The following is a 131,628-nucleotide window of genomic DNA, read 5'->3' as shown; positions in this document are numbered from 1 at the left end:
CATTTTTAAGAGTAAATCTAGGTTTCTTTTGAAAGCTTTTAGCAGAAGTTTTCATGATAAAGGTTGGCCAGAAGTATTTGCAGTGTTCATTAATAATACACACAGCCAGAGACTTCAATTCTTTTCACAAAGTTGTAAATGTAAACAAAGCCAACTCGGGAATTGGAGGCTTCTTTAATTATTTACAATTACAGTACCTGTGGTCATTTCAATACTCTTTGCAAGTCAGTACAGTAAAGGCTCAAACTTTCATCTCACAAAACAGATAAATACAAATTTACTGGAAAAGGAAAGCATGTCAGCACAGTGAAATAAATCCAACAAGTACTTCAGAGCACCGAGTGCTGCCACAAATATGAAAATCAGTCATTGTCTCCTGCCTTAATTACAAAAGCATGCACAGAGCAAAAACCGCCAGCCGAAGTGTTTACAAGTGAAGCTCTGTTGGGGATTTTAGTGAGTCAGTTGTCTGTTTGTGAGAGGAGCATCGCTGCATCGCTGCCACCTCTGCCGCCGCCTGTAAACTGCTCTCGGACAGCGCCGGTGCCTGCAAATCTCAGCCGTCACGCTATTGTCATTCATGTATTCATACGCCTCTGCGCTGAAAAGGATAAAAGGCTGGGTGGTGGGTGGGTGGGTGACTGGGGGGCTGCAGGGACACGCAGTGCTAAGCAATGGGAGGACATGAAAAAGGGCCAAACTTGAAAGTGACAAGATGCGACAGCACTAAGCTGTCAACGCACACCATATATAGGACAAAAGTCTTACATCACTCTGCTTAACACCAATCCAGTTCTTTCTGTGCTGCTGAGCCCAATTTGGAGTCAACTTAATATCTTAACACAGTTTTAATTATTTACTACAACACGATCATATCCATGTCTGAGTGTAACTCATGGAAATTATGAATGAAGACAAGAATAATTAGATCCGTTAATGAACAAATGTGTCATCAAGAGAGTGTCAGTCATCGGAGAAATTCATTGGAGTCTCCCTACAGATTGTAGACGTGTTTATATTCAGCACACAACACAAGTCAGGACACCCCTGTGCAATAACAATTAAATGCAAATGATTCAAAATTGCATCGCCTCTTCATAGCTGCATTATTTCTAAGTTGGAATATTTCACTTATGAACAATCAAAAATAAATGTATTAGAAAGACTATATTGAAAATTCAAGACTAAAAGTAGGAACTCAATGCAACAGAAGTGAATAATGCACCCGTGATCACTGACACACAAGTTTAATTCAGTTTTTTTGATATAGTGCCAATTCACAACACCTCAGCTCACAGAATCTCACATAATGAGGCGAAAACATTACGAAATTATACAGTGAAGCTCCACAAATCCAAAGCTGTGATCCCTGAGTACACCTGTGATTTCCAATTAGTCTGCTTGCATGAACATGGTTAGAATATGAGCCATGAACGGGTGAAATTTCTCCATTTTCATGTATCAGTTTTGTCTACCTGCATGTTTGCATCACTGTGGATGGAAAAGGATACAGGCAGCAGCTAGAAATCAGCAGAGCAGCAGTAATCTGGAGGCACAGAATGAAAATTTAATCAAATGCTGAACTATTCCTTTAAAGTTCTGTATTTCGTGACAATTATTGATTCTATTTCCATTCCAATGTGTTACGTTCGACCTTCTCTGATGTCTGTTTTCCTTCTTTCCTTTTCATCTTGACATGCTTTGTTTAAAAGCTCTTTATAAATCAGGTTTGCTAATATTATTATCGCGGGCCTGAAGGGTTCGCATGCGCTGTGTTAGTGGAGCCATTTGTCAGCTTCGCAAAGTTAAAGGCAGCAGATTTGCACGCAGCAGAGGGTCCCCAAGAAAGACCTCGTTAGTCTGTGCCTGAAACAGGTGCTTTGTACTTAGCCAGTGCTTAGAGTAATTGGCTGCACTGCAGTGGAAGGTAGATAAACATAAAAGACACCACTGTGATAATTGAGCAGAGAAGGTGAGTTTGACTAAAGCCCATTTCCATGCCATTTGCAGCGAGGGCAGGCAGGAGCAAAATCCAGAACATTCAGTCTTTCATGGATGGACTTTCTGTACTCCTTCACATCCTAATGTTAATGTCTGCATCAGTATTCAACGTACATTTGAAGCCGTGCAGATTGAAGATCCATATCTGAGCCTGTTTGATCACAGTTTGCTACACTACACGCTGGATTACCACAACAAAAGCACCTCATTCTGTACGCCAGCCTTTCTTTATTCATGCATGAAAGCAAATAAAGTGAAAATACAGTCTGTACATGTTTATGTAAAGATGCACCTGCCTTATTGACCTCAGTGATGCTGTACAAGGTCCTCCTTTATTGAATTTTGTTGAACAGTTTTGTTGGTGATTGGATCCTGAGAGGTTTAAATATAACACAAAAAGGGCAAAACTCTCAAAAAGAAGCTACACCTGCTCAAAACTGGTGACGTGGACCGTTTTTTAGAAGCTACTAAGGCAAAGTTTATCCACTGTTACGGGAGAAATGCTGCTTTCAATATAACCACCACAAGTAAAAAATAGGATTCAAGACTATGGAATAATTGAGCAGCATTGGAATATATCAGGTTTGTTAAAAATATGATGGCATTAGCGAACATAAATCATATTTACAGGCCATTCCAGACAGCATAAAGCTTGATTCATAAACCAATTTATTTATTTTTTTGGAGGCACTTGCTAGAAACATGTTAGTTAGCATTAGCCAAGTAGCTAACATAAACCACAGTTACAGGTCATTTCAGACAACATAAACTCAGCTAAAGCACTTTGCCAGGGTTTTAACCAAAGCTTTCGCTAACTTCAAGACTCCATGTGAAGTTTTTCACTAGTCGCACCTCCTAACTTGTCAGGGGTTAGGGTTAGCAAACAATAACTCACTAGCTGAACATCTGCTCATCAACAGACATTAAATTTTACCGATGTCCCCTAAACGCCTCACAGCGCTCAGTTAAATGTAGTGTTGGCATTCCTGGGTAAGTTACCCGCTAATCAATGGCTAAATCGATGCAGCAACCAACAGGTAGAAATATGAGCGTGATATAGGCTAAAGGAAAGTCACACCAGATGGTTAAAGGCATACTAAAATATACAAAAGGTAACAATGTATGTATATGTTTTGTTACTGCTCTAGTTTGGTGCCGTTTTGTACAACAATTTAGCGGATTAGCATGCTAGGATGCTAATCCCGTTTAGCGCATTAGCGTGCTAGCGACATTAGCCCAGCTAGTGTGACGCAGTCTACGATCGTTTGGTGCTGTTAGTTAAGACTTAAAGCTAAACGAACATGTAAGTTGCACTGCAGCTAATAATTTTCTCCATTGTCAATTAACCTGTTGAATATTGTCTCATTGATTATAATAATAACAATAATAATTGTTTTGACTGTAGAATGTCGGAAAATGGTGAAAAATGTCAATAAGTGATTCCTAAAGCTCCCAGTTGTGTTCTCAAATGCTTGTAACCCACAGATATTTACTTTACTGTCATGATAGGGTCACAAAACCAGTAAAGAAAATTTAAAAAATTATCAATCAAATATAAAATAATTTGACACAGTATAACCAGTAGCACCTGGTGGTACTCCGTTGTCTGCCTCTGACTGGGGCAGGCAGTGATAAAGTATGTCAGGTGAGTAGACAGGTGATTTTCTGTGAGAGGCCAGACCGACACGAGGTGTCACTGGTAACTCGTGGTAAGATGCCTGTTATTCTATCTTTTAGGGGTAGTTTCTTAACAAATCGTAAGATGTGCCTTTTTAAATAGTTGTTTTTTTAAACATTGCAGTGTGACCACTGTTTTATGGGGTGAGGAGCTCCTGCTGCAGCTGAGATGCCGGCATAGCAGGTACGTGGTTTTAAAAAGCTGTTTATTAAATGGAGTTTTATTCAGCTTGGACCTGTTTAGTTATTCATTTAATTAATAAACTGCGTTTTTATTGTTGGTTTTGCAGCGACGGTTCATCGGGGTTAAACTGTCTCCTGCTGTCCTTTTTTAAGGGTTTTTGTTTGTAGGTTTTGTTTCGTTTAGTTAGTCCGCTCGGCCTTGCAGGGTCGTACACTAAAAGATCTGGCTGCATTGTGTGAGAGCGGACTAACTTCTCTATTTTGTTAATTCTTTTATTTTAGGGGTCTGTTTCATTTCACTTCCCTATTTAAATACGATTAAGATAATGATCAGCCTCGACCCGATTACTGTGAAACCTGACGTAAAGTGTGATGGTGTTTAGGCACGTATAAATGGAATGCAGTGCTATTGGAGATGCAGTGACATTTTAGAGTGCAGTGATTTGCTTTTCACCTTTAGTTCATCGGGCTCATATGTGATCGGGCTCAAGGGGAGAAGATTGGACTCTGTTCGGACAAGGGGATTGTGATCTTATAATATTTGTATCGTGAATAATAAATATTAATATTAACCATATATATTTCCGGTTGTCTGTTTTTCTGTGAAGCTTGACCGGTGGTGTCAGGCTTTACAACAGTATACAATTAATTTCATAGCTGATGACTTATCAGTTTTGTAGCAGCACTGTATGTGAGCGTTTGAGTACGACGACTGAGTTGTCTTATATTTGCAGGCAGCAAGGAGACCGTCCCTGGACCCCCTGAGAAGATGTATCCCACCTGTTTACAGCTTTGTTTTGAACTGCCATCACCATGTGGACTGTCATAGTTTACAACCTGAAATCTGCTCCACATCTTTCCTTCAGCTGAAGTAACGTCCCATGGACTTGTAAGTACAAACTAACATCATACATGTGTTTGGCAGCTTGTTGAAGCAGCCATTGGTCTGAGGCCAGCAGCTCCCTGGACAGGACGCAGAGCTGCATGACTTTATTTTTGGTTTTGGTTAGGGTCAGTCGCTTTTCAAACTGAATTTTAAAGCTTGTTTTTGGAGAAGAATGAGTCACAATCAGAGACTGTATAGTCTACAGTTCTACAATTTCAGTGAGCAGACGCTTTTATCCAAAGCAACGTATGTCTGAGAGTAGATGCAACATCTAGTTAGGAGAAAACAACCTGGATAAGTGCCATAAAACAACTATATAAGAGACAAATGTTGCCTCCAGGTCTGAAAAGTGAAGACCAGTGGCCAACAGGGGGCGACTCCTCTGGTTGAAATAAAGTCTGATTGTATAAAAGTCTATGAGAAAATGATCCTACTACTTAACTTGATAAACAGTTTTCTAATGAGCTTATGGTCTCATTTGCTACTTTCAAGTCTCCTTTAGTACTGTAAGAAGTTATTTAGAGTAAAATATGCAACATAACAGGGTATGCTTTAGGGTGGAGCTACTTTGTGATTGACAATTTGCTTACATATGAGTGTGCGCAGTGTCTCACTTATCACGTAATCAAAGTCCATGACGGCGGCAGAGAATTTTGAAATATCCAGAGTGCAACACGTTTAGTGGCTTTTTGTATTTTACATATTTTCTATTGTACTTCTGCATTTAAAATACTGAGCATTTGGGGGCAATCTGATGACTGAGTACTATATGCCCTCAGCAGCTGACTAGGTGGTTTGATGGCAGGCTGGCTGGGCCTTTGCTAAACGTGAGTCACTTGCTCTCTTTCTCACATTTACTCAGTCTCTACTGCTCCTGTTCAATAAAGCCAAAAAAATCATTTAAGTTTGAGCTTTAACCTTCTAGAGTGAGACCGTAAAAATATACAGTTTGTGATTTCCGATTTGAACGTACAATATCACAGTTCAGCGTAAGGTCATGGCTTGAGTTTCTCACAGGATTGTTGTCACCTGTACGAGTTGAGTCTGTGCTGTTATTATCTGCATATCGTCTCAAAAAATGATTTCAAACAAAACTGGCAGGTCATTCCGGGATTATGTTGGCACATCCTTTCCAGCCAGATAATTGTTCTAGATAATATGTCAAGACTGAACGCATGAGTGAAAATACACAACCCGTCTTGAATATATATGTGACCTTTTTGTCAAATAATTGACAGCACATACGTTTGATAATTGTGTATTCTTTGGTCTTTGTGGTTGACTTTAAACCTCCTGAGACTGAGACAATAAGGCTGAGCTTATGGAAAGACTTTGGTTTGTATTTTTATTATGTGTTCTAGTATGTGGGCTATAATGCAGAATTAAAAGCTGTCATTCTAATGATGTAGGGAATTCCTTGAGGTTCATGGCTCAATGGAATGTGCTTATAAATTAGACACTGATCCGATCTCTAAAACTGTGATGACGCCTTTCAGAGGTTTGTCAGTGGAAGCTTTCTTGGGACATTCGATATATACTGTGTTGTGTTATATCTGTGTGTAAAGCTTATTTAAGTCTGTTCTGCGGTGAGATATGTGTGGGAGGTGTTAAAATTTAGAAATTAGTTATATTTTCTGATGAAATCCCTAAACTAAAACTGTGTTGAGGTTTCTAATTTGGAAGTTGATACTAAACACTTCGCAAAGTCAGATTGTGTTTTTTGTTCAAGGACCACCAAAGTCTGTGTCATGCTTATTAGTTTAGTTTAATAGAATAATAGTAGAAAATTGGTTAATTAAATTGAATTTTCTAAAACTGTATTTTGAAATAGTTTTTGTGTTTGTGGAACGTTTTATACAAAAATCTGAAAAATAGAACAGTAGAGTGGTTTCTACTGATCTGTCCTCACACCTGCATTCAATGTTTACATCCATTAATGGCATTTACCTTACAGTCATTTGATGGATCTTTTTTCTTTTTTTAAATTTTTTGGTATCAGATTTGGTCTTTATAGATTTTGAGTAGTGGTATTGGTTAGTGTTGATTTTTCAGCGACTTATGATGATATTTAGCAAGGAGGGCAGATGATGTCTGATATATAACACCAGTATACTGTTTTGAGGTTATTTTAGATCTGATTAAATCCAATTTAATAAAGGCAAATAAAACACAAAATGGCCGACTTTACATGAACATTTATTGAGACTCTTATTCTGGAAAATCTGTTTGCTTAAGTTGATCGGCACTTTGTATGCAGTCTACTAATGTTTGATCTAAATTTGTGTCAGCTAAGTAAATGTCAACAAGTCATTACAAACTAAACTTTGTAAAAACAAAGTGTGAATGAATAGTACAATTAATTTTAGTTTATTTAGGAACAACATTTATCAGCAGACATCAGCGTCTTCAACTACTAGTTTTATCATGTCATTTCCTGCTGCCAGCTCATTTATTAACACAAAATCTCTCTGTGTGGTGGCTCATTTCTAAATGTAGCATGCTCTACTCAAGCATCTGTTTCTTCATCTTGCCAGCTAATGCTAACGTTAAGCAGGTCCCAATAACCAGTACACACTAAATCAACGTAGCCTCTGTTAGCCGACTGTCTGGTAAACAGTCGAGCTGTCGACCTGATTGTCCACTAATAATGACTTTTTCAAAATGGCACCGACCTGAGCACAATTCTTTTACTATTATTGATACTGACTGCAAAATTTCTGGAATGATTGCACGAATATAATGTCTATGATATTGGTCTTTCAGTGTCATTGCAGGAAGGAGAAAAGGTTAGAAGGGTAGAAAAAATTCACTGGACTTTTTTCTTACGATAATTTTATTGATTCTTCAGTTGTGGACACAACAGCGTGAGCACACAATACAACACTGAACAAACAGTTGTCTAGAGCATTTCCAACACATATACACATATTCCAAGTGTTTCATATGCTAATATTTACCTTCCTTAAGCTACATCATTTTTCATTTAAAAAGCATTACACCATTGTCCTGTCATAGTTTTCTCATTGGCTGTTGGCAACCTTTTTAACAGCTATTTCTTCTTTGTGTTGCCTTCTCAATAGTTACATTTACATCCTCTTAGTAAGGCTTTAGTTTAGTACAGCTCCATGGGAATGTTTTGACTCAAGGGGACCACAGAACCTCCTTTTACTATAATATTGGCAGTCAGTTTTTGATATATGGTTCAATAAATGGGACTGGATATTTGTCAAAACAACCAAAAAATCTGAGTTGTGGAGACTTTTTATACTTATTCTGTAAACCAAACTATCAGATGGCAAAAAATAAATAAGTCGGAGAAGAAAATAGTTAAAATGACAATAGTAAAATAAAATGCACAATTAGTAGACTCGTACAATAATTCTGATCAGAGAGAGACAGAAAGAGAAAAAGATGCCCAGAATAAATTAAGATGAAGCCAAATTAAACACAACAGGAGCTGAAATCCATAGTAATTGATTTGAAGATAATGAGTCCTCATTGTTCAGCAGTATGTCTCTGTCAAAACATTTATCTCTTTGGCACACTCAGAACATAAAGACAATATTTATATGTACACAGGACTCATATTTCCAGCTTAGTTTTTCACTAAAATGTCCCAGCGAGTGAACAAACTGTCCTGACAAACAAAGCTACACATAAAGCACAGGCACTTGATGTTCTCTTCAGGATACAACAAAGCAGATGCTGTCAATTAAACAGAAGTAAAAGAATGTCACCAAACTGAAATAGCATTTTTTTTTCTCCGCCTAACATTCTGCAACCATGCACACAGAATTTGAATGAGACCTTTTAAGACGGCCTGTAAACGAGGGCATGGGTATTACTCAGCACATGACTCACAGCATATTAAGATGAAGAGTGACAAACAGAAGATTGAAAAAACAGATGGTGCACGCAGTAACCGCAGCCCACAGCCGCTGATGCCACCACCTGGATCAGCTTTAGACTCAACAGGTGCCGGTGGTGCTGACGGTGGTGTAGCTGAACTTGGACATGGAGGTGGCCATCGATGTGGCCATGGAGGTGGCGGCGATGCCGTCTTCTCCGCCCTCCCTCCTCCTGCACCAGCAGCAATGGCGGCAGAGACGATTGCGACAGCAGCAGGCGAAGGTGGACAGCAGAGCCTTGCGGAAACGTGTGTTCATGAAGCAGTAAATGATGGGGTTGACGCAGGCCGAGGTGTAGGACAGCAGGTGGATGAAGGAGATGGGGGCTCCTGAGAGAGCTTTAGAGGCAGATTTTAGGTCAAAGGCCTTCCAGGTGTTGACTGTGTACAGGGGCATCCAGCAAATGAAGAACAGGGCTACGATCACCATCAGCATGCGGATGACTCGTCTTTTGGCTTGAAGCTTTGCCTCTGAAGTGTTGCTACGAGCACGCTCAGTCTTGGCCTGGGCGGCGCTAGACGAGGCAGAGAGGGTGGGGAGCTCCACAGCAGAGGAGGGCTTCTTAGACACCTGAATGTAGCACCCATCATCATCATCATTGGACCCTACCAAAGCCTTGCCTACGCCATTCTTCTGGCCTGTAGATAGGTAGGGTAAAGTGTTAGTTTGGAGCAGTTTAATTATTGCAGCGCAAAAACTTTTATCTAAAGTGCGTATTGATGTACATGAACCTATAATGACTAAAATCCAAGAACAACAATGAAACCAGTCGTTCGCCAATGACAGATACTGAAGGCTGAATTATCACTGAGAGAAGGCTCTTTATAATGAAGCCAAGCTGGAACATTTGCAAACTAAAAAGCAAAAGTCCAAGAAGGGAGCCTTATGGAACTCCTCGGAGTCTGAATTGACTTAAGAGTGTAGCCTGATTGATTTATCAGTCAGCTGATCACCCAATTCTGGCCTACGACAGACTGGTATTGATGTATGTGCTTTTCTAAATTCACTGAGGTATTTTAGAGATGGTGTCATCACAGAGTCTGTCCAGCAGAGCAGCTTCATTTACATTACTCTCATTGTCTGCAGCACATGTAGCAGAGTACGCATCACAGCTGAGCAGATGATGGAGTCAGGTGATGTTTTCAGAGTAAATTATTCCCTAGTTCATGAAATACATTGCTGGAAAGTTAATAAAAAGTGACCTCATCATTCTCCTTCTTTAGTGTAATTTTAACCTATGGTAAGTGCAGTATATAAAGATTATTTTTACCTAAAAATCCCATCAGCCCCTAAAGTCCTGTCAGCAATGGCACCACTGCACTCTGAAACCTATTGATTTCAATGGTCATTGTGGTAATGTCACTTCTTGTAGTAATGACAGAAATATTGCAGGTGTTACAATCAACTGTCTGACTGATAAAGATAAGGTTACATGCCTACATGTTTAAAAGTGAAAATGATCTTCGTTCAGACAAGCGTCTTAATTTCAGAAATATTCTCTATGCAAACCAAAACGCCTGAAAACACATTTTACGTGACCATTCATGTACATTAGAGTGCAGGTGCAGTGAGTTGGTAGATAATATCGTAGAGGAAGAACAGCAATGGTGAACCTAAGAAAAAGATATTTTCTGAACTGCTAGCATAGACAGCAAGCAAACAACACCTGTAATTTGTAATGTATGTTAAATTAACCACGGATGCTTGAAGGTGTCACATGACAGGAGCGTGATCGATCAGGGAACATGTGGTGATATTGAGGACCTATCAGAAAGTGAACATTGGTGTCTGTCTGCGTCATTGTTTCTAAAACTAACAGTTTCTCTCTATTCAGACTTAAACAAAACCCTGGACATTTCAAACTGAAATGGGGTTAGCAGTGTTCTCAGACAGAGACGGATTATCGTAGACATTAACCTTTCATTAGGCAAGTGATCATATTTGATAACTTCCACACACATTAAATATGGTGTTACTCCCACCTCTCAGTGAGGTCGAGAAGCATGTGGTTTTCACCCAGCCAATCAGTGAAGATCACTCTGTTACAGCACAGTACATCGTGGCATTTGACCAATCGGCTGAGGCATGGAACGTATCAAACTTTCTCTTTTCTCTGAAGTTGGAAAAAGATGGGCTTGCAGCTCGGTCCTTTTCCATATTTGCGGTTGAAACGTCCAAACTAACCACGGTTAGTTGACGAAACTCACACATTTTACGGTTGAATAGTTGTGTTAAGTGATGAGATATATATGTGTTTACCACTAACAGGAAGGAACTATATATGGTCGCTTCACTGACCTTGAATTTCAACATGGAAATTAAAAATTTTGAAAAATGTCACAAAAGTTTTTAAAAAGTCTTGTGTCCTCCCATAAGAACTCTAGGGCTGAAATTTTAAATTTCCAAGTATTTCAGTGAGTGCCCTTTGATCGTTTTAAAATGAAAGCATCTCAGTGTGAATCTACTTTGAACTGACGGATGTAAAGTCTATATTCACTATTTTTTAGTATTTTGCTCAGGAACAGAGTGTTCATGTTAAACTGAAGGAAGTTCATCATTTTGCAGCTTCAGAAGGGAATGAAGCACTATGTTTAGCAATGATTACAGTCACTACTGAAGGTTATTTCAGATAGTCTCAACCTTGATGAATCACACACAAGACTAGACTCCATGGAAACTAGTGCTGCTGGCACACACAGAACAGCAGCTATAATTCACCTGAAGTGAGCATATTTCAGCTCTAACTGATATATTTTTCCTTTTCTATGGAGAAATACTAGCTGCAAGGTCACAGAGAAATTTCACATGAATATAAGTAGAGAATAGGACAACAAAGGAGGATATTTTTGGATGTAACAGGTGCAGAACCTGTAGGTAGTGGCAAAATATGTCATTCTCTGCTTGAGGCAAAACAAACAAATCTCTTTATTGATATGCTGCTATACCTGTTAGGCTGTATTGCAACAGAATTATTGTTTTTGTCTTTTAGAAAGTACTGTCAGTTTTATATTTTTGGGATAATTACTACCCCTTTATAAAATTCTGCTGTTTCTAGACTTTCCATTGGTATTTACTGCACTTTCACAGGTCTACAGAAAGTGAAACAGATATTTTCATCTCCATTACAAGTTAAATCGATGCGAACAAGAGCCTTCTGGCAGTTTGGATTTAATTTATGACGGATCTCACCAGTAGTTTCTCTGCTCTGGCTCAGCTCGAACTGAATGCCTCGGTAGAGCTCTCTGGAGATCAGACCGTAGGCTATAATCATCACCACTCCGGGGACGAAGAACAGAATGAAGAGCAGCAGCACGTACCTGAAAAACAGCCAGAAAGGCAAGAGAGGCGTAAAAAAATCACGCGCACACAGGAAAAAGCCACTTCTGAATCTGAACTGAATCGAACCCCAAAACTGTCGAAAAGTAGCTGAAAATCTCACTAGTGAACTTAAACTGTTTCGTTCTTTCCCTGTGCATCTTCCTGCTCATGCTGGAGTCGAGCTAGGGGCCGTGCAGATGGTTGACGGCGCCCCCCCCCCCCCCCCCCCCCCCCCCCCCCCCCCCCCCACACACACACACACACACACACACACACACACACACACACACACACACACACACACACACACACACTATCTGCCAAAAGGTACTGCAGTGTCCTGGGCCAGTTCTGCAGCTTTTCCCTGCCGGCCATCAAGCCTCCTCAGCACCTTGCAGTGTGGAGACGGGTTAAACTGTTTGCTTACCACTCGGGGTGTTTTTGCTGATGCAGTGTTTGCATATATCTACATACTTTACATGTTGCTGCAGCTTTAGTGAGAAACATCTATAAACCGGAATGATAGCGCGCCGTTCTCTTCTGGATGTTAAGTGGGAACCAGACTTTTTCATATACTGATATTTACTTCTGCTTCTGTAATGAAACACAGGGGAGCTATTTTAATGCAGAACGAGCAGCATGAGAATACAGGGCGTGATGGTTGTTTGCACATTCAGCTTAATTTTTCATTGCTACTATGTATAAGGAAGGCGGGGAGACAGATTTATCTTGTCATTCAGTACAAGTTCAAGGTTCTGTAGTGATGTTTGAGGAACGCTGAATGATCAAATGTCATTTCTGTCCATATCTATAACTACTGATAATTTACACATGTAGTTGCTAATGTTAACAATAAAAGCCCACACAAATTATTACATTTACACTGAAGTAAACATAGATTAAGGGGCAAAAGAATAAACTCATCTTGATGCACATTAAATATAGAAAGAGAGTAAAATTTGGAGGTGCATGGAGAGGTCAGATCCAAATCAACTGCAAAAATAGAATTTTCATTGTGGTAGGTTGCTAGTTTAGCTACACTGTGGCTGTAGGCTGTTTGAGAACAAGTAATATCACACTTGGGGTTCATTCATATAACCTAGCTTCGCATTTTTGCTCTGTACTTTTATAGCAGTTTCTATCTAATATATTTTAAGTGAAACTATTGAAACAGTTTTTTTATTTTTGTTGATAAGGTGTCTATGAAGTATGTTTGACTCTCGTGTCATATTGTGTTTGCATTTGGTAGTTTAGTCCCCATCAGGCCTGCTTTAAGCTTGGGAAAGCAAGTAAAATTGCTTTGTATTAAGAAAAACATAGTATGTAAACACTCTATAGAATGCTCAGTGTCTTCTACCAACAGCAATATGCAAAATGCCACTGAAATAAAACATCTTTTTGAAACTCAAAGCAGCTCACATGAATAACAAACTGAAGGGTCACTGCTTTACTTTTTTCAGTAACTCAAAACTCTGTGAGGCAACATGCTAACAGATTAGTTGTGCATTTTTGACAGCTGTGTGTGGATGAACCCTGACCTTTAACCTGTAGAAAGATTCATTACATCCTTACTTTCACTTTAATCTTAGGTTGTGTCACAACATCTTTGGTTTCCCTGATTAGAAGAGTACCGATTTAGCAGAACGCTTCTGTAATATCATTGCTCCCACGAAAGAATCAAGACCAATGTATATCCAGGGATTCTTTATATTTCACCACCGTTAAACTTGGCATCTCATGTGTGTTGGCTTTAATCTGAGAGTTTTTCTTAATCCATACTAGTCATACTAAGCCCCAGGTTGAGTAAACTCTGCATTTGTATTATATTGAACTGGTACAAATACTAACTAGTAGTTTAACAGTATAAAAGGTAACTCTAGCTGCCACTTGAGAGCACTGGGTCGAATAAGTAACGTATGTCTACAAGTGAAACTGATCAAATGTACTTTTACATGTGTAGTGGCAGCTGACTCAAAGATTAGTACTTAATGTTGTGACTGTAAACCGGAGAACATGCTTAAAAGGACTCAATTCTATAACTTCACAAAATTCAGTACACTTTAAGTCCCTTTCTGGTTGTTGATGTAACTCTTAAAAACTCATCTCTCAAAATGGATTAGATGTAACAACACTATTGCTTTCTCTAGAATGTGCAGATCCATGAAGTGCCTGCCTCTCTCTCCACCCACTCCTCTCATATTGTAGAACAAAACAACTCTAACACAATAGCAAGTTGTAATGGGAAAATTTTATTAATAAATGTTGGAACCAGAAGTCAGTTCTGAAGAAAAATACTGATACAGAAAGCACCAGTTGAGGATTGATTTGTTAGGTTTGGTACATATGAAACCTAACAAAATCATCCAGTATCTTCCTAACATGAAGTTTCTCTAGCTGTGGTCAAGTTGGACCAGTTAAACCAGTTAGTTGCTGCATGTCTAACATAGTTTGTAGAAGACGGTAGTAGTCATCCTGTTTCACCCAGGAAAGGTTTTCAACACAACCTTATCAAACCATCCTGTTGACATACTGACAGTTTACACAGTTTCATGTACGTATCGACGCACGTGATAACAGCAAGACGTCAGACTGAAACAGATCTAAGGAGTTCTGTACTTTGCAACATCAGCACAGTTAAATATTCTCTCATGAAACTATCGGAGTCCTTTTCTACTTCTTTCGACCGAGTATGAGAGTCTTTCCTGATCGCAAATGTTCCGTTTTTTGCCTGCCACACAAAGTAACAATCACGGCTCCCTTGAGTGCCTGGATTGATGACACATCAAAGGAAAAGTCATGAACTGAGTCTAGTGTGAAAAAGCTGAACAAAACGTTAACTGCAGATACCGCTCTGCTTATATTCTGACTTCCATTGCTGTGCAGCCTTATTTGAACATGAACGTCACCTGGGATTATAAAGTATAGACCCGATCGCTAAATCAAATGAATATAAACAATGGTGAGGAGGAGAAGGATGGGCCCTATTAACGTAAAACAAAAACTACAAAGCAGTGCGCAAATCAGCTGAAGAAACTCTAGATGTCACTTTGATCATTATAAATCTTTCCATTTGCAATCACATGTTCCTTTTGATTGGCCGTAATCAGAGAATGCTCTTCTTTAACCGTCTGCGGTGCACATTGAGCACATAAAAGCGACAGTAGAGAGGAAGAAGCCGCAATTCATTCGTTCTCTGATATTCTAATGTCTTCCTGGGCAACTCTCTGAACTCTGCACAGCCCCTCTCTCAGTTGTCATTTAAAAAAACAGAAGCTTCCGTCAAAGCCTCTCATCTGCTGGCTGTTTGATACTGTGGAAAATCTGTTAGACAAAAGCTGTGAGGAAATGAACGTGTGGGAGTGTGGAAGCCGCATTAAAAAATGTAGTAGTGGATATCTGTGTTTGTTTTGCCTCAAGGGGGAAACCCAGATGGATGGAGCTGAAGCAGAGGGACACATGAAAAAAACATGAATATTCATAGCTGCCTCTTCTGACTGTTCCCACCTCACCTGAAAGCTACGTGATTATCAGCCAGGAAAAAGTGGTTTTGACTTACATTAATCATCAAAGAAAAAGATGTGCACGTTACACGTTTCCGTTGCATTGTTTTATTTCTTAAAACTGAACCTCTAATGTACCAGGTGGATAGGTCTTTGTAATGCAGAAATCCTTTTTTTTTTCAAGTCAGAAAGTTAACAGACCATGAAGGGATGGCAATTTTTATTCTTGAAAGGCTTGAAATGTTGATGGCACCAGACATTTCATGCAGTTTTCTGTATTTCCATTTTCAAAACCGCCTTTTATCAACCTATGTGGCAAAAATTTGACGTTTTGCTGAGGATTTGGATCATGCTGTGAGGCAACTCTGCTACTTTTCTTGGTGAATTATCCATTTTAATGACAATTCTCACTTCCGTGTGTCAAATCTTTCACTTAAAAAGCGCTTTTCTACCATAGTGGTACTGAAAGTGCTTTGACATGTTTCCACTTCGGGTACAGTGTCTTGCCCAAGCACACTTCAGCATGTGGTGGGCCCGGGAATCAAACCGCCAACCTTGCAGTTACTGGACACACCTGAGTTACAGCCATAATGATTGTGATTCTACACAACGCCGCATTAGTGCTACAGAATGTTCTGGCTATGCAAGACTAGACGACTTCCAAATATTTGTTTTCATGGGTCCTAAATCTTAAAAGTTAGATTATGTTCATTTTGACGTTTCTTACCTTAGAATAGCATTACTTTTAAAATGACAACTAAGCAAGGAAATGATGGTTTTACCTTGCTGACATGTTTTGATTAAAAAGCACACGTCATCACACGTCAGATGGCGCCCTGAGAAAGACTGCAGACGAAACATGTCAGCAAGGTAAAACTGTCTTTTGATTATTTAGTTGTCGGTTTAAAAGTAACGCTATTCCAAAATCTTAAATCTGGAGTACACACTGCATTTAGTCACTTTCAAAAATTATATAAGCGGTTATTGTCAGAGCAGATCTAAGACCCAGGTAACAAATTCTAAGACAAATTTCAAGTCATAGAAAGTAACAACAAAATTGATGCACCAAAATTCTTCAAAGTCTAATTTTCGCCTCTTTCATGGACACTATGTCGACACCACGGTGATAGATTAGACAGAAACTGTTGAAGCTAATTTAAAACCTGTGAACAATATTTCAAAATGTCATTTAATAGCTTACACATTCTACTGATTTAAAAAAAAATAATTCTCCCTTGGCGATGATGATAACACAGAGTCCCACATGTTTAAATATTTTAAGATCCCTCTTTGCATTGGATGTATTGACACACAGGCCGGATCTTCATGGCAGGAGAAGCAGACGTTACCCAACGAGCATCTCTCATGCTGAGGGATCTCTGTTTGACACCTTTCTGCTGACACACGGGTTGCTGAGAACATTCAGCATCAGACGGATGATGTCATTGTCACATCTTCTATGTTTTATGCTAATAGAGATGGCGTGATACCAGAAATGTGGTCAGCAAACGCATGTAACTCTGTCGAAACGAAATCATTTAGTGAAATATGGGTGTGTGGGATAGAAACGACACCAAAACACTCATTTATACCTCAAAGTTCAGAAAGCTCGTTTTTCAGCATCATAAAAGCTGCTGACACATGCTTTACTCAGCCTTCACACCACACCTAGTTACCTTGCAAAACTTATTGTTTAGATGTCTTTTGATAAACGATGCTACCATATCAGGAGCTACAGCCAGCTGATAGATAGTCCAGACTAATAGATTGAGAGGCAAGAAGAGATGACTATTTATTGCATGGTTGCAGGGATGGGATATTGAGCCGGGGAAGATTGAACGCTGAAGAACAGCGCTGGTGGCTGCTTGTGCAGATGAGGAGGAAAACTGTAGCTGTAGAATGGAAAGTCCAGAGTTTAGATTCAGTAGTCAAACCACAGCTGAGGAGATGAAGAGTCGGAAACATTGGCTGGAGCAGAGCAAAACGATAACCAGGAATTATGATGTCCCTGTCCCAGCATCAAGGTGTTATCCAGAATTAGTTTGACGTAATGTTCTTCTTCAACATTAATTACATCATTTAAATGCAGTTGCTTGTTGTAGCCTTTATTTATTTATTTAAAAATATGTTTGAGATAATGATATATGACAGCGCTTAAGGCAATCGTAAAATATTAAACTCGACAAATATAATTTAAAGTCATTACTTCGTCGAATCTTCTTTTTTTTTAAATAGATGAAAACGAACAATTTAACGGCTTCACAAATAACATCTTTGCGATTACTGACGCTGTTGCAGCAGGAGGGAGAAAAAGGCCCCCTGTGGTGGTATTGAAATGCTGGCAATTTTAGTGTGAAGTGAAATAAGCATGAACTGATCCCATCTAGTCTTTGAACTGAGGCCAATCATTTTTTTTTATTAACATAGTCTATATATCTGCTGGAAGGCCAGATGTTTTCTGCTGGAATCAATCTACTAAGGCACACCTAATGTTTGGAGGGAGTGAACTGCAGCAGCACAAGTAAAGATGTATAGATATGTCAGTCAGTCATGATTTAGCAGTTTTAGCCCTTTACATCCAGGCGTCAGATGTTATCAATACAAAACCAAAACTTTGCTCTACAAATCGCTAAAATACTAAAAAGAATGAAGGGTTTTTGTGCTTCATTTCTGTTGCAAATTTAGTTGAGAATGTTTATAGGGCTACAGTTGTGAAGCTAGGTTTGGGTGAAAAAAAAACTCAAAATACCTGCTGAGAGGTGCAGAAGTCTCATTGACAGTTAAAGAAATTGTTTGATTGCCTCAAAAGGTTGTGCAACAAAATATTAAGTTAAGGGTACCATCATTTTTGTCCAGGCCTGTTTCATGAGTTTATTTTTTAAAATAATTCTGTTAAACCACGGTTCAAAAGCAATGTCGGATTTTCATTGGTTAATTTTCATAGAATTTTTATTTATTATTACTTTTGTCAGATTCAAATTATCTCTGCGACCATTGTGGGTTTTTCTTTCATTAACTGAGGGGTACCAACAATTTTGTCCACGTGTTTGTTGATTATACAAAAATGACTGTCTCTGACTGTCTCTGATATGGTAGCATAGCAAAAACACTCCTGCACCAATCAGAAGTCTGATTTAATGCAATCTGTCATCTTAAGGTATATATACAGTATACTGTGGGTTGATTTGCCTCAATGAATAAGATTATTCATCCTGAAGAGTACATTTGCAGCTTGGTTTTGTGTAAAAATCAAGAATATAATTTATGTCGAAGGAAAACACAAGAGTCTGCTGATGCCTTTGTGCTTCACTAAAATTAAACTTCCCCTCTTGTTAGAGACAAAAACTGAGTTGGGAGGGCGTGAACTTTTTTTCAGCTTCTGGGGAGAGAAGACATGCCAGAAAAATCATTAGAATTATACGAAGAAGGTGTTATCTCCTAGCAGGCAGAGTTTTAACCCCTCAACCCTGGTGCAATTTTAAAAAATAGTAATGATGGGTGACAGTGAATTTAAACTTGAAAGGTACTCGCAGTCTGTGACACGGGAACTTTTGACATCTGAGCCTCGACTTTCCTCATCCTCCTCCTCAGCAAGCAGACTAATTAACTGGTCTCCCACTGTCTCGTCTTCCCAGGGAAGCTTAAGAGCTTGATAGACAGTCAGAGAAAAGAGAATTCTTCAGAGTGTTAAACCACAAAAGGCTGTCAAGTGGTGAGAAGTACAGGGTTTTACCGTGTTCAGCTTCTCCTTCATTTTAATTGTGCATTTCTGCAGGAGACAAACTTGTTTATGGACAGATCTATGAAAATCCCTGAGTACTGTGCGCCAAAATGCTAAGCAGATCTTGTCTTTTAGTGCGTTTCCATCTGTTGGGGGAGGTTTTTAATGACAAAGCAGCTTTTATTGGTCCTCAAAGTGCATGTAGCTGGATGGATGAATTTCGTAACACAAAGCGATCCGGTAGTTTCTCCCCTGGCCTTTTCCCTAAGCTTTGCTCGTTTCTCTTTCTCCACCGACGGTCAGGAGTAGAGAAACAATCGCTTTAATTTAAAGTGATGGCAGAATGGTAATACTGACGGCAGACACATTAGCTATGGTGCCTCGGTCTAATGATGTAGTCTCCACTTTCTTTCCAAGGTCCTCGATCTTTCGGTGCGACCCCGGCTGAGCCTGAAAACAGATCCATTTTATTCTGTCTCTAATTAAGGCTCACCCGGAGCTGCCTGCTCACCTTTTTCATCTTATAAAACTCTTACCTAATGACTCAATCATTTTTGATTCTTCCCCTCAGTAACCACATCTGCGACACCTGCCCACTGACTCAGTCCTAAAATGACAGGAATTGAGGAGCCTTCTCTCCATCATTACCTAAACTTTTTATCCCTCTCATATTTCTGTCTGGCGAGAGAGAAGGTAGACTGAAGGCCTGGACACAGCAGCATTTACAGCTGTGAAATGGTGCAAAAGAATCATTTTACTTTAATGGAATCGACATAAGTAGAATGGCTCACAGGGGTAATCTAAATTTGTGCAAATCAGTTATGTCAAATTTGATTTAGTTAAACCTCAACAGGTGAAATTACCACTTCCTAGCATTTTTCACAGAAGATGAATTGTTGGCTCCGTTATGGGACAGTTGAAGGGACAAAATATGTATTCTGAATAAACCATTAACTTGCTGTCCGTCTGCTGAGTGTTCACTTTCGTTAAAGTTCCCATGAAATGACTAGCGGAGTCCCCATATTGATATATTTCCTGTAAAAGCAGTAAGCTGCTCTGATTGGCTCTTCCTCCCTGAGCAGGAAAGCAGTTTGTGACCTCAAGGTGAAATGGTGAAAGTATATGAACGGTAACATACAGTTTGCTCTTTCATGCATGAATCAAACTGAGGGATTTTTTTTTTCTTAAAATTTCACTCCCAACCAGATATATAACTGTAGTGGACAACGCGCATCACTGGTTTAAAATAGACTTTAAAGCAAGACTAAATTTTAAATGATGATGTATCACACTGTACCTCAGTACATGTACGTTTAATGATGTATCATCACAAAACTTACCCTTTTGATTACTTACATTAACCCTTTGATACACAACATGGGTCAAAAGTGACCCAAATTCAATGCAAACTGAGTATCTCTTGACCCACATTGTGCATCAAAGGGTTTAAATACTTCTTTTTCTATCACAAATCTGAAATGTAGTGCTTAAATATGTAAATGTCACAAGATTTATATACATCCAGAACAGGAACCTAAACACAAATTTAAGGCACATTTAAAAATCCCATTTCACCTTGTTGACATATTAGAATCACAGGTTTTTACAGAGGGGATTTTGCAAATCTATTTTTCCTCACTCTATAAATTGACAGTCAACAGCCACAAAAAAAACTTGGCATCCCTATAGGAGTAAAATGATTTATCAGACTTCTTTCCCTCTGAATAAACCAAATATAGACATGAATAAAGGAGCTTTCTGGCTCAGTAGGAGAATAAATTGGTTTTGAGAAAACGGCATTCAAAGTTAGTCATTGTAAATTTCCGTAAATTATCACAGGAAACAGATGCTAAATGACTGCACTTATCCAGCATTATTTGATTAATTACTTCACTTGCCCATTTGTCCGTCTTGAACATCATCATTCCTTTGATGGCAAAGAGTAAAATATTTTGTGAGAGTTCCAGTTTTAAAATACTACTTTGTTATAGTTTTGGCTTCATTTTTGTTGTGATAAATAGATTACAATGACTATTTTCCATCGCAGTTTTCATTGACGATATTAACACTCTGATGAGTAAACGTCTGATTTGCTTTCATGGGGACTTAAACAGACAGTCAACAAGCAGGTTACCCTGAAAATGATTTTCCCTCTTTTCTGTGATGTTATTTTAAATAATGTACAATCTTGAGTACAAAATACCAAGGAGGAATAAATAAAAAGTGAGAAAATAGAAACAAGCCTGGAGAGCCATTGTGACTGACGAACAGCAGTACGTCAGCCATTAGCTCCCCAGCTAGAGTAGTTTGCTAACCCTGCAAGCACTTCCTGCATCATGTCTCGAACATGACCTATTTCACAAAGACATGGGGATGTATAGTAATTCACTGTGACTCTCTGTGGTGTGACAAGTCCTTACCGTTCACTCTCTTGTTACTGATTTATATTTGTAAAATTTACGACACAGCCTACATGCTACAAGGAAAATCATGAACTGTTACTGGAGAAACAACTGCTGTATTGATATAAGAAAGAAAACCCTTCTGTCACCCACCATTAATGACTGGTACAGATCCATTTTACAGCTACTCTGGTGAGCTAAACCTATAAGTTCTACATCTGCTGCACAGATTCCTCAAAATAACTTGTTAATATTTTGCCAGCAGTTTGTAAAAGACGTTGATTAGGTAGCTCAGTTGCAAACACTGGCTTTACTGCTCTGTGAACAGTGAAGCACCAAAGGTAGGAAAATTGAGCTATAATGCCAAAATGGCCCAGTCAGCATGCAACTTCTCTTCCAGATGTGAGCAATCAGTAGAAAGAGGTCTGATTGCACCATTTCAAAAATAAAGCTACTGGTAACACGTATGTAAATGGCATGATTACACTGGATGTAAATCAGAGTTTCTTATCACATTTGCCAGCAAAACCAAGCAGGCTGTATTCCATTCACTTACTCATCCATTCATATTTGACTCACTTACCCCTATTGTGGTTGTGGAGACACGTCTACCAAATTAATGCCATGCATGTGAAACGTTGGTTTTCAAAGGCTGTCTGTGTTTGTCTATTCAGGCATGTAATTGCTTTAAAATAGGTAAGAGGCCTCATCACATCGTTAAAGTCATATCAGAGAAATGTTTGGACTGAAGAACGTCTGAGGATTTTCTCCATTTTTAGTTTTTGTGTTGCTTTTGTTGCTGGTAAATAATCAAAAGTGCACCTACCAGGTCTGCTCAGCTTTCTGACTGGGCCAGTCCAGGCGACACATGTTGCCCACAGTACCATTGGCCTTTGGGAAAGACTTGAGGGCGCTGAACACCGGATAGGGCACCATGATTAGCAGCGACACCACCCAGGTGGCGGCAATGACGCGGTAAGCGTGGGATCGGGTCTGCCACGCCCGGGACTTCAGCGGGTTACAGATGGCGCTGTACCTCTCGATGGCGATGGCCACCAGGCTGAAGGTGGAGATGCTGACAGAAACCCCTGCAGGACAGAAAACAGGCGATGAGAAAACTATACAGAGCCAGTATTTTGAGTTAAAATTTCCTCTAGTGATATCATCAAGCACCTCGCTGCTTGTACACAAGAAATCTATGGACAGACAATAAATTCAGAAATGAATGATGGTCTGCCTCTACAGCCAAATACCAATCACAACATATATACTACCGATTGGTGGAGAGAATATTGGGGATTATCTTGTTCCAATGTAATATTCTGTTGGGAAACTTCAGGTCCTGGCGTTAATGTGGGTGCTACTTTAATGTTAGTTTTTATTCTGTCAAACCCCATGGAAAGGGTCAGGATGGTTTTGGTTGCACAAGGGGGACTTCACTTTACACAATCTTAGCCATGTGGTTTGAATGTTGGGGCTGCACAGTAGCTTGGTGGTTAGCACTTTCGCCTTGCAGCTAGAAGATCCCCGATTCGCGTCCCTGGGATCTTTCTGCATGGAGTTTGCATGTTCTCCCTGTGCATGCATGGGTTTTTGCGGGTTCTCCAGCTTCCTCCCACAGTCCAAAAATATGCTGAGATTAATTGCCAACTCTAAATTGTCCGTAGGTATGAATGAGCGTGTGAATGTTTGTCTGTATATGTAGCCCTGTAATAGACTGGTGACCTGTCCAGGGTGTCCCCTGCTTTCGCCCTGAGTCAGCTGGGATAGACTCCAGCCTCCCCGCAACCCCAATGAGGATTAAGCGGTGTATAGATAATGGAATAATGGATGGTTTTAATGTTGTGGCTGATGCTGTATCAGCTCCCGGTTGAGAATCCTTCTTGTCCTTTAAGGCTTGAAGAAAACTTTAATTTCTGCTCTGATCAGTTAAGATCGAGGAGGGATCTGTAAATATAGCAAAATCTTTAGCAGAAGTCATTTATGGAACAGACACACCCCTTAATTGGAAATCTGATCTGGTCCTACTGATCTGACATCGCAAGTTAAAGCAGCTTCAACAAAGATTTTTGACATTATTGCGCTTCAGATTCACCGAGCTAAAAGTACTGAATCTACAGAGCTAACTGAACATTCATTAAATAATGGCATCAATGTTTGAACTAATTTGTGGCTATTAAAGGAGCTAATTTTCGTCTTTTCTTGCAACAAATACAGCATTTGTAAAGCACTTGATTTATTCATCAATATTCCTATTAATAGGAATATAAATATTAAGAAAACAGATGAAAAATAACCACTGCTACCTGCTTTCAGGACCACAGAGGTTCGTTCTTCTGTTTCATTTTTTTGACATCAGGAAGGTTCTGATCTTTAAAGTGAGCAAATGATATTGTGCCGTTATGCTTCAGTGGTGAAAACAGCGTGCATGCCGGTTTCTTTATTAAAGTGAATTAGTGATGAATCGCCCACATGCATGAAAAGAAAGCTGTCAATATTTTACACGCCCCCCCTAAAATTTCATAAATCATGCTTTCAGGGGAGCTCATGGCTTATGAAGATGAGCCCTGACCCCCCTGTTGTTCCACCCTGGTTGGCATTGGAAGTAAAACAATGAGCATGTTCTAGGTTTGTGCAGGATTTTCAACTGAACGTAATCTGGACTTTGATCGTATTTTGTGTGCATGTTAGCTGCCAGAAAAATGCTTAAAGCTTGCAATAACTTCTGATTTGGAGGCAGAACAAACTGGCTGTGAACAGCATTCAGATTTTGTTGTTGAACACAAAGATTGCTATTCAGCAGATGGAGCAACATTAGCCACCTAGCAAACCGCAGTCTGATATTTACTGTTTTTTTTGGCCTCCACTAACTCCTGAGGGAAATATGTGGCTCTTCAGCTCCTAAACGCTACACATTGCTCAATTTATCAGAGCTTTCTGTGCTGAAAATAGCAACCTGTTGAGGCTAAGCTCTGAGAGCAGTGTCAGTGAAGCAAATCAGAAAAACTAGACCCATTGTTAATAGAAAAATTTTGAGTAAATCAACAGTTTAGAGACATCACAGCAGTCACAGTTATTTACAAAAGAGATGGTGTGAAAGAATACACCTTGAAACACAAGAACCTCCCAGTTGAAAGGCAAATAAAGGCTCCATCACCATCATGTCAGTCAAATCAGGAAGACAAAAATACGTTTTTTAATGATGTATTATTCATCTTCTCTCAATCAGACTCTACAGCCTCAATAATTATTAAAGGATACTGTCTCCATAAGGGTTAAATTTCTTCAGAGACAATCCAAGGCCAAGTTGCATTTGCATGTATGAATATGCATAAACCTCCAGTGGGGGAGCAAGCTCAGTGTTTTGAGGGTGAGTCAGGGTGAGACAAATAGAATTAATACACCCATACCTGCATCCCACAAACAGCTACAAAGCAGGCTGCCCCCAGCAATAAATAAATTCATCACACTGATCCTCCTGCATCGCTATGAGAAGCAACAACATCCATCCACCGTTTCACTCCAACATATTAATCCCCGTTCATTGTTCCTCCATGACGGAAGCACACATCCTGTCTCAGCCGTAGCTTTGCATTATAATTCAAGGGTCATTCTGTCTTTTCATTACGTATTCTTATACCAGCGTGGTGCAATTAAGTGTACAGGAGCTGCATTAAGCCTTTCAGTGGTGGGCTGCTCTTGGTTAGTCAAAAACTATTTCGGTTCACGGTTTTCGTGCTCGTCTCTTTGGCAAACTGTGATAAACTTTATCAGGAGCTAAAAGTTAACAGATTTATTATAGATTTGACGACTGGAAAATTTTTTAAAAAGATTGCAAGATTGCAACGTAGAGAAGAAAGAGCAGCGTAGATATTTAGTGTGGGATTTGATGTGGAGTCTGATAGCAGCAGCTTTATTCCTGCGCCAAGAAAACAAAGGAGCTGACTTGTACAGATACTAGAGAACAAAGACAACATCGGCGTCACGAAAAGGAGTCTGAATGCCTTTTCTGCTCCACGGGCGTTCGCAGAGACTCTGTTGCGCATTATTATTAAAAGCATTTTCTGTTCTTTGCGAGACGAGTAATTTTGTTTGATTGCTGCTCCACTGACATGGAACCTGACAGGATCCTACTTCAAACTAAAGCCATTGGGCCACTGAGATGGAGAAGAGTAATTACATATTCCAACTCTTGTTGCATGTTCACTGACAGTCCTCAGCATCAGGTCTTTGGCTGAGAGGTGTGTTTCCCCAGTGGGGTGAAGGAGAGTTAAAGCGTGGGACACAAACGGAGGAATACTGCAGTGAAAGTGAAGGAGACGGGTTTAAGTTGTGCTTTAAAAACAACACAAAGTTTGTCAGTGTAGTCAGAAGGTTGCTGCACATGTCAAGCTGTTTTAGCATTTCATAAGTAGACCGGATATATATTCCAGATATCTGTAATTCAGTTTGTGCTTGTCAAAAAGAACATTTCAGATAATCACATCGACATTCTTTCATTACACATTATGTCACTTTAAGCATTCATGTCTATGGGGTTTCTCATTCCTGATACCTTTAACTAGGTTTTAACTACTCAGAACAATATTGTAGATACCCTAAACTGATTATAACTAGTCAAAATGTAATTACAGACATCCTGACTTAGAGTTTTGAGTGGGTGAAATGACGTTGCCAATATCTGTAGTTGCTTTAAAAGGGAGGCAGCCTCAGTTGAATTTATAGTACATTTCTACCACAAGCCTGTGATGAACAAAGCTCTCGTTCTCCACAAACTCCTCACTGATTAGCTTTTTTTTTTTAATGTCATTTTCTAACCATCTTACCCATCACTGCTTTGTTGGACCAAGATCCAACAGGAAGCCTCATATGAGCAGCGTCACACACAACAGTTCAGACTAGTTGAAATGGCATCTCGGATATCTACCGCTATTATTTGGACCAGTCGAAACTGACTTACAGATATCTCCATATAGTCAAACTGAGCTTTAAAATGTTATAACGGATTGCCCTATGCTGTAAATTGCACCGGAAACCACACTGCTTCTGTGGAATTGTAACGTGGCCATATCTGACTACATGTATCTTTAGATTCAGTGGGACGTCATGAACACACGTTTGTCACAAAAAACCAAACATTCAGAAGTCTCCTTAGAAAGGAAAGAAAAACATGTAACTTTTCCTTTAGAATCAAAGCAATTCAATTGCAGTTGTCTGTACGTTTTGGTAAAGAAGATCTATTCAAAACTATTTTAGTATACTTTCAATGGTGCTAATTTACCAAAAATGTAAATACAGGTTTATAAAGTGGGACTAGTATTAGTTTACAGTATAATGCAATCAACTGATTTGACAGCAACATTATACTGCTTCCTTATTCGATTATATGTGTGTGTCCTGCTTGTCTTTCCAACTTGCAACCCCCGTTCTGTTTAGTCACACTTGTTTGGATTATTTCTGGTGAGTTTTCAGAGCTGTGCCATCTCTGGATGTGCTGGTTGGGACTCTTCAGCTCTGTTGTTTTCTGTTTGTGCCGTTGCCACTTTTGTTTGACCAGAACAATAACAGCGGACGTCCCCACAGAAATCAGAGAGAGACCGAGGTGACAAGGAGGAGATAAAAGCTGTGCCTTCCTTCTTCCATCATGTACTGTGAGATCGCTGGACCATATGATGGAGGCGTTATTGGGTCTATTGAGGAATTAATAAGGCTTTTGTGACTTTACAGTAAGAGACTATTAAAATATACCTCATTGTTAGCATCGACGGCTTTCACACACTTCGGGCTGACAGGATTAAGTCCAACAGTGGAAAAGAAAAAAGTGAACAGCTTGCTGCTTTTATTAACAGTAAATGGTGCCAGTCTGGGTCACATTTCCATTAAGGAACATTTCTCTATCCCATATACCGCCCTTTTAGCAGTGGGGCTACATTGATGTACTGACATGCCATCTTGGTGGTTGTTTACCTCCCTCCCTATGCAAACCTTCATCATTTACTCATCATGTTGCCACAAGACTGCAGACTCCCATTGCACAGTACTTGTATTCCGTTGAACTTCATATATTTGAGCAGCCTATGACAATTTCCAAATTTTCCACTCCCAAGATGTAGGCCCAGACAACAGTCCAACAAAAAATAATAATAAAAGTGACAAAATTTACTAATGTATAGTTTTGTCTCACTATGTTGGCCGATCAAGGCATCTTTTATGTCAGTTTTTTCAACTTTATTGATCATAAACCTGAGTCGGATTCTTTGTTGCCGTTGTTGTTTGCTGTCACACAGGCATCGTTAAAAAAAAAAAAAAACACAGTTCTTCTGCTTCGTCTTTTGGTTTGTTGGAAAACCAGTTTAAAAATGTATTTCTGCCACCTCCCAGACTGGAGACAGTTTCTGGCAGGGTGCAGCTAAAAAGTCTGCAGAATCAAAAATATTGAAAAGTGGAAAAACAAATGCAATATCTGCAATGAGAGCTGGCAGTAACAGAGCTGCCTTCCGTAATACCAATTTGATCCAACACCTACAAAGTGAACACTCAGAGGAACACACTGAGTTCAGCACACACTGAAGGACGCTTTTAAAGGAGAGAAATTTCCTGTAAACAGCAGCAAGGTCAAAAAGGATTACAAAGAGGGTTCACTGAATTCATGGTGGTGGATGAGCAGCCCATCGCTGCGTAGAGAACTCCTCACTACATTTCAGACTGTGCTCTACCTGCAGCTTTGCAACTTAGAATTTAGTTCCTTTGCAGAGCTGTTCAGTTGTCAAGCATATACAGTCATGGACTGTAGGAAATAAACGCATGTATACCAAAAACATTTGTAATTGCAACAATTTCTGGGAGAAATGGTGTATTTTCCGTAAAAATTCCAGGGGTGCCAATACTTTGGTCCATGACTGTACACTGAACAGATTTTAATAACCTAAATGAACTTGAATCATGTATTATCTGTATATTATCGGATTGAGACTCGGATCGCGGCAAAAAATACTTGATTAGAACATCCCTAGTGTTGTCATTTTCCACTACTTTATATGTACGTTTGATATAATATATGTTAATGAGAAAGAGCAGGGTTGAGATTTTCTTCCCTGTCTGGAGGCTCGGGGTGCAAAGTCAAGCTACAAAGCGTGAAGGGGCGTCTGACCTCTTTCAGTGACGCAGTAATGACTGAGTGTTGGTTTGACCGTTGCACACTACCGGTCAAGCAGCAGATCCACCTCCAGCTACGACTCAGCAGAAGGAAGTGGGTGGCGCAGTGAACACATGCAGATCTCAGCAGCGCTCAGGCACCGAAAAAGTCTCGCACAATAAGTCTCTGACGCCCACACGTCTCTTTCAAGTGCTAAGCACAGACACAGAAGGACCAAAATCACACACGGGGGGTTTTCTTTTGTTGATGCTTGAAGGCGGTCATGCCCAGCTGCAGCACCGGCTTATACACTGATTGTGAAAATGAGGAACACACAGAAGTAGGAATTTTTGCTGTTTTCCAGCGTGAAGAGGTGAATTTTCAAAAGGAACAATAAAAATAATGAGTAGCGCTTTTACAAAACAAACAGCGACGTTTGGAGAGAGAAAGCAGTGAAAACTGTCTGAGGTTAACTGAGGATGAAAAAATATCATTAAAGAAAACACATTTGCATAAAATTAAATTTAAAGGGAGCAATTGATATTTAACACATTTATCCACTTTTCTGCGGGAAGTTAGATAATCAAGCCTGAAAACAAGAAAGATGCAGTTATATTTACAAGTAAAAAGTGTAGATTTAGCTTTTTCTGTTTGACTGAACATACACGCATATATACACAAACGCAGGCCTGTAGTGGATGAATACATGAAGAGAAGCAGCTCGAGCACCATTAGAGAGTGAAGAATGTGTGAAATAGAGATTGAAATGAGTGATGTTTTCAAACTCTACACTCAGAAAGACTGATAGCTGAGAGGTTGTGTAGATCCATGCAGAGGGAAAGTGCACTTTGAGGTGATGTACAGCACTGATACTCCCCTGATTTAAATTGATGACACAGTTGCAGCTACACAGACAGCACAGAGAAAAGCTGAGCAGACCACCATCCTTCTGGTTTGGAGGATTAGATTCTTGTCCGTGATCAGCCCTTTCAACATTACAGTCCAGGGGCACTGGACCATCAGTTTTATCACGGCCATGGGAGACGATACTGATCTGAGATCAACTCGACTGATTGACCAATATGTTTAACCTCAAACGAAGAACTATGAAGTAAAACTAGAATTACTGTCGTAGTAGAAGCCACGTTAAAATGGACTGCATCCACTGTGTGCAGATCATAATCTCCTGTGCATTAATACTGTATGTGCATTTGGCAGTGCATTAACAATAAGGCTGCATTTCCCCCTCTATTTGAATACTAACTTGCTAAAATGCTTAACGACCACTGAAACCCATCAACCGCACTCTTATTTTTTTCATATTACATTTAAATTCCAGGCAATAAACTCCAGTCATCTCCTCCATAATACCGAGGCTGATATTGCTACATTTTCAGTCGGTGTATTAAACAGAGAAGACACTTTCCCATTGCATACGTGCCTCATGTGTCTTAGTTATTGCCTTTCTACGTCCATTCTGGTTGCGGTTTCAGACAGGCGTGCAGATCAAAGCCTCGCTGCCTGAAACTTGGCAGGATTGTGAGGCTAATGCTTGAGGAGAAGAGATTCTGTTGTGATTCTGGACAAGGTGCTGACAAGTAAATTACGAGTCAACTAACTGAGCCAAATGCTCACATTTTCCCCCTGCGCTGTATGTTCTCTGCCCGAAACGAACACGCTCTAATCCTTTTTCTTGTTCATTAAAGCGGAGTCAAGCCTGTTCTCGCAGTAGTCTGCCTGATAACTGGCGTTTGAGCAAAGCTGGGAAGTTTGATGATGCACACCTCAACCTGGGAGAGACAATCAGCATTCCTCAGCTGAAACTATAAATTTTTAGCTCACACCTCATTCTCTGCCCTGAAAAGCCCGTTGGCATAAAAACTTGACAGCTAGAGTGAGTGTGTTACAGGTGCCAGATACCCTCGCAGCCACTTCTGCATAAGTTTGCTGGAAGCCACGTGAAACCAAAACTCTCATGCATTATGCAAAGTGCACCTCGGGGGAAGCTGAGCTGGTAAGTTGGCCTGTAATTGCATCATACGGCCGGCAACCAGAACACAAACATGGATGCATAAACGTGATTGAGGACCGCATACATGCGCACACCCAGAATATTACAACATCGATCTAATAACTGCCACCAAAACAGTAGCGGGGCTATGATTCACATGATTATCGAGCTGCAGCAGATGAATGCATGCATGGATAAATGCACCGCTGGAGGGATGGATGCCGCATTATATGGCTAATGGTCGCGTGCTAACAGATGACTTTGCGAAGGATGGATGAGCTTGTCGAGCGGGTTCGCCACAAAATCAATGGGTGAGGATAGTCGCAATGATCCTGGCTATTGATTAGGTTTGGCTGATAGACGATCCTGCTCAGGAGAGGCTCCAATCAGACACTCACAGGAGGTTTGACTGATTCTGGTCTGTCCATGCGGATGCTAATGTTTGCAGAAGAGCATCGATGTGATATTTTTCTCCAAAATGATTCGGTGAGACGAACACTAATGCTGCTAATTAAGAATCCCAGTTGAAGAAGTTATTCAGCACAACTGGTTGAAAGGTGCCAACTCAAACCTTCTTGGTGAAAACATTGATGAATTAGATTTGTGTGGTTTTTCAAAATCCTAAAACTTTACTTCTAGTATTTTTTAATGCACTGTTTGCACGGGATTAGTATTACCTGTAGACCTTGTGTGTTTCAGGCCAGATTCTTCGCACAGAACAGGCAAAGTCTGTTTTATTTAACCTTATGCAAGCAACCACATAACTGCTGAGGCTGTTATAATACAAAAAGATCCATCCTTCCAATCTTTAGAGATTTTGCTTCTTTGTATAAAGATTTCCACGCACAGTAGCAACATGAGGCTCCAGAATTGGCACACAAAATGCACCAAACTTTCATTTCTAATTGCAAGTGCAGCCTCCACAATTCTTATAAACATGGGAAAAGGCACAAGAAAGGTGCAGAGACAACCAAAATGCTGGTTCGTACAGGAATATAGTCGGTAATTTGTGGTGGAATTTTTACATTTGAGACCCACGACCCATGATTAAGATGACTAGATGTCTCCAAGTAGTACTAGTACCGTGCAAATAGGGCTTCAGTTGTGAATTTTTAAAGTTTGATCCTGTGAGTGAACTTTCATCATTTTTTTGATTCCCTCTGAGCCTCATTTATCATTTATTTTTCACAGGATTGGGTTGAAATCTGTCCTCAACAGCCACAAAAACACAATTTTTTGAGTACTTTGCAGCAGTGAGTGAATCAAGTAAATTCATAATTTTTTACCCAATCGAAAGTCTTAATGTTAGTTGCAGTTATACAACAAATTGAAAGGTGTTATATTATCAAATCATCATTTGATAATTATTTGAAAATATTTTTTACTTTTCTCAGGTTCTAATAGTACATTCAGTGGATTTATTGCCTTTTTATATTTATGAAAAGGCAGTCATTCTTCATGTTAAGGAGGCCATAGTGGTTAATATTTACTGCAGATGTAAGTAAAAGACAGAGACATCCCTGTGTGCACAGCTACACTTTAGAGATGGGAGGTTTAATGCTACTCCAGAGAAGCACAGACTTTGTTTGCTGTGTAATTTAAGTGAAGTTGAGAATGAGGTTCATTTTATGTTTTATTGCCCTGTATACAAAGATGTAAGAGAGGTACTTTTCAGTAAGATGTCCTCTGTTTATTTTGATTACTTTTGGTTGGATGACCATGAAAAATTAGAGTTACGTTTTAGAAGAGGAACCTTTTTCATGACAGAATTTCTTTGCCAGGGCTGGGATAAAAGGCAACATATTTTGTTTAAGGACTGAGCAGCAGAATAGTGTGTGTTTTGGATGTGTTGCTGCAATGCGAGTATATTGGTGTCTTGTAAACCCATGAGGGTTGGGCACGCTTGTGTGCATGACACGAAAATAAAGAAATCAATCAATCATGTCTAAAACATTTAGAGATGTTATGGCTCTCGTTCATGTAGTCATTACACTGTAAACAAGCATTTCTTTCACTTAACACTGTCAGCAAAAAGTGAAAACGTAGAAGCTGCACAAAAGTGGAACGTTTGACAGATTTCCACGTGATCACATTGAAGCAGATCCATGACATGAACTGGGAGGTTTGGTGAGTTAGAATGACCCAGATAGAAGCTCAGGGCCGTCAGAAGGCGACAGATGTAGAAAAAAAACATCTGAGGAACCTCAAAAATTTACACGCAGAATATAAGAAACTACAGCTCACGTTTTGAGCCACACAAACCGGGACTGTAGGAAACGCCGACAAAAAGCGGCACCATTTCTGAGATGATTCCAGCCAAGAGTTCATGAATAAAGCTCCTTCGCTGGTTGTGCTGTTTCAAAGCTGAGCTCTGGAGTCTTTCCTCTGGCCGTCTCCCAACATATGCCCTTATTTTCTGATTTTCACTGCTTCCTCCTCATGAGGCTGTTGGGCAATAAAACAATGCATTTCAGTCATGTTACTAACACACCGAAGCATCCTCACATGAGAGAGCAGATCTGCTGTGACAGAAGCAGCGTGAACTCATCCAGGAAATCCCAAAGCACACAACACCGCTAGGACTATCACTAGCGCCACATTAAAGGGAGTTTGGGACAGGAAAATACAGGAAATCAGTGAAGCATTACACTTTAGTGAACTTTGACACGCAAAAGGAAATAAAGACCTTGAGAGCTTAGAAAGGAGGAAGTTGCTCCTATAGTGTTGCTATATATAGACCAGGGCTTGGTAATATAGCTGAACATTTTATCACGATAAAAGGGGTAATTTCAGTAAATGTCCATAATTATTCCGAAATTTTAATGACCCATTTTTAATAAATGCGAGGACAAAGAATGTTTCATCTAAATTTAACCACCTCACTTTAAAATCAACCGCTTTATCTTTGTCTCTACAGGTGGTAATTTTAATGTTAACAGCGACCTCTTATGATGTACATTTTATTGAGATTATTGTCTTATATAGGTCTTTGTTCATAGTTTAACGATTTGAGTTGAAGTCATATTTTCTTAAAAAATAAATTCCCAAAATGTTTCCAGATGCTGTAAAAACAAAATGCTTTCATCTTTTCAGTCATTCCTAAAATTGCACTAACCATGTTCAGTCAGGACAATTAATAAGATCTTAGCTTAAAATCATTAGATTTCATTAAACTCGCTGTATTATACATGTCCCATTTTTTAAAAATTACCAAAAATAATTTGTTTGCACCGGATTCTGTAAAAATCCAAAAATTCTGTGCTTCTTTGCACCACTAAGAAGCCATTAGTGACTCAGCTGTTACCAACAGGCTGAACTAAGAAGACGAGGATTGAAAAATGTTTTATATAAGTAATAAAATATCTATTGTATGTAGATATTTTATTTATTGCAGTACTGATAACACTAGTGGAAACTTTAAATATTGTACATGTCGGTAAGTTCATTTTTTCCCACATTTTTATAAAGTATGGAATCAACTTTAATATTTTAAAGACTTTTTAAAATAGATTTATGGCATTATAATGGTGTCATTCCTCATAGAAGTCATTTTTGAGTTTTATCCATGGTTGTACTGTTTCCTTAGAGGTGCAGGACTTCATATTGCAGTGAAAAATGAGTCACAGTGAGGGAAAAAAGTGACGGGAGCAAAAGAATGCTCAGATATATAATAATGAAACATTTCGTTGTGCAGTGTGGTGCCAAGAAAATGAAATGTTATGGCGGTTTTTAGGTAGCTGCTGTCAGGGAGGAACATTTTATCACATCTGCAGTGGAGGACGTCCTGGTCATTATTCTCAACTTCATAAAAGGTCAGTATTCCAGCGGTTAAGTGACTCATTACTCCAGTCATTCATTATCAGTCCAACTGCTCTGCAGGGATAACCTCGGCTAAAACGATAAGCATAAAACAATACAAAGCAGGCAAAAAAACTAAAATTTCTCCCCTCCTCCCCCATATCACAGCTCAGAGACCCCAGTAATTGAAGAAGAGATTTGGCAGGCCTGTTCTCACAGATGGTGCATCACATTTCTTAGACAATAATAGGATTGTGAACCTCATTGTTCGATAGCTCCTCTCAGCCATTGAACCTTTAAAGTGAAGCAGAGAGATGAACTACTGCAGCGGATCTCGGTCTCTTTGTCGTCTCTTGTGCTTCGGTCCGACTCAGGCCTCACGTGGCACCTTGACTCTGGCCTGATAGAAGCCAGCTCATCGCTAAGTCACACTCCCTAAGACGTGTGACTGTTCGAGCACTTTCAGCATGATGGTTACCCTCTGACAGGCAGAACGAAGCCCAGAGAAAAGCCTCTCCGCAAGACGGGCCTTTGTTAGGTCTGGAGTGCACTGTCTGATCAGCTGCCAGATGCAATGAAACGCCAGGTTTTTATGTTAAATTATACAAACTCATACTGGCCCTGTTACTGAATGACCAGCTTATGTAGCAAATGATCAGGGACATTTGATCTCCCTCTTGTTTCTGTGAGCTCTGTTCAGCATTTTTGGTATTGTTCCTCCGAATGCAATATCTGAACACTCTTGTCTTTCTTGTGCAATACTTAACCACCTTATTGGGCTCATGCAGTCATTGTAATATATATATATATATATATATATATATATATATATATATATGTGTGTGTGTATATGTATATATATATATGTATATATATATATATATATATATATATGTATATATATATATATATATATATGTGTATATATATATATGTATATATATTGGTGCTTCCATATCCTTTATCCTATATGAGATATAGGATAAAGAACCAATCCTGTTATCATTATTCTTCTCTAGAATCAGCTCTCAGTTTGAACATGTGTGGCTGAATTTCTCCAATAATACAACTTACCGTCGTGTAGTGTATTTTATAGGGTCTGAGCAGAGTCGTAGGTGAGCTGGTGTGCTCGAGCAGCCGTGTAGCGTTACATCATTTTAAGGGAGGGAATTTTTTTTTTTAATGGAATAACCTTTGATATACAGAGAGTGTTTTAGGGCTTTAGTCGTTGGATAGGGACTTTTAAAAACACATGAAACAGCTGTTTGAATTGACTGAACACTACAGTGATGCAGTTCAGCTCAGGTTTGAAATGAAACATTTCGTGCTCACCCATTAAGTAAGTGACAATCTTGCACATGGCGGCTCCGAAGATGAAGTTTTCCAGGATGTTGGGGATGAGGGTGAAGGGCATGCAGAAGATGGCCATCATCAGGTCGCTGACCGCCAGCGATAGCAGGAAGGAGTTTGTGACGGTCCGCATGCGCTTGTTCAGCATCAGGACCACGATGATCAGCAGGTTGCCAAAGACGCTGAGCAGGAAGATGAGCGAGTAGAGCAGGATACGCAGCGAGTCCATCTCTGACAGGGACACAGACAGACGGACAGTACTATCAGTCATAGAAAGGAAGCATGTTGGCACAAGTGAATTACCAGACACACAATAAATGTTGTCTGTCTGCTCAAATAGAAAATATCCACTTGTTTCAATAAAATCTGTGCGACTGTAGGTGCTTTATCTTGTAGGCATGAGAGGGGAAGAGACGTATAGTGTTACTTACTGGCAACAGTAATAAACAAGTGGAAGTGGAGGAACAAATAAAAGGCACAAGATGAAGATCGGTGCATTAATTGAACTTGCTGGGTGACAAAGTACTTCCAGATTCTAACTACTAAATTAATCCCTAAACATTTTCTTCATCTGTATGCAAATGTAAACAATTTTTTGGACTCTGTTAGGCAAACCCTTATAGACTGACACATGGAATAACAAAATGAAAAGATGGAGAAGAAAAAATAAAAGATGGCTACATGAAGATTAAATCCGGTTGTTCACCTGGGAAATAAGACTCTTAGCACATAAACAACACCAAAGTCTATTACAAGACAGAATAACTTGGCATAATCAACATCTTAAATTGTTCTAGTGTCAATATTTTTCTGCTCGCCCCGTGAGCAAAAGCAATAATTGTAATAATTTGTGAGAGAAAGACGAAGGCAAACATCATCAGTGCTGAGCAGACTGCATCAGGTGGTTCACTTGGGAAGACAACATAAATGGAAAAACAAGATCATATAGTTCTTTTATTATTCACAACACTGACATCTTTCTCTTGTGCTTTCATTCAGATGAGTTAAGTGATTTAAATAGTTGTTGTAGAAACATGCAGAGAAGTGGGCAAGGGTGGCATGACCCTCTGCTAGAATCTGACCGTCCACGACTGGTGCCTCCCTACTAGAGTCAGTAAACAGCTGAATATGTAGACAGTTGGATTATTAATATCATGGATGGGCTACTGAACAGGTTTGACTGACAGATGTGGATCAGAGTGTTTGTATGAAGTGACACGTCTACACAGATGAAACACAAAATGACATAAAATGACTATAAAGAGGCAAAAATGACACCGAAATTATGCAAATGACAAAGAGAGATACAATGACTACACAGACAAATGACTATATAGAGACAAAAATGACAGCAAAAGATGCAATGTGACAACAAAAAGATACAATGTTGCTACAAAAACATTCAAAATTACAACAAATAACCATGAAATTGTTAGAAAAGGATGGAAACTGACCACAAAATATGGAAAATGGCTACAAAGAGCTAAACTGAGAATGAAAAGAAACAAAATCACGACAAAGTGACAAAATGTGAACAAAAATAGGCAAAATAACAACAAAATTATGAAAAATGACAAGTGCAAAATATTAAAAAGATGTAAAACGACTACGAAGACACAAAATGTCAACATAAAGATACAAAATGACTACAAAGGGACACAAAATTACACCGAAATAATGAATGACAACATAAAAGAAATAAAAGGGTTCGAGACAAAATGACGACGGAGACTACATTTAAACAAAAAGATGCAAAATTACTACAAAAATATTTAAAATGACAACAAAAAGATGCAAAATTACTACAAAAAATAAAATGACAAAAAGATGCAAAATTGCTATGAAAAAATTTAATTGACAACAAAAAGATGCAAAATTACTACAAAAAATTTAAAATGACAGCAAAAAAACGCAAAATTACTACAAAATTTAAAATGTCAAAAAAGATGCAAAATTACTACAAAAATACTAAAATGTCAACAAAAAGATGCAAAATTACTACAACAAAATAAAATGACAACAAAAAGATGCATAATTGCTACAACGAAATAAAATGACAAAAAGATGCAAAATTAATACAAAAAAATTAAAATGGCAACAAAAAGTTTCAAAATTACTACAAAAATTTTAAATGACAACAGAAAGATGCAAAATTACTACAAAAAATTAAAATGGAAAGAAAAAGATGTAAAATTACCACAAAAGATGTAAAATGACAACAGAAAGATGCAAAGTTACTACGAAATCTCCTAAATGAGTATAAAGACACATCAGTGTCAACAGATAGATGCATAAAGACGACAAACAGACAAAAATGATAGCAAAAGATGCAAAATGACTCTAAAGACACACAAAGCAACAACAGGGAGATGCAGGGAGACTACAAAAATGTGCAATTGGTCAGGCCAAGGTGCCACAAAAAGATCCAAAATGAGCACAGCTTCGGGACAGCCACAGCGAGGTGCAAAATGAGCACAGCGAGACACGTGATTGGGTTTCACCTGACAGATGAGGAATGGAACAGTCGTCTACAGGAAGTGTTTTGTAAGACTTCCTTCTTTCAACGCTGCCACACAGCTGAGCATCGGGGCAGCAGGACGGCCCAGCCGGAGGGCTTCTGGGATGCTCCCTTCACTCACACACTGACCTGTCACAGCGAGTCTGTTTGAAAATGAGACTATCTGACAGGACAAGGTCGCGGCCGGCCATGTGCAGCACTGACTGAGTCCTCTGATTAAAGACGGAGAGAAGTCTAAAGGTCTGCAGCAGAGCCTGCAGACGGAGCGCCACACATCACCTTAGAGGCAGCACTGCTCATGAGGAGTGGAGGACGGACACGCACAGGACATGTGGGCTTTAAAATGCATCTGTGCACCACATTGATGCTGTGCCAAATAAATAACTTGTTAATGATTCAGTAGCAGGCTATTTTTATTTTCATAATTTCATCTCGACCTCCCACATAGTGGCTCAGCTTGAATTTTAATGCTTGAATTTTTTTTTTATGACACACTATTGAGATGATTTATCATTTGATTTCATGATCTTAATACAAGATTCAAAAATTTAAGTGGCCAAATGATTAAAAAAAATATCCAAATTTTTCATAGTTTTTGAACATAAATGCAATCCTCAGTATGTCTAGATACCCATAAAATATGAAGAAAACGGATCAGAAAGTAGATCTGACCTGCTGTCATGTCTGATTGTCTCAGCTGTCCTTTACTTTTTTAAAAAAATTTTCCCCTTTACCTCACCCCAACCATGGGAGCAGACTGCTGCCTTCCTGAGCCTGGTGCTGCTGGAGGTCTCTTTTTGTCCACTGTCCCCAGTATGTTTGCTCACATGCTGTCTTTAAATTCAATGTATTTTCCCTGTATATTTCTAAGGATCTAAACATACATTTTTAAATGAATCAGGTAATTTATTAATGTATATAATGTTCTCGGTTCTAAACCTTAACATTAAAGTTAATGAGGGTAATTTGTATTTTTATAATAATGTATGGTCTTAAAATTATTATTCATCTTAGTCAGGTAAATTTGCATTATGTAACTGTTTTGGAGGGTTTTTACTGATAATACTAATTTTACATCAGAAATAAAACTGTAGAGTTTAAACCTGAATATTTAAACTAGTTTGGTGAATTCACAAAGGCATTCTCATGTCTATGCTGGAAAACATTCAACAGCTGTTTCAAAATTGTTATATAAATACAATACAATATACTTTATTGTCCCACTTGGGGAAATTTGTCTTGGACTCAGCAACCAACTGTGCCATAAATGCCATCTCAACAACAATTACGTAACAGTATTGCACATATCCCATGACATAACACATACATACACCATAATAAAAATCACCACAGTAAAAACACTATAAAAAATGATTGCACAATCTTCGGTCTCAAGCAGCATTGTTCAGGAATTTGATGGAGGTTGGAACAAATGAATCGTTAAAATAGTGGGGACTTGACTGGACTTGTCCTGTTATTGTGACTTGTGATCGTAGTGGCTACTGACAACAAGTGAACGCTACGTTAGCTGCCTGCTGACGATCACATGACTGCGATCCTGCTACAAATCGATCACCGTGTGCCACAAATTTTTAAAAATTATTTCATCCATTGGAAACAATACGACTGAGCAGCTTCGGCGGAGTACTGCACTCTCTGACTGCTTTTCTTGCTATTTATGATATTATCACGTGTATTATTAACATGTCAGTATTTAGTTTTTTTTTTTTAAAGAATCATGAATATCTTCAATAGTGGTATAACGTGACACCTAGTGGTATTATTACTTTATTAACTGGTATTAATATTTGAGTTTGTGCTGCATGCGTAGTCTGTGATATAATCTTCTGTGTGTTGCCACTTTGATGCTGTTTGTGTGACTGAACCTCACATTTAATTGGTTTTACAACTTGCAGTTTTTCTTGAGTTTCCACGGAAGTGCAAAACTAATCCACAGTAAAGTTCAGTAACGTAAATAGGAAAATGTACCGTTAGGAAAAGAACTGCAGTTTGTCTAAAATAAATCTAAAAATGATGAGGAAGTGTAAGAGCTGATATCAATTTTATCAATTTTTTTAATTAAAATTTTACTTTCACTGGAAAAACTGCACAGGAACCAAACAGCAAGATAAAATCAGGTGGACTCTGGATTAGAAGTCAGGACACTGCAGAATGCATGCTAACCATCTGTGCAACCTGAGATACATTGTTCCCCTCAACTACAAATATGAATTATTCTTTTGAAATCCTCTGACAGCGTTTAGAGAGCAGTTTCATCAGCTGAAGACTGACATCATGTCCAAACTCATGTAGGAAACATCGGCTGCATTTCAGTCCCTGAAAGATGCAGCTGACGAGGGTTGGATCTACACAATGGACACATTTGAGACATACATAATCAGCACTTGGCTGTCTTGTGAGAATTCCAGCACCAAGCAGGGAGCTCCTACTGGCTCAGTAGCAGCTATTGTGTTAGAGTTTTTGCAGTCCAGCCGAGTGAAAATGGAATTATCTATTCATTGAGCACCAGCGGTATGTTGGCTCCCTCGAGCCTAATGACTGCAGGACAGTTCGCTTTGCTTCCTTTGACTCCCTCAAGCATGACAGCTGTGTTCAAATTCACAGGAATCTATAAATACATCACAGATAAAGGAAGCCGTTCACCTCTGAGATGCTCATATGCAGCAAAAGTTGTTCACATGGAACGTTTTAGTTTTGAACCATAGCTGAGAGATGCTGCCTCTGTTAGAGTCGTGGTTGTTAATTTAACCCTTGCTTGCTCTATTTGCTCTGCCCGTCCTATTTCCTGTGCACTACAAACAGTAATTATGTTTCTCCACAGGGTTCATTGAAGTTTCAGCACATCACTTCACTTTGCCTTATCTTTAGATTCAGTACAACTTCACAGGCACAGCAGGTCAGCGAGAAGCGCTGTCATTTATTGGGGCTGTGGAGCAAAAGGGCTCCATCTCATCATGAATAAATTGTTACAATGATCAAAACTAATCATCAGTAATGAACTTAGAGGTGATGTTTCAGAAAAAGAGCTGCCCTTCTGAACCATCCTTTTAATCACAACCTTGCCACGAGGCTGGGTTTCATCCAAAGCCCCTGTGAGATGATGAAATGTTACAGATTGTTAGAAATTACTTTCAGCTCGGTCCAATTCTCATATTCCTCCTAATTAAAAGTGAGCAGAGAGCCGCTTGGAAATGAACCTGACAAGTAGCAGATACGAGTCAGAAAATGAATTCTGAACTTCGGGCTGTCAGCAACAATAAGTATTACAAACAAGCTGTCAACATATGTTTTAAAACTCTAACATTTAAGCTGCAGCTCACCGTTATTGTAATTACTTATCTGATTATTTGATTCGCCAATTTTCAGAAATGAGGGAAAATTCGCAATCTCTCAAGAGGCACCTTCAAGAGTCCATATTCTGAGATGGTCAATTTACATAAATATGAAGGAGAGAAAGTTGCCAGTGCAGTTAAACTCTGGCAAAAGTTAAATAAGTCAAAAGTTAAGACTTTTCCAGAATGAATTTTCAGTAAACGTTTGCCAGACTTGCTTTCATGAATGACTTAGCATATTTATTGAGCATTAAATTAGTTAATTAACATAATGTTGGTCAATTACTGAACTAATCTGCCCTGCACTAATTTAAGTTCTTCTGCATGCAGCTGTAGTTCCTATTTTCTGATTCAAACAAGTGCATCTTAATGTGAATTTAAAATCCCAGTGTTTCCTATTAAAACATAAGCTAGAGAGTAGAGGAAAGCTCTGGCATCCCATGGGACTAAATGTAAATCTCGTAGGAGTGTGCTTGCTGCTAACCAATAGCCGCCGAGTATTTACAACATAAAAGCACATCAACTGTCTCAGTGGTTACTGACAGCGATGGAGGAATATTGATATACAACAGGCACAAATCTGACACCTCAGGGTTGAACTGACATACTTGATGTGTTCTCAAAGTAAGCTCTCCTTCACTGCTTCCTACACATATTATACAAGATACTACTGAGAAGTGTGTGAAAAGTGTCCTTACTGCCCTGCAGCTACTGAATCATATGAATATAATTGTAATTTTGCTATATTACTGTCAACAGGTACAGTATGCATCTCTATTAATTCTACATCATAAAATAATGTGTTTGCCACAGATCAGACACGAAATCAGTGCACAGTTTACACCTCACCACATCGATGCAGTTGCGCTGGGTTGCATCAAACAGAAACGTCTAGGGCAGAAAAACAAATCCAAAAACTGCAGTTCCTTGAATGTCCACTTGAGGCTGGCTATAAAATCTATCAAGCCCCATAGATCCCCATTTAAAATGTCCAACTGTACAGCAGAAATAAACATGTTTACAGCCTGGTACAAAATACAATTCTGGTTTCTATAGCTAGATTCTGTACTAATTTAAATAGTCTACATTGTATTAGGGATTACTGTTATTTTGAATTAATAGTGCTTTGAATGACAAGACAGGCCATGGCTCCCCCTCTGCTCATTTTTGGATTAGCCAGAAGGTATGGTACATGTCCACCTGATCTGGCAATTTCCCGCATCCCATTCATTGTCTATGTGAAACGCACCGGGTTGCATGCTGGTTCCATTGCGGTGCGTGTCGTTGTAGTGCATTCCATTGCGTTGTGTTTTTGAGCTGTGTTTCCCTGGTGCAAGCTGCAGCTCATTTGCATAAAGTAGGCTTGACTTCACCTTTATTCAAATTCGATGCGGAGTGCGGATGTCCCATGCATTTCGAAACTTTCCTCAAACGTCTAAACTAGTCGTCATTGAACTAAAACAAGGACAGATTCAGCTACTGCTCAGGTTATTTCTTGCCTCAAATGCTTTCGGAAATTCTTTTCGCTGAAATGTTTTTGAAAAAAAAAGAGAAAGTTTGCCGCCGAGCTGCCGTGTTGGTCCGACGCATCTACTGGACTCAAGCTGAAAGGGTGGGTCATGAGGGTCATGTGACCAGGTAGTGGCCCACTAATGACCACCCACCAATCGGGGCGATTTTCAGATGCGACTCGTTTAAATATGAAAAAACAGATCCAGTGGACACATAGCTTTAGAAAGAGTCAGGCACTGGAAAGATGGTGCTGACCAGAGCCACCACAGTGAGCTTCAAAACAGGAAACATGGATGTCGTCTGTATTCATATACTGTCCGTGGGTCACACACATGAAATGGACACAACCAGGTGGTGGCAGTAATGAGTCAACAAGCTGGAGCAATGTGACAATAAGTGCAATGAAGAAGAAAGCTAAAAAAGCAAACATGGATGCATGCACTGAGAACCATAGCAAAGACTATACTAGCTGACGGTTTTGCATGTAAACAATGGATATTTGAAAATATTAAAAAGTTTTACACGTGTTTTACGCAAAGGGAAAAGCACTAAACATGTTTACTGGCCTTCAAGGATGATGTGAATTAATACGTCTGTTTTTTGTTTACATATAAAGTACAATCAGGCACTTTAGATTGATTTTGTTTGACAGTAGCAGTACAGGCAATATCACTGGATTTCCCAGGGTACTATTGTGTGAAGACATTTCCAATATTCTGACATGCAGAGAATTTATATTCCTTTTTAAGATTCTTGTAAACAATCCGTTTAACCCTTTCATGCATGGTGTCTGCTATAGTGGACAGTTACTCAGATTTCAACTTCTACTAAAACTACATTATTTGCAGCCATTATTCCAAAACAGCAGGGAACAATCTCCCAAGCCTTGTCCATATTTCTATATGATTATTGATTTATTCTGTGGAAATAATATTTACTGTTATGACAAAACACTACAGGAAAAACAGATTTTTTTCATACAAATGTCAAGTTTGGGATTTGTAAAATGGACAAATGTAAGCAATCAGCTTCTTGTGATATGTATTAGTTCCATTATTTTTACATGTAAATGATACTTTCCAGTTATAACATGTATGGAGTTTTTCCTTCTACTCTGTTAGAAATCTTCATTTCAGCAGCGCTCACTTTAACCAAATGTTTCAGTTTTATTCCTAATCTATATTCTGAAGGTTTTTTACTAATGTATAGAAAATTCTACTCCTGGGAATGCGGGAATTTTTTTTTCTGGCTGTGGAGGGTGTTTTCTGATTTATGGAGTGATAAAAACTGATTTCTGAAATCCCCTCTCTAACAACCTGTTCCTGTAATATCCTGTAGTAATTCCTGCCAAACAAAACAAGGATTTTAAACCTAATTTTATCCACTGCTCAGTTTTTGTGGTGTGGAAAGTAAAAATAATAGATATTGAAAAAACTCCAGCTGGACTCAGGTCTTGTTTGGGGGTAATAAAACCTCACAGAGAGATTAACATTATTGATTGACTTGTTGGCTCATAACTCATAGTGACAGAAATAGCTAAATTAAATACTTTTTTCTATTTGTTTCACTTACATTCATACAGTATCATAAAAATCAACCCACCTGACCTCATTTTAGAGTAACAAACTTGTCTGGATTCTTTTGCCTTTAGTCTGTGATGTTTATCTACATGAGAAGTCAGAGCAGACAGTGTTTTGCAATTGATTTTTTTTTTTTTTTCTGATCGGTTCTTCAAGTACAAGCGCCTGCTGGTTATTACATATAAACATCCTTCTCCTTCTACCCATTAATGGATGTGTTTTGGAGTCATTTCATTCTTAACTAGTAAACACTCCAATTTGTGAATAAACCACTACAAACATGCCTGCTATAAATGTCTCCTCGGAGTGAAAAGGTTGCCTCTAATTCCTCCTTATTTGCGTCCACTCTGCCAATAAAGCCAGTGTCTGACATCACACAGCACTTCCAATCTCTTTAATCCCCATCAGTCCTTCTCTGGTTGTCACAGACAACCACACATTGGCTCTTTTCAAAATGCCAAGAAAAGTTCAGGGAGTTGATGGCATGTCTTGTAAAAGCTTCAATCCAGAGATAAGGTTTAGGTTGGGGTGTGTTTGATCTCTTTATGTTGAGTTTACTCACAGAGGAATAATCTCTGAATGCCAGGACTGATTTCACCTTGTGTCAGATCTGTGTCTCTCATTTGTCTGAACGGATCAAAGTGAATATGTTTGCTTGGTTGCACAGCATTTGGTGGGTGCGTTCTGGTTGGACACAAATCTGACAGATATCAGATTTAACTGTGCCCTCAGTACATGACCTGCATTAATGAATCTTTAAAAAAGTGATAAGAAATGAGTCCTTTGGCAGCAATTTAACTTGGTGCTCAATATGCAGAAGTCCATCTCCACTGTATCTGTAATGATGCAGGTTACTGTAACAGTCAGCACAATTCAACTCAATTAGTCTTCCCACCATGCAACCCCATGAGAGATTATTGATCCTACATTGCTTGGAAATTTTCAAAAGTTGGAAACAAGCTTATTTGTAGCGCATGACCAAGCTCAGCACATATTCAATTGCACCCATGAGGCCTGTTCTGACATGTACATCAGCTTCTGATGCCATTAATTCCTCTTTTTGGGTCTGCATCAACATTTTCTAACTCTGAGCTCAATGTTTTCACTTGAAATCTTGCAAAGAAACGAACCAAGAGCAGAAATGTGTTAACTGTAAATGAAACTTGATGAGTATGGGACAGTAAGCTTAATGGCAGGATGGCACATATGCAGCCGCTGTGAGCTCATGTCTATTTAAAGTGAAGCATTCAGCAGGAAAACTGAGGCAGACTTACTGCACTGCAGCCTTTCCTGAGGGTGACAAATTCAGTAAATCCATGTCCCTCTGCTGCCTCTGCAAACAGTGATATGAAGGGAGATGCCTCCCAATGGTCAAAGGGCAGCCTGGCTACAGACTGTAAATTATACAGCCATGCAGTCTACAGTTTGCAGTGAGTCTACAAACCAATTAAAACTAGGATGCCTGAATGTCCAGCAGTGGTGACTTCATGATTTGTGCAGGGATGGTTTCCAAGAACTGTTCATTCTGATCCGGTTCCAAACTTGTAAAATATCTTCAGCACTGTTGTCTAATAAATGCCTTGTTGAATCTTTCATTCACATTTTGTATTTAGTGAGTCTCTTTTGCTTTGCCTTGTGACACGGAGACATCGGTTTTGTAATGTTTAACTCAAAAACTCTGTATAAAAAAATAGATGCAGTGACTGTGTGAACTGCTGTTTTGAAACTGCATTTAGTGTTCACTTGTTGTCATAGTTACAGTGATGCTGTGCCGCTATCTCACAATGACACGAGGAATCTTTAACAAATCCGTGGATCCAGACTATAAGCCGCATCACTGCCAAAATCCAATCACTTGGTCCTTGTGTCATTTCTGACCTTCTCTGAAAATTTCATTTTAATCCATTAAAAAAAAATAGTTTTGGTCTGTCAAGCTAATTTCTCCATTGATGCCAGCTGTACGTTTTTATGTAATTTACCAGTTGAAATTGTATTAAGGCTTAAATAATACAGTTATGCCCACATGATTATGGGCGTGGCCAGTTTGAGTGACAGGTGGATGCCATCAGAGACATTTGATGGACTGCCTCAGCTCCACTCATGCCCCAACTCTTTGCTCGTTTTTTGATCAGCACACTGAGCTTTAGAACCACTGCTCAGGAAACCCATGGGTGACATTGAGGAGGGTTCATCCATCTTTATGTACATGCTCGGGACTGTATTATGTGCATGGAAGGGCGTCCCTTTTGGTACACATTGCTTTTATGAAAAAGAAACGATGAGAAAACGACAATAAACCAGGCTACAGTCAAGCAGCTGCATCAGCCTGAGGTACTGACTGAGTCAACTCTGACAATCCTGACTCAGAGACAGACCTACAACTTGTCCAAACATTATATTTACTGTCCATGAGAGACGAGAGTGGTATCAGTTTGTTTATCTAACTTTCTGCAAGAAATGGAGTGAGCATATTTCCCAAAATGTCCAGCCTTTGCTATGAAGCATACCTTTTTTCTGTTTTACCGATTAGTATTCTTGGGTTGAACTTTTAGTCCTGTTTGTTTTTGTATATTGCCTTTTTGCTTCTCCATCTGTTGTGAAAGTTGTGAAATGAATAGACTTTTCCTGCTTGCTTTGAGTCAACTGCCTTGCTGCGTGTAATATTTCAAGACAGCTGTCAATCATGGCAACTCTCCCAAACAAACCCCTTAGAGCCTTGATGATTTACTCAATTTAGTAATTTTCTAAGCTGTCACCAAAATACTAATTAGAAGAAGTGAAATCTACCGTCGTGACCCCTATCTTGTTGAAATGGACTCTTTTGTTTTCTCATTCTGTTCTATGTCGTCTCATTTGAACCAGCATCTCATTGCAATTATAGGAGCTGCCTCTTAAGGGATTTCCGTTTTAAATTAAACGCTCAGCCGAGGTGTTTTCCACTCGAATCCCATAAATCACTATGTAAAACAAACCAGCGGTGGGGCACCAATTCAAGAACTAATTGGACTTTCTTTGGACTTTAGAGACCCCAAAGTTCAGAGTAAAAATCAATTGAAGATCTAAGCTCATTTATTTGAGAATTGTCTTTGAGAGCTCAGTGCTATATGGCTGCTTATACTTCATCACTACTAAGTCACACGATTAAGGATTAACTGGCAGTGAAATTAGCTGCCTATTAGATGCACTGAGCTTAACTGTTAAAAGGTAACCCCCATAAAACCATGGCTCAGCCTCATTCCAGCCCTGTCTTAGAGCGAGTTAATAGAGCCAGTGTGCAGACAGGGAGCATGACAGATCAATACAGCTATTCCATGGTTGAGAGAATGCTGCACGTTTAAGAAACTCTTTATTGGTGCTTTACTGGATCATAATACTCCCTTAAGATTTATGATGTACGTACAGTTTTCATGGAGCGAACTGGTGGCACTAAAAGCTATAATTCTTTATTGATTTTCCTCATTAAATGTGTACTACAGTCGGATTTTTAAGCTTCTCCGGATTGGATTGTACCTAAGAGGCAGCGGCTCATTATCAGCAAACGAGGATGCTTCAAATAATTTGTGCCTGCGTGCTGCGAGTTTCGCCTCACCAGATCGCTTCCAAATTTTCCAATTATTTGATCTGATTACTGTGCTCATGTTATGACAGGCTACATCACTGTGCAAATTCCCAAAGGGAATAAGATGTTGATTTGTGCTACAAGACACCTCATTGGGGAAATTGGTTAGATATTAGAAACTCCTTAGCCGCCCTGCCACCGTTTATGCAACGCAACATCTCTGCAGCAGTCTGCACGTCTCACTCTCTTTTTTTTTCCCTTTTTGCTCAAGGCAACTAGCTGATTTCTCTCTGAATAACAGTGTTCATTTAATGCTTATGAGATCCACTTCATGATAACTTATCTCACATGGACTCAGAAGGACGGGTTGAGCTCAGCAAAATGCCACTTTGAATCAGCGGGGAGCACAGAGCGTCCATGCAGTGTCAAGGTGCGACTGCAGATGTTGTTCTACATAAGCAGGAGCCTGTCTGAGCTGAACTGCTTCCAGGAGTCCACAGTGATTACTATAATGTGATATATGTCAGATGTCATTTCACTTTTGTGTGGTTGGACCTCCTCTGTCAGTCGCAGGAAGCGGAACAACGAAGACGGGAGACGAGGAAAAAAAAACCAGCCTAAAATTCAATTGCACAGATCTCAGAGGAGCATTTGATATTTTGGACTTAAAAAAAAAAAAAGGAGAAACAGCCAGAAATAAGTGTAAGAACAACAAAAATGTAACTACTTCTCCCACCCACCCCAATATGGATGGTTACACTTGCTGAAAAATTGTCATTTTCTTAATACAAAGTGGACTAAATTAAGATAATGGAACAGAAGCGCACACAGGAAAAAACACTTGTTAAAATATCAAAGCTTGTGGACTTCAAATGAAACAGAACTCTGTTATATAAAGCAGGAATCATTTTCCTGCACATTTAAAGCAGAGATTTTCAAAGTCTGACACTGTGCTTCATTTTTTCCAGCCTATATTTGCATACATTTTGGTAAACTGGCACAGTCAAAATCATGCCAAAACTCTAGTAGCAGTTCCAGTTTGCAGGGTAGCCATGGATTTACAAATCAAAAACATGGTAATTCTCAAGAAACTTTGGAAGTTACAAGGAGCATCTTTTCAGATAATTTCTTAGCATTTGCTAGATGTTTACTTACAACACACATCTGCGATAATGATATCCTCGTAATGCTCAAGTCACACTGACTCTATAAATACATGTATCGTGTGTGTTCAGACCTGCTTGCATTATCACTCTGTCAGTGTGATTTTTGAGGCAATCTGCGGCACCGATGTCCATCTGCTGACTGAGTTGATGAAGCAGCTCAAACCACTTGGCAAAACTACCGCAAGTAACCAGCAGTTGTTTTTAGAACAACAGCATGCTCCTGTGTTTTTCACCTTGTACTGTATTGTCTCATTTCTCTCTTCGCGCCTCCATTCAACTCTCCCACGCCTCCCCAGAGAGGTGCACCTCACCGTTTGAAAACCCTCTATGGCAACTGTATACCTCTATAGGATCTACAGGAACGAAAGAAGAAAGAAAAGCTCAACAATCATCATGCAGTTGTGACACAAAGCAGACTCTCATTATAAAACTGTTAGAAGTTAAGCTGGTGTCAGTAACTATGAGATGTATAAAGCATCCAGCCTGCTATTATTTTTGACTCTTGGTCAGACAAAACAAGCTATTTGAAGATTTCATCTCGGACTATTAGAAACTGTGATTGGAGATTTTTAGTGAGAAAGCAGTTAAGAAAATAATTTGCAGAATCATCTGTAATGGGAATAAATGAGTGAATCATTTATATAGCTAGTGACATTTCTCAAATTTTCATCTAAATTAGTAATCTCTGTTTAGAAATATGTTGATTAAATGCAGCACATTTCAACTTGATTACATTTTTTGGGTTTGAGACTGTTTTAATTGTTTCATAACACTAAAATGCACCAATTTATGATTATTAATTATCAAAAAAGTTGCTCAGAATAGGTGATTTAAGTATTTTTTGCTACCATAACCGAAAAAAGCAACCCTTTTCTGTGTGAAAACTAATATAAAAGTACTTTTCTACTGTATCAGCAGCTCAGCCCTTCTGCAAGCAAGAGACTAAATCTCCAATTCAATGAATCGAACAGCGGTAATTCCCCAAGTGGAGGGATGGGGCTTTAATTTCCTGTCCCAGCTTTGGACATTTGAGAGCAACAATGCACATAATCAGCCTTTATTGCTCTTCTTTGGCCTGAAAATGAGACGGGGTCTGTCCGCTACGGATCATGTTAAAAAACAGAAGATTATTTGTGTGTCACCCTACAGACATGTGGGAGAGGAGGAATGAGATGGAGCCAGCGAGCGAACAGCGAACACGCCCCACAGCTCAGGATTGCTCTCCAGGTAGTTGAGCCCACGCCTGCCTCTGATATAAGGTCAATAAAAGTAATGCAGCAAAGAAGGAGGACTGTCTGTGAATTATTTAGTGGGGCAAGGTTTGAAATTTTCTCAATGCTACAGCAGAGGCAGGGGGGAAAAAAATAAAGAACTCTCGCCCACGTTCAGGCCTCATTACCAAACCAGCCCCCACATTCAACTGGTGGTGCCTTATCTCCTCTCTGGTGTGGAGGGGTTTAATCTCCTTTAGCATTCTGAGAATTATAAAAAAAAAAACAAACACTGAGAAGTAAAACTGCTTTTCACGCTACTCGCTGCTCCTTCAGATTGGAGCGTTATTGATGCAGGGGGGAGCAGCAGTAAATTGGGTTGCTTGGTGATTGATTGCCCTGAAGGCGGGGAGGGTAAATTAAAGAAAGCTCCTGATTGCGGGTCATTTTCAGGTAAAACAGACATCAGAGATGGAGTGCACTAATGGTGAGGAAGTATGTGCTACACCATCCAGTTTAATATGTGTGATTACATTTTAAGCATGTTATCGGTCATAGGTGGCAGTTTGTGATGTTAAATTAAATACTGGCCCTGTAGCATGCTATAAACTTGTTTTTGTCCCAGTGCCAACAAAAAGCAATTGAGAAGGAATAACCATGAGCCAAATAATAATAATTTAAAAAACAGAAACAATTCGGTTTAACACCTCCTTTGTTTGCACTGGATCTGATGTGGGCCAGATGTTGCCTGATGGTGCAGTTTGGTGCCATCTGAGGCAGTTTAACACCTCAGCCTGGCTGATTCATGAGGGACATGTTGATCTGCAGAAGGAGAGGGAAAAAAAGACAGATCGGGTCTTACCTCTGGCTCTGGTGGCCGGTATGGGGAGGACGGAGATGTTGGAGCAGTTCATGTTGTAGTCGGTAACTTCCAGGCTCAGGTTACCCGGCTGAGCGCAGCCCGCTGACCCGTCCGCCTCACTGCCATTCACCGCCTGCAAAGCCATGATGGCACCGACACCTGTTCGAAGCTGGAGCCCAATCAACTTGCCACCTTTTTCTTCATAACACCCGGAGAAGGCGTGTTGCAAAACTTGGAGAGAACCCCCGAAGTGGAGTTTTTAAGATTAAACCGTGTTGAAAAGCCGGGGTGTCACAGGGTAATGAAGCGGCAAGGGAAGCCCCGGTGAAGCGCTCTGTCGGCGGACTGAAGCCCGACTGTGGAGGAATGAGGCTGCGCTGCTAAGGCAACGGCTCCTCTCTCACCACACTTCCTCTCTCTCCTCTCTGCCTCCATTCAGCTCACGACTGTCACAGTACAGTTTAGCCTCAGCAGTGCGTCAATAGGCTGCTTATCTTGAGCTGCAATATGGAGAGACTTCAGCTGCAGAGAATAGCTGCCAGTTTTCCAAAGAAGGTCACTAGTGGTTATGAAGGACTTCAATAAAAAGTCACTTCCGCGGCTCTGGTAGTGTCAAACCTGTTGCTAATTGATGTAGCGACAGATGACGAACCCACAGTGTTTTAGCAGCTTTTAGTTTGTTGTATTGACTCGTTTTTAAACGCAGTAGGTGATTTTTTTTTTCAGTGACAAAGCTACAAAAAACTCACTGTATGCTAGCTGTGTTGTGTCGAGGTGCTCAGACCATAACACAGTTAGCATGCACTAACAAGCTAACGGGAACTGCCGCCGCCACATTTTACTGATGTTCTTTCCGTTTAAATAATGAAATTATCACGTTTGTATTCCTGTTGAATGGGTCGACTGAGAAAAACAAGCCACAGGTAGAAATATTTAACAGGTGAGAATTTATTTTAACACATTTTATTGTTCTGTGTTGAAATTGATACAAAGTCGTGAAGAATTCTTCTCTTAAGCTAATATAAAATGGCTGTCAGTACTTGTAGATACATTAGCTGATTGACTACCAGAAAAGCTAAGCCAACCATGGGATCGATTTTTTTTAAATATACCGCTAAGCTTTTAAAAATAATATTTGTCAGTTAGCAATGTTACTGTATTATTGTGTTTAAGGCAAAGCTACAAAAACTGACTGTATGCTAGCTGTGTTGTGTCAAAGTGTTCAAACGGCTACAGCTAACACAGTTAGCATAGCTAACATAGTTAGCATAGCTAACAAGCTAACGGGAACAGACGTGTTGAAGCCACCGTCATATTGTACTGAGGTTCTTACTGTTTGAATAATTTAAATGATCACTATTGTACTCCTGTTGAAAGCCCAACTGAAAACAAACAGGCTAAAAGTGAAAATGTTTTGCAGGTGAGGATTTATTTTATCACATTTCACTGTTCTGTATTGAATTTGATAAACAGCAATAAAGAATTGTTATACTTGTCTTAAACTAGCATAAAATGGCTGTCAGTACTTGTAGATATACTAGCTGATTGACTACCAGGGAAGCTAAGCTAAATATGAGATTAAAGTAAAAGTAACATATTGCTAAGAAAATAACGTTCAGCAATTGGCAATGTTACTGTTGCTGAGTTGTTCCAAATAATCCGTGTTATATGTCTATACCTGGTTGTGATATGTGTTAGTACTAAAACAACAACACATTTTGTAGCTGGTCAAATGTATCTAATTTAAACTTATTTAAATATAGTTCAGTATTTTAGTCTAGACTTTGCCAGCCTAGTGGTCAGGCCTCCTGCAAAGGTTCACAAGACAAATTTCAGAGGCCATGACATGATTCATGTGGGAGGAAACAAGAAAACAAACTTCTGTTGCACACATTTATTCTGCTTTTGGTCATTTCTTTCACCTCTATTGTTTAGTGAAAAAAGAAGACAATTTTTAAAAAAAAAACACCGATTTGGATTTGAATCTGAACACTTGCTTGACCCCTTTTGTCCTCCAGCTGTGTGTCATCAGTTTTTTTTAGGACTCCATCAAATTGTTTTAATTTTGTGTAAAACATTGTTTTTATCTCTTTCTCTCAGGGGATGAATACTGTTGATTTCTCTGCTGTGCTGAACAACATCCAGGATGTCAGGTGAGAATCATCAGTGGGACAGTGAGCCACAATTTGGAAAGCTTTACAAAAGATTAGCAGCCACTTTTTCTAAGAGCTTCTGATGGCTTGAAGCAGAGGATGGTTGGTGCCATGGTTACTAAAGAGTAGATATTGCACATCCTCTGTTTTTGATGAGAATATTTTACACATTTTATGTGAATGCCACTGCCTTGTTTACACTTTAACTGTTTTAAATGATTTGTTTAAAATTGTAGCACGTCGTGGAGCTCTTCCACAGCCTGCGGAACAACTGTTAAATTTTCCATTTGGCAACTTGGCTGACCTGCAGGGATAAGTTCTGGGACTCTTGATGTGCAGCATGATGACTTTGTTTATGGGAAACGGTTTCAGAGTGCCTCAGGGTTTAGTTCAGTTCATGTTTTACCGGTTGAGAAATGATGCTGATGCTTTGAAAAGTGTCTGGAGGCAGTGGGGGAGGAAGGGGAGTTGGCTTACACTGTGGGGGAGGAAGGCTACACTATTTGTGTTTGTGATTTGTTAGGTGGTTGCTGTCAGTCCTGGTGATGGTTTTACAAGTACTCTTATTGCTTTTATACTGCTTCCATGTGTGGGAGGCCTGTGTGTGTGTGTGATGTTTCAGCTTGGATAACGTGCTGGTGTTTTTTCCACATTTTGTAAGATAGCGGCTTATTAAAGTAGTGTCAAAAGTCTCTCCCTTCTCTCTCTCTCGAGACTTTAGTGTTGAGAGTTTTGCAGCTGCTCCACATTGATTTTCACTGTATCAATGTCTTCGCGCAGGTCATGACTAGCATGTTTGATGAGATGTGGGAATTTGCCTTCCGATGCTTTGGGTTCTCCGTACATCCTGCTCTAGTAGAGGCATTTTGTTTTGCTTTCATAGAAATGAAATTCATGGTGTGATAATCTTCGCCCAAAAATGCAGCTCAGGTAAAGAAGTAAAGCTCCTGATGTGTGAAAAATGGATTGTCATGCTACCCGTTTTAACAATTCACTAGTGCCTCAGACAGCTCAGTCAATACTAATGAACATACAGAAGTCGTTCCTAAAGCTTTAAAAAAAAAAAAGGTGAATTGACCTTTGACTTTTTATCGATGGCTGCATAGAACATTCAATAGTGCCTGATTATATTGTGTAAGCCACAGAGGGGCAATTATAACGTATTCACCTATCAGTCACAAGACCAAAACCATCTGCCTGCTATTGTGTAGGTCTTCACTGACCTGCCAAAACAGCTCCGACCCATCGGGGCATTAATACTGGACTTCTGGGGGTGTCCTGGGGGTTCTTGCACCAGTACATTGTTAGAGGATCCCTGTGGGTTGCGTCGTGAGGTCTCTGTGGATCAGGGTTGGTCTGTTGCGTCCTGCTGGTGCTGGATTAGGTTGGGATCTGGGGAAGTGAAGGCTATGTGAATGCCTTGTGTTCTTTGTTGTGTTCCTCGAGCATAAGATGGGCTCTGTTATATAACAAATTTGACTCTATTGCATGTGATAAATGCATGTAAATAATACCATATCAGACACACAGGGATCTGTCCTAGGCTCCCTACTCCTTCTAATGTGTGTTGATGATCTGCAGTTGATTGTGAGCACTTTTTGTCTGCTAGTGATTCAGCTTTGTCAGTGAGTTCAAAATGTGTCTGTGATACTGCCAACGTTTAATCTAAACAATCAAAATCCATAGATATTGATCTTTTGGACCTAAGTGTATACATTGTCAGGGGGCGGACATTGGGAGTACCTTCAAATGTTAACATGACAAAATGAGAGTTTGGTGTCGACTGATTATCTATGTAGGCTTCCCTGGCATGAGCACCATTAGGAAACCTTGTGACAGATGATATGAAATGTATCATCATCAATGTGCTTCTCATTAATGTGTCGGGAACATTTCATACACTGGATATATATTGTAGATATCTGCAGTTCTGACTCATCACAGTGTTCCATATTAAAATGACTTGTCACAGAAAAGCTCTCCTGCCAAAGCCCCACTCCACTCGTGCTAGTATTTCCAAAAGTATCGGGGTCCCTAATGGGTTTGAACCGCTTCAGTCTGATTTAATTTCATTAGTGGGTTCTTCAACATTGTCCAAGTTCATGTATGCATAATGATTACAACTGTAATCACTAGTGTCATTATGATCATTATCTCCTCAGGTGTAGACATGTATCTGACAAGTAATTGACCAAGCAAAACCTTCCAATGTGAGAGAAAAGCTGTCTAATGTGTACAGGTGTATAGCCTGAGGTGTGTGTATTTAGAGGTTGCTGACATAACAATGTTTGACATTTTCCTTTGTTTGCTTGCTATGTTGCTCTAGGATATTCTCCTAATCTGCATTATTTTAACTTAGCATAAAAACAAAAAGCTGAGGAAAAGAGTTTCAACAGCGTTTTAATAGACACGTTTAATATCCTTCTGTTTATATACAGACTGTGGTGTCTTTAGACAGAGTGCTTCATGCTTAAAGGGATATTTTTTTAACCTTTTGCATTCTTAAGTCTGAAGCTATATCCAGGAGAAGGTTAGCTCGGTATAACAGAAATATGGATGCAGGCAAGCAACTGTAGTAGCTGAGAGATAAGATACAAAAAGTAAGACAAGCAGCAGCCCTGAAACTATTTCTTTAATCTTTTGTTTTTACTAATTACTGAGCTTTATAAATGTTGGTAAATATTTGTTTTAAACTTTCAACATAGTCAAACTACCTGTTTCACTGTGCTTTCTGTCTTAACGCTAAGACAAGCTAACTATCTTCTAACTGTACCGTCATAGTTAACGCACAGACAGGAGATTATCAGTCTTCTCAGTGAAATTTTGGCCTGAAAGGGAATTTTCCAAAATATTTAGCTGTTTCTCATCTTATCAAACTTGCTGTTTGTTTGTCTAGGTAAATCCGATCAAAAAAACCTGTCAGATATTTTACTATTACCGTTCTTTGGTCACTGTTCTCTTAAAGTAAATACCTATCTTCCTGTATAGGAGGATTAAAAAAAACTAATAAAGGGCACATTTTCAAAGTAATGAAGCCACGATTTAATGACAAACACACGTCAGCTCTGACAGATGCTTGACTGCCTAAAACTAACTGACCCATAAGAATCCAAACACCTCACAGGAATGCAATTACAGTCTTTTCAGCTTTTTCAGCCTGCTGGATGTTGACAGCTTTTCCTCACCATATGCACATTCCAAGTTAACTTCATCTCATTAAACAAAGAGTCTAGTGCTGAAATAAACTGTTGGAGTGATTGTTAAATGTTTAATGGAAAACTGTCAGGTAAAGCAAACTTTGTCTGAATCTTTCCCCAAATTAAAAAAACTTTCAAATCGTTTAAGTTTAAACCTTGATTAAGCTTTAGGCCCCAAGAATAATCTCTCATTCTTACTGATGCATGCGCTATAAACTTAACTTTACGATGTCTTCAGTGTAGCGAGGGCCTTACTATGTGTTTGCATACAAATGCATGCAGACGGACAGCTGAAATGTTGTAAGCTTGTGTCTGAGTGCAACAGAGTGGCCTGCCTCTCTCTCTCATCCAAAAGCATTAGTGCTTTCATCCATCATTATGAAGAAAGAGCGTGTGAAGTGTGCTCTGATTCTCTATCTGGGACACACACACACACACACACATACTGGGTTTGTGCACGCAGGGCCGAAGCTCAGACAGATCTTGTCTCTGTATCTTAAGAGCAGCTCTCAAATAGACAGGATGCACATGTCAGCAAAGCGGGAACAAAGACTTGGGTTGCTGAGCCGTACTTAACATGCAAGCATTTTACTGTCGGGGTAAGACCACGCAGCAGCCAGACTGACACAGAGAGAGTGCAGAATAAAAACAGAGATGGCACTCCAATAGTAATTAATCTCAAAGGGCTAAAACAGGCATTAAAAAATAGTGGTGAAGACATGTCAAGAATCTGTTCTTTAATGACAACATAAAAACTTCTGCACACTCAGGGGATTCCATTTTCAAGACAAGACTGTCTGCTTTTGAACTTGAGGTAGTGTTTACATCGTTTACTTGGGAGACAGGTGTTATCTTTTTTAAACACTGAGTATTTGCCTCATTATTTGTGAGTGATTGTTAGATACATTCTGTTCTATACTAAGCATTGTACTGACCTCTGCTGGTCAGATTCTACATATTCAAAGCAGAGCTCACTATTGTGACTGCACACTTACTTTTACATTTAAACACTGAAAGTCCAGAGTAAATTTTGGAGTAATTTATCCTATATTTGTAGAGGTTAGATTCTTTGAAGAACAGTATGCTATATTTTGCAGCAAAGACTGTTTATTTGTAGTATTTTACAATTACTTTGGCAACAACTAAACTCAACAACTTCAGCAAACGAATGAAAGCCTCACGTCCCCAGAATGTGTCTTTTATTATTCACCTCAAAATATGTGCTGCTGATGGTTAATTCTGTTATTGTTTAAGCCCTGGTTTTAACTCTCTTCTAAATGGACTGTTTTAGTTTTAGTAGCTTTTAATACAGTTGGGGTGCTGCTGTCTCTGCCCTCTTCAGGAAGAAGACTGTCTCTGTATAAAGCGAAACAGTTGACCACACAGCAGCTGACACAGACGTGAATGTGTGTGTGAGACCATGACCTTCTGTCACTTCTAACTTTCTCTATGATGGAGTATTTTACATGGAAATATCGCTAAACTCAAAGCACAGCGGTTGTCTTTAACATGTTTAAGTTTGTCAGACAGTGTTGCTGGAAAGAAGAAAAGAGATGTAAACACCAGCTCCGTTTAGGTATCCCTGAAGCACAAAAGGCAACATGGAAACACAGCTACCTCCCCAGTTTGTCTTTGTGGATTTCAAATCACTGTTAAAGTGTGCAAGGTGTCTGAATGTCCATCATTGTTACAAGTTATACTGAGCGCTGATCTGTGGATATATGATCAAAGCTAACCGTAGCATTAGCCACGTCAACTGCACACTGTTGGTTTCTTCTGTTTTTGGGTGGACATTGTGGGGAGTGTGTATTGACTTCGGGTCATCATCCATCTATTGTGTGAGTTTATATTATTTTAGTCCCCCCATCCTCACACTTAGGCAAATTTATTCTCCGCCAATGTTGACTCCATGACTACAGCCATGTAAATTGTGACTAAGTGTACAAACTGACTGGATTATTGCCACTTAGGGAGAATACACTGTAGTAGAGGTTGCCTTGACCTAGCAGAAAAAGAAACACATTAAAAGTGAGCCTCTTCTTGTGTTGACTCTAAAAATGTTGCAGTGTACTGACTGTCTGTTACTGAGCCTGTAACCTGCTGTTATTTTTGAGGATTAATTGAAGTCAGTGTCTAGAGCTTCTAGTCGCTTCTGAACAGAAAACTTGGAACAGAAGCAGTGAAATTGAGTTACGTAACAATCATCATTTGATCTTGTATGAATATAAGATTGTTAGCTTTTTGAAAGCGTTCTTATTCTATATTAATTCAAATGCTACCCTGATTTCTTCACACAAACAGGATTTAACTCCAGTTACTTACGGCTGTGCTCTGTCTTTCCTGGGTAAAATGAAGCCCTTAGCACAGAAAAAGCAAAGACTTTAACAGCAGCTGCAAATCAACATCAAGAATATGATAGCAAGTATAAGCAAAGACAGGAAATGTGGCTGAAAAAATGAACAAAGAGCATCACAACGCAACCCAAAATCCATCACATGTATTGTTTGAGAACAGCAGTGTAGTACTGCAGCAATTTATCTCTAAAAATAAACCAAAAACAGGATGTGAAGATCACAATGAAGACTGTGCTGTCTACAAATACAATTATAGTTCTACTTTAAAAATGAAAAACTCAATTACATATTTTCAATATTGTCCTGTGGTCCACCTGAGCACTGCCCAATGTCTCCAGCTTCATTCTAGACATGAGTGAAATGTTGTTTATGCCTCTGGTATGTTGCAATGACTAAGTTCTAATGCATTTTAAATGCCAAAGAACCTATTTTTGTGTCGCAGTTGCTGATATGATATGTCATAATGTGCCAGGCAATTTCAGGTCATACAAAGCATGCCGCTTTATTTCAGGATAAAGATGTTTATACAACCACTGTGCCATATGCTAAGTTTGAATTTCCCCTCTAGACATGTTTAAAGATTCATAAGAAATACTGTGTTGAATAATAAGTTGTGTCTGGTGGGCTTTTTCCATAAAAAGTTCAATTATCTGGTTAGAAATTCTTAATATGACAGCTGCACCTCCATCTGCATTGAAAAAGTCTATTATCATGCACTTGTTTCTTGCTACCGACGTTTAATTACTAGATTTTCATAATTACACTTGTATATGTTGTCTGTTGGGCCAGGATTGGCTTCCAGACCAGCTGTGATGTCTCAAATCCTTCTCGCAAGTCCACGTCTTCTCCTGAGGTTTCAGGTGAGCTCAAAGAAACCTTCCACTTCCACTGACATTTCAGTCTGGACCAAAGCAGTGAATCAATACAGTCACACCCTGCTGAAAACAAATCTGATTTTAAGATGACTCGCCTTTCCTTATCCCATAATAAAGAAAAGACATTTACTGACACAGAACAACATGTGCATGCCTAAATTTATCAACCAGCACTGTGTAGACCTTTGTTCTTATTCCTCAGCTGCAGTACTGTTTCCTTTCATGTGTTTGTCGTGTTCCTTATCTTTTATCTAATTTATCTAATCTTCTCCCTCATATGTCTATAATATAAACCGTTTATTGCAGGTGAATGTGATGCTGTTTGTAATAGACAAGACTGTGATTTGCAGAACTCCTTTCAAAGACCCCGTGCCCACATTTGACCAAGGAAACCGCTAAATCCATTATTTAATTCCAAAGAGAGACTAAAATTATACTGTGCAGTTAAAAATTACCCAGGACTGCCTCTCACAGGAGAATTTTCCAGATGAGAATTTTAACAGATGATCAAAAACATCATCTGTGGACAATAAACTGTTCTGAAATCTCAGCACTAACAGACTTGTTGAATATGTTAAAATTAGCAGCTGAGAAACACAAGAGGTTAAACTTTGAAAGGTAGTGAGAACAGCAGATAGCAGCAGTCTGGAAAAATGCTTACACAACTCTTTACTGTACCAGCATGTGGCTCAAGTCTACATTTTTATGGCTGGTTTTATTCAGTATATCAATCATCTGACCCTGATGAATACATGCACATTACAGTACGTGAAACTTGTCAGTGATCTAACAAATCAGCATTTACTTTTCATTCTAAAAGATGTAAAGTAATCAAGACAGTCAGCTCAGCTTAAACATTAACAAACAACACGATAATGTGGATAATGCCAGAGGTCTTTGGATGAGGCAAAGGTGTGTCTTAATCTGATACATGTCTTCTATAAGGCTCTAACTGAAGCTACAGTTGCAAACAAGGAGTTTACCTTCTCAAAGTAACAATGCTGAACTCTGTGGGACTGAGCTTTATGCTGCTGCTCTCAGCAGTGGGAGCAGCAATCGTGGAGAGGTGAGTCTTCCAGTGTCATGTTCTTTTCAATTTCTCAGCATCCAAATCGATACGAGGTAGCTTTCAGGCTTGGAATAAGCATTCAAATCTTTTATTCACACAAACGCAGCAGGACTAGAAATGTCCAAATTCTTTATGACAAGTCAAGGTATTTTAGTTGGATGTTTTAATAATTTAAAATTATATATGTTTTCTTAACAGAATGAAACAAGTTTAGTATCAGTCCTACATTATTGTAAATCGCTTCAGTTCCACACCTGTAGTTACTGAGCTGTTGACCTTACATAAAAAGCAATATGTTGCCTTTTTCTTATGTAGATTATGATAAGCTTATAATTAAAGCATGACTGAGTAATCAATATAGTAATGAAAATAACTGACAGATCATTAACAAAAGTTATTGCTGCTGTAGTACTTTTATTATGTTTGTGTCCGTCTAGGATAATCATTAATGGTAAAACGACAAGCCTGGCTCACACTCAGCAAGGGCTTAGCATCTAAAGACTTTAGAGCTGACTTGAGCTTTAAAGAGCTGAAACTTAACTTTGACATGATCTCTAAAGACTTGGTTCACAAGATTTATAAACAATTCTGCTCTCAGAAGCTCAGCAGTTAACACAGATCTGTGCTATTACAATAATGTATGTTTCAGCTGGTTTGCTGTCACCATGAGGTTTTCAAGTCAGCAAATGGAGACTTCAAAGGTGTTGGTAGATGCTTCAAAACTAGATGGAGGCAGGCCAGCTGTTCTGTGATGCTACCAGTCTTTATCTTTTATCCAGTCTGATCCTGAGACCAGGGTTGGGGCCGCTCATTAATTTTCAAAATAAATGTAGCATTATCAGTAGTAAAAATTCAGCGCACTGACAGTTATTATTTAGATATTATTATTTACAACTACTTACTACTATATATGTCGCTGAGCTGGAAAAGTAGGATTCTTGATAATCTCACCTAAATCTAACTTGCACTGCCAGAAGTTGTGAAATGTCACAGAAGTCTTTATCATGGTGCCCCTTCACTTGCTAAAACCCAATAATGTTCTATGCTTGCCAAACCAGAACTACCTGCCACATCAAGCTCTAAGCTTCACCTGGTGGAATGACCAAGTGTTGCAGCTAATCCACAATACTTGAGATGTGTATTATCGAAGAAAAGGCTTTTGGGTCTTGGTAGATAATAAATAAATGACTCAGATCAGTTTGGGGGCAAAAACAAAAAAAAACTTGATCGGGACACCCCTAATGCCCTGCTACTTATTTTAAGTATCAACATTTTATTGAAGTAGCTGTTGAGGTGGAGCTAATTTTTATTACTTCATGTACTACTCAGTTGTTCACTCTACAACAGCGCATTATATGTGGAGTGTTAAGAAATATATACTCCACATATTCTAGTGTGAACAGACTATAAAAATACTCAAGTACGTGCTGCAAGGATAGTTTTTCCTACTTTCCACCTCAGGTCGTACTTAATTATGTAATATGCGAGATTTTGGCCTGGATGTTTTGGATCTTGTTTGCCCTCCCTCTCTGGTTATAATTCTGGTTGTAAATGAAGCGTGGACAGAGGTGTGGTGATTGTCCGACACGCCTGTTGCTGTGTTAAGCACCTTTAAGAAACGTGTTATGCTGCTCTTTGAACATTTTAGGGGCTATTGCTAGTTTTGAAACCACAGTAAATGGAAAACTACAGTCTTGTAACTTTAAAATCGGTGAACTTCAATACATTTTTTGCATATTCACAATTTTTTTTTGAGTTTCGGTGTAGTAGTAGGGATGGTTTCTAAGGAGCGCTTAATACTATTGAGGAATGACAGACCTCAGAAGACCACTGCCTTTAATGTGTCCCATATATTTTGTGTGCAACAGAGTGGGGTATGACTACTACAAATATCATCCCATGCCGGAGGTGAGAACGCCTGATCGCTGCTCTCACTAACATTACTTTGACAGATTACTGGCTACACACACATTCTAATATATAATGATGCTCTACCCTACAGATCACTAATTGGATGACTCAGATGGAGAAGGATTACCCTGGTGTTGTAAGCATAGTAAACTACGGAAAGAGCTATGAAGGCAGAACTATTAGCTTACTCAAGGTACTCCAAATGGGTCATCATTAATTAGTACTTGCCAAATGGATAATGATGTGTATTGATGTTTGATGTTTGAATTTCTTTTCCAGATTGGTCTGAATACTGGAGAAAAAAAGAAAGCTATCTGGATGGACTGTGGTATCCATGCCAGGGAATGGATTGCCCCAGCATTCTGTCAGTACTTTGTCTCACAGGTATGAGACCTGCAGTCATCTTCAAAACTATGATATATCATTTTAATAAAAAAAAATATATACACTACTGTTCAAAAGTTTGGGGTCACTTAAAAATGTCCTTATTTTTGAAAGAAAACTTTTTTTTTTTTCAATAAGGATGACATTAAATTAATCAGAAACACAGTCTAGATATTGTTAATGTGCTAAATGACTATTCTAGCTGGGAACAGATGATTTTTAACAGAATATCTCCATAGGGGTACAGAGGAACATTTCCAGCAACCATCACTCCTGTGTTCTAATGGTACATTATGTGAGCTAAAACATGTTAAAAAGGTTAATTGATGATTAAAAAACTCTCGTGAAATTATGTTATCACATGAATAAAAGTTTGAGTTTCATGAAAAACATGAAATTGTCTGGGTGACCCCAAACTTTTGACTGATAGTGTGTATATATACACTACCGGTCAAAAGTATCAGAATTTTTCCAGTTTTTTCTTTAAATTGAAGTAGTTCAAGTTCAATGGACAGCTTGAAATGGTACAAAGTTAAGTGGTGAACTGCCAGGGGATAAAAAAAGATAAGGTTACCCAAAACTGAAAAATAATGTACATTTCAGAATTATACAAAAAGGTCTTTTTCAGGGAACAAGAAATAGGTTAACAGTTTAAAGCTGTTCTGCAGCAATGGAGATTGATGAAGTCTTGAAAGTTGGTGCTCCCAAATCCTACAGGTGTCCCAACTTTTCTTGATTACTTACAACCCCCTCTGTCTGTATAAAAGTAGTGCTGGAACACACCATGGCACCATACCCTCCAGAGCATTATTAGAGCAGTATTGTACTGCAGAAAGTAGTGTGTTGCTATAAAAATGGCAAGGAAAAGACAATCAACAATAGAAGAGAGAGAGACCATCATAACACTTCAACATGGAGGTCTTTCATACAGAGAAATTGCAAAGAAAGTCAAGGTGTCAGTGAGTACAGTTTTCTTCACCATCAAAAGGCTCAGAAAGGCTCAGAAAGGATGGTTCCTGAGTCTGTCGAACATGGAGGAGGAAGCATGATGGTCTGGGGCTGTTTTGCTGGATCCAGGGTCGGTGTCTTGTACAGAGTGAGAAGAACCCTGAACCAAAGCGACTACCACAGCATTCTGCAGAGTCATGCAGTACCCTCTGGTATGTTCCTAGCTGGTCAGGGGTTCATCCTACAGCAAGATAATGACCCAAAACATAAGTCCAAGCTATTCCAGAAAAAGAACAAGATGGTAAGCTTGAAAACATGGAGTCTCCAGCACAGTCTCCAGACTTAAACCACATGCAGCTGGTTTGGGATGAACTGGACAGAAGAGTGAAAGCAAAGCAACCTACAAGTGCCACACATTTATGGGAACTTCTGCAACAGAGTTGGGAAGAACTTTCTGAAGAATATTTGATTCCGTTGTGGAAAGAATGTGATGTGTGTTCAGCTGTTATATCTGCCAAAGGTGGCTACTTTGAGTCAAAAGTTTAGAATACACTTTGGTTTTTAAATTGATTTTTTTTTAACTTATTTATTTGTTCTGTGCTTTCATTTCAGAGTACAATGAGACATTAACATGCAGAATTTCCAATAAAAAAATGGAGAAATTGTGTTCTATAACTTTTGACCTGTAGTGTACATATATATGTGTATGTTTTCTGTTTGTTTTTCTAGCAGTTTCTTGTCTGTGATGAGGGAAAAACATCATGTCTGAAATGAAAACTTGTTGTCCATAACTTCTAATATATCAGTCTGACCCCAATGCTTCTGTTTGCTTTTACAAACCAGATTCTGCAAACATACAAAACAGACCCAAAAATGGAACAGATGATGAAGGACATGGACTTCTACGTCACACCAGTCCTCAACGTTGATGGCTACATCTACTCCTGGAAGGACAACACAGTTAGTGCTCATATTTGATGGATATTTAACAAATTACTTTCCTGGAGTTCTGCACTCAAGAACTCAAACCACAGATGAACAGGATATGAGAGGATGATGGGTTATTAGGGAATGGCAGTTTAGTTAAAATGAGCTCCAATTCTGCCATTCAACAGTTCATTTCTGATTAGAAATTACAGAAATGTTATGTACCAATTCTATTAGTTGCTAAATTATTTTTGACCTGTTCAGACTCGACTGTGGAGGAAGAACAGGTCACCGGGACCTGCAGGCTGTGATTGTTATGGCACCGATCTCAACCGCAACTTTGAGGCCAACTGGGGCAGTGAGTGTTGTTGCAGTTCTCCAATCAAATCTTATCAATACAGCCTGTTGCACACGAAAAATCTTCCTCTTAAAGCTGCTGTGATCGATACTATAATATTAACAAAGGATCCGTTGACTGCTGCTTGATGTTTTAGCATATTTTGGTTCATTGTTTAGGTTTAAGGGCTGACGACTGCTATTTTAATTTTCCAGTGAAAAAGCTCAACAACAACAAAGCACTGCCTGCTGAGCAACAAAAAGCAGAGGAACAAAGTTAGCAACTAGCTTGTGAGCTTGCTAAAGCATTTAGCTGGTAAAAGGCAAAAAAAAAGTCTTTCAAGAGCTGATAAATACTAAAGACCATGTTAAAAGCAGAGAGAATAGTGAACTTTGCTTCGTTATTAAATTGCCCAAAAGTAGTTTCAAAATGTTAATGCTGCATCTTCTGGATGTTTAAAGATGCCATTGTTGAGACTCCAGGTAAACCAGATTTGATTCTCATTTAGATTTTTAGAACAAACTCTCTTTGCCTATACAAAGGTCTCACTAGCAGACAGTTTATTTTGGTATCTGTCCATTGATAATCTCACGTATCCATACATAGCTCCTGTGTCAGCGCTGTAAAATGGTCTGGCTGCACCTCATTATTATTCTGCAAAAAGGGAAAGTACACTGGTTTGCTTGTATTTTTGTAAACCAGTTCCGATCGTCTTTGGTGGTACTAAGCCCACGATAAGAGTCATTTATAGAAAAACGGAAATTTAATTTCAAATCATTTCAGACTTTCGAAAGTCAGTCTACTTAGAATGTGGATCTGCCAAGACATGGATTTGGGCTTATAGTCTGAAGAAGGCCTACACACACTTTAAATTGAATTGTTTTGTATAAATTTGACCTGAGGCCTTTAGAATTTGAATGCTGCTTTAATATGTGCAGAAGTCAACTTGCTAGCCTGTGTTACGGGAAGAAGTGGTGTTCCTATTCTATCTGATCCTTGTTCTTGTAATTTGGCTGCATTCACAGCAATCGGGGTATCATTTGACTGCTGCAGCCAAACCTACTGTGGGACCAAACCCGTGTCTGAGCCTGAGACCCAGTCTGTAATGAATTTCCTAGCAAGCCGAAAGGATGACTTCCTGTGTTTCCTCACCATTCACTCCTACAGTCAGCTGCTCCTGATTCCCTTTGGACACCCTGACTTCACCGCCAACAACTATGATGAGCTGGTATTTACATCTGCAAATACAGTGATGCATGTTCTATGCAGTTCTCAGAATGAGCACGAATTCACAATATTCCTCATAATATTATATTTCAGGATAAACAGCATTTATGCATCTTTACAGACTGATTATGATCATCACTGCATGCTTCTCCATTAATGAAACAATACTCTGCATAGTGCCACAGAAACTGAGCTTACATCACAAAACCCGCATTAAATGAGACGATAATGTTAATTGAATTCGAAATTTTGGATACAGTTTTCACAGAAGACTTGAATAGTGCATGGCTAAATGCATTAGGACTTAACATGGTATGGCAGATGTCATTAACACACAGCGTCTAAGAGCAGTCGGTCATCATCTGCCAAGACAGAGCAAAGCACAACAGGAGGAAGCTGTGAAACCCTGATAGTGGAAAATGATGGCTAGTCTGTTGTTAGGAGGGAGGCTGGTAAGGGTAATAACCCACTGGAGACGTCTTCCAGACAGAATTATGCAAAACAGGATTATGTCAGTGAGTTTCTCTGGCGCTAGCAGGACAGCAGAGAGAGACCAGCTCGCTGTCCTCAGCAACTCCAGCAGCACCGTCATTCTTCAGGTTGGCAGCATGCAGTCACATCGGGCTTTCAATGTGAAACTCAAATAAATGAACCTGGCCCAGGATTACTTGATGAACACTGAATCTCTAAACTTTATGCAAAAACCTGTGAGTGGTTCTGCTCTGCTCTTGGTCACCAAGATTTCTGATTTATGTGAGATCGAATTACTCCATTCTATTCCATCCAACTGCATTAGCCAATAAATTGTCAGCAGATTTTTGTAAATGTCAGCATCGGTCTTAATTGGGCTATATCCAAAATAATTTTCAATAGAAATTCAAATGACAAAAGGGAAATGTTCAAGGGAATCACACACAGTTCTGTCCTCAGGTTGGTGTTTCTGGAAGTACCCTGTCAATGAATTGTGATTATATGACTCAAACCTAAGTGTGGTTCCTCAGATGGAGGTGGGTTTGGGAGCAGCAGAGGCCATTCGGAAGATCCATGGGATGGAGTACATTGTAGGAACGTCTCCGGCTGTATTATGTAGGTGTACACATCTCTGTTGATCACAGACGACTGTAGCAAATTCAGATTTTATTAGCTGGAACAAAAATTAAACCGATAAACTCTTCCTCCAGACGCCAACTCTGGTTCTTCCAGAGACTGGGCTCGGATGCAGGGGATCCCGTTATCGTACACCTTCGAGCTGAGAGATAACGGTACATTCGGCTTCGAGCTCCCTGAAGATCAGATCAAGCCGACCTGTGAGGAGGCCTACAGCGGGGCCCTGCACATCATCACCTACACCCACGATAAGACCTTCAACGGAGCTGTGGTCACCGCTGCTGCCACCCTTTGGACCGTGCTGTTAGCAGTGGGTGTCACCGGAGCCAACCTGATTTGAGGTGGACCTGCTCTTCTCTCAGGCATCCTGCTATAAATGACAATTCTGTTTAGTTCTTTAACTTAACCCTCCTGTTGTCCTCATTTACAGGCACCAAAAAAATACTGTTTCCTTGTCTGAAAAAAAATTCAGCAAAAAAATTCCCCAAATCTCTGAAAATCTGCAAAACCTTCAGGAAGAAAATTCCAAAAATTCCTTCAAAGTTTCCCTTGAAAGTTTTATTTTAAAAAATCCCCCAAATTTGGCAAGAAAATTCTTGTATTTTCAAAAAAGAGTAAAAATCTTCCAAAATTAATCCTAAAAATATCTAAAGTACATATATATCAGTAAAACTTGTAATATTTTCTTTAAGAATATTCACAAAAAAATCTAACCAAAATCCAGTGAAATTTGCTGGATTTTGGTTGATTTTTTTGTGAATATTCTTAAACTTTTTTTTTTAACATTTTTTTTTCCCCACCAAAAAATGTTCAAAAACTTCCCTAAAATGTAGAAAATGTGGACGTCAAAAGTTTCACTGTGAGAATGTATTTTTTTCCACATCTTCAAACTTTAAAACGGGTCAATCTGACCTGCAGGACTACACGAGGGTTAAAGATAATATGGAAATGTATCTGTTGAACAAATAATAACTCATCCGACAAACTATTTTAGGTGAAACGTGTATTTAAATGTACTGAAATGTTTATTTCTGTAAAGAAAGCTCCATAAATGTAATATTATAACCAGTAATTTATCTTTGAATATCATGCTATATGCATTATATTTTTATTGTGTCTTTTAAACATAACTGAAGTCAGTACATTTATCAAATCTGCATTTATTTGTTGATTTTCAAGTCTGGAAAAAAAATCCCAGCTGACAATCTTCAATTCCCAAAATAAAAAAAAGAATGCATTATGTACACCGTTTGTAATGTTATTACAGAGGTTGAGTTTTGAAAAGGTGTTTGTGTTAATCCTTTTGGGTAAGGATTAGAGTTTCCAGTGTTACAGGGAGTGTCAGAGTTGACTTTGTGTGTTCCTGAACGGCTGGAAGCCTTGTTGTCTCAGAACGGCCAGCGGCAGAAACAGCTGCTGCTCTGGAGGTAACTCATCCCAGCGTGTCCACGTCCAGCCTGCAAGAGGAGAGCACAGGACCACACATTCTGTCTTATCTGCTGCTCAGGTGGGTGGACGGGCTCTTCCCCCTTGTTCCTGAAAAAACACCCGTTCCACTTCACGTACCCTCGTTCTTCTCTGGTTCCAGGTTCTCTGGCTCCCCTGACTGCTCCCTGTCCAGTTCCCCCTGCATGAATATAGTGATGTAGTGGTACTGCTCCTCCAACCGGATGGCGTTCACCACTGACGCGTAGCGGATGTTCACCAAACACACCCCGGCTTCCTCCAGCACCTCTCTGTGAGCGCATTCCTCCCACGTCTCCCTTTCAGTGACATAAAATCAGTGTCATATCCAGTGGAAAGGCCTCCAGGTCTGCTTCTCTTTACATATCATCAGGGCAGCTCATTTGCTCTGTATATTAAGGAACTTAACAAACACAGCTTTTAAATAGGATTGTTATTATCCTTTTGCACATTTCAAGCACTTCTTTACATTACATTCTATGCAAACTTGTATAGGACTAATTTTAAGTGGCTCATTTCTCCACACTGGAAATATTTCTATTACTTTATGTCCCTCCTTCTTACCAAGTCAGATTCCTTGTTTGTGAAAACCTACTTGGCAATAAAACCTCGTGATTCTGATTATTATATTTCTACTGCCCCCTAGCTGAAACTCTATTTCGAGATAATCTTGATTCCTGGCCTTTCTCCCGTACACCAAACTCCATTCAAAAATACAGCAAATTGGTGTTAACGCACACTTATTACCAGAAACTTGTAAGAATACAGATTGAGAACATTTCTGGGGATTTTCTGAACATATCGGCATCGGCAGAAGAACAGTGTCCGTACATACATTCATAGCTTCACACCGCCAGTAAACAGATTTGTGAATGGAGGCTGCTGGTTGAAGACCTACCCGAACTCCAGATGACCGCCGGGAAGCTGGTACGTCCCTCTGCCCACCGCACTCCTCCGTTTACCGAGGAGGACGCAGCCTGGGTGGGCCGAGTCTGTCACCAGCACCCCGACACCGACCCCGACCCCTGGACGTTTAACGGCGCTGTTTGACATCGTTATGAAGTTAAAATCGGCTCTTAAATGAAGCTAGGTTAGCTAAACCGGGCTAACGAACCCGCGGTGTGGCGAAGCTGTCGGAGCGAGACAAGAGGACTCACTTCCTGTATTTCCGTGTTCGTCTAAAGGTCGTTTGAAAAAGCAGACGCTTCCTGTTTGTACTTTTTGGTCTAATTATGCCTTGTTTTGCCCATTTCAAACAGATAAGCAACAGTTTAAATGTACATAAATCATTATTTATCTCCATCCATTCATTTTTTTTGACTTGACAGGACCACCGATGAGTTCTCTTGAGAGTAAAACACTCTTTGGCAACTGTTGGTAGTTTTCTTGAAGTCAAAACTACTATGGAATTTAACTACCAACACGTAACTTCAACTACTAACAGAACTGGAGTGTAACACTGCCACCCAGTGACTCATCTACTAGTTATGGATGGTGTCAAGTTAACCCAAAATTATTCCTGTCTGTGCCAACTTTTGATTTGTAGTGAATTTTTATGAGAACTAAGTGCCATTTGGTCAGAAATGACATAAACAAGTGACAAAAGACATTGTGTTAGAGATGTTAACAATAAATATTCACTATTTCACAGTAATAATGCCATATCTAAATTTATTGGTCACTATACACTTCACCTTAAGGAGTAAATGCCTGCAGTTCTGTGTTTCATGTACATATTACCATATCTTCTGTTCATTACAGTGGTGTATTGTGAGCAGTATGCAAGAAGTAAATTATCCCATTAAAAGCTATAAAAATCTGGCAGTAAATGTGCCACAAAAAAACTTCAGAAATACAGAGTTCTTTAACATTCAAAAATAGTAAACAAAACAGAGCAAAAAAAAAAAACCCACCTGAAAACAACAACAAATATATGCAAAGTAATTATATAATGTTTTTTTTTAAAAAAATAGGGTTATTTTACATTTCAACGTTGTTTAAAAAAAAAAAAAAAAAACTAGATAACGTTCGGCAAAATTCAGATGCTTGAGGCTGAAATGTTAAAAAATTCTTTACTATTTTTCAATCCTTTATATATGTGTGTGTGTGTGTGTGTGTGTGTGTGTGTGTGTGTGTGTGTGTGTGTGTGTGTGTGTATATATATATACACACACAAATATAATTTTTTTCACTTTAAATAACTGCAGATATTTGTAAAGTGGTGGTTTGGGCTCCTTTTTAAATACAATAACATCAGTGTAATTTTACCGTCAAGCATAATAAAAGAATTACCATTCATACAAAATGCATTTTTTTTTAATGTGGATGTTTTCTGTATTATTTTTTTCTTCTGTGATTTTTACTAGTTATTATCTGTAATTGAACCAAACTGGGAAAACTTATGACGTAATAGTAAATTGTACAAAAGACCACCTCCAAAAGACGTTCACCTACAGGGTTTTTTTTCCACCCGTTTTTGATCGACTAGACGGAAATGAGAGTTTTATTTCATTTTTCAAAGCTGGTCCTTCTCTCTCAGCTAGCTGTCACAGTCAGTTGCATAAAGGGAAACGTTTTAACAAAAATAATGTCTTGTTTTTCCAGTTTTTACATTAATGAACCGTGTTTTCCTGTAGCACTAAATTCAGGCTGTGTCGCTACTATACTCGTAATCTTATTCCTTTTACAGGTTCAGTGATGTTTTAGTTTCATCTTGTGGCAGTTTTTTTTATTAGGTTTTGTCTCTGTGTATTTATTGTCAGCAGTTTTACCAAAGAGGTCTTTTTCCCTCTAAAAATCTCACATGGTTTCAGTTTAATTAGCTTTGCATCAAATTTCCTGTGACCCTGTTGGAGGCCTGACTGCTGACCTGGAGGTCACTAACTAAACTATCTAAACAGTATTTAACAGTAAAATGTTGTGATGCATTAGTATGAATAATCCCATAATGTCATGTAAAGTACATTTTCCTCCAGTTCTTCTGCACGTTCACATAAGTAGGATTTTAAATGCACAGCTATTGCTATTTATAGTGGAGTATATTTACATTGTTATATCAGTAAAGAACCTGAATACTTCTTTCGCCCTTGTTTTGATGAAATGATAAATAAATGGTCCACTCCCACCTTTACTCTCGTGGCATTAAGCAGTTTTCCACCGACACCTGTTTTCCTCGCTCGACCTGCCTGGTGGCTCTGACTCCTCCCAGCTGTCTTCTGCCTGTTCTCACCTGAGAGACTAGATTTTCCTCCAGACTACTCTACATCTCTGGATCTTTCTTTCCTACTCCTCTGCTTCTGTAAATCTCTGATTGTGTTCTCCAATCTGTCTACCTTCTTCTTGTTTCTTAGTGATCGACACCATGAGTTCGAAGCTGTGGACGGAGGAGCAGTTTAACTGTCCGGTGTGTCTGGATCTCCCCAATGATCCCGTCACCATCCCCTGCGGTCACAGCTACTGCATGGCCTGCATCAAGGATTACTGGAGCAAGGATGACCCCAAAGGGATCTACAGCTGCCCTCAGTGCCGCCAGACCTTCTGCCCCAAGCCCACCCTGTCCAGGAACACCATGCTGGCTGAAGCTGTGGAGCAACTCCGCAAAGGAGTCCCTAAATCTGAGGTGCGGGAGTCGATGAGAAGCGCCCGCGGGGTCGCCAGATCCAAAGCAAAGCTGTCGTCCTCAGCTGTGCCGTGTGACATGTGCAAAGGAGAACAGCAGGCGGCGGTGAAGAGCTGCCTGACGTGTATGAGCTCCTTCTGTGAAGCCCACCTGAAGCCCCACAAGACCAAGAAGGCCCTGAAGGAGCACGAGCTCATTGCGCCCACAGGGAATCTGGCTGACAAGATCTGCACCCAGCACAAGTACCTGCAGGAGTTCTTCTGTCGCCAGTGCAAGATGTTCGTCTGCTGGCTGTGCACCAGCAACCAGCATAAAGGTCACGAGTGTGTGTCCACCAAGGCTGAGCGGCTGGAGAGACAGGTAGGGATGGACGCCACCGTTTTCTGTTCTGTGTACAAGTAGAATAAAACTATCTACATTACAAACACCCAAATAATGGAGAAGAAATTCACTCACGCCTGTAAAGCACAGTGAGTGATCATGTGTCTTTTCCAGTGTGTTCATCTAGTCACAGGCCTGCAGCTGACCGGGATTAATGAGCCAATTACTACTTCAATTACCAGATTTATTGTTTGTTTTGTTACAAGTGAAAAAATCCTATGCAGGCTGATATCTTCAAGATTGCTTTAATTAGCTTCTTAATACAAACACACAAACTCTTCCATAGTGAATGTATCAGTTTTAGCCATCTGGTGAACTCTTCCTGATGACGTGAAAACACACACAACAAAGGCATCAGAGCACTAAAGAGTATCAATGCTTGGCTGGTTTAGTTAAACATTTATAACAGATCCTAAAAGGGAGCATATTTCTGTTTGTTTCCATAGAGCATCTTAAATTGGAAAGGTTCTACAGTTAGAAATCAATATTCTGTCTCTTCATATCAGTCCTCCTGTGAGCTGTCTATTGCTGTCTGATGGGTTTGTGTCTAAGGAGTCGTCCTCTTTCCTTTTGTCAGTGCCAGAGGCTCCATCCAGGCTGAAGACATTCCTAACTACATTCCTGTCCATTCATAACGCTCCACCCTCTCAGGTGTCGCCCACACGGCTGCTTCCTCGTGCATGTGTTTGTCTGTTCAGCTGTTTTTGCTGTCATGTGTCTGTGCAGAAAGTGCTGTCGGAGATGCAGGCAGAGAACCAGCAGAAGCTGAAGGACAGAGGGCAGGAGCTGAAAGACATGAAGAAGATGATAGAGGTGGTGAAGGTCGGTCAAAATGAAATCCACACTTCCTTTAAGCACTGATTCACGTCACCATTATAACAGACAGTGGTTCTTACTGAGCGTACTGGTATTTGATGGTCTGAAGTCTGTTTCCCTGCCTGCACAGCGCTCTGCAGACCGAGTGCATGATGATGGAGAGCAGGTTCTGTCAGAGCTTCGGCGCTCAGTGGAGCGTCTGCAGGAGCTGCTGGAGGAGGTTCTGGATCAGGCCAGTCTGGAGAAGCTGGGTCAGGCCCAGGAGGTGGTCGACAACCTAGAGGCTGAGATCAAGGAGCTGAAGAGGAGGGACGCTGAGATGAAGGACCTGGTGCGCTGTGAAGACCACATCCACTACCTGCAGGTAGATTAGACTATGAAGGTCAATGATGGGTTACAGTGGAGCATAAAATATCATAAATATCTCATGTTATATGTCAACTCTTTTATTATATTTCATCAGCATTCATTCTTTCTTTCTTTCCTGTTTGACTCTCTGAACCCCAAAACCCCCCAGCAGGGTTTAAAAGCATCTTATCTTCAAAAATCACCAAAATTACACCATTTATATTCCAGAAGCTGTAAAAACAAACCAACTAAATTGTCAGTTTATCAACTTTCTAATGGTCTTTGAGCTAACTGTCTGTGATATGTCAGAAAAAATAACCAAATCGAAGCTGCGGTTGTAATATTTGATCAAAATCTCATTCAAAATTTTACAAAATAAGAAGCAGTTTGCACCAGATTGTGTGAATGCATGACTCAAGTGTGACTAACAGTGAGGTAACAAATCATCCAGGGCCTTTAGGGCTGAACTGCAAGCTATATTTTTACACAGAGTAGAGAGGAGACGACTAGAGAAGTATGGAAACGAGATAAAAAATTTCTCTAGTAGTAGTAAATAGTAGTAGTTTGTTGAGTCACAGTTTATCCCAGTATTGGTAAAATCTGTGGAAAATAAGTTATCAATGAAATGTAACTTTCCTTTTTTTTCCCTTTTTTAAGATTTATGCATTATTACTGTCATGGCTAACAAGCTAAGATGCTAAAAGTAAAAACACACTGAGAAATGAATAGTAAAATGGCATACAAGCTTCTATCTATATCTATCCATCCATCCATCCATCCACATTTTAACAGCTTTTACATACTAACATTACAGGACTATATTGTGGTTTTTATTTTACAGCCAACATTAGAGTAGTTTGTGTGCTTTGCATTGACCTTGGACATCTCTTTTGTTTCCAGAACAGTGTATAAAACTGTTAATATGCATAGAATATTTATATTCACAAGCAATCAAACACAACATGAGCTGCCCTTTGGGACTCGGGGTGTACACTACTGGAAATTAAAGACTCCTACCAATAAAAGCATTTCTTAAAAGATGTTGTTTTATTTTACATTGTTAACATGTCTGTATGTTGTTTTTTAGAATTCATAAGTAAGAAGCAACCAATCATGTCAACCTGCAGAATTGGCTTAATTACTCCAGTATTGCAACTAGTAAGTGAGCTGGAGTGCTGCGCTGCAGCGATTGAGGTGGGATGAGATGGGGTGACCAAGGAATACCTTCCCATTCTCGATGAAAAAGTTATATCAAAGGTATTTTAGGGGCCGGAAGGGATGATTTTCATGGAAAAGCTTCTAAATATGTAACTTTAATCAATGGCTGTAGAGAGACTTTGAAGTCCTAGTTGAAGGTGCTGTTGTAGGTTATATATTTCCTCTACAGGTCGAGCTAACTGCCATATTTTCCTCAGACATGTGAGTCCATGTGCAGCCCACTGGAGTCTGGAGACCTTCCCACTGTGCAGGTCAACCCTGACGCTTCTTTTGAACCTGTGCGAGACGCCATCTTGGACCTGAGGGAGAAAGTGGAAGATCTGTGCAACCAGGAGCTTGGCAAGATCACCAAACAAGGTCCGTCACAAGAGACTCATCTTGTATACTTTCCGTCTTTTTACGCATGAAATTCCTTAATATTTGGTCTGTTCTCTTCCAGTCAACGACACAACGCTGTTCACTTTGGGAGACGGTAAGTTCCAAACATTGTTCTTTTCAGCATAACAAAGCTGAAGTTGTGCCTTTTAACCAAATAACAGCATCTTCTCATCTTTTGTAGCCAACCGGAGCGGAGGACTTAAAGTGGGGATTTTTAAATGTAAGTTTTGTCGTCTTTTAAAATCTAAACATATTGTAGAATTACACTTTCCTCCATCCTGAAATCAAGACACTGATTTCCTTTCTCTCTAGTGTTTTCTGGTCTGGGTCCCCGCAACACAAACAGCCGCTCAGCAGGTATGTTCATTGTTTTTCTGTCCATCTAAACATGATTACACATTCTCACCTTGTCATCTGTTGTAAATGTGTGTACAATTTTTAATTTTCCACAGCCTCTACTCCCAGTATCTCAGTTGGAGGGCGCAGCACTGACAGACGAGGACTCGGTACTGTGCACTGACATTTGTTACGCTGCATGTGACAGTATTTGAAGTAATTCAAACACATGACAACTACATTCTCTTGTTCAGGCGTCGGTCTCAGAAGTCAAGACGTGAGGAGCAGAGACACACCACGAGGTGAGATTTTCTGTGTGTGTTGCTTTAAAAGGAATCCCATTTATTGTCAGGACATATGAAGTAGTTGAAATGTGCATGTTTTATGAATGTGTCTCTTCCTTGTTGCAGACAGAGGAAACACGAACTCACCCAGACAGCGGGACAGACAGAGGAGAGACGACAGAGAGTCGGGTAAGTAAGCTGTTATTCCCTACTGCAACATTTTGTTCTGCTTGAAAGGCAGTTTCCCCTGTTTCTTTCTCATGTTTTATTCAAGGGACAACAGCCTGAGAGAATTACTCTGCATATGAATTATCTCAGTTTGTCCTTAAACTCAGCTGCATTTGTACTGAACTCATTGGATCCACAGTGTTAACTCAGGCAGTGGGATCTCTAGTTCAGCCTTCACTTACTTTTACAAACCACATATTTTCATCTGATCCTGCTCCACATTTAGTGCTAACCGACAGATGTTAGCATGCTAACATCTCAAACTAAACTGACAGACCAGATGAACTTCATACGAGCTAAACCTCAGCTCTGTGTTGGGTGTACCCCAAGGTTCTGATTGATCTGAATTGATCCAATATTTGTTGAGGCCATTAATCAGTTAACCCCTAATGAATATAAATATGAATATAAAATCATTGAGTACTGTTTAAAAAAGAAAAAAGCAGCTTAAGGTCATGTTTTGCTGCCTCACTTGTCTGTGCTTGGTTTTATCTCTACTGTATTTATTACTTTTACATTGTCTTCTATACAATGCGTTTACGTAACCGCTCTGTTCTAGAAAAATAATGTTCATGGACTTTACTTGCTTAACTTCATTTCAAAGTGAATTATAACTAATTTAAATCAATATACTATCAGGTTCATAGCCATTTTTGCAAGATCAACATCTGTTCAATGTAACAGATACAAGTGAAGCATTATTTCTGTGCATTTTATAAACGTTACCATTTTTCAGGGAGTTAACAAGTACTGTAATATTATAATAAATGATAATCCTGTTGTAATTTCTTGGAAAAGCTGCAATATTACTTGGTAGATACAATAAACTGACGTGATTGTATTGCTTACATGTCGTCTAAACAGTGAGGGAGACCAACCCAAGACCGAGCCCCACTCCCAGCCGCAGAGAATCCCAGTCTCTGTGGAGCAGGTCCAGTCAGAACCAGGTTGCCCCAACTGTGGCTCCCAGTCCAGTCCCAGTGGCCCCAACTCCTGCCCCAATACCTGCACCTGCTCCTGCTCCTGCATCAACCTCAGGTATCTTCCAGGGTTGACATTTGCTGCCCCCGGCTGGCTAAACTTGCGTAGTGTCGCGCCTGTTGTACTTCATCTCTGTTTTCTCCTCCTGGTTTGTTCAGGTTTCAGTCGGATGGCATCGATCAGCAGCATCTTCCGCTCCCATCGCCGTGGTACCACCCCGGCGACTCCAGTTACCCCGACCAATAACACCCCGTCTGCAGGAGGAAGCCCATGTGAGTAATTCACTGACTGAGGTTTTCAAACAGTAGAAGAAGAACAACATTAAACCAGAAAAGGTTAAAAAAAAAAAAAAATGTTATGCCAAAAATTAGAGCATTTGAAATGAAACAGGTGAACTTAATACAGGGGAAGTTGATGAACTGGCAGCTAAAATGGAAGGTGAAGTGACTGTTTAAGTAAAGGCACTGTTAGTTTGAATGTTGGTACTGTATGAAGCTGAAGTAAGCAATAGTAGGAAGTGGTTCAAACAGAAGTGCTGAAAAAGATTCAGTTGAGCTTCAAGCGCTGAAAGTATTTCCAGTGTTAGCTGAAGTGTTGAAATAACTGAGCTGGTGGAGTCAGAGCAGTCAAAAAAGTTTGTTTTTCAAAAGAGTAAATCTAAAATGTTTTGGCATGTCAGTCAAGGAGAAAAATGTGAATACTGCACATTTCAAGCTAATGTTTAAGTGGTGAAAGCACTGTTGTTTGAAGAGTGAAGAGAAGAAAGCAGCTGAAATGGAAAGTCAGTTTTCAGCCGTTTCCATTTCCCACCAACTTATTCCTTTATCTTTTTTCTGTCTTTTTCTTTACTACCTCAAGTTTGCCAGAAATGCATTAATTCACACAGTGTTGTCTGTAAAATGCTGAACCTGTCAGAGATTGTTGACCCACTTTTGAGGCACTGCGGCTGGTAAACTTTCAGTGCAAGTCCATGAAAAGTTGAATGAGGCTTTCACAGCGACTCAGCAACCTGCAGGTCAACACATCTAGAGCTTGATTTAAAATTCAGTGGGTTTTTGCATCTACTGACACTCCTCTTCAGACTAATTTATCTCTTTGATCAACTTCAGTACAGGACATGAATGCTTGGATCAGCAACAAAAGTTGTAGACATTGTCGTATTCAATAGATTTAATGTTAGCGCTCTTCACATTCAACAGGGGGGATGTCTGCTCTGCCTGAAACACCAACGGAAGGTAAGATGACTGCTTTTATCTGTGTGAAATGGTCGTCTCATGGCACCATCAGTCCTCTTTCTTGAACACAAATAGGTATTTTAATAAAGCTACTGATGCTGTTTTCTACTTCAGTCAACCCCGGCCTCTTCTTGGACTTGCCCACCGCGGACACCATGAATCACACTCCTGCTTTCCCTGCATGTGAGTCAGTGTTTCCTTATTTACATATTGGGACAAGAAACAGGAATGAAAACATAAATTATGATGCATGCTCCAAAGAACAGAGAATCAGTTTTACATTTGCTCATTAACTGACAGATTGTTTGGTTTTCCAGTGAGAGAAATCAACATAGACAGCATCCAGGCCCCGGAGCCGAGCACCAGAGAGGAGTTCCTGCAGTGTGAGTCTGTGTTTTACTATATTTCAGTGCTCAGCACGATAAAAGACGATCATGTTTGCAGCGAGGATCAATGACAACAGTCTTCCAAAGAGCTGAAAACATGAAAAATACATCATTTATGTGCAGCAGGAAAAGGTGAATATTTTTTGACAAACCCTTCCTAGCTCAAGGTCCATCGGCACTTTTAAGACTCATCGTCAGCCAATGGGATTAGCTCAGTTGTCATGGATACGGGTCTGTTGCCGTGCTAGCTCGCTAGCTGTTAGGGTGTCATTCATGTCACTGTTATCTGCATGGAAGTTCACCTCAGTAATTGTACTTCAGAGTCTGGCTTTTTTCAAGTATGTGTAAGCACAGGATTTCTGCAGGGCATTGAAAAGCATCAATAGTCATTAAGTTGATTCTGCGAAAATTAAGGCCTTTAGTGGCATTAAAAAGCATTAAATTTGATTCTCAGTGGCATTAAAAATTCTTTCTGCAGTTTTCAAGAAAATGTTTCACAATAATAATATAATAATATATAATATTACACTGCGATTGGTCAGATATGTGCATTTGTGTAAACATGCCGAAGCATTGTGGTAATTGTTCTGGCTGGTTGGGTACAGTTGACAAAAACTGCATGTTTTTAACCCTTGTGTCGTCCTGCGGGTCAAATTAACCCGTTTTAAAGTTGGAAAATATGGAAAAAAATATTTTTTCACAGTGAAACTTCTCATGTCCACATTTTCAACGTTTTTGGGAAATTTTTGAACATTTTTTGGTGGAAAAAAAATGCTAAAAAAATGTTTCTTAAGAAGCATTCTTCTTAAGCGAATTTTGCTGGATTTTGGTTGATTTTTTTGTGAATGCTCTTAAAGAAAATATTGGAAGTTTTACTGATATATATGTAATCATTTTAGATATTTTTAGGAATTTTTTGGGATGATTTTTACTCATTTTTTGAAAATATTTACAAGAATTTTCTTGCCAAATTTGGGGGATTTTTTTTTTTTTCTTAAATAAAACTTTTAAGGGAAACTTTGAAGGAATTATTGGAATTTTCTTCCTGAAGGTTTTGCAAATTTTCAAAAATTTGGGGAATTTTTTTGCTGAATTTTTGCTGAACAGGAGGATTAAAGTGGCCGGCAGGCTGGACCAGGTGGAGGAGAGCTGGGAAATGGGGAAACAGCAAAAATGGCTAGAAAACGTGGATTTCAGAGAATGACTGCAGCCCGTGGGTGGTCAGGGGTGGTTTCTGGATTCAGAAACAGTGAAATGTAGGGACAGTTTTCATATTAAAAAAAAAATCATCTTTCACAAAAAAAACCCCAAACTCATGTAATTTGTTGAGTTCATGGTCGTGGCATTAAAATTTTAACAGTATAGCATTAAAAAGCATTAAATGTTACTGGCTGATTTCTGCAGAAACTCTGATGCAGTTTTCCATTAAATCTCTTTCTTTAGACTCTGTGAATTTGACCCTTGACCCCAACACAGCCCACAGGCGGCTGGCTCTGTCCGAGGGCAACACTAAAGCCACCCTGCAGGGGGCAGCGCAGCCTTACCCTGACGCCCCGCAGCGCTTCGACGGCTGGACCCAGGTGATGTGCCAGAGCCCGCTGTACGCCCAGCGCTGCTACTGGGAGGTGGAGTGGAGGGGCCGCGGGTCCTCGATGGGCGTCGCCTACGGGGCCCTGAGCAGGAAGGGCTCAGACGCCAGGTCGGGGCTCGGCTACAACGCCCAGTCCTGGACCCTGGAGCTGTCGGACACCTGCTGCTCGGCCATGCACGACAACCAGAAGAGGGACATAGCGGTCACCTACTCGCCCCGGCTGGGCATCTACCTGGACCTGTCTGCAGGAACGCTGGCGTTCTACAGCGTCGCAGACAACATGACGCACCTCCACAGCTTCTGCGCCAACTTCACCCAGCCGCTTTACGCCACCTTCGGGGTCGGGAGTGGAGTCGGCGTGGGTCTGGACTTTGCTCTCGGCCAGTTCAGCTCAAGTTCTGACAGCATCAAGATCTGTCCCATGTGAGGCTGCAGGCTGACGGATGATGTTGTCCGGACAGTTTTCATGCTGATCATTTGAAACTGTCGGGACACAGTGACTGAAAGTTTTTGTAAAGTCTGATTTCATACATTTAAATGCACTTACAGGAAGAAATTTGTGTTCTGAAAAAACAAACAAACATTGCATTTTTTGCATATGACTCTAGAAATGAAAATGTGTTTCATTTTTGACCCAGTCGTGAAATTTAGCAAAGATATTCATGATACCCAGAGGAAATATCCAAGTGGCTTTTAGTCGTTATAATTCACACTCAAATGTGAACTCTTCCCAGCCCTTATTCCCTTTTTTTCTCTCTGACATCTGGGTCAAACCTTTCTGCATCACTTCTTCCATCAAACCTGAGTCATAATAAACCACAGAGACACTGACTACATTTATATTGCTTTATTTTAAAAAAGAGGCAACTGAATAATAGCCATGACGGGAACAGGAATCTCAGAGGGGAGACATGAGGAAGTATATTTCAGTCAAAGAAAGACACAAACCTAAACAACTGGACAACTACAGCTAATCTACAGGTATGAACAGTCTGAATGTGTCTTCCTTGTCACAAACATACAAAACATTTAGCTGGAGCTCTTCAACCTTTTCAAAATGTTACCGCAAATTAGTCTGAAATCTGTCACAAACAGAGATGTGTAAGCCAGAATATTCCACTTCTTCCAAAATAAAAATAACACTTTTAGCTTGATTTGGATTCCCTTCATGTGAAAAGCAAAACAAAATGCTACATATATTAAAATCTCATGACAAAATGTTAGCCGACAGTGTTACAACAGGCACACGTTATGCTAAATTTTCCTCATCAATACGTTAGAATCTTATATCTGTTGTCAGTAAAATAAAGGTTAAATAGAAAAGTAAAAGTGCAGTTACTGAGTGTGAGGGTCTGCAGGGTGGATGGATGTTAGGAACAGCAGCACTGAAGGTTGAGGGGTCACAGGGGGTCAAGCACAAAGCTCTAATGTGTCTAATTTCATAAGGTTTAGTAATCGTTCAGATGCTTTCCTGTGGAGATGCTCCCACCTGCTGGTCAACGTGTGAACATCCGTGAGAGACATCCGAGACATTTTAAACACAGAAAACAACCACTTGTATCATATTCAGCATCAGTAATGTGTCAGTGGTTTTTCCCTCTTAACCTGAGCAGGCCTGAGACGAGCACGACGGCTGAAAACTGTACCAATTCTCTTTCAAAGGCCAAACGTTTTAACCCTTTTCAACCGAGCAGTGATCCTGAAATGAACAGAACCTCCAACCCCCACTGAGTGCAACTAATGTACAAACATGGCTTAACAGGAACTCAAATCAGAACAGTGCTGGCTTCTACTTAAGGCCTCATACCATTAAAAAAAAAACACCCAAAACACAAGGACCTGAAGGAAAAGGCAGACCCTTTTCTCTTTTGTTTGCCTGGTGCCCGATTTGGTTCTGGCCTCGCCTTCAGTCTGGCCCCACCCATCTGCAGACAGGTGCATGCTGGGACCTGTAGGCAAGGTTGCTTTTCATGCAGACGCTTGGCCACGGCACATGAACAGTCACCTGACATCCGTGCAACACTGGACTACTGTAAAATCATGATAGTATTAATTAATACTGGCGTGTTTAGAGGCATGGTCTGACTACGAGATTAGCCTGGCAGTATGCTGATAAGCCAGCGAGCGCTTAAAGCCTTCCAGCTAGTCCTCAAGTAATAAAAGCAAGTTGGATCACTTCTCTTCTGACTGTCAAGGCTGAGGCATATGTCCTTAAACCTCTCACTGGGCAATGCTGTTCTACTACTGACTAAAGCTTTTCTAACCCACTACAGAACAAGCCCTTGAAACATCAACACTCCGGATGCTCAGTCTCTCTCTTCACCATCTTCCTTTGTCTTCTAAACATGCACAGATCACACTGTCCCTCGCTTTCACACATCTCCTTCACTCTTTCTCTCTTCTGATCCACTTCCACAAACCCTCAAACACTTACTTGTCCTTTTTTCTTCCCCTACCTGAACATCCAGAGAACTATTTAATATGTGACTGAGAAGAGAATAACCCACTCAGAGGCAAGCTAAGGCCTTATTAACTAGCATCATGGCAGACATCTACACACAGGCACCGCAGCGTCGCTAAAAACAGTTCAGTTAAATTGTGCTTTAAAATGAAGTCATAAAAAGGAGGGATTGTTCTGGCCCTGACTCCTCTCTCCAAAGGCAGAAAGGAGGAGAGGTGGAGGGGAGGGTTCTGGACCTACTTCCTCCCCTCAGCGCTTGGCTGAACTCGACAGGGGGTTGGAGACGGAGGCAAGATGTCTGCGGCGTTCTTTAAGGTTCCCCCATGGAGGTGGGGGGAGAGCCAGGGAGGTGGGGTGAGGAGGAGGTGCAGGGTTACCGGCTGACTTTCCCGCTCGGACTCCGATCATGGCTGGGAGGCTCTGATTCCGCCTCAGGCCGTCCAATAGGCTTCCTCCGCCCGCTGACACAAAAGTGGCAGAATCCTGGCGAGGCACCGAAGCGTCAGACTCAGAACCGTGCAGCACCTTAGTGAACCCCAGCCGCCGCAGCCTCTCCACCAGGCCCACGTTACCCGGGTCTGGCCTGGCTCGGCCCGACTTGGTTGTCGAGACGAGGGCTGGGGTTTCCTGGGAGGGGCTGGGCAGGTCGGGATGGGGGGAGCGGCCCAGGTTCAACCCGTAAACGTCTTGGAGGAAAAGCTCTGCTGGCCGAGAGGCCAGGAAATTATCAGCCGAGTGCTGCCGGGGCTCCATAGGAACAGGAGAGGGAGCGGGGGAGTGTGAAGGGGAGTTAGGGGGGGTGCTGGGCAGAAGGTGGAAGAGGGGCTGCCGGGGGGCGGGTTTGGGGGATGCAGGGGGGGTGTCAGTGGAGACTTGTGCAGAAATGCCCCTCTCCAGGACCAGCTTGGCCAGACCGCTGGGAGGGGCAGGGGGCCGCCGAGGGGGGAAAGAGTCACCCAGACTGAGCCTGCAGGGAGTCACAGGGGTGCTGGGTCCCGTCCTCATGGAGCTGGGGGTGTTGGCCATCAGGGACGACTGAGAACTGTAAGATCAGAGAGATGAGTGTTACAAAGATAACGTTAGAGAAACAGATACACTGAACATGTGTGACTGGTGGCAGAACATTTCCACTGTAATCAATAAAACTGTTGACGTCAGGTATAAGTGGTGTGTATGTTCTGCTGCAGTAAAAATAGACCACATGCTTACTTATTAACTTTATCTCTTACAGTCTGTAAATTTTAACAAACTCATATTACACAAACTTGGTAAAAAGACAACCAAAGACACAACAATCCCAAAATAAAAGCCTGCTGTCTTTTAATCTGTCAGTCAGTTCTGCAGCATATTCAGTCTGCAAACGGTCCACTTATGTTCAATGTAGCCAAAGTGGAAGACATTATTAATTATTAAATTCCCACACTGAACACTTAATTGTCAAATGACAGCTTAGCAACCGTAACTAGGCATGGCAGGGCTGTGAAGTTTATTGATTTCCTCATGTTTAAATTGTGTACATAACTGAAAATGAAAAGTGTAATTCAAACCAATTGTTTTTAAAAGACACAACCTGTTACAGTACATTGCCAGAATTGGCATACCATGACAAGCATAGCAACAGTAACTAAGGAAGCAGGACTGAACAGTTAATGGCCTTCATGCTTCTATGTGACTTCTCTGTGGATCCTTCTGTTATCTCACTAACCACAATGTGTTTAAATGTGATGTGTAACCTTTGAAGGATGTTGTGATGTTGATCTGTTTGTCCTCAATTGACCTACTTTTGGGTGTGGGCGGGGCTACACACCGGTGCGCAATTTCCAATAAATGGCTGCAGCTCATTCACAAAAATCGTAGCATGCAGGCCAAAAGTAATGTGGGCTGAGTGTGATGTTTTTCCTCCGTTTTCCAGGCTACTGCAGCTCTTACACAAGGCATGGCTGCGCCAACAGGTTATGGGCCCAGTAAAGAGTTCGGGAGCCGATGGAATCGTTTATGTTTTGACGGAGAGGAAAAGCATTATGAACTGTGGGAAACAAAGTTCCTGGCACATTTGCGTCTGCTGGACCTGAAAGCTACCATCATCCTTGGTGCAGCCCCCGTTGCAGATGCAGACGGTGCTGAAGAAGACGCCAGGAAAAATGAAGAGGCGTACGCAGTTCTAATTCAGCTGTTGGATGACAAAAGTTTATCTCTTGTAATGAGAGACGCCGCCGATGATGGCAGGAAAGCGCTGCAGATCCCGCGCGATCATTACGCAGAGAAGAGGAAGCCGCGCGTAATCAGTTTGTACACGGGACAAGGTGAAGCAAGCGGTGGACGAGGAGGACCACGAGTTCGCATTCAAGGTGCAGCTGGACTTCCGGCATCAATAACTCATAAGATATACGTTGTAAAAACATAAACAATGCCTCTTTCCCATCGTTGTAAGCTAGACAATGTGCTACAAGGCCAGTTTAATCAAAAGTCGCTGTATTTCAAGCTGCAGAAATAACATTGATGTCTATGAGCTGTGCGACGAGTGAACAGGGACCGTCTGCAAAAAGCAAAACCGCTGCAACAGCGAAGAGACACAAATATTCAATTACTTAACTTTTATACACTGTAGTGTCCCCAAATTTACTGCAGCCATCAATTGTCTCCTGCTGGTCATACTACAACACTTGGTTTGATATTAAGTACAAAATTTGAATGTTAAATAATTTTTATTTGTAATAAAATTCATTAACTTCACTCTTATGTACTGTAGTGTCACCAAACTCGCTGCTGCCATCAGTTGTCTCCTGATTGTCATACTACAACTCTTGGTTTGACATTAAATAAAAAATCTGAATTTTAAGGATTTTTTGTAGTAAATAAAATTCAATCACTTTACTCTTAAACACTGCAGAAAAAATAAACTCCAACTATCAAAGGGTCCTACTGATCATACCTTCAGGTTTTTTCTTCCAAGTATTGTCCATACAGTCCTTAACTTAGAAAATATTATTAGCTGTTTAACATTATGGTTTAAATGAATCAGTTAACGCTGCAGCCTTGTAAGAAGGCGTCTTATTGTCTTTCTTCCCAATCGTCAGTACTTGAGGAGACAGTCTAAACAGTTTAGTTTGGTATATTGGTGTTATCTGATCCTCTCTTTGGTGAGGATTCCAAGTTCCATTACTATTCAGTATCATGTATTTGGACAAACAGGTACACTGTGGATCTAAAAATATAGCCCCACATACATCAAGAGAAGAGCCATCAAAGCTAATTTACTCATAATCCTTAAACTTCACACACAAGCTGCACACTAAATAGTGTACACAACTTCACATGGCAATAAACAACCCAAATAAAATAAAATTCAGTTACTTTTGGTTATTAATGTTCCACAATCTACCAAAAAAATGGATGAGCACTTTTATCTGTTACAACAAAAAATATTTGAGATATATAACAACAATTTCATTACTAATAAAAAAAATCCTTAAAATCATGAAAAATAGTTAAATATCAAACCAAGAGTTGTAGTTTGATCAACAGAAGCCAACTGATAGTTAGACAGAGTGTAATATTTATGCAGTACATAAGAGGGAAGTTATTGAATTTTCTTACTAATAAAATATTAAGAAAATAAGAAAAAAATTCCTTAAAATTCTGATTTTTTATTTAATGTCAAACCAAGTGTTGTAGTATGACAATCAGGAGCCAACTGACGGCTCCAGTGAATTTGATGACACTACAGTACATAAGAGTGAAGTTATTGAATTTTATTACCAATAAAAATTCCTCAAAATTTAGATTTTGTATTTAATATCAAACCAAGGGTTGTACTATGACATTCAGGAGACAACTGATGGCATCAATGAGTTTGGTGATGCTACAGTGTATAAAAGTTAAGTTATTGAATATTTGTGTAGTGCCTCTCTTCGCTGCTGCAGCGGTTTTGCTATTTGCAGACGGTCCCTGTTCACTCGCTGCACAGCCAGCTGCTCATAGACATCAATGTTTTCTATTTGGTGTATAAAGATGTGGTATTGTAAACGGAATTTGTATTGTATATGGATTTGATGCACTGTGATGTACCTTAGTCAATTAAGGAACAAGTGGGGATGTTGTGATGTTGATCTGTTTGTCATCAATTGACCTACTTTTGGGTGTGGGCGGGGCTACACACCTGTGCACAATTTTCAATAAATGGCTGCAGCTCATTCACAAAAATCGTAGCATGCAGGCTGAAAGTAATGTGGGCTGAGTGTGATGTTTTTCCTCCGTTTTACCGGCTACTGCAGCTCTTACACAAGGCATGGCTGCGTCAACAAAGGAGCTATTTTCTTCTTTATCCTGAGAACATGACTCACCTTGGGGTCACCTGTGTGATGTCACTGGGGTGCAGAATGCGACAGGTGGTGAAGGTGTAGGTGGAGAAGGTGGAGCTCTGACACTTGCCTGGGTTTTGGACTGAACACACAACAAATGGTGTTATGAGGAAACACTCAGACCGGCAGCACTGAGTCGTAACGTGTATTTATTTAAAGTGTTTATTCACCAGAGGAAGAAGCGGTTGCTGATGCCGAGGTGCTAACGAGACTCTGCGATTGGACCGTTGCTGTCGAGGCTCCTGGAATGGGCTGAGCTGGAGGGATGGGTTTATCTGCGACATGCGTTAGACAGACGTCTGATCTCACCGATGAGGAGGCGGCTGGTGATGCCGGCAGGGTGGAGGAGAGAGGGGGGACGGGGAGGGGTGACACCGAATGCTTCCTGTCCTTCCTCTCCTCTGGCGTAGACGAACAGCGCACGTTGAAGGTGATCCCTCCTTCCTCCTCTTCCTCATCCTCCTCTTCTTTACCCCTCTCTGCCGCCCCTTTCTCCAGGACGCCAGCCTCTCTGTGCTCTTCGTCCTCCTCGTCCTCCTCCATGTCAGACAGCCGGTACACCGCGTCCTGAGCCAGCGGGCGGAAACCTTTGGTCACCACGCCGGGATGCGGGTCCAGGATGGTGGCCAGGTGGGGTTTGGCCAGCTGCTGCCAGTGATGGAGGGTCAGTGAGCCTGAAGGCAAATATCACAACGTATTAGTCACACAATCAAGTGGCCATTTTTGAAAATTGTAAACAGCTACAACCAGCAAATTAAGAGTTGCGTTTGTTCCTTTGACTGTTTTTATAGCAGGTTAATAAGTGGGACCTGGACGGCAAACTCTGGCTGACATGGAATCACCTCAGCACCAGGAGTTGGTTGTTTTTTGGACTTTCCATTGGTAAGATACAAATTAACCTTTTAGCAATTTCTCTCGGTTTTAGTCCATCAAGCTTTATTGTGCAGAAGAATCCAGAAAGCTTTTACGAATGTTTGTGTGACTTAAACTAATCCAGAGTTTAAATGAGCAAATGAAATGAAGCACAAACTGTCTGTATAACATCACATCAGAGTACTAATGGGTCGCACAGTCTGGCTGCTCGGATGCTCAGTCTAGTAGAGATATTTACAAAATACAATGGTCCCTCGCCATATCGTGGTTCACTTTTTGCTGTCTCACTATCGCAGATTTTTCGCTATAATGTGGGATTTTGCAGTGTATCAGTAGTTTGACACATTTATTACTGTGGTGAGCTGCATTTATGCACTCTGCAACGGCCAGATGCTTTTATTTTGACACACATGGAGAGGAACATTAGAGCTTATGTGACAGGAAGTCATCAAACACACTTCACACTCTGACAACATAACACTTAACCAAACTAACTAGGCTGACTAAACCACAAAAACACTAATAACACTGTAACACTAACATAAACCACAATAATGACGTTTAAACCCCCAACATTCCAAACTCCCATGGTGCATTGCAGCACAACAGTTCAGGCTACATTATTTTAATTATTTTTGCAGTAAAATAAGAATTTTCTAGCCTAAAAAATTGATAACAATGTGAAAGTATATAAAAAATAATAATTAAACATATTAAAAGAATATTTAATTGAAATAAAATGCTTAGTGTACAGCGCTGGGCTCTGATTGGCTCAGCAACCGTAGCATCAGTCTCCTCTGTCTCTTGTGTGGAGCAGCATTCAGCATTGTCCATTTCATGTAGACGTCTGAACGCTGCATAGTGTTGCTTTGCGGTGTTGTGCGATGTGTGGGGAGGGTTTATAAAGCCTTAAAATATATATAAATGATAAAATAAATACAGTCGGACCAAAGAATTATGAATGCATGTCATTTTTCTGCCATTTTGGATGTTAGAGTAGAAAAGCCACTCTAACTGAGCCTCTGCAGTCTGAATATTTACTGGACCAGAGGAAGCCAGCCAGTCGCCAAGCAGCTCCAGGCTGGTAATGTGTCACCAACAATTTCGCCTCCATTAGAGCAGAGACTGATGAGAAGCTGCTGCTCCACATTCACAGCCTGCAAACTCTTTATGACAACGCTGGTTTCTTGGTTCACATTTAATCAGTTACACATCAAACTGCTGTCAGGAGTGCAATGAGTGGCTTCCGACTTTACCTTCCATGGGTTTGACAATCTGAAGCTTCTCAGGCAGGAAGGTCTTGAAAACGCTGGAGCTGAAGGAGAGCTCCGACAGGTTGGAGAAGGAGGAGAGAACGCTGGCCATCGGCGAGCTGCAGCCGCTCTCCTCGCCGTCCACCTCTGCCACCGACAGCGCCTGAAGCTTCTTCTCGCGCTCCGCCTGGAAGAACTGACGCTCAGACAGGAAGTTCTGCCGCCGTAGCGACAGGCGGTGGAGCGCTCTGGTGAGGTCATTTCCTCCTGGACAGCCCGGCTGACCCAGTCGCACCTCCTCCCTGCAAGCATGAACACAAGTTACGACCTGAAGTAGTCCAAAGTTGAGTTAAAATGCAAGGCGGGGAAGTTAATATTCTTTACAACTCACCCCTGAGCAGACTGGAAGGGCTGAGCAGTCATCACTAGCGAGCTCTGTCCAGAACCAGGGATAGGAGGAGTGGCCAGAGGCGTCCGCGATGCCGAGGCGTTGACAGAGCGGACTGTCTGGAAGACTCGCTTCTGGGAAATTCTGCAGTGGAATAAGGTCAAAAATCAGAGACAAGATCTAAAACCTGACAAGACAGAGTAGAACCAGAGACCATCAGAAGCAGCTACATGTAACGACCTGCTCAGACCGTGTGCAGAGATCAGAGTTTAACTGTTGTGATGCAGCCATTTGTCTCCCTGACACCACTGGTCGGCCTTATTAGCAGGAAAAGGTACACAAGCTAATCTTCATTTCCTCCAGATTCTGCAGTGAGATTTCTTGTCTCTAACCTTTGGTCCTGAAAGGCCGTCTCTTCCTCCACGCTCAGCTCCCTCCTCATGGTGCCCTCGATCTCTGCTGCCAGCGAGTCCTGCAGACACACACTTGATTAACAAAGCCTTGTTGCCTGATGGTCCCATTACTGCAGAGACATCAGGCTGTTGTTCTGCATGCTCTTGTGAATCTGCTGCATACAGCTTCAGGGTTTCTCTCACCATGGGGTAAAGGCCGTAGGAAAGGTGCCGTCGCATCCCAGCAGAGGGAGTGTTTTTACTGCGCAGCTCCTTGATCTCCTCCTGCGACTCGTGAAGCATCTCCACACACTCAACGTTCCTTTCTGCCAACTCATTCAGCTGCAGCAAACACACACACATACAAGCAACATTTTATTTTAATGACTGCGTTTCTGTTTGCAGTAACTAATTAGCAAAGGAAGGATTTTAACTGATATTTAAATTAAACTTGTATTCAGAGCATAAATGTAGAATTAAATTTTCCAATTGTAGTGTCTTGATTAAATAAAAAGCTCAGTATATTAATGGTGTTTACAAAATTAACATAATTACTAATTACAATATAAAGACAAACTGTTATTTTAACCACTGTGTAATTTAGGCACTTAAAGGTGTATTAAAATTGATGTGCTTAAATATTTTTAATAAGTATTTTTAACCCTCTGAACTCCAACAGGTTTAAAAGGCTAAATGAATAAATGATTAAAGAACTAAATTAATATATAAAGCGCCAAAATTAGAGCTCGAAACTGTAATAACAGAAAAAAATTGTTGCATTTTAAGCTTTTAGATGGTGCTCAAATGTCAATGTACCATTCTGTTAGAAAACTTGACCAATACTAAGCTCAAAATCGTGACATTTCATCAAAAAATCACTTTATTGTACATGTCTTTACTTGAAAATTTGTCAAAAATAAACCGTTTGCTCTGGATTTGGTAAAAAACACAAAAACAAATCTGGGACTTAACTGGACTAAACTGCTGGCTGTGTTTACACAGAGCAGAGTATAAATGTATGTAATAAATACATGTACAGTATGTAGTGTCACAGTTTTTCCACTATTAGTAATATTTATAGGTACTTGGAAATGGTTATTCATGTTGATTCTCCTTTTTTTCCATTTTCATGTAGAAATAATCAAGTAGATTCAACATTTGTTTTTTCTTGTTGATGATTTATGACAATACGAGCATCATTCTGCCCAGAAGCCATTTTTGAGGTCTCTCTATTTCTATACATGGTTGTTCTGTTTCCATAGAGATGCAGGTGCAGGTCTAACAGTCAGTTTTGTGTCTGTGACTCTACCTCTGCTGTGAGCTGCCTCTGAGCATCTTTGGAGGCCTGCAGGTGGATCCTCAGCTCCTCTTTCTCCAGAGCCAGCTGGAAAGAGACAACAACACGACGTGAGCTTCGATACGGCCTGCGTTTGTCAAACAGTCAGTAATCAGTGAGAGTATTTACCTCCTTCACTCTGTGTTGCAGCTCTACGATCTGTGAGAGCAGCTGAGCGATTTCCTCCTGGTGTCGCAGCAGCTCCTCGCTCTTCTGAGACAGCTGGTCTGTCAGAGACACCATCTGGCTGTTGGACTCACCTGAGGCAAGAGACACGGAGGTAAAATTCGATTCCCGACCTGTAAATGTTCTTTTTAAGTGTCTGACTTACGTAGCTCCTTGACACAGTCGCTCACGAGCTGCTGCTCCTTCTCCTCGTAGGTGATGGTGTCTCTCTTCAGCTGACACGCCTGGAGTGGACAAAGACATTAAACACCACCCAGAAAGGTACGTCTTCAGTGATTACCCTCATTCTCCTCCCTGAGAACCTCGTACCTCCGACCTCAGCGACAGGTTCTCCTCCTCCAGTTCCTGCAGCTTGTTGTGCAGCGACTCCAGCTGGCTGAGAGCGGCGGCGGCGGTTCCCCCCGGCGGCTGAGGCTGCCGCTGAGGGGTGGACACGCTGGAGTCGGTCTCGCTCTCCTCCGAGGCGCTGGCCACCATCCGCAGCAGCTCATCCTTCTTACTGAGCTCATGCTGCAGCTGGTGAACCTGAACGGTGGGGAAGGTTTGAGGGAAATGATCATAAAACATGTTAAAGTCACCTTTACTGGAAAATTCCATCTTCCATTCCAAAAATGTCCCGTTTTGGACAAGTCTAACTCAACAAACAAGCACAGGTTGTAGCTCTGCAGCTAAAATATTTTACTTTATTTCAGTTTCGCTGCTATTTCGAAAAAAGTTACTTTTAAACATATAAATGAGGCTTTTAATTTGGTAGATCATCCTTTTCTTAAAGTATGACAAGCAGTATTTGCTTATTAGATACAAAATGGTGTACTACAAGGATCTATTTAAGGGCCCATAGTTTTTAAATTCACTCTCATTGCGTTGTTCAATGATATGCAGATGATACTGTTGTATAGATTTAATACTTTTAAAGAAGACTAAGCAGAAAATATATATATTAGAAAGACATAGTCTTCTGACCTCGACAACAATATTAATACTTGACATGCAATTCTGGACTTGAATCTGGAATTTCTTTCAGGTCTCGTATTAAGATTAAATGCAGCTTTCAGTATATGACATTATTTGTTTTACTTTGACTAAGTGAGAAAACACATTGTCTCACAGCTTTATCTCCTATTTTAGAAGATTCCAGTTAACAAAACATGTTATTTCTCTCTGACATTTTAACTTCCTTTTTGTTTTTGAACACATTTATTTTCATTTCCCTTATACTGAAACCACATTTCAGGCCCATTTAGCTCACTGTGCTCCAACACACAGATTTTAAATAAACATTTAAAGTAACATCCTTACATTAAAACTTTAAAATAATCTACCTGGTCCAGAGCCTGTGCTAGCTGCTCCTCTACAGCCTCATTTCGTTCCTGCAGCAGGTGGTTTCTATGCAGAAGCGACTGGCCGATCCGAGCTGCCAGCTCCAAGTCTCTGTCTCGCTGTTAAATAAAAGCACAGGACACAATCAGCCAATTAGCTGCCACTTCTTAGTAGAAAACAAATTACCACAAATGAGGGAGGAAACCTACCTCGGCCAAAAGGTGCGTGACCACTTCAATGTCATTGTAAGTCTTGGTCATCTGCTCCACACGATCGGCACTGAGGACTGAGGTCAGAAAGAAGATGTCAGTTCTAGGGCACAAACCTCTAATCTAGTGTGCACGTTATGGGATGTACATGCAAAATGTGCATCCAAGCAACTCCACATAACTCAAGTGGAAATAAAACCACAGCATCACTGCAAACTAATGGACACAGCATGCTAGGTTTACTCACTACCTGAGAAAACGTTCTGACCACATGCAACACGAGCAGCCGGCGGCTCTAAATCTGCATGCCGACACTGACATCAGCAGCCAATTGTGTGGTTCGACTTTCTGTCAGGTATATTACTGAAGCACTATTACTGCTACAGCAAGTCATTTATGGGCTCCGCAATGTGGCTATGTGGTTGCCAGTGGTCTGAATGTGAGAGCAGCACTAGCTCTATATGAACATAAAGAGACCACACACACTGAATAATGCTACAGCCTATAGACAGCAGAGTTTTGTTATGCAGTTCTCTTGTCTGCCTTCATCTACATGCAAAAAGCAGAGAGGAGCTTCTGGTCTGACCAAAGCTCCTCTCACACTGGAACTAAACGAGGCAGAGCAGATCAGGCAGGGAGGAAGAGGAAGATACCTTTGGAGAGGCTCTGAGAGCCGGGGTGGGAATAAGAAGAGGGCTCCAAAGCAAGATATGCTAGTGAGAGATACAAGAAGAGAAAAGAAGGGGAAGTTGAGAAGGTGTAGAAGCAGAATCAGCCCGTTTGAAGATGAACTGGACAAAGAGGGAAAGAACAGACAGAAATGAGAAGCAGAGAACGGAAGCTGAAGCTCCAATACATCAACTCCATAGCAGAAACATTAGTTTGTCGAGTGTCGGAGAATCTACACATCAATTAGTCCGGTCTGCTTTTAGCACCTGAGTGGGCGTCGCCAGCGCTGCACAGCTCCCACTTCCACCTGTTCAGAGAAAAGCGGCGTCTCTAATCACTGAGCCATCTGCTTTCACCTGGAAGCTCTTTAACTGAGTGACGCCAGACATTAAACTCCAGCCTGAGAACATTTATACTGCTGTTAAATCTGCACTTTGGATTTGGCTTTGATTTGACACAGAACATGCACTCTTCATGACAAAACCTCTAATTTCCAGCGTTCCCTGGATGAAAACACGTGCAGTGACAACACTAGGAGGTGAAGTACAAAAGAGAAAATAAAATGCTGATCTGACTTTGTGTTAGAATCCGGTCTACCAGAAAACTGGGGCTGCAGTTAATGATTATTTTCAGAACTGACTGTTATCTGATTATTTATAAAATATTAGTAAAACATATCCATCAGAGTCCCAAAGACAAATATGAGGCCTTCACATGATTTAACCCCAAGATATGCAAAAATCAAAAGCAAATCATCTTCTTTGAGAGACTGAAACCAAAAATGCTTCGTTAGTTATCAGTTTTGTGCAGTTTTTCTAAATGATTAATTACTAAATAAATGCTGATAACTGCAGGTATTAAATGTAATTCCAGTAAACAATAATCCAACCACAATACAAATAAAACTCTTTGCTTTTTCTTCATACAATGCAGCACGTTTCCATAGCTCCTCTCTCGCTCTTTTTTTTTTTTTTTTGTAACTCTCGTGTAATAAAAGCATCTAGATTTCAGCAGGGATTAAATGGAACGAGTCCATCCAGATCCAGACAGCTGCTGGTGCGGATGAAAGCAAAGGTCCAGTAATCTGAGGCCCACAGTGACCTCTGGATCCGCTCTCCTCCAACGATATAAATAACCTCTGCACCGCACAGCTATCTTTGTTGCACACAGGAAGACAGTTACAGTCCACACACAAAGCACACCATCTCTCGTGTTACTGCTTCTACACACTTACATCCATGTATCTGCTGGACGGAGCATCATGTAGGTTATAGCCATCGTGATTTTGTAAACCCCACACGGTCACACACAAATGCAGGTCGTATTTTCTTATAAAAGAAGGCGAATGAACTCTGATCACAATAAATTGCGTAACTGCAACTTCCAAAATTCCAGCTTGATATTGATTCATGGCTTACATATACACAGTACAATGGTCAATGACTGACTTGTTAAGAAACACTACAGACCTCGTAAGACCTTTGCCTCCAATAAACTTAGTCTGCAGGTACATTTGTTGATACACTGAACTACAGAAAGAGTAACACTACTAACTGTGATCTTGGTAAAAATATTAATCTAGAACACACTGATGCTAATTTTGCATAAAAGAGTGTCAAAGCTGAAGACAAAGGATAAGTTAGGGGACTTAACAGGGATAAGAGTGACAATTCCGCCAAGTTTAGGACAAAAGAGTCACAATCTGTCGATTAATTCCTCAATTAACTGATCAGTTGCTTCGTCTAGAAAATGGTTAAAAAAAAAAAAAAAAAAAGTTGTACATTTCTCTGAGCCCAAGATGACATCTTTAAATTTCTTGTTTTTTCCCGAAGACAGAATTTACTGTCACAGAGGAAAGAAACACATTCACATTCGAAAGCTGCAACCAGAGAATTCTGACTTTTTTTTTTAGTTTAAAAATTTGTTCAAGCACACAGATTTGCACATTTCTGTATCACTCTGGTATATTTTATTTTTTTTCTATATTATATTTTCCAGATTCTTATTTTATTCTATTTTATCTTGTTTTATTTTATTCTATTTTATTCTATTTTATAACATTGTATTTTATTTTACGTTAACTTCACTTTATACCTGACCCTAATATTCTGTGTTGTCTTGCTGTTTACCCCTTGTTGTTGAAGACCCAACTGCAGTAACAACAGAATTTCTCTCTGGGGATTAAGTCCAAGTCAGTCCAATTAATCAACTACTAAAATAGCTGGTGACAGTTGACAATTAATCAGTTGACTTGTTGTGTTTTTGTGTTATACTTTGTATTAGGAGCAGAATCCACGGTGTGACTCATGACTAATGGCATCATGATAGTGATTCTGCTGCACATTCCAAGTTGTAACTGAAAAACACCCCTAAGAAAAAAAGCAGGAGTTCTGTAAGTATTCAGTGCGTTGTGGTATCAGTGTGTTTAATCACCGCTATTTAGATTTCATCATATGTTAATTCACTTATTTGCTCTTTGCCCTTCACCCCCTATCAGTTTCTTTTTCTTCAAGACACGTCACTTAACTTTCCTTCACTTTATCATCATGCATTTTATAAGCGACAAGTTGTCATGAAGCAGTGACCCTCATTAGTCTGGTTGTGGAAATCTGTTTAAAGTAGAGTCGGCGTGTACACTACCGTTCAAATGTTTCTCCAACAATTTCATATTTTCCATGACACGTTTATTCATGTGCTAACATAATTGCACAAGGGTTTTCTAATCATCAGTTAGCCTTTCAACACCATTAGCTAACACAATGTAGCATTAGAACACAGGAGTGATGGTTGCTGGAAATGTTCCTCTGTACCCCTATGGAGATATTCCATTAAAAATCAGCTAGAATAGTCATTTACCACATTAACAATAACTAGACTGTATTTCTGTTTCATTTAATGTTATCTTCATTGAAAAAAACTGCTTTTCTTTCAAAAATAAGGACATTTTTAAGTGACCCCAAACTTTTGAACAGTAGTGTATGTTGTTGAAAATGAAACCTTTCTATAGAATATGAAAAGCTGTTTGGGATATTTTAGTGTCATCAGTTTGTCCAGCAGCTGCGATTCAATTGTTCACAAAACTCTCAGACTGTGTTCAGCACATGTAGCAGAGCACAGCTGAGTAGCAAAGTGAAGCTACGTCTTCATATCTGTTGCCAGAGCTATAAATAACGTATCACAAGAGGAAGTTATGCGATATACTGCTTTACTGATAGTTTTTCCATGGATGTATCGGGCAGAAAATACACATTGGAGCGAGAGTCAATACTAGCTTGAATCCTCCAAATCTGCCCCTGTGTGAATGTTAACATCTCTGTTACACTTCCAAAACCACAAGCTTATATATTGTGCACTTCATGAACAGTGAGATTTCAGTGCTGCTAAATTGACATAAAAAAAACCTCTCCAATTCCTCCTCCAATTTCACAACATGACACAAAGCTGGGATACTTGATCCCTGAGATGCTTGTATCATCATTTTAGAGTGCTGAAATATTTAGACTATGACAACATCGTCCGCTAAATACTGTACGTCAAAACCACACATTTCTCCATATGTGCTGCTTTCAGACGACCAGAGGGCATCTGAATATTAACATGCCGTGTCTGTGCACGTGCTATTAATAGGCTGTGTTTGGTTTAACACCACAGAAGTAGAGCGAGCAGGAACATGAAACTAAGAGGCCCTTACTGTACCCCTTCCCTCACACGTGCAACACTTAACAAGCAACAAACTTTTTTGTCATTTTTTTAAATCATCATGTGCATTGCTGTGAAATAGTTTTGCTCTTTAAGTGGTTTTGGAGAGTTCAATCATCAACAAAGGTTAAGATAAAGGAAAAAATAGTGTTGACATACTGCAAAAAACCTGGTTAAGTTGTAGTTGGTGTTTTTTTTTTTTTTTTTAACTGAACTGCCGAAAAGTGCAAGTATGAGCTAAACAGGAAGCTGTATGTAGCCGACACTGTTCCCACATACCACGACTTGTTTGAATGTAAACACAGCACAAGATTTGCCCACTTCCTGTCTTTCAAACAACACACACACTTTCCCCTCCACCCCGACCTTGCCGAGCTGCTTCTGCCGTCGCATCGGCTCACGTGTCTGCCTCACACACACACCCAGCTCTGCGATAACATCTGCGCTCACCTTCCACGGCGAAGTTATCGTACGCTTCCTCATTTTGGATGTTTAAAACCGGCATGTTGGGTCTCTCCTGTCCACTGTCCTGTCTTCATCCCCTGTCTGTCCACTCCCCCCAGATCTCCCTCATTGCTGTCTGTCCCGTGACTCTGGCTCTGAACTCCGCTGGCTGGATCACTGGATTCCTCTCTCTCTCTCTCTCTCTCTCTTTATCTCTCTTCCACTCTCACGGCGTCACAGTCGAGATCACACAAGCAGACACAATGACGAACCCTGTCCCGAATAATATCCACAGCAAATCCCTGTGATTTTAATTGAACGGGATGCGCACTGTATAAAATGAATCCCTCACGTGTCTAATGCACTCAGACTCACCATCTGCCCATTGATGTCAGCACAGGATTAACCAATCAAAAGAAAGCAGAGTTAATTTAGTTGTTGTCAGCCCTACATCTGAGCCAGTTGTTTGGTGGAGAATCAAACACTTACTCATGTAGCGGAAAGTCTCTTCGGCCAGCATGGGGGAGATGGCGTTGTGCTGGACGGGGCCTTCGTCTGGAGAGCAGCTCGGGGAAACCACCCAGTCCTGGCTGTCTGACAGGTAGACAGAACCAGCCGAACCAGAGCCCAGCGAGCCAGAACCATAATGTCTCCCACTGCTGCCCAGCCCCTCATCTGGAACATAGACGGACGCAAAACTTATCCAGTGGCTCAGGGTCAAGTACCGTCATTATTTTGAGATATTTTTAAGATTAATGTCAGTTCTAGTCTAGCATGATGTACATTTACTAGATATAAAGGTGCAGCCAGGACATGCTTAGCTTAGCATCACGAGAGGAAACGGCACGCTTGACTCTGTCCAAAGCCTCTAAAGTTAATTAATTAACTTGTATCTTGTTTGCTGTTCCAAACAACAGAGCAACCAGCTGTGTCCACCTGCTTCCAGTCTTTATGCTCCTGTAATGTTTGCCAAGGAAGTGAACAGGTTCAATGCAGATCTGAGCTATGACAATAACAAAAAACTAACCCGCTAAATAGGCTTTGACTGATTGCAGCCCTGGTTTTTAAAGTGTTGGTTCTTTGTGTTTTGTTATGTCTTTTAACCAACTTTTATTTTTAAAATGTGTTACTTCTGCCTCTCTCTATTTCTAGTCAACACTCCTGTGGACTCAATCTGATTGGTTACACATCAGAAATAATCATATCAACGTAGACGTCTTAATCAAACATGTAAAACTTATTTTTAAAAAAAAGTAATTTTACCAAAGTTCAAGTTTGTGATAAGGATTTTCATTTTTACTCTAAATGTATATCAGTTCCAAATAGTGAGTTTTATGTATCTGTATTGAAGTCAGCGCTGAAAAAAAAACATATCAGTCGACCTCTCACAAAATATTCCTGATATGTTTACACTCTAATTATTCATCACTTAATGGAGGCCATAATCCAAACCATCATTTGGTGACAAAAAAACACACCCTGCATCATAATTAAAATACTAAGTAAGTAAATGGCACGGGATGCTTTTATTTTGGAAAATCTGTGCAGCCTTGGGGAGATTTAAATGCTCCTGTGGGCTGATGAAGCATTTGAATGTGTGTGTGTTCTCTTGGCTCCAGCACTGTACAAGCCAATGTCCTTCCACTTGAGCAAATATGTGGTTTACTGGGACAGATGGCGCCAACTATAGCATCAGGCCTAAAGGCACAGCTACTGTACCTCGGGGAAGTCTGACGGCGGCAGAGCGGCGCTGGAAAATGTACACAAAGCTAACAGTTGCTGTGTAGATATTTTACTGACAGTAGCTTCTACCTGTCTCTGTGCTTGACTCTTTCTTCTCCACCGCCCGGGGTTTGGCTTCAAACATGTCCTCCCCACTCACAAAAACACAAAGCTGGACAGAATACGGGAGCTGCTACCGCCGTGACATCACATGCTGCTCGTCACTGATGGGTGGTGCTCACACACACCTTTACCTGCAACAGAGGAGAGAAGAACAAGGTGTGAGTGAAGACATGAATCCTCCGGAGAGGCCGGAGTTCACAATGACTTTGCTCATTTCACTTTGCCTCTGCTTTTCTCCTTCCTACATGATTGCTGACGATGCAGGCAGATGGAAAAGAAAATCCTCCCACAGAGTTTGCTGTTGGACACTTTAACCGATGACAGTAAAATCTCTAAAACGTTCTACTCTTTTCATTGCGATGTGATTGACAATTTGCAGGAGGATGTTCTGCAACCATAACAGAGCATAAAGCTGTAACTGAGGTGTTTTCATTTCTTCTGATGTGCCACATACTGTTTTTAGGGAGGGCTGAGGAGAGAGAAACAGCCGTCCCACATCCTGCTGCCTATCTCTGTCCCCGGCCTTAAAGGGATGACATCAGGAATGAAACAGGATGTGGTCTCTTAAAGGGATGAGCTCCAAGGAGAAGACTGGAAAAGGAATCTGAGCAGCCATGGACATGTGCTTCATATTTCACGGTAATATAACTTGCAAGATTTTTATTTTAGCTCATTGCTCTTTAGTATGTCACACCATAATGGTTATTGTTGATCTTATATTTATATGAAACATCAATAAACAGGTGCCATAAACATTTTCCACTAATTTAGCATTACATTCCAGAAGATTGGAATAAAGAATGACCAAAATGAAGCAGCAGAGGCTGAGACTACACTTTCTGTAATGCAATCTTTCATGAGATCCCATTTGTCTGAATAACTCCCCAAATTTTCCAAATGTCCTACCTTCAGTTTATGATGCAGCCTGTAAAGTTGAACCTGCGATAACCCCAAATGACATCAGTATTTTTATATTTCTGCAGACTTCAGCTGATCATAGAGCCATAAAAGACATTGTACAACAGTTTTTACAAGATGAGTAGTAACCTGAATTTGATGTTTACTATTCGTGGCATGTCCTTTTTTGTGTAGTTGTATTTTTGTGCATTAACAGAAAAACAGACCATTTTAAAGGACAATGCAATGAATAGCCTGAGCGCCGTGTTCATCGCTGACCCTGGTGTCGGCCTGTGCATGCAGAGACACATGCACATCTGTGTGGGTGCATGTGTATCAGTGAGCACGCCTGTGGAAAGGCAGAGTCCTTTGGGCAACATTCATCCCCTGCTTACATAACGGGGAAGCTGAAACAGTGTGCTACATGAAAGAGATTAGAGGAGAAGTGATGCACGCAATGCTACAGCCTCAACATGCTGCTCACCATTATTAAATGTGTGGCAGATCTACTGTACTGACCCATTAATGACACTGGTATTGACTGATACTGAAATTATAATGGCCACGTTCACATTAGGCAATTCTGTGAACAAAATATTCTATAATTAGTATGAGCTGCATCCATTATGTTCATATCCATCAAAGCTGTGTCTTTAAAATGCACTCTTGTTCTTTCCCCTGATATAAACTACCAGGACTGATCTTGTCCAAGTGTCTGTGACTCACCTCATGAGTAAGACAGTCACAGGCAGACAGCTTCACCATATTTTCCTACAATCTTAACCCAAAACGCAGAAATTAAAAGGGAATTTGTGGTGTACATTTAATCGACCACATGCACAATGTCCTTTGGCTTGAGAAACATTCTAACCACAATCTGGAAACCACCACTTAATAGTGGTGACATAACAAAGATGTAAAACTCAGTGGAGCAAGAGAGAAGCTCTGAGAGCAACTCTGTGCAACCGACGACGGCAGCATAACACAGAGCACGAGTCTGTCACGGCTGTCCACAGGGACAGTCTGCTGATTACATCAGCTTTTTTACAGACTTCACCTCCCTTCAGATCTAATCCAGTCATTCAGCTGAATCTCTAATCCAGAATGACCTACAACTGGAGCAGCAGCAGAAACAGCAGCATCTCAACAGCACAGGCTGATGTTAATACAATCACAGGAAAGTGGAAGATGACCTTGTCGGAGTTAAGCTTGCAATGATGCTGTTTAGCCATATTCATGTTCTGTTGCCAATTATGTGTTGTGCTTCTTCAGCAACACATCTTAGGCTTGACAAACTGGACAGGGCCTGAGGGCCAGCTTCAAAGGAAACAGGACACTGGAAGCAGCATGTGACTCTGACTGGACCAGAGACTATAACTGCAGAAATCTCTGACAGGAACATCAGCAGACATTCCTCAACATGCCTTTCAAAAGGAATTACACCAGCCACATAGAACATGAAGAAATACTGAAGCTTACATCCATAACAACGAACCTCCACATGTGTTATCCACTGCTTGTACAAACTGACTGAGCAAAACCTTTATCTTAAAGATGCTTTGCTATTTAAGATCATCGAGATGAGATGACGATTTAAAGTGTTTTAAATCCATAGAAGCTACTCTCTACTCTCTCAACTAACAATTATTTCCATTGTCAATTCATCTGTCGTTTATTTTTTTAATACTTAGTTCGTATTTTAGTCTATAAATGTCAAAAACGAATGTGACGAATGTTGATCAGTGTTTTTTCAAAGCACAAGATGAGCACAGATTTCTTGCTCTGTCCAAAACCCAGAGTTTACTGCCATAAAAGAGGAAAGAAACCAGAAAATAATAATTATACAATAATTTAACAGATTAATCGATGATCAAAGTAGTTGTCCATCAATGTAATAGCTGACAACTACTCTATTAATAGCTGCAGCTTTAAATTTACACAAATATTACACTGAAGAAACGGCTGTTTGGGGGGAAAATGAGAAATTAAACTCTTGCTTGTAACTCCTACAGTTTGATTATGCCGATGTAAGGGAACTGGTAATGATTATACAGTAGATGGATGATATTTTGATAGATTGTATTGATATTCATGTCCAGCTGTCAGTGAGCTATAACAAGTTTATTACACTTTAGTATGAAAGCTAATATATGGATGCTAAACGAGATTAGTGCTATTTAAAAACACGACGTTAGCTAAAGTTAATAGTTTAGCAGGTCAGCTAACATTTATCTATACAGCTAAAACTACAGGTGAGCTACCTGTTAGCCTTTTAACTAAATCTCACTACGCTAAAAATGACGTGTAGTAAATAAATAAATACTATAAACTCGCTTCTCGTTCAGCTCTGCTCAGTTGGATAACAGCTTCTCTGTTGCTTAGCATCGCGTTGGCTAACAAAGACATCGAGCTCATACTAGCGGCTTCTCTTAACATCCCAGAGTTGATTATAAAAACTAAAAGAAAAAGACGAATGGCTGCTACGAATCTTACCCTAAGTCAATGTTATTCCACAGCATCGGTAGCTCCAGGAGGACATGCGGTGTCTGTCAATCCTTCCCCAAAGCCTCAAACAATGGAGGGGCAGGAAGGGAGGGGAGCAGGCTAACATGGGCTAACAGCGACTCCCGTCATCAAGTGGTGACAGCCAGTCTGGTGACGTATGTTTTTACGCGACAGTTATCTGTGTCAAATTAAAAGACTACATTTTTTTTGTTGATGTTATTCTGCGGCTCGGTATTAACAGTAAAACTTTCCGCGCAACCCCGAAAGAATAAAAGAATGTGAAGTGCAGGAACTATACGACGTTTTTGCTTCGTATTTCTGACTTGTTTACACCAGAACTGCTGTCGAGAGGAGAAGGTGAGCGGCTTGTTTTCGTTAAACGGAGGCTACTTTACATAAATATAAGAAAAGACTAACGTTAGCTCACTCCTCCAACTAGATAAATATGTTAATTTGCTGAGCTTAGCAATCGAAACAGGAGACCTACAGTATGTGCCCCTTTACAGCGTTAAAATGACTGCGTAATGTTCTCCAAAACTAAATAATTAGCATAACACTCGGTTCTTTTGCTAACAGTCACATTAACCGTCAGTTGGAATAAGGAACGTGTTCTGGTTAGCTAAAATGGCTACAGTTAATGTGATAATTAATGACACATTTTTGGACTCCAATCAGCAAACACAGGCTGATATGAGTTCATCATAAACAAAGGCGTCACTGCAATAATAACTATATTAATTTCTCACGGGGAACTCCAGGGTTCACCCCCATTTTTCCTCCTCAGGCCAACACCTCTGAGAGGGCTGCTGGACGGGGACCTCCTCTGGTGAATTTTCGTTTCCTCAGATCTCTCTGATGCAGCCAGGTAAGCTGCAGACGGATGGATGAGAGGCTGGATGGATGGATGCTGGCTGCTTTCTAGTCTAGAGGGGGATTCTCCGTGCGTCTCGTATTACACTGCTGAGCTTCATCCTCCCGTCTCCCTCCACCGCGGTCGGTCTCCTGCAGCCTGTGAGCGGATGAATGCCAAAGACCGTGATTTTACCGTCGCCAAAAGGACTCCATGTCTTTCTTGGTAAGAATTTCACGCCGCATGGGTTTTGCTCGATCGGTCCGTGTCGCCGAGTTGTGACCTAGTGGATGTGTAGTCACGAATCAGTTGGATCAATGCTGGTGCTGGAGGTAAACTCAGGAGCTTCCAGATACGGATGCAAGAGAATATGTGTCAGATCAATTGATTTAGAAGCAGTCAGATTGATATTATTATTTTTGCAACTGATATTTTGCAGTTACATGGGCAGTCAGTTGGAAAAGTGTAACACCTCTGTATTTGTCTATGTGGTATGGGCTAATGTAAGTTGGATAATATCAGATGTGTGCATTGTTCACATCTAATGGGTGCTTCTAAATATGTATGCAGCTCTTATCCAGCTCTGTTGGGACACATCAGCTGCCTCTTTCTTGCCTGTTATCATCACTCTAATTCTCTCTCCACCCATCACTTCTGATAAAATACCCTCTGAGTGCCTTCACAGCACATATTTCCTGATGCTTGCTCCTCTGCCTCATCGCTGACCCGTCCAAACCCTCCGCAAAGCAGCGTTTCACCCTCCACTCCCAAGCTCCATGTTTCCTCTCCACACCTCCTTGTCCTGTAGGGCATGTCTCACCTGTGCTCCTCCCCCCCTCCACCAGGATTGTTCCTGCATCTCCCACGCTCAGGTCCAGCCCATGGACATAGAGGAGCACTATGAGGACACCAGCCACCAGTTCCTGGTCAGTAACCACTGGCTCTGTCAGCATGGTGACAGGCGTCACACTGATCCATCATGTCATCACTGTTCATTTATTATCTGCCTGGAGCTGCCTGAGACCTGTCTTACAGTTGTAATAGACAGTGACACTGCATACTGCATTTTCCATAATGCAAATCAGTAGTACTGTCATTAGATATTTTATTTCGAGCAAACATTCTCAATTTTACTCAGTTAAGAATGCAGACTTTTTGCAGTAAAGCCTCCATTAAGATAACCTTGATGACTTCACTATGACATCATCAGACTTGTCAAAGCTCCCCCCAAACATTTTCATCAAAATGTTCTATCTAATAATGTTCTTCAATAATGCAGTACTTCATAATGAATATTTATTATTAACTGCCTAATAATAATTATTCATGTACTGCAGATGTGTGAGGTCATTCCCCTCTAGTGATACAGACAAAATGCTGGGATGAAATCAATGTGTTTTCTTATAGTCACAGAAACACATTCTGCAAGTGCCTGTGAAACAGATGTCCCAATAATGTGTCTGCATCACTGGAACTGCAAGCATCCTCTCTTCCTTCCCATAGCTCTGCTCGGTGTCACAGCGCCACCCGCTGGTGGCCACAGTCCCCTCACTCAGTATCACCACAACAGCAAAGCAGAGACCTTCCTGAAACAAAGACAAAAGCCAGTGTCACCGTCACACTTGAGCTAATTTTGTCTGCAGGTATCCACAAAGGAGTCTGTAGAATTGCTACAAAAAGCTACTTTAAGATAATGAATGATCCATATTGTAGAACTGGATTTTTAGTAAGAAAGTTGCTTAAAAAGTGCAATAAGTAAGATTTTCACAGCACCATAGCACAAAAAAGCAAAAAGGCTCTGGTTGTTAAATCCAGTGACTGAGCTTTTTTTTTTTTTTAATCAGATTAAGGTTTATTTTGTCCAACATCATTCTTCCTGTCTTGCTTTTTGTGTTGAAATGTAATCCACCCCCACCCTGCCCACTCACAGTTTCCACTGCTTAGTGACGGTAGTCCAAATTAGAGACAGGAATTTTTAATATTATCCCCGTGTTTGGCATGGTGCTGATTTTTCTTCATGGGAATATTTAAATCAGGCAGGTACATTTATATTATGTATAATATTGTGGGGTTTTAACACTAATATTTAAGCTTGTCAGGTGAATTTGTGTAATATATATTATAGGGTCAGCATCAGTTATTTCATCTGTGCTATATAATTTGCAGTGACTTGACTGTTACTAATTAGCTCAGTTGCCTTACTTCTTCTTGTTTGTGTCTTGTGTGAGAGAAGTTAGGCTGAATAAATCTAACACACAATCTAAAATGTATTTTGTTGCATAACATTGCTGTTAGAGGTGGCCCTGCAGCATTTATTGACACAATTTATTCCTTTTTTTTTTTGATGGTCACAGCAACACTTTTTGTCTAGACAGGATTTAGAGAAATTCTCATCGCTGTGGTAAATCATTGACTTTTCATCCAGTGCCGTCATCAGAGCAGAAGTTTTCATTTTAATCTTCCATTTTCACCAGCCGCAGCTGTTGTTGTTCTTCAAATGCTAACATGCTAAACTAAGACGATGGACGTGTGTGATTGTTTTGGGTCAAAGCACAATCTTCCTGCAGGCTTTCAATTTGTATATGGCGGTAGTTTTTCCTTTTGGTCCCCCTTTATCTCTTTTATTTTCCAGTTATTTTTATTGATGCTGGTTTTGCTACAGTGCGGAGGGGGTTTGTGAACACGGAGCCAAACACAGAATCAGCTCGTCCTGGTCATTGCCAGAGATAGATGAGGGTCATAGATGATTTAATGTCCATTTAAAGTGTGTGCGTGCCTGTGTTGCTGAATTCTGTTTGTTTGCTGAGTGTCTCTATTTTCTGCACTGTTACCCTTGTGATAAATGTGTGTTTATGGGGTGTGTGTATGTGTGCGTCCCTGCAGAGCTGTGACGGGTCTGAATACACTCTGCAAGGGCCAGCAGGTGGCGATGACATCACCGGGCTGTCGGCCGAACCAGCCCACTACCAGCTACTGTCTGAGCTGGGTGAGAACACCACAGAGTCACCGTAGCAGCAGCCAAAACTGAAACCGAAACCTGAGTTTATTCCTCCTAAATCCCTAGAGCAATACTGAGAAATCACCTAATGTCCGATGACTGTGTCGCAGGAAGGGGCTTCCATAATCTGAGCCTGGTGAGCATGGCCCGCCACATCCCCACTGGCCAGCTGGTGGCCGTCAAACAAACCAACCTGGACGAGTGCACAGAGGAGGAGCTGCTGCAGCTCATGGTGAGCAGCATCCTTGACGCTGACATTCATTTAAAGGGCATTGCGGTTATACAAGCTTCTCTCCGTCCAGGGTTATTCATGTATAATTGTGTGTCAAACCCCAGAATGAGATTCTGCTGTCCCGACTCTTCCGTCACTCCAACCTGCTGACCTCTCGCCTGGTCTTTAGCTCCTGCTGCCAGCTGTGGGTCCTGACACCTCTCATGGCCTATGGTCAGCCACAACCATAACTTTTAATCCTTAAACACCATCTAGTGCATGTTTATGAGGAGCCTCTGCATTATACTATAACCAAGTTAAGTCCATGTTTTTGCAAACGCTGTCAAAGTTTTCAGGGTTTTTGCACGACTAACTTTTTTATTGCTTTCCCCCACTCAAAACTTCAGAGTGTATTTCTTTACACAGAATCCTCTCTTGCCAAAATTACACTTGTCTCAGAATTTAACAGAATTAGCTGCTTACTGTTCTCTTGGCCTTGTTTTGCCTGCAGGCTCTGCAGACACGTTACTGAGGACGTATTTCCCAGATGGAATGAGTGAATCCCTGATTGCGTACCTGCTGTACGGTGTGCTGAAGGCATTGGAATACCTGCACCGGATGGGCTACGTGCACCGGTCAGTGGGAGACAACATATGAAGATAAAGCATCTTTTACAAAGGAAAAGCAATTTGATGTCCCTGTGTTTCCCACCTGTCCCTGTCCTGTCAGAGGGGTGAAGGCCAGTCATATCCTGCTGTCAGGGGAGGGCCGCGTCTACCTCTCAGGGCTCCACAGTGTTTACAGTATGATGCGTGAAGGGAAGAGGATGAGGGCAGTGTTCGATATGCCCCATCACAGTCCAGCACTGCTGCCCTGGCTCAGCCCAGAACTACTGCGACAGGTCAGGACTTTCTACATTAAGGCAGCTTCTTCTATATGACACAAGCTCCACTTCTCCTGTGCATAACCTCCACTAAGCTACAGAACAACTGCCTCACTTCCTCCTCTAAGTGCTTTATTTCCAAATAGAGCTCTTGTGCCTTTTTCCATTGCGTACTTCAGGAAGCAGTGTGAGTGTTTAACCTTCAGTGTGGTCTGCTCTGTCTCTCCTCTCCCTGTTGTGTTGTCCTCAGTAGGACCTGCACGGTTACGGAGTGAAGTCTGACATCTACAGTTTGGGTATCGTGGCTTGTGAGCTGGTCAGCGGCAGGGTGCCTTTCCAGGACATGCCACCCACTCTGGTAATAACTTACATCCACGCTGCTCTAGAAGAATGCGTCTTCAGCCAAATTACAAAATCTGTTTGCATCAGTGTTTGAATCTTCCTGTTCAGATGCTGCTTCAGAAGCTGCGCGGCTCCCACTGCTGCCTGCTGGACGTGGCTCCGTTCCCGCTGGGAGAACTGGGAGGGCTGAAGGTGTCGCGCTCCGGCGTGGACTCCGGCATCGGGGAGAGTGTGGCCACAGGCAGCCTGACCCACAGCGCCACCGCTCCCCCTGCTGACAGACCTCAGAGCCCTGGACCCAAAAACCACTCGGCCACCCTGCACAACCTGGTCCAGCTGTGTCTGCAGCAGCAGCCTGAGCGCAGGTCGTAACACTGAAGGAGCAGCCAGATGTATCAGACAGTTGATCAACTCTGATTACATCCATGTACTGTACGAGCACTTTAATGCTGTTTTTGTCTTCCGTAGACCGTCGGCCTCTGAACTGTTGACCCACGCCTTCTTCAAGCAGGTGGGTTTCCTAAACAGGACGTCTGCTTCATTCGGGAAATTGCTGTTATGTAACATTTCACTATGTGTTTGCTGTCTGAAAGGACGTGCTGATGAATTAATTGTAGTGCTTTTATTTTGGAAGTTAGGACTGCATATATAAAAGCACCTAAAATGCATTGGTTATAACCACTCCTTTAATGGTCATGATTGAAAATAAAAACTGACTTTAAAGTGGTTTCATCTTAACCAACACAACACAGGCAAGGCAGCAAAGACAAAACCCCTAAACACAATTTGACAGAAGAGAATTCATTCCATATCCTGGAACATTCCTTCATATTGTCATATAGAATACAAGTCAATGTCTCCTTTCTCCTTCTTCATGCATTGACCTTTGACTGAAGAAGGAGCTTTAGAAGAATTAGGAACAAACTTCCTTGCAGTTGACTTTGCGTTATGGTTATTTCTTGCTCAGTTGTTGATATGCTAATAAGTTACTTTACAGAAAAAGGAATTCTATGCTGTAGGGGCATTGACTATATGTAAAGATGCGCAAACCCTCCATGACGTCACCCATGGGTGAGCTTAGTGTGAATAAATGAGCAAAGCGGTGGAGCTGAGATGGGCCATACAAACATCTGTGGGCAGTGACCTGCTCACTCAGAGTGACTACACCCTGAATTATGCATGGCTTTAAGCCTTAATGCAATTTCAGTGTGTGACTTTCATGAAAACAATCACCCACTAATAGTCATTAACAGCAAATTTAGCTATAAAGACCAAAACTGCTTATTGGACAAGGCTGTAAACATGCTTATTTTTGCTATAAAGTTGAACATTTTAACATAGGGCTCTATGGAAATTAAAGGCCAAAACATGCTTTCTGTGTGTGCAGTCGCAGTGAGTGGGCAGAGCACAGGACTTCTGTAGAGTTTAGGACTTTTAATTGTGTCAGCTGAAGCAAATCAAAGCTCCTCCAAAGCACAGGTTTAGAGTTCAGAAGAGCCACCGTTTGAGTCTGTCTGCTCTGCTCCAGGTGAAGCGGCACACCAGAGACTCCTTCCTCAGCCTCATGTACCCAGCAGTGCCCCTCACCAGCCCCGAGGACCCTCCAGTATCCAGCCCTCCCGCCCCATCCTGCCACTCTCCAGCCTCAACCACCACTGATGCCACCGAGGCTGTGTGGGACTTCTCCTAACCCGTCTTTGATGTCCCCAAATCCTGACTAGCAAGCCAAACACAAGACAATCAACGTTAAGCAATGAGGCCAAATTCTACTGTGCTTTTATTTTTTATTACTATTAACCCGACTCTCTGAGCCTTTTTTTGATAGTTTTGTAGTTTTTTTTATATGTTTGTCTGATGCCTCTGTGGATTTTGCGTCGGGAGATGGAGAGGCGACTGTGGAAGTGCTGGATCAAAGAAGCTGCTGATCATATGGTAAGAATCCTTTGCAACACTAAATGAACTGTCAACGAATCGTAGAACAAAAGACGAGTCAGTTGACTAAAAATCACACACTTCCTGTGACTTAAAGGAAAAGTCCACCTGTTAATACTTTATTGTTAAAAGCACAACATTTTGTTGCTTTTATGGTGTTCTAGTCATATTTCCAGAGATGATGGTTATTTTGAGGTGGATCACTACACTATAGAACCTGCTGCTCTGCTCAAATAACACTATTACTGTACCTGAAATAATTAAGTGAACAGACCAAAAAATGAATAGGTACTGACAACGTAACCCTGAGCATTAGAGATTATTTGAGGCTGGATTTTTCCTTTTAAGTGTTATTATGTATTCAGACTGTGAATAGTGAATACTGAGGTACATAAACGGAGATATTCTACACATATGTGCATATATATTCATCCGTGTCAGAAGTTTCAACTTAAGAGTTAAAGGGAGACATGGAGGAACTGGTTTCTCCTCCTTGGAGTCATAACTCATTCAAATCTGAACACACAGATGGGATACGGGTATTTCTGGATTCAGTGTGACGTACACGTCCCGAGGATATAAATAAGTCTGATGCCCATCTTTAATAAACAATGACAGATCACTTTGATATCAGAGAAAAATGCTGATTTTCAAGACTCCAGAAGTTGCCTGAGAATCATCACGTTTTAACGTGTTTTTAGGTATCAAAGTAACTGAGTGGTAGTTGCCTGTACATGTATGGGTGCACTGCAAAGAGGAGCTGCTAAGAGCTAGTTGGGATGCAGCTCACAGCAAGCAAACTAATTCTGTTCTATTCCTGTGTGACGTCTTCAGATGAATCCCCCTATTTCATCAGATATATTTTTACAGGTCCCCCCGTTGCCATAGAAACTGTAAATATGATGCTGCTGTATGTCTGAACATATATGCACAAACGGTTCCTGTATAGTAACTTCAAAACTTTTCATCATGCACAAGGAGCAAACTGTGCTGGGAAAAAGAGCACGCGAGCAATAGAATATATCTAGTAGCAGTTAGAAACCATCGGTAGAGGAAACCCTTCCCTGATCATCAGTGATGCACCAACAGATTATCTTGACTGTGCTCTGTGACACTTATCCAACAAATGCCTTTCTGTTTTATTGAAACCTGTGTCCAGAATATGGTGATCTCTCTGTAACTGTGATTAAGTGTACTGTGTGTGAGAACTGTGACCTGCAGTACATATCAAACATGGTAGCTGTGTGAGCCTTATATATAGAAACACATATAATATAAACACATATTATAAATGATACAGTATATATGTACATACAAACTTGATTTCCAAACTTTCTGTTAGCGTTGACTGATTTTTCTGACAAGATCTGTGTTGACAGAAATGTTATATGTATGTGTGAATGAACCTCTCTTTTTCTCTTATGTATTTTAGGACATGTAGAATAAGAATTCATCCACATGCATGTATGGATCTGTGTTTATATCCTCCTGATAGACTCACACTAGATGGACATGCTGCTTTTTATTGTCTAAAAGCCCATTCTAAACTGTCAATGCACACTGTCACTGTTTTTGTTTTTTTGTGTTTTCAGTATTAGCAACCATTTGAAAAAATGAACTGAGATTATCACAGTATTAACGGAGGCTGCTCAGATCAGTTTGCGGATCCGAAATCAATCAATTCAATCCAGGTGAAGAATTAAATAAAGATGTGTGGATGATTTCATAACGTGGGAAGTTCTGGGAATCTTTGGATGTTCTGTAATTCATTTGTAATTCTAAAATGAAAAAAAAGTATTTCTGTTGTTTGTTTCAAAACCAAAAATGCTAAAAATGAAAAAACAAACAAACAATTAAGCACAGTGCATATTTGCTTTTTTGGTAAGTCACTTCTTTGTTGCTTGAAAACCAAAAACTGACTCTTTTGTTTACTCACTAATTTTAGAATGAAAAACTAAATCTTGTGCTGAACACAATGAGAAAAATGAACTCAAAAAACTTTCCTTTTTTTACATTGATGATAATTTTTTTGCAATGAAAATGTTTATTAATGTTTACTGATACATAAAGACAGGAACGGATATTGGTTGCTGGAAGGCATGTGAGTACGTGGAATATATCTGCCTCAGATGGTTTTCAATAGAATTCTGAAGCTTTTCTTCTCCTGAGGCCCACTCTCCTGTTTTCTGACATCACTTGTGTTCTTCTCACAGCCTTGAGTGACCTTGCTGGTCTTTTTGTGGAAAAATCTGCTCACTTTTTTGACAAAGCTCACGTTTTTTTTAGATTTCGCCAGCTTTGCTTTCAATGTCCTGGCAGCAGCTTCTTCAAAGGCCACTGGGTTGGACGCCACAGCAGACAGCAGCTCCTCTGCAGATCCAAACTCCTGGCAAAGCTTTTTGTAGATGCAGACATGGAGGTTTGAAGGAGTCTGTGGGAGAGCGGAAGTTAGTTCTTCCTCAGTGCTCTCAATCAAACGGACCAGCATCCCATAAAAGTCCACAGGGATTGGTGTTCTTGTCTCGGTGGCGATGTGATCCAGCAGCCTCCACAGAAACGTAGCGAGAAAGGTCTCATTTGGCAGTACCTCCTCTGTAGAGCTGGTTGAACAGTCTTGTCTCAGACAACCTGCCTGGTCTGAACTCTGTGTTGGTTCAGCTCCTTCTGCTCTCAGTTCCTCTACAGGTGTCACCTCGTCTGGACAACAACCTCCCGACTCATCACTGTCCAGCCATGCCTGGTGTTTTTTGCACTTTCTCAATATATCAGCTACAAGACGAGCCATGTCTTCAGTATGAGATGCAGCTGAAGCTTCTGACGTCTTCGTCTGCTGGGAAGAGGTCGGTGCCTCCATTAGAGCCAGTTTGCGGTTCACCTTTTTCATCACCTCGAATCCAAACAGCTCCACCAGTTTCTCCGACTCGTGGGTTCTCTCCTGTTCTAATCCCAGCGCCTCACCAAAGCAGCGATGGAGGGAATCTCCAAGGCTGCATCGGATGGCTTCTTCTGTTACTCTGTAAATATGATGCTGCCTCTTCGGTTGAGTTTCAGTCCTTAAAAAGACACAAAAGTCACAAATGAGCACCTGAGCTGATTATGTTGGGGTGGATTTTTCGTTTTCATTACATTTTAAAGATCAACAGTCCCCAAAGTTACCAACTGTGACATCCATTGTAGATGTTTAGGAAGAAAAAGTGAGTGGAAAAAAGCAGCATTTGACTGGAAGCTGAAGACCTACCCCGTGATGGAGCTGCTACTGGCGCCACCATTAGTGACTTGAGGCTCCACGGCTTCCAGGATTGAGACGCTGATTGCATCCACCATCTCCTTACACATGTCTGACAGCAGGATGAAGGTGTCTACATCCACCCATCCGGCCACCAGCTGCCTCCACTGCCTGCAGCAGAAGGAGATGAGGAATGGTTAGCCCCGGTGTACATGTGTGCTGATTAGTTTGATGTGATCTGGAACATGGTGATCACGGTGTTGAAGATGTCTGGTGTCAAGAGAGGCACGTCCAGATCAGTGCATCTCTGTTCTCCCTGATCATCTGATGACGTCTAAATAAAAGTACAGCCAGCTCTGAACACCTGGACACCTTTTGCTCACCAATAAATCACGAGAATAAATCACGAAACTAGATGCTGCAGTAAATTTTAACATCTCATGTTTTGTCAGGTCACAGTAAACAAACAGCAGTGGGAAGTGGAACTACATGAACTTGTATTATCTCCTAAACAGCTGATCCAACATACTACATCAAGCATTTCATTAGGAGGGAAAGATGGGAGATGAAAACCCACTTTGTGAGCAGCTGTGTCTGATTGAAGGTCAGAATTTCTTACCTTGTTCCCCATTTTGTTTGATACTTTGTCCACTGATGAACAGTCACTTGCACTTTATCCAAGTCTTTAGTTTTTCTCTCGAGTGTTCCAGAGATCTGTGCACACAAATATACAACTATAATGTCACGGTGTTACACACACAGACACATATTTATTTTTTCAGCCATAGCAACACTTCATCTGACATCACAAAACTTTCTACTTAACAAAAATAAACAAAAAAATGGCATAACTGAACTTTTCTCATGTAACAAGATGCTGATCTAGTCAAGTGTTTTTGATTTATCAATTTGCATTTGGTAGTTTTGTGCATAACAATTGCCCAGTGTCCTATCATTTGTTGTTTAAGGCAGAGGTCATAAAGCTTTATCACGTTTTGAAAAATGCATTGTTTGCGTTATCTTTCATAGCAAAAACAACAGTGCATTATACAAATGAACTAACATTAAAAGTGTAAAAAATCATAAAAATGAAAGAATATTTGCTACCTATGATCAGGACAGATTATAGTTTAATAACAGTGAAAGTGGAAAATAATGTTAACATCAAGTATTTGTATGGAAGCTATTTTGATTGGGACCTAAGTAAGAGGTTTGTTTTTTTTCTGAATGTGATACTGTTGTTTCAGACTGTAATAATTAAAAACAGGCCCATTTATCTTTCACCACTGTTCTTCATAAAATAACAATGGTATCATGTACACAAACTTACATTTAAAGGGTTTTAACACTGAATCTGACAAAAATATTTGGTTGTTATGATCAGAACTAGTGTTGGTTAAAAATATCATTGCAATAGAAGTGGAAATAAATATCAACATATAATATGTCCTTAAGATCCAAAGCATTTTTTTACATTTGGCACTGCAGAAAAAAAATCAGTCGTTGTGGCTGATAATCAATTATATATTTCAGACTGTGATAATAATAATTATAATAGTAATGAAAAAGTTCACTTAAAACTTATTAAATGGAAAATCTTTTTTGTTCTGTGTTCTCATTTAAAAAAAACCCAATATCCTCATGTAAATAGCTTTCATTTAATATCCTAAAAAATAATGAATATATACTAGTTATGCTCAGGACTTACTGAAAGTTTTAAATAATATTAACATATAATTTTTAAAGTATATTTTCAGGTAGTTCTTTGACGAAAAAAAATTCTTTATGGTCCTCTGTAATTATTTCAAATTGACTCTTGAGTATTAACACAAAATGCAGTTAATGCAATAACACTAGACAGATGTGTCACATATGTATGAAAGTATTGATTGTTGAAACTAAAATACAAATCTTTTAGCCTGCACTTGGCTTTACGTTGGACAAAACAAACCAGTTTTATATCTTGGTTTGAAAAGTAAAGTCAATGCCACATTTTTTTCAGATGCCAAATTTGCAAACAGCTCTAAAACAGTAATTATATTGATAATAATAAATGAATTAGTTATCAACAGTGAAGTTAGTATGAATAGACCACATTATTACCTTATTTTTTCACAATCTCGGTAATATTTAAATATGAAGCTTGTCTTACCTTTGAATCTTCTTGAAGAACAAATAACAGACGTTTGATAGCAGAAAAAAGTTCGGAAAATAATCCCAGCACAATCCAAATATTTGGGTAGCGTGATATTCACTTGCAGGTGAAGAAGATGAGCTTAGGTGTTTTTGTATTTTTCAACTGCGTTCGTTTATTTTGAAATGAATCCTGGCGACCGTGACGTCATCTGACTGCGCGGTGTGACTGTCGCGAACTTGACGCAGCAACATCAACTCCAAACGGCGTCAGTGACAGTTGGGCTTTTCGTTGCTCAGGTAAGTGGTCGTCAAGCTGTCGACGGTTTCGACACTATTTATCTTACTTCCATATGTTTATTACTTTTATGCGGGTGTAGTGTAGCCGGCCTGGCTGGGGCGGACGAGGCGTTTCTGTCACATGAGGAGGAGGAGGAGGAGGAGAAAGGGGGCTTAAAAAACAGAAATAGGCTTTTTTGACAGCTAGCTTCTAGCTAGCCTGGTCAGGTAAGGTCGAGTGATACGGCGGTGTTTCCCGAGGCGTCGTGCCGCTGTCACGGGATGAGCGAGGCTGTTTGCGGCTTATTTGTAGCGCACACAGTGGAAATAGACATTATTAATAGTGTGTGTTTTACCGTGTAGTCAAACCACAACCGCCTCAGTCCGTCTGAGCCAGCAGGGCAGCTCAGGGTGCATAAGGAGTAACGTTACTGGAGGTATTTATCGCTGCTAGCAGTGGATAGCGTCGCTTTGTTGAACCAAACACCCGCCTCCATGATATGTCACTGTCTGTTATCATTGATAGCGCCGCTGGGAAAACCTCCCAGGAAAGCTGAAAGAAAGTGGAAACCCAGGCCCAGCTGCTTCGAGTCCTCTCCGGGACACACAGCCCTCTGACATGGAATAATTTTTGGCAATTTTTTTTGGTTCTTTGTCCCAACACGTCTACCTTTGGTCTTTAATTTAAAACGTGTTAAAGGAGTTTTGCACCCTGCCAGAGTTGGACAGTCATGATGTTGAGCGCTGAAGTCCTGAAGAAGGAGTTTGTCTCCTTTCTCCTTCTTCATGCATTGACCTTTGACTGAAGAAGGAGCTTTAGAAGAATTAGGAACAAACTTCCTTGCAGTTGACTTTGCATTATGGTTATTTCTTGCTCAGTTGTTGATATGCTAATAAGTTACTTTACAGAAAAAGGAATTTTGTGCTGTAGGGGCATTGACTATATGTAAAGATGCGCAAACCCTCCATGACGTCACCCATGGGTGAGCTTAGTGTGAATAAATGAGCAAAGCAGTGGAGCTGAGATGGGCCATACAAACATCTGTGGGCAGTGACCTGCTCACTCAGAGTGACCACACCCTGAATTATGCATGGCTTTATTGTGTCCTACCATCATCTTCCCAAACTCTTGTGGACTTCTTGAAAGTCTGTCAGAGGAACTGTCATCATTTTCCACTTAATGCTGCTCTGTTGCTGTTTTCTGTCAAACCAGAAGAACTCATGTCGTTTTTTTTCCTTCTCTCCTGCAGCCTCCATCCAGCCGTCCGTGGAAAGGGGATCTCTCTTTGAATTGCCTTTCCCAAGGTTTCTTCCCATCTTCCATGGGGAGTTTTTTCTCGTCTTCATAGAGAACTTGGGCTGGATCAAGACCTCCTCAAAAATCAAGCTTCATTATAAGAAATAACACATCATTATAGATTATTTCCAGATTCCATTTAGAGTTACATCCTGGTTAATAAGTTATTTACACAAAACCAAGTTGAGCTGCACATTTTAGACGACATTTTACGTTTATTATATAACGTATTAAAGAGCTACTTTACACATTGAGATTAATAATTCAAAATATGACCAAAAAATAAGTTCTCTTGTATTATTAGATGCTTTTTTCGCCCCTAGTGGAAATTCACAAGATGTAAAATAAATATAAATTAAAACCAGCCTCGTCTTTACCAGGTGCAAAATTAAAGTTATTTACATGTTAATGCATTAAAAAGTGTAATCCTGTTATATAAAATACACTTTTACAAGATAGTTAAATTAGAAAATGCATGATTGCAAGATTAAAAGCCCAATGTACTGATTTAGATAAACCTTTTAAGTTGCAAACATTTTTTATGTTTATATTGTTTTGACATAATAATGTTTCACTAACTTAATATTGTGAATTATTTAAAATCTGATTTTTTTGCTTTAGTCGATTTAAAACAATTCAAATTGAACAGTGTAGCCATCCCATAATAGACCACTTTAGAAGACATTGAAAGTATTTGAGTTTACAAGAAGTCTTAGAATGTTGAATATAATCACTTTTATTGCACTTTGAGTTTGTAGAAATCTGTGAATGTAGTAGAAAGATGAACAATGCACAGATAAATACAAACAAAACATCAACATTTTTGTTTAAGTGATTAAATCTCCAAAAGATCTTTTAAATTCTCCCAAGTAAAAGCTTTTTACTTCTCCTCACCACCTGCACAGGACGCTGCTGCTCATTCACTGGAGATTTAGAAACATGTAATTTTTTATTTTTTAAAAATGCATAAAAGTTGTGTTGGTGCATGAACTGAGGCTGCTGACTGACCTTATATTGCACAATGTTCAATGTCTTTAAATATTTTCACAGTAAGGATTCATCTGTCGATCTATCTATACCTGAAACCTCATCCTCTGTATATAGTCTTCTACATGTTTGTTTTTTTTTTTTTTTTAAGAATAAAATCATCTGTATATAATGCTATGGGCAATTTTTGCACCGTTTTTTTCTTATTTATTCTTGCACTGCCTTTATACTCTTATACTTTCTCCTTTCCTAAGGAAGAAGTTTCGGTTATTTCCCCAGTTATGTTTGAAATGTAACATTACTTCTTCAGCTCAGTGCATCAGTGATCATATTGGTTTAGTGGTTGGAAGTCAATAAAACATTAGCGTTAGTCAAATTGAATGCGTCAGTGGATGGAAGTGGTGGTTGCCTTGTGCTGCTCTTCACTTCACTGCAGCTCCATGGCTCCATCTGCTGGACGGACAGAAGTGCAGCAGCTGATGGCAGCTTCTTTGACCTCACGCTGCTGTCAGACCCACAGATTAGGGTTTATTTCAGATATATATAATAGAAAATAGTAATTAAAAAATAAGCTGATGTTGTATTTTTGCAGCAGTGGGTTTTACAGGGTTAAGAGCAACCAGTCAAAGGTTATTACTGAGGATTTTAAACAAAAACATTCAGGCAAACAGTTAACATCATAGGGTGCCTGACATGTTTGTTTTTTTTCCGGGTCGATACAGATTTTTTTTGTAATCAAGGAGATCGATAACCAAGATTTGGAATCACTACACATTTGCAGAAAAAATAAAGTTTTTTGAACAGCACATAAAGTGAAGTTAAAATTAAAATAATCACGAGTTGCAGCCTTTGCTTATTTATGTTTTACATGCTGAAGTTGTCCGTGGATTAAGGTGATTCAGAACAGGCGAGTCAACCTCCACACCTGTGAGAGAGATGGATGGATGGATGGATAGATGGATATAGATAGGCAGATGGATGGATGGATGGACAGATGGATATAGATAGGCAGATGGATGGATGGATGGACAGATGGATATAGATAGGCAGATGGATGGATGGATGGATAGATAGGTAGGTAGGTAGATGGACCATAGATAGATGGATGGATAGGTAGATCCTTCAGTGATCCTGCAGTGGGGAAATTTTCAGTGTGGCAGTAGCAGATAGGAAAAAAAGTAAAAAAAAAAAAAAAAAGCAGCACTCAGTGCACAGATATAAATAGATGCTTTCTCCTTAGAGAAGAAATAGAAATGCTTGTTAAAAAAAAAAAAAAAAAAACCTGTGAAATTGCACATATTGACTTATTTACATTTTATTGCAGTTACTTCATGGGTGATCTGAACTACTGGGAGCAGGCTTGATTGAACAGTCTGACTGCTGCAGGAAGGAAGGACCTCCTTCAAACATCGTGGGTGAAGCAGTCTGTCCCTGAAGGAGCTGCCGGTGATGGTCCTGTTTCCTGCAGGGGGTGGGAGATGTCCTCCATGATAGACAACAGCTTTGTCATCATCCTCCTGTCTACCACCAGCCCAGGACAGAGCTTGCTTTCTTAACCAGTTTCTTTAGTCTCTTCCTGTCTGCAGCCGTGATGCTGCTGCTCCAGCAGACCAGTCCATACAGGATGGCTGATACCACCACACAACCATAAAAGGTCCTCAGAATTGCTCCCTGCACCCCGAAGGACCTCAGTTTCCTGAGCAGGTGAAGTCTGTTCTGACCTTTCTTACACCGTGCGTTGGTGTTCTATCTCTAGACATGTTTGAATGTCTTTATCAATAAATGCTCAAACACATGTTGAGTGTCAGCTCAGCTCTTTGTTCCACACATGTATATGTTCCTATGTGATTGGTGTCTTGCAGTCAGAGTGTAAAGAATTGAAGCTGTCAGAGGCTTTGTGTGGTGAAGAGGCTGCAGGACATCAGCTGCTCCAACAGGTGAAGCCTTTGTTCTTTGGCTCCAACCAGAACCAGCAATAAATCAGCATGAGCTGCAGCTTATCCACCTCATAGAGTGTATAATAAAGAAACCAAGAGGTTTTAGTTGATAGCTGTCGCTAGCAGTGTGTTGTTCAGGTTGTGAGGAGAAGTAAAAAGCTTACAGCACCTGGTATTCCCAGGCAGTCTCCCATCCAAGTACTAACCAGGCCCAACCCTGTTTAGCTTCGAAGATCAGACGAGATCGGGTGTATTCAGTCTCAGAAACAAACCGGCAGTGTAAGTTCTGTACCTCACATGATTCAAATCTCCACTCACACCTTTTATTTGTCCTTTGGTTGCTCCAGTACTAATTGATACCATCATTTAAGCCAAGTTACAGCAACACTTTGTAGGAAAGGTTGTGCAGAGGAAAGTTCTGTGCCTCACATGTTGAAGATCCATGGTTCAAATCCCCACTCACACTTTTTATTTTTTATTTGGATGCTCCAGTACTAATTGATACCATCATTTAAGCAAAGTTACAACAACACCTTGTAGGAAAGGTGATGCAGTGGTAAGTTCTGTGTCTCACATGTTGAAGGTCCATGGTTCAAATCCACACTCACACCTTTTATTTGTCCTTTGGTTGCTCCAGTACTAATTGATACCATCATTTAAGCAAAGTTACAGTAATACTTTGTAGGAAAGGTGGTGCAGAGGAAAGTTCTGTGCCTCACATGTTGAAGATCCATGGTTCAAATCCCCACTCACACCTTTTATTCGTCCTTTGGATGCTCCAGTACTAATTGATACCATCATTTAAGCAAAGTTACATCAACACCTTGTAGAAAAGGTGGTGCAGAGGTAAGTTCTGTGTCTCACATGTTGAAGGTTCATGGTTCAAATCCACACTCACACCTTTTATTTGTCCTTTGGATGATCCAGTACTAATTGATGACATCATTTAAGCAAAGTTACAGCAACACCTTGTAGGAAAGTTGGTGCAGAGGTAAGTTTTGTGCTGCTCATGTTGAAGGTCCATGGTTCAAAACCCTGTCCTGATCTTTTATTTGTCCTTTGGTTGCGCCAATACTAATTGATAGCATCACTTGAGCAATGTTGCACCTGGAGCCACTGTACAGCCACAACAGAATCCACCACAACTTCCTCACAAAGAGCCTCCATCCAAAGCAGGAGGCGCCGCCTGGTGGTCGGAGGAGGAACCAAGAAATAGGAAACACCTCCTGCAGACATGGAGACAGAATCAGTTGGCTTTAAAACCCAGAGAGGTTTTAGTTTCCAGCTGTCTCCAGTGAATGAGCAGCAGCAGCAGCATCCAGTGCAGGTTGTGCTTTCTAACCATAGACTACAGTCTATGGGAATGACTGACAGGTCGTCTGGTCGCTCATTCACTCTGTTCTCCTGCTTTGGATTTGGTGCAGCTGAGTTGTGGCTTTATCTTGGGTTACAGTGAGTCTTCTGAGGTTTTTGGTCAGACAGAGTCGCAGCGGTAAGTTCTGTGCCTTACATGTTGAAGATCCATGGTTCAAATCCCCACTCACACCTTTTATTCGTCCTTTGGATGCTCCAGTACCAATTGATACCATCATTTAAGCCAAGTTACAGGAACACCTTGAAGGAAAGGTGGTGTAGCGGTAAGTTCTGTGTCTCGTGTGTTGAAGGTCCATGGTTCAAATCCCCACTCACACTTTTTATTTTTTATTTGGATGCTCCAGTACCAATTGATACCATCATTTAAACAAAGTTACAACAACACCTTGTAGGAAAGGTGGTGCAGAGGTAAGTTCTGTGTCTCATATGTTGAAGGTCCATGGTTCAAATCCACACTCACACCTTTTATTTGTCCTTTGGTTGCTCCAGTACTAATTGATACCATCATTTAAGCCAAGTTACAGCAACACTTTGTAGGAAAGGTGGTGTAGCGGTAAGTTCTGTGTCTCGTGTGTTGAAGGTCCATGGTTCAAATCCCCACTCACACCTTTTATTAGTCCTTTGGTTGCTCCAGTACCAATTGATACCATCATTTAAGCAAAGTTACAACAACACGTTGTAGGAAAGGTGGTGCAGAGGTAAGTTCTGTTTCTCACATGTTGAAGGTCCATGGTTCAAATCCCCACTCACACCTTTTATTTGTCCTTTGGTTGCTCCAGTACTAATTGATACCATCATTTAAGCCAAGTTACAGCAACACGTTGTAGGAAAGGTGGTGTAGCGGTAAGTTCTGTGTCTCGTGTGTTGAAGGTCCATGGTTCAAATCCCCACTCACACTTTTTATTTTTTATTTGGATGCTCCAGTACTAATTGATACCATCATTTAAGCAAAGTTACAACAACACCTTGTAGGAAAGGTGGTGCAGAGGAAAGTTCTGTGCCTCACATGTAGAAGGTCCATGGTTCAAATCCCCACTCACACCTTTTATTTGTCCTTTGGTTGCTCCAGTACTAATTGATACCATCATTTAAGCCAAGTTACAGCAACACTTCGTAGGAAAGGTGGTGTAGCGGTAAGTTCTGTGTCTCGTGTGTTGAAGGTCCATGGTTCAAATCCCCACTCACACTTTTTATTTTTTATTTGGATGCTCCAGTACCAATTGATACCATCATTTAAACAAAGTTACAACAACACCTTGTAGGAAAGGTGGTGCAGAGGTAAGTTCTGTGTCTCATATGTTGAAGGTCCATGGTTCAAAACCCTGTCCTGATCTTTTATTTGTCCTTTGGTTGCGCCAATACTAATTGATAGCATCACTTGAGCAATGTTGCACCTGGAGCCACTGAACAGCCACAACAGAATCCACCACAACTTCCTCACAAAGAGCCTCCATCCAAAGCAGGAGGCGCCGCCTGGTGGTCGGAGGAGGAACCAAGAAATAGGAAACACCTCCTGCAGACATGGAGGCAGAATCAGTTGGCTTTAAAACCCAGAGAGGTTTTAGTTTCCAGCTGTCTCCAGTGAATGAGCAGCAGCAGCATCCAGTGCAGGTTGTGCTTTCTAACCATAGACTACAGTCTATGGGAATGACTGACAGGTCGTCTGGTCGCTCATTCACTCTGTTCTCCTGCTTTGGATTTGGTGCAGCTGAGTTGTGGCTTTATCTTGGGTTACAGTGAGTCTTCTGAGGTTTTTGGTCAGACAGAGTCGCAGCGGTAAGTTCTGTGTCTCGTGTGTTGAAGGTCCATGGTTCAAATCCCCACTCACACCTTTTATTTGTCCTTTGGATGCTCCAGTACTAATTGATACCATCATTTAAGCAAAGTTACAACAACACCTTGTAGGAAAGGTGGTGCAGAGGTAAGTTCTGTGTCTCGTGTGTTGAAGGTCCATGGTTCAAATCCACACTCACACCTTTTATTTGTCCTTTGGTTGCTCCAGTACCAATTGATACCATCATTTAAGCAAAGTTACAACAACACCTTGTAGGAAAGGTGGTGCAGAGGTAAGTTCTGTGTCTCGTGTGTTGAAGGTCCATGGTTCAAATCCACACTCACACCTTTTATTTGTCCTTTGGTTGCTCCAACACAAATTGATACCATCATTTAAGCCAAGTTACAGCAACACCTTGTAGGAAAGGTGGTGTAGCAGTAAGTTCTGTGCCTCACATGTTGAAGGTCCATGGTTCAAATCCACACTCACACCTTTTATTTGTCCTTTGGATGCTCCAGTACTAATTGATACCATCATTTCAGCCAAGTTACAGCAACAGTTTGTAGGAAAGGTGGTGTAGCGGTAAGTTCTGTGTCTCGTGTGTTGAAGGTCCATGGTTCAAATCCACACTCACACCTTTTATTTGTCCTTTGGTTGCTCCAGTACCAATTGATACCATCATTTAAGCAAAGTTACAACAACACCTTGTAGGAAAGGTGGTGCAGAGGTAAGTTCTGTGTCTCGTGTGTTGAAGGTCCATGGTTCAAATCCACACTCACACCTTTTATTTGTCCTTTGGTTGCTCCAGTACCAATTGATACCATCATTTAAGCAAAGTTACAGCAACACTTTGTAGGAAAGGTTGTGCAGAGGAAAGTTCTGTGCCTCCCATGTTGAAGAGCCATGGTTCAAATCCCCACTCACACGTTTTATGCGTCCTTTGGATGCTCCAGTACTAATTGATACCATCATTTAAGCCAAGTTACAGCAACAGTTTGTAGGAAAGGTGGCGTAGCGGTAAGTTCTGTGTCTTGTGTGTTGAAGGTCCATGGTTCAAATCCCCACTCACACTTTTTATTTTTTATTTGGATGCTCCAGTACTAATTGATACCATCATTTAAGCAAAGTTACAGCAATACTTTGTAGGAAAGGTGGTGCAGAGGTAAGTTCTGTGTCTCACATGTTGAAGGTCCATGGTTCAAATCCCCACTCACACCTTTTATTTGTCCTTTGGTTGCTCCAGTATTAATTGATACCATCATTTAAGCCAAGTTACAGCAACAGTTTGTAGGAAAGGTGGTGTAGCGGTAAGTTCTGTGTCTTACATGTTGAAGGTCCATGGTTCAAATCCCCACTCACACCTTTTATTTGTCCTTTGGATGCTCCAGTACTAATTGATACCATCATTTCAGCAAAGTTACAGCAACAGTTTGTAGGAAAGGTGGTGCAGAGGAAAGTTCTGTGCCTCACATGTTGAAGATCCATGGTTCAAATCCACACTCACACCTTTTATTCGTCCTTTGGATGCTCCAGTACTAATTGATACCATCATTTAAGCCAAGTTACAGCAACAGTTTGTAGGAAAGGTGGTGTAGCGGCAAGTTCTGTGTCTCGTGTGTATAAGGTCCATGGTTCAAATCCCCACTCACACTTTTTATTTTTTATTTGGATGCTCCAGTACTAATTGATACCATCATTTAAGCAAAGTTACAACAACACCTTGTAGGAAAGGTGGTGCAGAGGTAAGTTCTGTGTCTCACATGTTGAAGGTCCATGGTTCAAATCCCCACTCACACCTTTTATTTGTCCTTTGGTTGCTCCAGTACCAATTGTTACCATCATTTAAGCCAAGTTACAAGGAACACCTTGAAGGAAAAGTGGTGCAGCGGTAAGTTCTGTGCCTCACATGTTGAAGATACATGGTTCAAATCCCCACTCACACCTTTTATTTGTCCTTTGGTTGCTCCAGTACTAATTGATACCATCATTTAAGCCAAGTTACAGCAACACTTTGTAGGAAAGGTGGTGCAGAGGAAAGTTCTGTGCCTCACATGTTGAAGATCCATGGTTCAAATCCCCACTCACACCTTTTATTCGTCCTTTGGATGCTCCAGTACTAATTGATACCATCATTTAAGCCAAGTTACAGCAACACTTTGTAGGAAAGGTGGTGTAGAGCTAACTTCTGTGCCTCACATGTCGAAGGTCTATGGTTCAAATCCCCACTCACACCTTTTATTTGTCCTTTGGATGCTCCAGTACTAATTGATACCATCATTTCAGCCAAGTTACAGCAACAGTTTGTAGGAAAGGTGGTGCAGAGGAAAGTTCTGTGCCTCACATGTTGAAGGTCCATGGTTCAAATCCCCACTCACAGCTTTTATTTGTCCTTTGGTTGCTCCAGTACTAATTGATACCATCATTTAAGCCAAGTTACAGCAACACTTCGTAGGAAAGGTGGTGTAGCGGTAAGTTCTGTGTCTCGTGTGTTGAAGGTCCATGGTTCAAATCCCCACTCACACTTTTTATTTTTTATTTGGATGCGCCAGTACTAATTGATACCATCATTTAAGCAAAGTTACAACAACACCTTGTAGGAAAGGTGGTGCAGAGGTAAGTTCTGTGTCTCATATGTTGAAGGTCCATGGTTCAAATCCACACTCACACCTTTTATTTGTCCTTTGGTTGCTCCAGTACTAATTGATACCATCATTTAAGCCAAGTTACAGCAACACTTTGTAGGAAAGGTTGTGCAGAGGAAAGTTCTTTGCCTCACGTGTTGAAGATCCATGGTTCAAATCCCCACTCACACTTTTTATTTGTCCTTTGGATGCTCCAGTACCAATTGATACCATCATTTAAGCCAAGTTACAGCAACACCTTGAAGGAAAGGTGGTGCAGTGGTAAGTTCTGTGCCTCACATGTTGAAGGTCCATGGTTCAAATCCCCACTCACACCTTTTATTCGTCCTTTGGTTTCTCCAGTACCAATTGATACCATCATTTAAGCAAAGTTACAGCCACACCTTGTAGGAAAGGTGGTGCAGCAGTAAGTTCTGTGCCTCCCATGTTGAAGGTCCATGGTTCAAATCCCCACTCACACTTTTTATTTGTCCTTTGGTTTCTCCAGTACCAATTGATACCATCATTTAAGCCAAGTTACAGCAACACCTTGTAGGAAAGGTGGTGTAGCAGTAAGTTCTGTGCCTCACATGTTGAAGGTCCATGGTTCAAATCCCCACTCACACCTTTTATTTGTCCTTTGGATGCTCCAGTACCAATTGATACCATCATTTAAGCCAAGTTACAGCAACACCTTGAAGGAAAGGTGGTGCAGTGGTAAGTTCTGTGCCTCACATGTTGAAGGTCCATGGTTCAAATCCCCACTCACACCTTTTATTAGTCCTTTGGTTGCTCCAGTACCAATTGATACCATCATTTAAGCAAAGTTACAACAACACGTTGTAGGAAAGGTGGTGCAGAGGTAAGTTCTGTTTCTCACATGTTGAAGGTCCATGGTTCAAATCCCCACTCACACCTTTTATTTGTCCTTTGGTTGCTCCAGTACTAATTGATACCATCATTTAAGCCAAGTTACAGCAACAGTTTGTAGGAAAGGTGGTGTAGCGGTAAGTTCTGTGTCTCGTGTGTTGAAGGTCCATGGTTCAAATCACCACTCACACTTTTTATTTTTTATTTTGATACTCCAGTACTAATTGATACCATCATTTAAGCAAAGTTACAACCACACCTTGTAGGAAAGGTGGTGCAGAGGTAAGTTCTGTGTCTCACATGTTGAAGGTCCATGGTTCAAATCCCCACTCACACCTTTTATTTGTCCTTTGGTTGCTCCAGTACTAATTGATACCATCATTTAAGCCAAGTTACAGCAACAGTTTGTAGGAAAGGTGGTGTAGCGGTAAGTTCTGTGTCTCGTGTGTTGAAGGTCCATGGTTCAAATCCCCACTCATGCTTTTTATTTTTTATTTGGATGCTCCAGTACTAATTGATACCATCATTTAAGCAAAGTTACAACGACACGTTGTAGGAAAGGTGGTGCAGAGGTAAGTTCTGTGTCTCACATGTTGAAGGTCCATGGTTCAAATCCCCACTCACACTTTTTATTTTTTATTTGGATGCTCAAGTACTAATTGATACCATCATTTAAGCAAAGTTACAGCAATACTTTGTAGGAAAGGTGGTGCAGAGGAAAGTTCTGTGCCTCACATGTTGAAGATCCATGGTTCAAATCCACACTCACACCTTTTATTCGTCCTTTGGATTCTCCAGTACTAATTGATGACATCATTTAAGCAAAGTTACAGCAACACCTTGTAGGAAAGTTGGTGCAGAGGTAAGTTTTGTGCCGCTCATGTTGAAGGTCCATGGTTCAAAACCCTGTCCTGATCTTTTATTTGTCCTTTGGTTGCGCCAATACTAATTGATAGCATCACTTGAGCAATGTTGCACCTGGAGCCACTGAACAGCCACAACAGAATCCACCACAACTTCCTCACAAAGAGCCTCCATCCAAAGCAGGAGGCGCCGCCTGGTGGTCGGAGGAGGAACCAAGAAATAGGAAACACCTCCTGCAGACATGGAGGCAGAATCAGTTGGCTTTAAAACCCAGAGAGGTTTTAGTTTCCAGCTGTCTCCAGTGAATGAGCAGCAGCAGCAGCATCCAGTGCAGGTTGTGCTTTCTAACCATAGACTACAGTCTATGGGAATGACTGACAGGTCGTCTGGTCGCTCATTCACTCTGTTCTCCTGCTTTGGATTTGGTGCAGCTGAGTTGTGGCTTTATCTTGGGTTACAGTGAGTCTTCTGAGGTTTTTGGTCAGACAGAGTCGCAGCGGTAAGTTCTGTGCCTTACATGTTGAAGATCCATGGTTCAAATCCCCACTCACACCTTTTATTTGTCCTTTGGATGCTCCAGTACTAATTGATACCATCACTTAAGCAAAGTTACAGCCACACCTTGTAGGAAAGGTGGTGCAGCAGTAAGTTCTGTGCCTCCCATGTTGAAGGTCCATGGTTCAAATCCCCACTCACACTTTTTATTTGTCCTTTGGTTTCTCCAGTACCAATTGATACCATCATTTAAGCCAAGTTACAGCAACACCTTGTAGGAAAGGTGGTGTAGCAGTAAGTTCTGTGCCTCACATGTTGAAGGTCCATGGTTCAAATCCACACTCACACCTTTTATTTGTCCTTTGGATGCGCCAGTACTAATTGATACCATCATTTCAGCCAAGTTACAGCAACAGTTTGTAGGAAAGGTGGTGTAGCGGTAAGTTCTGTGTCTCGTGTGTTGAAGGTCCATGGTTCAAATCCACACTCACACCTTTTATTTGTCCTTTGGTTGCTCCAGTACCAATTGATACCATCATTTAAGCAAAGTTACAACAACACCTTGTAGGAAAGGTGGTGCAGAGGTAAGTTCTGTGTCTCGTGTGTTGAAGGTCCATGGTTCAAATCCACACTCACACCTTTTATTTGTCCTTTGGTTGCTCCAACACAAATTGATACCATCATTTAAGCCAAGTTACAGCAACACCTTGTAGGAAAGGTGGTGTAGCAGTAAGTTCTGTGCCTCACATGTTGAAGGTCCATGGTTCAAATCCACACTCACACCTTTTATTTGTCCTTTGGATGCTCCAGTACTAATTGATACCATCATTTCAGCCAAGTTACAGCAACAGTTTGTAGGAAAGGTGGTGTAGCGGTAAGTTCTGTGTCTCGTGTGTTGAAGGTCCATGGTTCAAATCCACACTCACACCTTTTATTTGTCCTTTGGTTGCTCCAGTACCAATTGATACCATCATTTAAGCAAAGTTACAACAACACCTTGTAGGAAAGGTGGTGCAGAGGTAAGTTCTGTGTCTCGTGTGTTGAAGGTCCATGGTTCAAATCCACACTCACACCTTTTATTTGTCCTTTGGTTGCTCCAGTACTAATTGATACCATCATTTAAGCCAAGTTACAGCAACACCTTGAAGGAAAGGTGGTGTAGCGGTAAGTTCTGTGTCTCGTGTGTTGAAGGTCCATGGTTCAAATCCACACTCAAACCTTTTATTTGTCCTTTGGTTGCTCCAGTACTAATTGATACCATCATTTAAGCCAAGTTACAGCAACACTTTGTAGGAAAGGTTGTGCAGAGGAAAGTTCTGTGCCTCACATGTTGAAGATCCATGGTTCAAATCCCCACTCACACCTTTTATGCGTCCTTTGGATGCTCCAGTACTAATTGATACCATCATTTAAGCCAAGTTACAGCAACACTTTGTAGGAAAGGTGGTGTCGCGGTAAGTTCTGTGTCTCGTGTGTTGAAGGTCCATGGTTCAAATCCCCACTCACACTTTTTATTTTTTATTTGGATGCTCCAGTACTAATTGATACCATCATTTAAGCAAAGTTACAACAACACCTTGTAGGAAAGGTGGTGCAGAGGTAAGTTCTGTGTCTCACATGTTGAAGGTCCATGGTTCAAATCCACACTCACACCTTTTATTTGTCCTTTGGTTGCTCCAGTACTAATTGATACCATCATTTAAGCCAAGTTACAGCAACACCTTGAAGGAAAGGTGGTGTAGCGGTAAGTTCTGTGTCTCGTGTGTTGAAGGTCCATGGTTCAAATCCCCACTCACACTCTTTATTTTCCCTTGGATGCTCCAGTATTAATTGATACCATCATTTAAGCAAAGTTACAAAAACACATTGTAGGAAAGGTGGTGCAGAGGTAAGTTCTGTGTCTTACATGTTGAAGGTCCATGGTTCAAATCCCCACTCACACCTTTTATTTGTCCTTTGGATGCTCCAGTACTAATTGATACCATCATTTCAGCAAAGTTACAGCAACAGTTTGTAGGAAAGGTGGTGCAGAGGAAAGTTCTGTGCCTCACATGTTGAAGATCCATGGTTCAAATCCACACTCACACCTTTTATTCGTCCTTTGGATGCTCCAGTACTAATTGATACCATCATTTAAGCCAAGTTACAGCAACAGTTTGTAGGAAAGGTGGTGTAGCGGCAAGTTCTGTGTCTCGTGTGTATAAGGTCCATGGTTCAAATCCCCACTCACACTTTTTATTTTTTATTTGGATGCTCCAGTACTAATTGATACCATCATTTAAGCAAAGTTACAACAACACCTTGTAGGAAAG

At 40.5% G+C, this 131,628-nt stretch overlaps 7 protein-coding genes and 1 long non-coding RNA gene across 17 annotated transcripts; 4 read left to right on the top strand and 4 right to left on the bottom strand.

The window, feature by feature from the left end:
- Positions 1–7,568: 7,568 nt before the first annotated feature.
- Positions 7,569–52,031, bottom strand: cckbra (cholecystokinin B receptor a). Its single transcript, XM_023267185.2, has 5 exons — positions 51,652–52,031; positions 35,873–36,121; positions 22,423–22,684; positions 11,845–11,972; positions 7,569–9,293 (listed from the first exon to the last, which is right to left on the bottom strand). Exons 1-5 carry the CDS (start codon positions 51,794–51,796, stop codon positions 8,716–8,718), a joined length of 1,362 nt encoding a protein of 453 aa, XP_023122953.1. The 5' UTR covers positions 51,797–52,031; the 3' UTR covers positions 7,569–8,715.
- Positions 52,032–61,156: 9,125 nt separating this feature from the next.
- LOC111566537 (carboxypeptidase O-like) lies at positions 61,157–69,384 on the top strand. Its single transcript, XM_023267186.3, has 9 exons — positions 61,157–61,296; positions 63,168–63,207; positions 63,302–63,403; positions 63,490–63,594; positions 65,386–65,502; positions 65,734–65,827; positions 66,832–67,034; positions 68,035–68,119; positions 68,215–69,384. The coding sequence occupies exons 1-9, from the start codon at positions 61,229–61,231 to the stop codon at positions 68,478–68,480; spliced, it is 1,080 nt and encodes a 359-aa protein (XP_023122954.1). The 5' UTR covers positions 61,157–61,228; the 3' UTR covers positions 68,481–69,384.
- Positions 69,281–70,761, bottom strand: nudt15 (nudix (nucleoside diphosphate linked moiety X)-type motif 15). Its single transcript, XM_023267187.3, has 3 exons — positions 70,503–70,761; positions 69,707–69,903; positions 69,281–69,597 (listed from the first exon to the last, which is right to left on the bottom strand). Exons 1-3 carry the CDS (start codon positions 70,655–70,657, stop codon positions 69,482–69,484), a joined length of 468 nt encoding a protein of 155 aa, XP_023122955.2. The 5' UTR covers positions 70,658–70,761; the 3' UTR covers positions 69,281–69,481.
- trim25l (tripartite motif containing 25, like) lies at positions 69,742–82,241 on the top strand. Of its 3 annotated transcripts, none has more exons than XM_055008540.1 (17): positions 69,742–69,878; positions 72,955–73,583; positions 74,331–74,426; positions 74,551–74,784; positions 76,184–76,343; positions 76,426–76,458; positions 76,546–76,584; positions 76,677–76,721; positions 76,817–76,870; positions 76,955–77,002; positions 77,111–77,173; positions 78,077–78,250; positions 78,352–78,465; positions 79,393–79,428; positions 79,543–79,611; positions 79,746–79,811; positions 81,258–82,241. In XM_055008540.1, exons 2-17 carry the CDS (start codon positions 72,966–72,968, stop codon positions 81,830–81,832), a joined length of 2,424 nt encoding a protein of 807 aa, XP_054864515.1. In that variant the 5' UTR covers positions 69,742–69,878; positions 72,955–72,965; the 3' UTR covers positions 81,833–82,241. The 3 variants fall into 3 exon arrangements, with proteins under 3 accessions (XP_054864515.1, XP_054864514.1, XP_054864516.1); XM_055008539.1 differs by having other exon boundaries at positions 76,955–77,014; XM_055008541.1 differs by lacking the exon at positions 76,955–77,002.
- On the bottom strand, positions 82,238–100,950 carry trak2 (trafficking protein, kinesin binding 2). 4 transcript variants are annotated; one of them, XM_023267164.3, is made up of 16 exons: positions 100,809–100,950; positions 99,486–99,671; positions 94,838–94,897; positions 94,185–94,261; positions 93,978–94,094; positions 92,965–93,180; positions 92,801–92,879; positions 92,599–92,729; positions 92,443–92,517; positions 91,338–91,475; positions 91,134–91,213; positions 90,745–90,885; positions 90,357–90,655; positions 88,398–88,901; positions 88,210–88,309; positions 82,238–84,908 (listed from the first exon to the last, which is right to left on the bottom strand). In XM_023267164.3, the coding sequence occupies exons 1-16, from the start codon at positions 100,861–100,863 to the stop codon at positions 84,116–84,118; spliced, it is 3,051 nt and encodes a 1,016-aa protein (XP_023122932.2). In that variant the 5' UTR covers positions 100,864–100,950; the 3' UTR covers positions 82,238–84,115. The 4 variants fall into 4 exon arrangements, with proteins under 4 accessions (XP_023122932.2, XP_023122933.2, XP_023122935.2 ...); XM_023267165.3 differs by lacking the exon at positions 94,838–94,897; XM_023267167.3 differs by lacking the exons at positions 99,486–99,671; positions 100,809–100,950 and adding an exon at positions 99,003–99,374.
- On the top strand, positions 100,878–113,188 carry stradb (STE20 related adaptor beta). 4 transcript variants are annotated; one of them, XM_055008543.1, is made up of 14 exons: positions 100,878–100,997; positions 101,106–101,164; positions 101,305–101,480; positions 105,002–105,318; positions 105,939–106,019; positions 107,977–108,079; positions 108,202–108,323; positions 108,428–108,536; positions 108,814–108,937; positions 109,032–109,203; positions 109,439–109,543; positions 109,636–109,892; positions 109,996–110,038; positions 111,056–113,188. In XM_055008543.1, exons 4-14 carry the CDS (start codon positions 105,307–105,309, stop codon positions 111,215–111,217), a joined length of 1,290 nt encoding a protein of 429 aa, XP_054864518.1. In that variant the 5' UTR covers positions 100,878–100,997; positions 101,106–101,164; positions 101,305–101,480; positions 105,002–105,306; the 3' UTR covers positions 111,218–113,188. The 4 variants fall into 4 exon arrangements, with proteins under 4 accessions (XP_054864518.1, XP_035802687.2, XP_023122937.2 ...); XM_035946794.2 differs by having other exon boundaries at positions 100,967–101,164; XM_023267169.3 differs by lacking the exons at positions 100,878–100,997; positions 101,106–101,164; positions 101,305–101,480 and adding an exon at positions 104,434–104,600.
- Positions 113,189–113,584: 396 nt separating this feature from the next.
- Positions 113,585–114,867, bottom strand: LOC111566534 (uncharacterized). Its single transcript, XM_055008726.1, has 2 exons — positions 114,698–114,867; positions 113,585–114,512 (listed from the first exon to the last, which is right to left on the bottom strand). The coding sequence occupies exons 1-2, from the start codon at positions 114,793–114,795 to the stop codon at positions 113,585–113,587; spliced, it is 1,026 nt and encodes a 341-aa protein (XP_054864701.1). The 5' UTR covers positions 114,796–114,867.
- A 2,106-nt stretch (positions 114,868–116,973) lies between these two features.
- On the top strand, positions 116,974–119,565 carry LOC129348321 (uncharacterized). 2 transcript variants are annotated; one of them, XR_008600846.1, is made up of 2 exons: positions 116,974–117,118; positions 117,624–119,565. It is a non-coding gene; the product is annotated as an uncharacterized LOC129348321 (long non-coding RNA). The 2 variants fall into 2 exon arrangements; XR_008600845.1 differs by lacking the exon at positions 116,974–117,118 and adding an exon at positions 117,399–117,534.
- Positions 119,566–131,628: the final 12,063 nt, after the last annotated feature.

The sequence above is a fragment of the Amphiprion ocellaris genome, chromosome 24 (genome assembly GCF_022539595.1).
Source record: "Amphiprion ocellaris isolate individual 3 ecotype Okinawa chromosome 24, ASM2253959v1, whole genome shotgun sequence".
NCBI lineage: Eukaryota > Metazoa > Chordata > Actinopteri > Pomacentridae > Amphiprion > Amphiprion ocellaris.
Note: the sequence above shows the minus strand (reverse complement) of the source record. Positions and strands in the feature narration are given on the sequence as shown.

Bases quoted from the DNA above. Each gene is read 5' to 3' on its own strand.
- cckbra (XM_023267185.2), bottom strand. From the start codon at position 51,796: ATGGCTTTGCAGGCGGTGAATGGCAGTGAGGCGGACGGGTCAGCGGGC. The intron at 36,122-51,651 runs GTAAGACCCGAT...TGTCCCTGTCAG, and splicing joins ACCGGCCACCAGAGCCAGAG to AGATGGACTCGCTGCGTATC. The intron at 11,973-22,422 runs GTAGGTGCACTT...GCTGTTTTTCAG, and splicing joins CAGAAAGCTGAGCAGACCTG to GTACGTGCTGCTGCTCTTCA.
- LOC111566537 (XM_023267186.3), top strand. From the start codon at position 61,229: ATGCTGAACTCTGTGGGACTGAGCTTTATGCTGCTGCTCTCAGCAGTG. The intron at 63,208-63,301 runs GTGAGAACGCCT...TCTACCCTACAG, and splicing joins AATATCATCCCATGCCGGAG to ATCACTAATTGGATGACTCA. The intron at 67,035-68,034 runs GTATTTACATCT...GTGGTTCCTCAG, and splicing joins CCAACAACTATGATGAGCTG to ATGGAGGTGGGTTTGGGAGC.
- nudt15 (XM_023267187.3), bottom strand. From the start codon at position 70,657: ATGTCAAACAGCGCCGTTAAACGTCCAGGGGTCGGGGTCGGTGTCGGG. The intron at 69,904-70,502 runs GTAGGTCTTCAA...TGTCACTGAAAG, and splicing joins GGCGGTCATCTGGAGTTCGG to GGAGACGTGGGAGGAATGCG. The intron at 69,598-69,706 runs GTACGTGAAGTG...CTCCTCTTGCAG, and splicing joins GGAACCAGAGAAGAACGAGG to GCTGGACGTGGACACGCTGG.
- trim25l (XM_055008539.1), top strand. From the start codon at position 72,966: ATGAGTTCGAAGCTGTGGACGGAGGAGCAGTTTAACTGTCCGGTGTGT. The intron at 73,584-74,330 runs GTAGGGATGGAC...GTGTCTGTGCAG, and splicing joins CTGAGCGGCTGGAGAGACAG to AAAGTGCTGTCGGAGATGCA. The intron at 74,427-74,550 runs GTCGGTCAAAAT...CTGCCTGCACAG, and splicing joins AGATGATAGAGGTGGTGAAG to CGCTCTGCAGACCGAGTGCA.
- trak2 (XM_023267164.3), bottom strand. From the start codon at position 100,863: ATGTTTGAAGCCAAACCCCGGGCGGTGGAGAAGAAAGAGTCAAGCACA. The intron at 94,898-99,485 runs GTAAGTGTTTGA...ATCTCTCACTAG, and splicing joins AGAGACTTTCCGCTACATGA to CATATCTTGCTTTGGAGCCC. The intron at 90,656-90,744 runs GTGAGTTGTAAA...TCATGCTTGCAG, and splicing joins CCCTTCCAGTCTGCTCAGGG to GGAGGAGGTGCGACTGGGTC.
- stradb (XM_055008543.1), top strand. The intron at 106,020-107,976 runs GTCAGTAACCAC...GCGTCCCTGCAG, and splicing joins ACACCAGCCACCAGTTCCTG to AGCTGTGACGGGTCTGAATA. The intron at 108,938-109,031 runs GTCAGTGGGAGA...CTGTCCTGTCAG, and splicing joins CGGATGGGCTACGTGCACCG to AGGGGTGAAGGCCAGTCATA.
- LOC111566534 (XM_055008726.1), bottom strand. From the start codon at position 114,795: ATGTGTAAGGAGATGGTGGATGCAATCAGCGTCTCAATCCTGGAAGCC. The intron at 114,513-114,697 runs GTAGGTCTTCAG...TGTCTTTTTAAG, and splicing joins AGTAGCAGCTCCATCACGGG to GACTGAAACTCAACCGAAGA.